The sequence below is a fragment of the Lepisosteus oculatus genome, chromosome 21 (genome assembly GCF_040954835.1).
Source record: "Lepisosteus oculatus isolate fLepOcu1 chromosome 21, fLepOcu1.hap2, whole genome shotgun sequence".
Classification (NCBI taxonomy): domain Eukaryota; kingdom Metazoa; phylum Chordata; class Actinopteri; order Semionotiformes; family Lepisosteidae; genus Lepisosteus; species Lepisosteus oculatus.
Window position 1 is genome coordinate 10067188 of NC_090716.1, and position 124217 is coordinate 10191404.

General features: G+C 36.4%; 3 protein-coding genes across 6 annotated transcripts in view; 2 read left to right on the top strand and 1 right to left on the bottom strand.

The window, feature by feature from the left end:
- Nucleotides 1-1617, top strand: part of lmo1 (LIM domain only 1) — a 29473-nt gene extending 27856 nt beyond the window's left edge. The window contains exon 4 of the mRNA XM_006642489.3: nt 1143-1617. Coding sequence (XP_006642552.2) covers nt 1143-1248 — 106 coding nt within the window. The 3' untranslated portion in view covers nt 1249-1617. The remainder of the gene's footprint in view (nt 1-1142) is intronic.
- A 38017-nt stretch (nt 1618-39634) lies between these two features.
- On the top strand, nt 39635-47509 carry ric3a (RIC3 acetylcholine receptor chaperone a). 2 transcript variants are annotated; one of them, XM_069181430.1, is made up of 6 exons: nt 39635-39856; nt 42009-42238; nt 43024-43102; nt 44256-44349; nt 45432-45577; nt 46215-47509. In XM_069181430.1, the coding sequence occupies exons 1-6, from the start codon at nt 39739-39741 to the stop codon at nt 46712-46714; spliced, it is 1167 nt and encodes a 388-aa protein (XP_069037531.1). In that variant the 5' UTR covers nt 39635-39738; the 3' UTR covers nt 46715-47509. The 2 variants fall into 2 exon arrangements, with proteins under 2 accessions (XP_069037531.1, XP_069037532.1); XM_069181431.1 differs by having other exon boundaries at nt 42012-42238.
- Nucleotides 47510-52215: 4706 nt separating this feature from the next.
- Nucleotides 52216-116961, bottom strand: tub (TUB bipartite transcription factor). 3 transcript variants are annotated; one of them, XM_015338438.2, is made up of 12 exons: nt 116636-116960; nt 74785-74836; nt 68013-68175; nt 64157-64291; nt 61516-61680; nt 60659-60780; nt 59797-59988; nt 57491-57603; nt 55862-55976; nt 54790-54888; nt 53756-53927; nt 52216-52892 (listed from the first exon to the last, which is right to left on the bottom strand). In XM_015338438.2, exons 1-12 carry the CDS (start codon nt 116689-116691, stop codon nt 52759-52761), a joined length of 1518 nt encoding a protein of 505 aa, XP_015193924.1. In that variant the 5' UTR covers nt 116692-116960; the 3' UTR covers nt 52216-52758. The 3 variants fall into 3 exon arrangements, with proteins under 3 accessions (XP_015193924.1, XP_015193926.1, XP_015193928.1); XM_015338440.2 differs by lacking the exon at nt 116636-116960 and adding an exon at nt 81211-81560; XM_015338442.2 differs by lacking the exon at nt 64157-64291 and having other exon boundaries at nt 116636-116961.
- Nucleotides 116962-124217: the final 7256 nt, after the last annotated feature.

A 124217-nucleotide genomic window follows, 5' to 3' on the forward strand; every position in this document is an offset into this window, starting at 1 on the left:
TGAAAGCAAAGGAATCCATCTGGAAAAAATGTTTAGAGCCCTCTTTTTAACACCTTTTTCCCAGTGACATTCCTACTGCACCAAATACACAACAGAAGCTTTGCCTTCCTATTCCCCTGTCGCAGTCTGTAATTGAAATCTGGAATCTCTACATATTGCAAGGGTGAGCTCTGTCCTCAAGCTACAAGCCTGTGATGTTAGCTCACTGTCTGTGGATGGAGAAGGTCAGTTTTTGGCACTGCAATGTGCAGAAAAGTGCAAAGTGTTCTCCACCCAGTGATGCATGTCCAAATTCCATTTTACAGGCATAATGTATATCGTAACACGTGTTGAACAGCCTTTAAAATGTGACTGCATGCACTGCTCCTGCTGTTCAGGGATTACAGTGGCAAAATTCACAAAACAAACCACATCAATCTAGTATTTAGTTCAACTGCTTAATGAGCAGCTACTGTATATACCAGTGTATATACTGAGAGGCATTATAAACACCAGTACTCATTTGTTATATTCTTAATGCTTCTCAGTATATAATCATTTATACAACTAACTTCTTTTCAATAAATAGGAGGGCTGGGAATGTAAATGGTTTTCCTATTTTCAAAAAAGCTTTATTTGTGCAATGTAACAAAGCAATTGGAACTTTTTCTCCCCCTCAATTTGGTTGGACGAGAAAGGAGAAAAAAGATGCATTTAAAATTTTGGCACCAAAATGTTGTGTGGAGCACTGGCCCTGTGGCCTGTTTCCTAGGAAACCAATGTGATGAGTGTGCCAGGACTGGGAGTGAGAGCATGGTTTCGCTTGATGCCAGGCCTCATGTTTACGTGCCTTGAAATAGTATAACGTCTGCAACAATGAATTTTATTTAAAAAGCACCTTCATGGTCAAATTAAAAGGGGCTTCGTACAATGGACCATTAGGAAACAAAATACAGTCCAACCAAGAGAATGTAATAATTCCACAGAAAACACCAACTACTACAACGTATGAGAAATCAGCTGCAAGTGGACAGAAAGGAAAGGTGTTAACAACACAGTGAGATCTTTATGAAGGAAAATAAAGGTCCCTTCTTCAGGTGGGGTGGCAAGCCGGTCTTCCGCCTGGCTGTGTCTTTTAAAAGCATGTGCTCTTTTTATTTCAGGTTTTGCGTGGGGGATAAATTTTTCCTAAAGAACAACATGATTCTCTGTCAGGTGGACTATGAGGAAGGCCAGCTCAATGGAAGCTTTGAAACCCAGGTTCAATAGCTGCTTGGGTGCTGAACCCACACTGGATGGATGTTCTAAGGCACTGCAAGTGAAGAGCGTCTGTCTGCTTGCCTGCAATACTTTTTAATCCTTATTGGTCCCGAAGGACTGTATTGTAAATGTCATACTTTTTTTGCCCTCTTCCCCACCCCCATACTGAGCAGTTACAAGTTAGATGTACAGTTGTGCCTGCTTAGCTGAGCACTGTATTGCCTGTATGTTTGTGAGGTCTGTTTTACCTTTTGGGTATGGCTCCTGGAAGGGTCTGTACAGTCTGTTTTTTCTGTATATATAAACTGGAACATTTATTTTATGAAAAATGTAATGCAATTTTATTACTAGTGTGAATTAAAGATTCTTAAATGTTCACAGTGATGTTGGTTTACTTTGAAAAAAGATACTCATGAGTGTGGACCAGACAAAGACTGTAATGTTGGCAGCATTTCAATTCTGAAAGCTTGATTTTTTTTCCCCCCCACAAATAAGAGTATTTTTGCAATATTTAACTGGGTTTTATATTTAATATGTGTTTAAGTATTGACCTAGAAATTCTACAAATTCAAAATGGCTCATGATTTGGCTGATAGGGCAGTGCATAAAACTATGATCCATTTCCAATTAAACTGCAACTTGTAATATGACTGACAAGTGTTGACCACAGTTGTACATGGAACCAAAAACAAAAAAACAAGATGCATTCATCAGGGAGATCCTCAGGTTCTCAGGGTTCAAATAAACATCACTCTATGCAAGCTTGTTACTCAGAAAAATATACCGATTTATAGATGTCTATTAATTAAATGTTTTTAGCAACACAAGTGTGAGTGACCATGATACATTTGAGTGACTGTTGCATGAGTACTAAATCACCTCCTAAATGAGAGATTATTGAGCAAAGATGAGATATAAGATGATGGATGTCAAATCTGCTAAAAAAATCAGGAAGGAAAACATCAGAAGAAGTCAATATACAGGTACCCTGTCTTTCATGAAAGGCATCTTAGTGCCTTTGTTATGTTGGAGGCTGGAGCCAGTCACCTCAGCTGGACCCTCCAGCCAGGCAGTAAAGTCCTCTTCAGCAACAATTCAAGGTTTTGCATTGAGCCCCTAATGGATGTCTGTGAGTGTGGTGAAAACAGGCAGGAAGATATGCTAATTGCTATGTACAACACACCAATCAGACGGGGAGGTCCAAACGTGATGGTCTGGTATGGACAATCTACTGTAGTCACAACAAACCTACACTTGTAGTGATTGATGGCCACCTTGCTGCAGGGCCCTATACTGCTCAAGTTCTGGGACCTGACACAACAACTTTCCAACAGAACAATGCACGTCTTGCAGCTTCTGACGTAACAATCACTTTCTCTAGGGATGGAAATGTGACAGTCGAGCCATGGGTGCCCCAAACTCCAGATCTGTGGGATGAGCTGGGAAGACGTGTGATCTAGGGTTCAGAAAGCAATCGGCAGACGTGTCTGTGGCCCTGTAATAGGAGCGCAAAAGAATCCCATAAGAGCTACACCAATGGAATTCTGGTTCTTCTCATTTTTCTTATAATACAACTGTGAATTTGTTGTAGATCTATTTCATTTGATTTTAAGCGTATACTTAAATAGGAATATACTTTAAATATATACATGTATTACTACCCTGATGAAAAGATTACCAATAATTACCAAAGATTTACATATGAGATAATGTTTTTTGCTTAACAATTTCTAAAAATAAACCCTATAGTATAGATATTAACCCTACCTTTCCTATCTTTATATATATTTCTATGTGCACCCCCAGACTCTTAAAATTGTGACAACAAATTTAAGAAGTTTAGAAATTTCTTGGCATCACAATTTGTTTAGTGCATGGGGACCTCTGTAGTAAAGCAGTTCAGATTTTGAAGAATACCACGGTTTTGTTTAAAGAGCAGAAACTAAATTATGACAGCAAATAAAATTAAAAAAATAACACATTTCAGAATCAAACACAGTGGATAAAAAATTCTAAATGTGTTAAAAGAAATTTACACATAATATATATTATGGAAATAACAATTTTCTTCCCAAAATCTGTGTGCATCCTTGTAAGGAGCAGTACTCAAATTTGGAGAAAAATAAAAGAATGTCCTATCCCCAGCTTCAACATAAAAAAACTAGGACTGAGGTCAAGTGTTTGACACAAGTCCAGTTTTGGTGTGTGTGAGCAATACAGCTTAGGTTGCTTTGGCTGCTTTTCTTTTGTGATTTTATTCTGTATTAAAAGTATGGCAGTTGTTGCTGTCAAAAACACAAGGCATACTTTGGGATTCATTAGTTGTAGGTCTTTGACCCAAGAATTAAGGTTACCATATGGATTTCTCTTCCGCAGCTCAGTGACCACAGCCTCCCAGAATAACGATCCTCTTGTAGGAGCTCATTGCACAGCAGTGATGTAACTTGTTTGAAAGGCTTGCAAAACTACTCGGCAGCGTGTGGAAACTGATCTTTCTGTTTCACTAAAATTCTGCAATGTGTAAGGATGTAGCTTGCTATATAGTTCCTTCAAATAAAAAAAAAAACAACATTTTACCGGCTACTAAAATCCCAAAGGAAAAGCTGCAAGTAATTTTTGCTTAAATGGAAATAGTGTGTGTAGCTTACAGCATTTTTTTAGAATGGTCAAATAGTACAAGAATCTCAAACTGAAAGGAAATTAAGAGATGAATGCCAACTAAATTTAAAAGTTAAGCAATAATTCTTAACTTTTACTATTACCTATAACTTACTTTTGCCTTGAAATAGTAATTTAGTAACTAAATTAGCGATCTCAATACTGCAGATAAACAGACTATTCATGTTATTATGTAATTATTAAGAAACAAACTCAAAGGAAAGGAGTACTTTAAAGACTGTATAAAAGGCTCTAGACTTAAAGATTCTTTGGCTGAGCTGAAGAATGATATTAGAATTGAGACAGAAGAAAATTGCATCTTGTATTACTACAACGGTAAAGATCTATAAAAGAGAATAAACAGTTAAAAGTCAATAAGGGATTAAAGATGGAATGTGCTAACTATAGAGTATAGTCACCATGCTAGAAGAATACTGCAAATAAGTTTTTACAACAGAAGAAATCAAAAGAGATGTCCCATCTTATAGAACAAGCTCAATTGGTCTTTGTTAATTTTAATTTATACTCGGTTTACGCAGCAGATAGGGTGAGTAAAAACCAAGTATTCACCAGGTTCTAATGGTATGTTCCCAGTCCTACTAAAGGGAATGAGAGATGTTATTCATGGACTCCTGACTAGAATATTTCTGCTCTCCTTTATAATGGGAGCAGTACCTACAGATTACCTGGAGAACTGCCAATATGATGAATTTATTAAAGGGGAGACAGAACTAAAACAGAAAACAATAGAAAAATGAGTCTTCTGTTACTGGTAAAGGTTTGGCAATGATAATGCTAAATTAGAAAATAACTAATAAAATACGGTATTTTATAAAAGTATATAAATTTAGAAAGGGAAGGTATTTAGCTAACTTGCTTGAATTCTTTGAACAAGCAACAAGGTTTGGAAATAGAACTATAGCATACTAGGTAGTTGAGATCCACACTCTGGGCCCTCTTAAGAAACAGACAACATTTTAGTTTCTTATTCATTTATTATTTAAGATGCTAAACCACCAAATGAGTAAAATGGGTTGTTCTTGTTTGCAATGTTTCTTAGGTTCTTGGGCCTTATGTACTGTAGATTTATTAAGTTAGTCTGGTTATGACTACATGAGATGTTCTTGAGACACTTATTTCAGCAGGAAGCAGACCAAAGAAACAATCTACTAACAAATGAATCAAATGTGCATTAATTAAATATTCATTAAAAATTCAGAAACACCGGCAGGTGTGCAAATAAAGGATTAGCAAGACAGCAATTATACCACATAAGAGTACCTTTTAATTGCAGCTACTGGCTTGATTTATACCAAAGAGAATCAGGCTCTGTGCAGGAGTATGACTGAACGCTCATTTTCTAGAAAAAAAAAAACCAGAAAAAAACACATTGTAACATAACACAACAAAAGCATCACAACAGAATGTGCTTTCAGTTGTGACCTTGCAAAAATGAAGGTCGTTATCTCACAACTGGTTTCACACATGAGCATTTGAAAACCACATATACTGTACAAACATCAGGACCTTACAGCAATAAAAAAACAAAACAATCACAGATTAGCATAATTTGTCTTTGGTGAAACATCTAATTGTACTAATAACCTTTATATTGGTACATCAGCCATTGCCAGTGATTACAAATCATGATTAGACTAATCTTTATTGCCAAAAGTAAACATTTTTGGTCCAAAGAGTACTGCTAAGCTTTTATTAAATACTGTCAGTAACAGTATACTCTTCATTCACAATCCTGCATATACAGTATAATACAGTAAGTGTGCATAGAACTACAGAATGAGTCAGAAATCCCACATGCAAATAACTTTTTGTTGTTGTGTATCATCACAGTTTAGAGTTCTGTTAAATAAGACTGTCAGTGGTTGTTTATCAAGGTATTTTGTTAAGACAACCTCCTCCTCTCCCAATATGTTTTTAGGTTGCCTGTAGAAACCTCAGCGATGATGCTACCTATGTTTTATATTCTCCCTCCCAACCCAACAATCTGCTCTCCTGGATTCTTTGCTGAATAATTATCTTTGCCATAGCCACTGCTTCATTATGTGAAGAAATTGCTCATGCTGAATAATTATAATTATTCTGACAGTATAGTTCAGAAGGCCACACAGCCTTTAGAAATGTAATAGGACCAAAATCGTGTTTACTTAATGCAGCAAATACTTTTTCAGGGTCAAAATCTTGTGCTCTGTTTTTCTCTTAGAGAACTACAGTACATGGCTGGATGACTGTAACAAGCAGATCAGAAGGTCACACAAAGACTTGGTGCTAACAAGGAAAAACCCAACCTGTCCAGCCCATTGTGGTTTCTCTGCACTGCATCTGTTTGACATTGTCCCTCTCAATACTGTGTCCTTTAAACCTCACTTGGCTGTGACTGCCAAATGAGGTGCCACTTTCAGTCATGCTTTCGTGATGTACTGTTTTGTTCATTAAGCTAAACTGAGGCAGACCTAATGCACCAAGACAGGCTTTACTTGTACGCAACGCAACATAAACACATTTTAAAACACGGGGGTTCAATTTGGTGATCTGGTTTTGCTATTTTAGTTTTGGATGGGTGTATTGTGTGAATAGGTAGGGGTGTCCAAATCATCTCATACATACACGGTCCAATACAGGATTATGATGTGCCTGAGCAGACAATGGACTTTAGACTTGCTACACCCTTGACACTGGACAAACATGCATGAATTCAGGGTCAAGAAAAGATAGCTGTAATCCTGGCCTTCATGTTTTTGGATTGTTGGAGGAAACTGGACCCTCTGAAGAAAACTCACACGGCCACAAGCAGGCACACAAACCCCACATCGGACTGAAGAGATCCCGGAACCCAGCAACTGTAAGACAGCTAGCCACCAGTCTAACATGCCACCTCCCCAGTCATTCGAAAGCTGAAAAGTAATTCTTCATTAATGTGTTATATAAAGTCTTGAATGCAGGCAGATGGATGTGGATTATAAGTGCAAAGAGTCCAAAAAGAAAAACACAGGCAGGGTTACAAGTAATCAAGAAAAAGGCATTAAGTGTGCACGTAGACAAATGTTGGGTGATATTGTGTTTAGATGAAAAAAGTTTAGATTAATTTCTTTATAAAATGAAAATCATTCGGGAACTGTTTGTATCTTACTTCATCACAACCAAAATAATTAACCCTTAAGGAACTTAAGTAGTGCTTTATGTAAAAACAACAAACGTATCTACCATCAGAAATGTTTATTGTGTCCTTTTACATACATCACATTGCTTTAGGCACTTTGGGATTCCAAGACTGTAGACATAATATGCAAGTTCATACACAAATCTCATAACATGTATAATATAATGTAGCATTAAACAGATCTACTTATACAGTCATCTCATTTTTTAGGTAAGCTACATTGCTTAGAAACTGGTTTAAAACCTAGATGTAAAATTCTGTACGTTACATTCCCCACCCCGATAAACACAGCCTCTCCTATTTTACCTCACTGCAAATCATGTTTGACTTTGAAGCGCTAATTTTGAAGTTTAGCCCATTTTTATTTGCTACTTTGAAATGTATCCCTTAAACTTCTACAGCACCATGAAAGCTACAGGCAATTAGAACGAAGGATAAATGACCAAACTGAGATGTGTTCTGCATTTAATTTTCATGTTACATACTGTAACTACTAGATGCCACATAGAGGTTTGGATTGCACATTTGTGAGTACAGTTTCCTTGTTTATTTGCAAATAATCTAAGTAACATTTTACAGATTTTGGGGATCAAAACTCACACATTTATTCTACAAAAGTAATCTCATGGTCTAATGGTATAATGTATTTAACTACTTCTTTGTGGGGAGAAACTCTGGTCCTGAAGAGCCACAATTTAAGGGTTATTTCTTAAATCATTAATTTTAACACACATGGAACACTTCTATTTTGACCACTGATGCAGTTCATCTTTTCTGTAAGTCATTCAGAAAATTTCTGAAATAAAAATACCTGCACTCTGTCTCTCAAGGACCACAGATTTGATTGAACCAATTAACCTACTAAATTAATCAAAACTCACACACATTCCATATCTTCCCAATGATTTAATGGTGACCTATAAGACCTGCAGAACTGTGGTTCTTCGAGTCAAGATAAGGTCACTGCATATTTAGTCTTTAGACTTGAAAAAGCCTGCATCAGTAAATAAAAGTGCAAAACATAGCTACTGACAGCTCAAATGCTTGCACTTTTAACTACCTGTGTCTTCAGTATTAAATAATGACAGGAAATATATTCAACTGTCCAACCTACAGTAGCTGCTGAACAGATAAGCTTTATTAAGTTCAGTGACAATAAGGTGATAAGTACAAAATTATTTTAATTGAAAACAGTTCCTCATGCTTTATTTTTACTTTTCTAACTAACAGTTAAATGTTTTAGAGATTTGCCAGCCATCTCCATTTAAATCTGAAACACTGATTTACAATCTAATGAATATCACTGGTAAGTCACTGGAAATAAATGTTTCATGTTCACTAGCTAAAGGCCACCATAGGAGAGACAAGAGTGATGGACTAGACTGAATGCAGAGCTGCAGTTTCTGTGCTTGTGCAGCTCTTGCAGTAAAAGTAGGAAACAGAAAACTCTTTGGCAAAGGATGGGCAGAGAAAACTCAGGGAAGGTTAACAATTGGTTAAACAAATCGACATGCTAGATCTGAATTGGTCAATCCCATTCAGTGAGCTTTCAATTAGCGATTGTATCATATATTTTATCGATTTCTAGACGTGAAAAGACAAAATGGAAAGATTTGTTAATGGAGAAGAAGCAAGCTGGGTTTTAAACTGTCGTATCAACTGTAAATGGAGATGAAAACCGATATAGCTGTTAATCCAATCCTTAAAGGCTGCACAAGGGAATTAAAGAACAGCCCAAAACCTCAGAGAGAAACAATGACAGGTTTGTATATAAAAACAAATATAACTTAAAAGCTAAAAAGGAGACTTTCTGCCTAATTCCCTGCAATGAGATATCTTCTGGCAGCCAAATAACTTATACATGGACTTCAAGCATTTACTGTACATAGTACCATAAACATACTTCCCATTTGTTTCAGGGTTTCTGTACTTTTGCCAAATGGAACTCATTTTTGAAATAAACATACACACAAAATGTAATTAACTGCTGCACTGCAAAATTGTTTTAATGTCACGTACCTATCATTTCCAACATTGTCACAGCAAGAATCTGCCAGGTTTGTGTCAACCTTCTCCAACAGGATTCTCCACCTTTAACATATTTGAACATCTGATAGCAAATTAAGAATGCTAAAAACTTTGTAGCCGCAAGATGACATTCCATGCATTTTCAGTGTGCATATTTCTAGATTACATCTGGTGATGGAGAAAGTGCTTTCTGTGAACCCGGGATCATGAATTTTTGCATGCTTCTACTGGTCACTTTCTTTGTTGGCTGTGGACTGTACATGCAAGAGCTCACCACACGTCACCACGGATTAAATAGGTTATTACATCACATAGAGGCTGAATTTATGCAGGAGCACCACACATGAGCAGCCTTGCCATTCTTGCGATAAATGCATGATTCCAGTTCTCAGAAAATACTTTTTTATTATCAATGACTGAAAATAAATTGTGGATTGAAAACCAAGGAAAGGGCTTGTCTTTAACAGCTCCTCCCCATTTCGAGCTGCATTTGACACATTCATCTGTGCAAAAAATTAAAAGTTAAACCAAGGCTTATTTACTAGTATTAAAATATAAAAAGGTCTGTTCTCTAATTTCAACATGGAAAAGTACAAAAGTACAAAAAAGTACTAGATGCTCTCCAATACTGCACAAGAAACTGAATTACATTACCACACTACAGACTTTTCTCAAGAAACAGAATTACACTGAGAATTCTGTGCTGCTTTCACAATATTTAGCTAATATTTTATTCCATTCTTCCAACTTAGCATATTACTGTATGCATAACCATGGATAGGAACATATCAGACAAAAAGTGGTAATTAACTGCTTTGCATGATAAAATAATGTGCCTTTGTCACAGAACCACCACAATTAATCACTGCCCTACAATGAGGCACTTAAAAAATGTACCTAATACTTTAACCTTTTTAAATAGTTTATGATCATTGTGTTGTATATGTAAAAAGCTTTACAGTATAATTATCATTATGCATTACAATCAATGTACAATAATTTAATATTGCAATCTTTGAGAAGCAATTACAAGCCTAGAAAAAAATATCTGTTTAGAAATAACCTGGATAGTAAGTAATATTAATTTACACAGGTGCTGACACTGAAGTATTTTTCCTATCTGTTGGGAGCATTTTTACTATTATGGTTAGAAAATGTAATTATTGTAATCAGCCTTGAGTTTGAGGGCTGTGTTGTAGAAAACAGATCTGAACAATGAAAATGGACCTTGATAATGGAAGAGCCTTGAATTCCACTTCATTTATCACACTAATGGATGTTGGGATGACCTCAATCAAAAATTTGTTTTGCAGTTTTCAGCAGAAGACTAGGCTTTATATGTTAAAATACTTGGTCAGATTGGCTCCTTATGAAACAATCTTGCTAATAACATTGTAGGCAAAGGCTGGTGTAAAAAATACTTCAGAATGAACCTCTTTTTTTTTTACTTTGCCATGGCCCTGGACTTGCCAATAAATTGCTTCTGTAATCAGCTTTTTGAAAAGCTTATTTACAGCTTGTTCTGAGTTTATTGTGATTCTCAGAATGAAAAATAAAATTGGATTTCATTAGATGCACAATTTTCACTCTGAGTAAAGAAAAAAAAACAAACCTTGAACTGTATATTGTGAGTACAAGCACAGCGTATATATTACTATTGAATTGGTTTCTTCTTGCATTAACACAGTCCCCACCTGCTTGTAATCTTATTGGAATCTATAAGGCACTCTAAATTCAAGTACAGTCTTAAAGATCATTCAGAATTACCAACCATGAGTAAAGTCTCCACTGTAGAAAATGTTACAAAATACAGTTCTATGAGTTTGGGTGTATACAAGTTTGTAACTGCATGCATCACATAATTCATTCACAGAGGAATTCTGTAGAAGACGACTCACCTACATAACTATAGCCATACAGTACATAAGAACTAATGCACAAATGCTGTACTTGATCATATTTTAATCTGCTGTGTTATATAGCATCTAAAGCAATGTTTGTTCTGAGGAGTCTAACCCCACAGGTCTTAATTTTACTGATGTTTTAGTCAATAAACCAGCTTCCTTGGGGAGCTATATCCAGAGTTTCTTAAATGCTAATAATTTAAAAGAATCTATAAGTGCTGATGTAAAAAGAACAAATCTCGGTTATCCCTGTTAGTTAGTTTTATCCCTCATTCTATTTCAAGTGTCAAGTTGCAGAATAAGCCCATAATGAAGAAAAGTACACACTGCTTGATCGTACAGATTTGTACTTTATACCAAATCTCATTTCTGGTCATGTGAGTGATTAAAAACAGAATATATCCATCTAGAAAGTCTTCTCAGTTATAAACAAGCTATATTAAGGTTCAGCAATAAAACAACTTCTCATGAAACTGCAAATAAAATGCAACAATAAACAACCCTAGGCCTGAAACCATCCCATGAGTTTCAGTTTCAGATACATTATGGGGGGGCATTTTTTTAAATAGCACCATCTGCAGGTTAGCAAACCATTGACTGGGTTTTGATTCTTGTTCTAAATGAACAAATTAAAAGCAAGAATTTGCTCTGCAGGCAATTGAAATAAAACAGCATCTGCCACATCAGCATTTGCATGTTTTTCAATCTGAGCTGAAGTACTCTAAAATGTAATTGACTCCATAAAAGCGTTTTATGGGATTCCACAAAAAAACCTGTCCGGATTGTTTCTCCAAAAATCAGCCTTGGAGAGAATGACTGAAGTCAGATGTGGAATTTCTTTGATGTCAACAGTATCAATATTTTTGACCCTTATTGGCCACACCCTAAAGTCAGTGGTATAAAGAAAGTGAAGATTGCAGAAGACAATATGGAGCTGCTTGATAGCCCCCATGCCTCTAAAGTAATTTTATATTTGGTTTTCCATGGTTTTAGATAGATAATACTTTATTAATCCCGTAGGGAAATTGATGTGTTACAGCAGTCCAGCCCAAGACATGCAAAACAGACATCAGAATAGTTATAAAACAAAAGACAAACAAGATAAATAAAAATAAATACATAGGTGTGTGCAAAATGTGCTGATCATAGTCACTGTAAAAACAATAAAATATGTGCAAAATGTGCATAGGTTTATACAGACTGATTGTCCAAAAAGTACAATGGAGTAAACATGCTGTCCATAGAGGAGCAAATGAAGGGCTAAAAGTCCTAGCCAAGGGCATCGTTTTACACCCTGACAGCCGCCGGGAGGAAAGACCTTTGGAAACGTTCCCTTGAAACTTTAGGCTCTTATTATATTCATATTCAGTATCCTGTTCATCTTTAAATCTCCTAAACATGCTTCATGGAGCTTAAACTTCAATGACATTTATAAGTTGACAAGGTTTTCCATAGTACTGTTGCATGATTACACTGCCTACATGCACTGCAAAAACTAAATACTGCACATTAATTGCGCATGCTTAGTGTAACGAACAAGGGCGTTCCAAGAAGATCTACTGCGTTTAGTTTATTATGACTAGATTGTGATTTTCCACTATTACCAGACCTAGTATAAGGAATATATCACATGCATTACTTGAGAGCAGTAAATCTGAAAGGGCATTCTAATAATTAATAATTAATAATTGCTTACACTTATATAGCGCTCTTCTAGACACTCCACTCAAAGCGCTTTACAGGTAATGGGGACTCCCCTCCACCACCACCAATGTGCAGCATCCACCTGGATGATGCGACGGCAGCCATAGTGCGCCAGAACGCTCACCACACATCAGCTATCAGTGGGGAGGAGAGCAGAGTGATGTAGCCAATTCATAGAGGGGGATTATTAGGCGGCCATGATTGGTAAAGGCCAATGGGAAATTTGGCCAGGACGCCGGGGTTACACCCCTACTCTTTTCGAGAAGTGCCCTGGGATTTTTAATGACCACAGAGAGTCAGGACCTAAAATAAGACAATTTCAAATGTCATGGCTAAAGGAATACTGCACAGTGCTTTCATAACTAAATTCTTACACAGTAAATTAACTAAAATATTGACCACTGAAAGACTAACTAAGGGAAACTGTTGGTATTAACCACAAGCCTGTCATGTTATAATTCAGAAAGTTTTAGAAAACAGATTCTTCAAAGAACCTTTCAGAGCCCTTAACTTAAAACTCTGCTGACAAGCACCTTGTATTTGATGTCTTTCCTGTCGGTGAAATTAAAGGCTAATTATAAAGTAATTTTAATTCAAAGCAGAAGTCCCTTTCATTTTTATAGACACATACACACAATATGCATATCTTTGTTACTGTGTTTTATGTCCCTCAGGTTCCCAATTAAGAAAGACTGAAATGAAATTCAACACATACCCTCATAATTAGTATCAGCTGGTATGCAACGTTCAGGTATGCATATCCAATGAGGATTAAGCCAGTGAGGAACTTGTCAGTCAGTGTTTCTGTGTAACCTCATAACCTATGTCACACGCACAGAAGAGTACAGCAGCAGTTTGCTTTCCTTGATTCAATGTCATGCTGTACTGTATATACAGTACTCAACAAATTTAAAGACACGTATAATGTCTTCAAGAAAAACTAAGATTTTTTGAACAATGACATCTAAATATTTTTGTTTCAACCTATAAAAGGCACAAGGCCAGGAATTGTTTTAGCACAAAGGAATTTGTATATCTACAGATATTTAACTTTTCCAATCTTCATCTGTCCATGAGTTATTTCTTTAACGTCTTCTCTTTAAACTACTGCAGTGAAAAAAAAACACAGGATTTTCACATCTGAAAAGATAAGATGGCAAAGACCAACTGCGGTCAAGCGTGGGTGAGGGAAATATACTCCTAACCATGCCAGCAGTACCAACCACTGGCAACACAGCTTTTTTGAGCATCACTGAGACTATTATTAAATAATCCTCTACTGAAGACCCTTTATGAGGAACTGAAAGTGTTTCAAAAAGACAGAATCTGTGAAAAGTAAAGAATGACAATGTAATCCAAACTTGACCATGCAATAAAGCATAGCCACTCTTTCACAATTAAGGAATCATAGCAGAGTCACCTGTGTTTTAAAAGATGAACAAACAAGCAACCTACAGTACATGAAAAATATAGATATATTTTTGTTTAATTTTGATTAAACATAGCACTCCTATATTTGTACTCCTCACCATTTCATACTCCATTTAATTTGTGAATAAAAGGACAGGAAGCCTAATAACATGCTTTAAACCTGTCTGACTCTTAACAGTTTGAGTTGTTAAAAAAGTGAAGGTTTCAACCAGAGTTGAATGTTCACAGAGTCGTGTTCCTTCAGATAAAAATTGATTCCAGTAAATTCTTACCTGAAATCTATCACACTAAAGGCTTTTAAAGGTCACACACATAATAAGTTCCGATGGTCTCAGTCAGACAGATAATGGGCCTTTTCTCTAGTAAGAAATGCTGCTATGTAGAAATAATTGAGTAATCTGTGGACCATTCAATTCAATAATCAGCCAGGCTAGTAATGTCTCAGAAATGGAGAGCGTGGTGAGTTTTTACTGGTGTGTCTTTAAACTAAAAGGAAACTGTTACCTGCTTGATCAGTAACATTTAAAAGCTTACCAACAAGCACAGATTATCCAGCATAGTGTCAGCATTTCAAGAGGGTGAAAAAAAAATCCATCACAAGTATATAGTGATGGGTTCCCTTTTACCGGTAATTGTTACTTGTTCATAGTGGAACATATTAATTTTTAATTGGGATTCAGTATGGAAATAAGCCACATATCCAATTAAACCAGTATTACAGAGAGTGATTCAATTAAAGAAATATCAATTTATTACAATATATTAGACTTTGCGTGAATTATTTAAACAGGCTTTCCATTTTCAGTCATGAAGTATGTCCGCAAATCAAAATGGAATTCAAGTCCTTCAAGCCCTTTGTTTTTCAAAACTATTTAAAGCCTCATTTTTTTCATGCTGTCGATCCAGACTGACTTGTAAAGCAAAACTGCCTGCTGTAGCCTTTAGCTTGCTTTTGTTTTTCTAAATTTATTTCCATTCTGAAAGTGCCATGTGTTAAATGTTTGATTTTTGTTGTAGGTTTCCCAACTTTATCCTTTGTCTGCCACGTCAATCTGTAAAGATTAGAATTCAGAGATGCAATTTACTGAGGATTAGTTTCTGTCTCCCAAAATTACGCAATTTAATATTTCATGTGGAAAACTTTACAAAATATATCATTTATGGTTGCCACATTCCAAAGGCTAATTCTTCCTGCTGCTATTATTAACAGCACTGTTGTATTGCCAAAAATGGTATGGAAATTCTATTGGAATTCTAATTCCAAGAAATACGAGAAAGCCATATGATTTTTGGCAAGAATATGAAGTACTAATCTTTTGAATGAGCAGTTGAATCATCCTGCTCATTTCTCTAATGAGTATAGTGAAGTGTTCACACCACAGCTTCACTATAGTAAAGCTGAGGAAATCGGTGGCACAATTGCAAACCACTGCTGTTTTTTACAAAACATGAACTTTCAAGTATTAAGCACTGAATTTAAAAGTATCCCATCTATATTGCCTGTATTGTTAAACTAGAATCTGGGAAAAGAAAAGCAATTGAGATGCTGTGGAAAATCTATGCTGCACAACTACAGCATAAAGGCTCAAATGGACTATCGGGCAACATCCAATGAAGGAAATCAGGAACAGTGGTGAAAAATGACTCGGGCTGTCCCAAGCCTTCTGATTCTATTCTGGTCAGGCAACATGAATACTCTGTAACTGGGGTTCATGCCACATGACACAAAGCAGCTAATGTCTAATGCACTGCAATTTTACTTTAAACAAAAGCACTGGTCCACAGAAGTGAAACAGTGAAAATCCCAAAATTATAAAGTAGGATAAAGTACAACAGATGGCCAAACAGAGCTCAGCACTGTAATTCAGTCCTGAGGTTCTGATGTAGACTATAGACAGCTCCATCCTCATTCTTCCAGGGCAGCTCCCAGCTTAATTACTGTCTTGCCTTTGATGTCTAAACGTCCATTATACTATATGTTTTATCTTTCAGCATGCATATTATACGATATTTAAAAGGAAAAGATTGTAGTTTTGCCAGACAGCCTTTACTTTCTGCTTTCGGAGCTGCTGTTAAAGCCAAAGCAAAAAAAAGGACTGTTACCATACATTACCTCCCCATTTGTACCGACACTTGACAGCAGGGGTAATTGTGAGAAACAGCATTTACAATACCATACCTGCTCCCTGACAAAACAATATATATAGCTGGATTGTTTTTAATCTTTGTTCAGAGGACATTTTACTATGATTTTAGTCCTCAGGCAATTATGTCTAAATTTATTGACAATTCCTTCTCAGAATCTCTCATAAATAGCAGATGTACTACACATTCCCAAAAGAAAAAAAAAACACTTGAGCAGAAAACAGCTTGATACATGTAAATTAAGCAATTAAAAATACTGTATTATGTTTCACTTAAAGACTGGCATCTGTTTGTAAGCTTTGATTTCAGAGTCATTTAATTTAAATACGAAAATTTAGAAAAATAATAAATGTTGATACATTAAGCAAAGTTCTTTTAGAAAATGAGGGTTTAAAGATATTTCCAGAACACTGAAGGTATTTAAACAGCCTAGAAATTAAATTACATACCAACAACATTAAATCCAAGCAAGATGTTTCAGTTTAATATACTATGAGGATAGTATTTGTACACAAAATTAATATTATAATCAGTTTTTATATTATCAAAACTTTGACATGAGGGTTTACATTTCTTCATCTATAGCTGTGTGTAATACATTATTTTAATTAGGTACTTTTTGAGAACATTGCAAAACTCTCTTTGATAAAATCTCATTTTTAAGTTTGAGAGTTTTCCCTTAAAGATCATCAAATACATAACTACTGTACCTTTGTCAAAGTGATCTACAGTACAATATATGTGCCTTGCTGTTGAATGCTTCAATACAAACTGTTCTCATCTTGTCTTAGGGGCACTCAAGAAATCCAAATCTGTTGACATTATACTCCATCTTGGACTGTAATTGCTGATCAGGTCTTTAAGATAGCCAGGAGCCACGTTGTTCAGACTCCTTTAAGTCAAATTTCAAATTTTTAAATACATTTGAAACTGGACACAAAGCCAATGCAATGTAATTAAAACCGCTACAACAGTCCAACTTAAATGTAACAAAAGCATAAGCAATTTTCTTTGCAGCAAGATGGCAGAGAGTGGAGCATAAATAGAAATATTCAAATTGAAGGGATAAGAGTTTAAGTAAATGGAAATATGACAGCCTCATAGCATTCCTTCCTCCATGCTCTTCCATGCTTTCTCCAAGTTTCTTATGAAATAAGCTCTTCCACCAATATGGGGTTTGTAACTTGTGATTGACGGAACAGTTTATGGTTTGATTTAATTATGGCCTAAATCAGATACATGCATTTCACGACCCACAGAACACTGTCTAGGCCTTTAGCGCCTTGGTGGAAGCCAGGGAATGTGTTTGAATGTTGAAGAGCAACCCTCTCTCTGAACAGGAGTACGTTTGGTAAGCACTTGTGTTAAGTCTGATGTATTGTTATTCATTCTAGGGAGGAAAATATATTAATGCAGTAGGCCATATGCTGAAACTTTCCAACCTTTTGGTGACAGGTTTTATGAGTATAATGCAGTTTGTGATGTATAGCATAATAACTGAGTCCATGACTGTAGGGCCTTCCTCTTAATATTGTGTGGCTGGTGTATCAGACAAAATTATTGTAATGAGCCAAATTTTCCATCTAACAGCAATATGAGTTCATTACTCTTTAAGTTATACTGGTGAAGTAACCCATGGAAAGGGATGCTTTTATTTTGAAGAAATTGGATTTTAGACATAAATAAAATTAAGCTAATAACTTGCAGATAGTATAATGAAATAATAATTACATTTCAGTTATCAAAGGTTATCTTATTAGTTTTTTTTCTTTCTCCCTCATCTTTGCTTTTGAAGAATAATTGTGAGCCTGGCAATGAGCTCTGCAATAATTCACATTTCAGTGCCTAAACAGGGTGATTTAAATTCAGCAGCAGGTTGAAATCTGCTGTTACATGTTATATAAAAACAAAACACTAACACGTAGGAGTCTTGGCATTATTTCTAATGATGTTCAACTTTATTTACTTGTAGCCTGCTTCTGAATTCCATTTGCTCAACTAAAAATTCAGAATGCTGCTTCTCTTGAAAATCAGCCTCTTCTAAAACAGTTAATAGATATGAACCACAGACATTAAAAATGTGTTCTATCTGTAGAATGGGAATAAAAGTTAAGAGAGAAGATCATAAGATCACTTTATTAGCCATATACAATCTCTTGTATTAGGAATTTGTCTTTTCACATACCCCAAGCCTCCATGAGACGCACAGACAGGGAGAGAAGCTTGGGGTCAGAGCACAGGGTCAGCCATTTATATTGCGCCCCTGGAGCAGTTGGGGTTAAGGGCCTTGCTCAGGGGCCCAATGGAGTAGGATTCCTCTGCCGGCCGCGGGATACGAGCCGGCAACCTTCCAGCCCCAGGCACAGATCCTTAGCCACAGTTCATGACACTCTTCTGCTCTATATTATTTAAAAGTCACTGCTTTGAAAGAAGAATGATTAAAGCCATCTGTTAATTAAGTTGTTTATTCCTGATAAGGGTCATGGCAACCTGGAGCCTATCCTGGAAGTACAGGGCAGCACTACACCCTGGCCACTCCCTTGCAGGACACGCAAAGACCATTTCAAGACAGCAATTATCCAAATGATTATCCGTTTGTCTTCAGAAAGTGTGAGGAAACCACACGGACTAAACACAGCACACAGAGAAAACGCACACGCATGCACAGGGAGAAGATGTACTGTAAGACACTCTAGTCTGGAATAAGAACCCAGGACCGAAGAGCAGAGAGTGAGTAGCACCATGTTTACAAGCAAACAAAAATAAATTGTATTTTAGGATGCATATCCTTTTACACATTTAGAAAAAATTGATCCACATAAAGACTTTATAAGGGTATCAGCTGCATTTTATATCAAATAACAGCAGCATCAGAGGGATGTGAGGATCGACTGATTCACTTTTCAGGCCTTTCCCAAACTATTAAAATGTAAAATAGGGAAGTAAAGGTACACCTTCGTACCATTTTAGGATTGCTTGATTTTTTAGCATTTCTCACAGATTGCTCAGAATTAACTAGTGACCAGGCCTAATTTGAATCGGATGTCAGTTCTTTAACACTAGCAAATAATATCTTTAAACTCCTGATAAATATTAAATAATATTTAAATTTGAAAATACAGATTATGTTTAAATACATATAAACAACATTACAAACTATTATAGTAAACTGAATAATGCATGAAAAAGAATGCCAACTGAATTAACCAAATCATTCCAACAACTATTTGGCTGGTATGCATGAAAATTGTTTCCATTTCTGAATGACAGAAAAAATTCCATTCAAGTTACAACCATAGAGTAAGCACTGGTCTATCTGAAGAGAAAAACCTGTCCTAAAAAATTCTGGAAAAAAAAACCTCCATGCTTTTAAGAGTTCTACATTTTTGTCTTTCAATTTAAATCAATAAAAAAAAACAAAATGGTCTTCTAGACATCACTAGAACACAAAAAGGAAAATATATTGATGTACAGTACATTAACTATAACGTCTTGCAGTGTGTTTTTTCTTTGGTAAATTCAAAATATAATTAAATTTATAAAAAAAGAATAATCTTGCAGGGCAGTTGACAATGATGGCAGAATTAAAACCGTGCTTTTCCTGAAACTCTACTGAAGGTCATCAGTTTCTGGATTAGATAGGAGACTGACTTTCCATTTAACATTCTAATGGTACGTTGCTAAAAGAATTCTTCAACACATGAATGAATGTACTGATTTCCAGTAACATCTGAGGCTTTAGAGAGACCAGATGTGACTTTTTTATTTTTTGCACTTGACCTAACTTTAATAAAAGAAGGAAAAATCACAGCTTGGGAATCTAAGGTGATCTAGGTGAAATATCCATTATGTAATGTGTTTATCCTGTCAAGGCTACCTGCATATCCTTTTATTTCTTGAAAACGTACCATCCAACTTCTGAATTACCTATAGAGAATTCTAGCTCAAAGTATCCTCTTCATCAGCTGATTATGCTATCTATCAACCACAGCTTTCAATGCTCTTTCAAACCTTTCTAACTCATTCAGCTCCTTCCAAGTAATGCAGTCAACTGTATCCCAGTTGATTATTGTTTTGTAATCCAATACCTCTATGTATCTTAGCCGATATATTTAGAAACAAAATATATAGGGAGGCCTTTAAAATATAACATTTTGGGTTTCGTCCTGTTGATCTGAGAAGAAAGAAATCCTAATTACAAGCACATGCTGAAGAAAAAAACATTTTTTTTGTTTGCTTTCTCCCAAAAAAAAGAAAAAAAAAACAAAATTCTTTTGGTTGTTGCCAAGGCACGCACAAAATGCTGGCAGCTACAAAGATTCAATTATACAAAGTGCAAAAAATAATTAAAAAAAATAATAGCACTTGAAAAAAATTGCCCCTCCAGAAATTGCGTGGAACAATAAATCTGTTAATTAGCTCATTAATATTCAATTGGGGTCAGTGGACTTAATGGAACCTTTTTCAGAGGCCAAGGAAATATTTAACACACAGCTTTACGTCCGCCTTTTCTTATTATCAGCTATGTACAGGCAGCCTTATCTAGCTACCAGATGGTTCAGAACAATACAGTGCTATTATCGTCTTACTGCAGCATGTGTGACTTGTAACTGGTGTGTGTCGGAGACAGTGAAGTATAGATGCTGGAGCATTTAGTGTAATTGATATGTGGTATATATTGTATTGTTTAGGCCTGTTTGTTTGCACTGCTGGTATTCAAGGCAAAAGAAGAGTGGAAGATTGATTTTCACTGCTGCCATTTCTGTTCTCTCTACAGGTCACAGATAACTTGTCAATGCAATATTCTGACCAGTGTAAAATGCATCAAGGCTAAACTCTACAGCACTCCAGAGAAGAGTGGGTTTTCATCTTTGTAAATATAAGCCCACAGTCTACTATTACCTTCGGCTTAGAGATGGATGTTTTATTCAACAAGTGAGAAAAAGTTGCTGAGGAGGACAGTCATTCATTTATAAAGTAATATTGGGAGTTCAAGCCTGTTTAACTTTCTTTGTCAAAGGTGGAGTGCTATACTCAGCAGAAAGTTAGGCTATTGCAGATATTAAGTTTCTCGATTTGGGTCTCCTTAACATTACAACAGATGTCACGTCATGAAGTAAAAATAAACGATTGGCAAAAAGAAGTTTTGTCTTTTTTTAATTAATACCTTTGTTTGTTCCACCGCACAATGTTGATTATAATTTCATTTCTTTGATTCCTAATGAAAAACTGCCATCATATTTCTCTAAAAAAAAAAAACAGGCTTGAAGATCATTTGTTCCACGCAGCACATTATAATTAAATGCTTCACACATTTAGTGATTTCTTCTGTTAGAGGACATATACTGAATCCAAACATTGAACTAGAAGTGAAATATTAAGTATTATTTACTAAAATACAAAGGCCCAAAGAAATAAAACGTTAAGAAACGTTAAAAGACGGGGAACTATTTGTATAAATAACTGAAAAACAAACAAGTTAAGTTAACCAATAACCAATCATCTGTTTAAATAGACTGTTTTTGAAACTGCTTTAACTTCTTAAAATGGCTGTGGTGTTACCTATAAAGTGCATCAAGATACCTGAAATCTGCTATTTGTTAGAAACTAAAACATTCCATCTATGGCACAGATTCAAGCCTGGGTCATGAAATAACTGGCTGTGATCAGGATTCCCCATGTGGCAGTGTACAGTTGGCAGAACACTGGGAGGGTAAGATGGGGTTGGCCAGGCTGCTTCTTAGCAAGTGGCAAACCAGTGCTTTTATGGGTGCAAGCAAGACATGCGCTGCTCTGCCAGGCCACCTGCACCATCTCAGAATTTGTCAGAATGGTGCTTATAGGTGGGTATGTTGGATAAACATGCCTACAGGTCTTCACTCTTCCTATGCAGTGCAGAAATCATAGCTTTGAGCCAAATCTTAAAATAAGTGGCGATTCCAAGTTTGTTTTTAAGAAAAGAAAGCAAGAAATAAAACTCTCTAGAGCATGTCAAGGCCAAGAAGACCAAAGTTGCGTTCGATAAGGAGAATATTTACAGGGAACAAGGCTGCCCTTGAACAAGGCTAGTTGAACTGCTGTTTTGAATACTCCATAAACAATTGATGCATGATGCTTCAAAACCTCAAAACCTTGTTGAGTTCCTACAACACAAGGTTGCTGAATACAGTTCTCAGCTGCAATCAGAATACACCGTAGATGTCAATATGATGATAATCTATGTCTATTAGAACATTCTTTATGTATATCAGTACTTACTGTATCATTAAAAGAAGAATGGCATATAACAAATATATAGCACTATATACTGTAATAAAGCCAACCATCTTGAACAATCAACAAAAGTGTTACATTAAATATATACATTACTGACAAGATTTCTGTGCAATGAAAGAGAAGTCACATGGTTTTGCCAGTCAACCAGATGGTCCAGGGATAGAAACTTCAGCATAAAATTGCCTAATCTGTCCCTATGATCTTACGATTTTGCATGACAAAAAACAGTTATCCAGAGGAAACTAAGAGAAAGCACATATAGAACTCATTTTTTTGCGCTTAGCTGTTTTGGGAGTCTGGAACAAGCTACCTAACCATGTTGATGCAGCTCATACCCAGGACACCTTCAGGATATGACTAGAAGACAACCTTGGATCAATTAGCTTTCATTAATTAGAAGAGATCCTAAAATAAAATGATCAACATGGGATGAGTGGTACCCTCTTAGACAGAATCTTTCTTAGGTTCGTATGCTTTCAGGAAATTTGTAAAACATAAAAAAAAAAGACTCTTAGGAAACCACTGCAAAAAATATTCACAGCTGGACTCAGATCAGTTATCTTTGCTCTGAGAGGCTCCTACTGAAATCAGCTGAAGGAGGAGAAGGCTTTGGATTCCAAACACCTATAACCTCTAAAAGTCTCCCTTCTGTAAAATAATTTGTCTCCCCTGCAGACATTTATTTTGTTAGAAACCTTGAAGCATCACTGTATTCTCTTGTTTATATCCCCACTGCATTGTCAGTTACTTACTGAACACTTGACTATCTCCACATGTTGAGTTGAAAACAACTAAAAAGGTCCAGATAAGCCAATGAATAGTTTTGATAGAAAATCTGGGAAAAACTGTTCTAGTACATACCGTAGGTCCTTACATTTAGATGTTAAGGTTTATTTAAAAGCATGCCTATATTTATTAGGCTTTTGTTTGCGATTAGAATTCAGAGAATACCTGCTCTAACTGCAACATTCTATTGCTGAACAGTACACAGCACACGTACACACATAAGGCTTCCACTGGCAAGTGAGTGGTTGAAGTCTGATACGAAAAATACTACAAAAAATTAAGAGCAGTATACTGCTGTGGCCTACATATACTGTATTACTGTCAGCTGCATTGTAAAGCCAGATGTATTTCCCAACTCACCCTGCAGTGAAGTCTTCTTGTTTAGTCATTATTGCAACTTATATAACACATTTTTTATAAGAACCCCTGCTTATTTGGTAAAGTATTCTCAGTGTTAGCGCAAAAGAAGTCATTTTTATGATCTAATCTGCAACTTCAAAGAATCAATCATAAAATTGTCAGTCACTCCATCGTAAACTTAAGTTGGATAACCGATCTTCAGCTAAGCCTCTCTTAGTGTTACTGAACTTGCCAAGACTCTTCATTTTTACTTATTAAGCATTTGAATGATTCAGATTACTTAAAGCCATTTTCTCGCATATAACAAACAGCTATTGCATCCTCTCCCATGAATATATACTGATTAATAATGTATATGCAACTCCCATATAAAGGTTGAGGTTTCACACTAGGCCTAATAAACAGCAGTCTTTAATCAACACACACATAAATCAAGTGCTTGGTCTTTACCAGTCACTATAATGCTAGAAACCCCTAATAGCCTACTACTTAATCATTTTACAAAATAAGTGTCCGTATTTTTAATTACATATGGAGTATTACATAATTTCCTGTGAAGTTGGTACAAAATGCACTTTAAATCACGAAGCACTGAGGGGCTCCTCATTCACATCTTTCCCTCTTCTCCATGAATTAAACATGAATGGCCACTTACTGCAAAGGGCTTCCCAAAAAAAGTACCATTGCCAAAAAGTGGCACATTTACAGCTAGTGTAAGGCAACACTAAATCCCTGATATCTAATTGCGTTTTCTTGCTGTATTCTATAGTCAAACTATTACAGTGGCAGGGTGGCTCTTGGTCCTGAGTTCCATTCCAGACTGGGCTCCACTGCAGGCAGCACAGGGTTTTTCCTCTGGTCTTCCAGTTCACTAGCCTGGCCACGTTAATACTGTAACACTAACACTACATAGTGTGAGTGTTCCCCATGATGGACTAGCATCCAGTCCAGGGCATAGTTTGGCCTTTTGTTCAGTGCTGCTGACTCTTTCCAGAAACACTGTAAACTGTTTTCTGATAATGGCTGAATGGATAAACATTCATTGTAAGTAAGTCAGACTACTGTATAGCTACCCCACACATCTAGGATTTAATGTCTGTAATGAAGGTCTAGTCTTATTTCAATAAGGATCATTCTAACAGTACTACCTCATAACTGCAATATGTGGAAATCTGTAGTAACATTTTCCAGGCAAGTATTTTACCATTGACAATATTTAATGGAACAAACCTTGCATTCCATATTTAATGGAATACACCTTGCAAGTGTATTTCATAACACTTGTTTATACTAATTATATTGCTTTTTCTCCCTTCTAGTTTCAGTTATCAACATTGCATTAAAAAATGTAAACATAACTTTGAAATTATGTTTATATTGTATTCATGAAACACAAATCTTGTTTTGTTTGCCTTCATGTCTACAGCAACAGATACGAGGTCTTGTCATTTTGAAAATAAGGTGAAACATTAAAGCACAACAGTGTGCTTTTTTTCTCTGCTTGAAGTAAAGACTTTATGGATTTTCACAGAGATAAAAGCTGCCACATTTGTTCTAAACATGTCTGTTTATTGACACCATTCTGTGTGCACAGCAAGATTATTTCATACGACATTATCTTCTTAGTCGGTTGTAAAAATTCAATTTTGCTTTAGTTTATCTGGACAGAAAATATCTATAACTGTATGCTGGAGGTGAAGGACTTGGGAGAGATTTCTTTTCACCTTCTCGCGCCAGAAGCTTAAAAAGAAAATAAAAACGATACACTCTGAGTGGATGTAAACTGCTGCCAGATGTAGGAAATTTAAGAATTTGAAGGCTCTTTCTGAGGAGTGCTGGTGAGAAAATCTTTTTTAAACCTACCCTCACATTCATTTTTCTATTAGTGCTTTCGGAGACATAGTTAAAGCCTTTATTCAACATATGTATTTCCATCATGAATTCAATATCCTGGCATTTGAGAAACACTGCAGCTGATATTCATCTGTTCAACGCAGAAACACACAGGTAAACCAATATTTTAAAGTGACCTAACTGTGAATACAAGGGGCTTATCAAAGGATCTTTAGTGGGCTTTATAACATGCTTTGTTACAGTATTGTTTAATGCTATGAGTGTCACTAGGACCATGTACAAATACAGCTCTTTACATTTACAAGATATTGCTGCTCTGGAATCAGTCCAAAGAAGACTGACCAGATACATTACCCAGGCTTAAAGGAATGCCCTACTCTGACAGGTTAAACAAAAACTGAATCTATTTAGTCTTGAACACAGAGAACTACAAGAGGACCCAATTCAAGTATACAGAATCTTCAAAGGCACTGACAAAGTCAATGCATGACTCTTCAGAATCAACAGTGAAACACAATCCTTGGAACAGGGGCTCTGAAGCCATACCTGGAAGAGACACTGCTGTTCAACCTGTGAACAAGGTTCACTCTAATTACTTCCACTAATTGCCAGGCTGTACAAATGGGTACAAATGTAAGTTGTTTTAGATAAAGGTGCCTGGTGCCAAATTAACTATTAGTATAACTAAAAACGATAAACTATAGGACATGCATTTGAAATGGAAAACAGTAGACACTTTTTTACAAAGGCATCATGGGAGTCAGAACAAGCAACCCAGCCATGCCAAAACTGAAACGCTGGTGTCTTTCAAGAAATGACTGGAAAAAACCTCAAGATCACCATGTTACCAGAAACCAAACAGGCTCTCATTTGTAACCTTTTTTATGTATGCTGGGTTTTTTAATCAAAATGCCAGGATTCATATTTGCAGCTGTTTTACATTACCAAGCCATTTTTCACTACAGAGCAAGGGGTGGCTTGAAAGATTGCTTTAAAAAGCACTGCAAGTTATAATAATTCATAACCTGTGCAATCCCTAAAATACACTTTGCAGGCAGTAAAATTAAGACACTTCAAAGGAGAAGGCATCTCATTTGAATGTATTAACAGCATGTTATTCAAATGCTATCCCGTCTATAATTACAGCTAGTCCATGTGTTATTATAAAATTTAATTAGTTCAACTTAAGAGTGCTGAGGGAATATATGCATAAAGACAAAGGATGCAGCAGGCAGGTGTAACTGTTTAAGAAATGACTCTCTGTGACACCCTGGTGACTTTTCAAGCAGATTTACATCTTTGGTACTGCTGCAATAGAAAAGCAAATTAGAGGACACCTCTTCTGCTCTTTGTGCATGCTGCAGATCTCCGGTTTGCACCTTGCTGACAGCAGAGACGCTGCATTGATTTTCCCTCTTCTCCTCCAGTCTGGAGAGAGGGTCAGGCACTAAAGCCATCGACAGAGACCAGAAGAACCCCCTGCTGTGTGCATTTGGGATTTGGAAACCTTAACACTTCTCAAGCACAAAATTCCAGCCTGAGCAGCAGAGAGGGGATTCACTCTCAGAACCTTTTTGATCAGAAGGTCAGCACTATCAAGTAAGACCTGAGAAACCATCTTTCTAGCCCGGCATAGTCAGGCTCTTTCATTTTGCCAAGTGGTTGTGTCAACACTTTGTTGCCTAAAGACTTTTAAGACAACTTTAGTAGTGAAGGAACAAAAATTTGTATTTTAATTTGCAAAATTTGAGTAAAGCTGGCTACAGCACTGCATTTCACAACGCTAAAGACACGATTAATCTTAACATCTTGCTGATCTTGGAATAAAAGATGTAAGAATTCGAGATAATAAAGCAGTGTCATGTTCCTTAAGACAAGAATAAAAGTAAGTGTTCAGGATTTTATTTTAGCATAAATAACACTGTTACTTGTAGAAACACCTACACAACCTGAGCAAAATCTAGTATTTAATAAAAATATTCAAACTATTGTATGATGCCTAGTATCACAGTCTCGGCTGTGTTACTTTATTACTGAATTTCAAATAGGTCTTCAAATTGTATTACAGAGCACTAGAGAAATTCACAAGAATTGTATTTGGATGAATTCCAATAAGGAAATTTTAGAATTACCATCCATCAGATTGGACTTTATTTGTTATTCCTGGTAAGGGTTGCAAAACAGAAGGAGGATGGCACCTCTGTTGATACCAGCAAATTCCCGACTCAACATCTCTGTGAGGCTGAGCACAGACTCAAATATGGGTACCGAGATACAACACCATGCATTATGAACAAAAAGGTCCAGAAAATAATTCTATCACATGGTGATGGTGCTTTATATACCTCTCACTGAGCAGTTGCTTTCATTTGTATGCATTCCACCTTGAATCCTGGGAAGCTTAATGTCATCTTCAATACTAAAACCTCCAAACACGATTATGCTACAAATCCAAACCTGTTAAGACATACTGTCAAGTAGAGTGACATACCCTTTCAGTTTCTATCAAACACTTACACTGCTTGACATACAACTCACATTTATTTTCCAGAAAAAGGAACGGAATGATGAACCTTAAGCATATTCACATGCACAGTCACATGACAAGCCACCACACTGGTCTGGTATAGGTCTGAATAGTGAGACTGCGGGTGCAGAAACAATGTATTACTAAAAATAGTTTCAGATATTAATGTTGCAGCCCATCAGCATGCTCCTCTTGTGAAGTATGAGTGGTTAAGAAGTTCTGTGCAGATGTGAACACAGAAAAAGTCAACAGGAGTTAGTGTTTGCATCTCCTTAAAAGTCCAGTCATAATAATTTAAAAGCATGCCAATATTACTTTAAATATTAGTTTTTGAAATAATACAAAATAAGCAAAGTAATCCTGCTTGGAACAATTACTGTACATTGACTGGAAAAACAAGCATGAAACTAGATGTTAAAAACTCTTATTTCAAATTTGAACTTAGCATGTCACAATACACAAAATCATTAATAACTAGAAATGTTATTCTTTGCTAGGGCAAAGCAATGATGTCTTGTCCCCTAGTCTCAAATTCTGCATGGCTTTATGCTGGATGATTTTTTTCCACATCACAATAACCAGAGATGTGCATGGTGTTATTCCTGTTTGCAGGACTGCATAAATAATTTGCTCATGAAAAAACACATTCTGCATCAGAGCACCTTCTATATAAGCTATTCTAATAATGTTACTTCCAATTGCAACCAAAGACCCTAAGGGCTGGCATGAGGGAGCAATGGTCAAGGTTCTGGACCAGTACTTCACCCAGATTGGTCCAGGAAATACTCAGCTACCCTATACAAAAGGGTGCAAATACAAGCCACTGTATGAATAAAAGTCTAAGTTAAAATAAATTGTCTGCAGGTAGCCCAACACAAGAGTTGGAGCAACAGGAGACAGTGCCTGCAATGCTGTAGTACTGCCAGTACAGTGGGGGGTAGAACTGGGGTAAAACCCAATTGCATACCCATCAGAGGGAACTGATGGAACATACTGGCATTACTCAACATCAAAACATCAGTCCTGCTTCCGTGCCGCTAGCTGATCTCTGCAAAAACCTGTAAAAAAAACGACAATTTAAAAAATGAGGTTGCTGGTTGTTGGGAATCGGGGATTTTCTATAAAACAATGACAAAAACAGCAGGCTGTTTCCCCCTCACCCCTCTTTCTCTTCCCCCCTCAAGGTTAGAAGACTTTCTGTCATGTTAAAAGATTATCAGTTAATCCAAAATGTGTAGGAATGTGAAACAGAAAAACATGGGGACCTTTTCATTTTGACTAGCTTTTGCATTAATCCACTGGAACACCGCATTTTGAGTCTATTTTTTAGCATGTGTAAATGTTTCATAACCATTAAATAGAAGCTGAAATTTTCAATGGATAGCATGCAAAAATATTAATTGTAAAGGCCATTATTTGGTGTCCATGAGGCTGCATCAGCTTAGCCACTCCATTCTCGATTTGCATACAAAATGCTTTATTTTGGCAATCAATGAAAGTGCTTCACTGTATTTGTGGCTTATCACATGCTTGCAGGAAATGGATTCCTTAGCCATCTCGTTAAATTCTGTTGATGCATAACAATTTGAAACATGGCACAAGCTGGAATGACATTTAAAGATGCCTTCACTTAATTATATTTTGCAAACATTTGGTTGTTTCTCCTTAGGGATAAAATGCTTCCACTACAAAGTTAACTTGTTAATAATTCAAAAAGAATCTTTTCTTTGTGGAGCACTAATCGTTATCTCGTATTAGTGCTGGTTAAGGGCATTCAAGGTGCCTTCTGCACATGTGGGACGCTGGTATTTATCCATAATATTATTTGACTTTAAATTGAGGACTCAGATGATAGGATCCAAGGCAGTAACAGATTCTGTGGCAGGAGCACTCTCTAATTTTAATGATAAATAGTTAACTTGTATGGACTGGACCACACAGACAATCTTTTGAACCTGTTAAAGCTGATCAATAAATAAGCAAAATATTCCCATAATCTTTTATTCTGTAGATTCTTACTTTAACAGTACAGATACCCAAAATTAACACTTTGTGATCAGAAAGAGGTTCACAGTTTCAAAGGTACAATCTGTTTCTACTCAAAACTCAAAAAGCAGTTTTTCCAAAAGTTTCTAAATTTACTAGAAACAGAGTACGTATGTCCATTGTACATAAACACACTCCACATAAGGTATCCATCATCCTCAATGATAAGCTCTAATAGCCACCTGTATAAAAGTATAAAAGATATGTTGCTCAGAGCTGAACAAAACCACATTTCATAGAAATGGTAATTTGTTTAAACTGTTCAGAGAATGTAAATTAACAATACATTTAATAAGGTCTGTAGTCATGTTGGAAAGAACACAACTACAGAAAAATACTGTCTTTGCTCCTCTAATAAACTTCTGAATATAAAGATTGTGTGTCCCAATTCCACTATTCATTATGAAATATTATCCAATTTATACTGTACAAAATATCATAAATTGTAATTATTCATACAGGTGAGCATAGAGATACAGAATTTACTGTCAAGACATGACTTACAAAAATGATTTGCATACCTTTGGAGTCTTATTAAAAGAAGGCTCTGTGAGCTAGAATTATTCATAAGGATCATGATGTTCAACTAATACAACAGTGCTAATTCATGTGGAGCTAATCAGAAAACTGGAGTTTGGTGATACCATTGTCCAAATCCTGCCAGAAGCTCAACGTTCCTCTGCTGCACCCTATACGGTAAGTTAAAAAGTTTGACATTGCACATGTGAACAATTTCTCAAAAATATCCAAATGTCTGATTTATATTTAATGTCTCTACGAGTCTGACAAAGCTGCCTGTGTGCAAGAACGCATCATACATGTGGTCACTTCATCTCTAATTTCATAAGTCAGCCTCAAAATGTCAGTAGCATTAATAACCTAATCTTTTCTTCATATTTCCAATATAACATCAAAGAGGATATATATTTGGAGGTTGCTTTTATCTCAGCAGCCACAATAACCTCATCCACTGGAAAATAACTCAGTTTTACATTTTGTTTACATTGCACATTAAATTGCAGCTGCCTCCAATTCCCATTCCCCCTAGCCATTTAATCACATTCAAAGTTAGCTAAAATGCAATATACTAGTAGTTTCCTTTCACACAATGTCCCTACAGATACTGCCAAACCAACTTATTTTTTTATTTGCTGCTTATTTATTCAGGGTAGCAATCTTATACATACAATCACATGGCCTTTTGGAATGAGACTAAGTGACTAAACTTATTTCCCATGGAAATTTGGAGCTACAGTACAGAATAGAACAGCTAACTAATCCCCTAAGAAGGGCTTGCTATGGTAAATTTGAAGATTTTTTTTGCTGTAAGGATGCATTACTCTTGCTAAATGTTACTACAGTAACTGACAATTTACAAGAAATCAGCCTTACTTTTATTTTGGCTTACTATACTTCACCACAGTTGCTATCACCTATGTTTCATCACTTACCTGCTGTTGATCAAATTATTAAATTACACATTAACTTCCTATCAGTGTACAGTATATCCTGCATTAATTAATCACCACTCGTAGTTACGTACAGTAGTTATAATTGTCCAAAATAAGCGAAAGCCTTTTCACATAACAATGGTCTCATTCAGTTTATGGAAAATCAATATCTTAAATACAGGAGAGGACCTTAGGAAGTGTTTTGCTTTGAGAATATACAGATCCTTCTACAAAACCACAATCAGTAGTTTCTATTAGTTTTCATGGCTTGTGGACATGCAGGATCTTCCCAATATGTGAAAACGGCCACCAGAGGAACAAGACTAGACTATCTCAAGTGCCACAATGTCTCTCTGGCATTACTCCTCTGCAACGGGCAGCCTATGGCTATCAGTCCTTGAAAGATTAAAGGATGAAGTCTGACATTGTGGGGTTGATTACCCTGCCATTATAGGCCGCCTCTTCATTTCTTTATCCAACATATTAATGCATAAACCCACATCACTGGTGACTTAGCTAGGACCAGGGAGCTATCGTATTCATGACAAAATTCTGCCTGCCTTCCACAAGGCGATACTGAGTCCAGATTGTGTGTACAGAGTTTGCAGCATCAGCACATTCACATGCCTTGCCTGCTCGATTGGACAGCTATGCAATGGGTTTGGATGTAATTATTTGGATTTGTCCGGGATACCCATTTAGTATACCCTGGCATTCTCATGCACTCATCCAATCACCACCACCGTTTTGTTTATGAACCCTGTCTTGTTGCTATCCTTTGTCCTTTAAAGGCAATTTCAGATACTGTATTTCAGGTACGAGAATTTTACTCTGCATATATATTCCTATATACAGAATACATTTCTCAGTGTCAGTAAAAAAAAAAACACTTCAAAATACATAATAATTGGGTGATAATGGATGAGCTAGGAATATATAACATCTGTCTTGCATACAGAGCATCAGATGAAATTCACAACAACTGGAACAAATTCACAAAGTTCTGATTAGAATGAACCTTACAGCAGGTTTACAGCCATTACCCATCAGTGCAGGTGTAATGCCACTGTGCATGGGATCATTTGAACTATGTGTCCCAAACTGCACTGCTCTATGGTGTCAAATGTCCATGACACAGCAGTATCTGTGTCATATCTTCCGAGAACCGACTGTAGTTTGCCCAGCCCAGTTATAAACACTGTGCATACTGTACTATGTATAATGAGCATCAAAAGAAATTTATCATAATTTACAAATTACAGCAATGTTTACACATTTGGGGCATTGATTAAATATTTTTTAACTGATAGTTCATGCCTAACCAAAATACACTTGAGTGACTGACAGTACATAAGCACTCATTACTGCTGATTTGGTAATGCTGATGAAGAGATCTAAACTGCTGAATATAAGGAATAGTGAAAAATAATAGAAAACTTAATATACTGTATACTGTACCAGAATTATCACAAGAATAAAAAAACCTGTGGGTCTTTGAATGGTTAAAGCAACGCCACTGAAATACTCACCAGCACTGGAGCCAAGTCCTCCTGAGAGATGAATCGAGGTTTTGAGTGGATGGGTCTCAGCAAAGCAGGTGGACAGTTGTAATGCTTCCTGCACTGCTACTGGCCTGTGTGTTTCATCAGTTGACCAACTTCATTGATGACAACTGCACTGAATTTACCTATATGATATGTGTTCAATACAATTTCAGAGCACCTGCTACAAAAACGTTCTTGATCAAACTTTTGTGAATCTATTGCATTTTGCTTCTTTACCTGATGCATTGCTTATGAGACCTTGCTGAGATTTTGTTTCACTTTGATTTCACAGATCCTGGGTTAACAAAGACACCTGCAACTATCTTCCCAATAAAAACCTCCTTTCTGACAATGCTAAGATTCTCAAGCAACCAAATAGTTCCCAGAACAGACTATCAGAACACAGATTCAGCACGTCTATGAAAGAATTAAATTCTCAATCCAAACCTACACATCATATCATGCAGCTGAACAAAGCTTAATAGAATTTGACTTCAAGACTATGGCACTTCTAATATGAAGGGTTATAATTTCTTTGGGATTGATAAAGTTCAAAGCCATAGCTTCGGTCAGCTTCAAGTATTGCTATCTTTAAACAATACACTACATTCAAAGAGGGTGAGTAAGTTTTAAATGTTAAGAATTAACTTAAGACAAACATAACATATTAAACAGGAGCAAATAGAGTAAACTGACACATCACAAAGCAGCATTCTCCCACATGCAAAACCAAAATACAGAACATGTATTATCTCTTGTTCTATACAGAGGGCATCTAGTTCAAAAATGTTTTCATTTATTAAAATGGTGAAAACAGAAACCATCCAACATTGAAGTTTGAATTGACTACTTACATAGTATTAAAAAAATAGGCCACGTCAAATTTAACTAAATAAAAACATAATGAGCATGAAAAGAATTTTCTCCGAATTTTTGTTTCTAGAAATGAAAGCACAGCATAAGGCTTCTGGATATTGATTAAAAATTTGGAAGCTTATTTTGATAGTGACTTTCACCATTGCATGAGAACTAAATTACCTCACGAATGAGAGAGTTGATTGAGCACAGGTGAAGAGGTGATTTAACCTGCTGAATGCCAACACTGGTGAAAAATCAAGGAAAACAAAACACAGAAGGGAGCCGACAGCTGTCAAGAGAACAAGCCTTGGTGTTACTGCGGTGTCGAAGGACTCGGTCACCACAGGTGCGCTTGGCGAGTCCTTGTCAGTGGTGAATAAAGGTTATGTACAGACCACCCTGATGGACACCAGCAGTTAAGGCATAGCCAATGGAACGACTATTAAATGGGGACGTCCAAGTGTGATGGTCTGGGCAGAGGCGTCTCGTTGCTGCAGGAGAACACCTGCAGAGATGGATAGCAAGCTGAGGACACGGCACTATAGTGATCAAGTCCTAGGATCTCACTTGCTGCCCCTCCTGCTCATCCTGATGTGACACAACTCTCACAGGACCCCGTACACCCTAATTCTTTCACCTTTCATGCAGGATCAGGATGTGATTACTTACCAGATACGAACCGCAGTTTAACAGTTTTGAGACTGGCTTGGATGATGCGTGCCATTTAGGGCTCAGAGACCAGCACACAGGCACATGCTTACCCGGGCTGTACGAGAGGAATGGAGCAGATGCCCAAAGACAGCTTCTGCAACCTGGGGCAAGGCAACCATTGCAGTAAACACAGTAAACTCCATGTTGAATATAAATATTAATAACTTTGAATTTGATGGTGTTACAAAGGATAAGTTTCTTTTGATGATTAACTCATATTAAAAAAGCACAGAAGTGAAATATATACGACAATGAAACGTGAAACTGAAATAGCTTTATATAATTATTTTTTCCAGATATTTGAATTCCTCGACTTTTGCATTTCAAACTGTTGCGAATTCAGTTAAATGTTAGTGGCACAAGCCTGATGCCTCAAATGCTGAGAGCTACAGTAAGTGTTTCATTTATTTAAAATGAACATTTTTGGCATTCTAAACCATACTACCTAACAGGCAGACTTTAAGTTAAAAAGCTACAAAATGGTAAAATTCTGCTATTTGGCCAACTGTGAAAGTATTACAAAACATAATTGAGTAAAAGAGCATCTTTTTCTGTAGGTTATAGTCATTATGGACTGTATGATAGCCGATTTTGTTTTCTGGAGTGTATAAATCCAATCGTTAAAAAATGTTTTGTCAATGAACACATTTATAAAACATTAGTGATGTTGGGATATCTTGCACGCCTTGCTGAACAAAAACCTCAATCAACCATCCCATTTCTCCCAAGTATTAATCCCATTAATCACACATCACGTAAACTCTGGGTCCACCTTCAACGACACAATATATCATAATTAGTCATATTTCTATCTAATCACAAACTGCTGCAAACTCACCAAAAAAGAACAGATGCAAAATGGAGAACACATTTTTTTTCCAAATGATCTACAGTACTTATAGTTTCACACAATTATGTCATCAATTATTTGTAGGACTATACTTCTATCTTTAAGATTACAATTAAATCGTGTACTTGTTATGACAGAATGCAGTGCATTTCACTTCAGGTGTAATCTACAGCATGTATTTTACAGATTACTTAAATACTCAAAGCTAATGTCCTGCTTCCAATCATAATAAATACAAAACACACACTGACAATATCAGCAGTAAAGCTATTCAAGGACTATATTGGAAAGCATCTTCAGCATCGTTAATCCGTCCCCTTCACTTTTTACAGCTGTCTTCATTCGCCACATAAAAAGCCAAGTAAAACAAGGATTGTTACAGTATGTCCTTCATGAAACCCATAACTTGCTACCTCCCCATCAGTACATATATAAAATTATACCTATTCAATATACACAGGTACACTGATTTAATATCTTACCAAGACTAAAAAGCTCTTGCTCCTTTACTCTACTCGCAATTTGGAAATAAATTGGCTGATTTACAGAAGAGAAAAAAACTTTATAAGAGACTAGATTGCCATCACTGTGTAAGGTGACATTGCACAACAAATCACTTGTATGTATATAGAAAAAGAAAACCATTTCTATTTCTGAAAGCAATTTTGTTTTGCGAAGGTGCGTTGATTGCCATGTATGTGAATCTATTCCTCACAAGACACAGAGGAGCACAACCATTTCTTCAAGCTGGTGCCATATTTTGTTGTTAGAATAACAATCAGAAAACCAATGTTTTTACATAATAATCATAGCAGACGTTCCCTGTACTCAGAAAAACAGTTATGGTGGTTTCACTGTGCTTTGCTACGTGGAGTACTATGAGGATGAAAAACTTTAATTGCATGACTTGTGCTGTAGCAGGTCCATAATCATTTAACTGAAGCTAATGAAGAGTAATTAAGTAATTAAAATCTTGGTAAAGGAGAACTCCTACAAACGAACTAAGAGGCAGAGCTGTTAATTTGCACATATGATGCATTCCAAAACAGTTTCAACTCTGTGCCATATAGCATGTGTAATATTTAATGTAATAATTAAATCTTTAAAAAAAATAGATTTAAATATTCTCCTTGTTCATCCACAAACATCAAGCTGTGAAAAAAGATGTTGGCTGAGCGTTGGTGGAGAACATACCTGGAATATTTGAAAACTCGTCATCTTGACATTTTACAAATATTTAGCATTTTAATATTACGGACTTTTCATTCGATATACAGTACACTAGGTGCATATGTCTAAACTTAATATTGGGATTACACATTTAAAAAAACTGATATAACGCACCTTTTAAGTCGAGTTATCATTAATCATCTTATTAAAATCAGAACCACTTGTAACCACTCAGGCCCAGTAGAGGTTAATGTTGGATAACATTTGAAGACTCTCAAACTAAATTATTTACAGATTTTAAAATTGAAATAGCTATGTTCTGACACATAAATACCTGTAGCAGTATTTCACAGACCTATTAAGACAATGGCATAAACTCCCCACTATTTTCTCCACTATGTAATAGTATAAAAACACACATATCAGTATCTGCTGCATTAAACATGTCTGTACAATCAGTGCTAAAAGTGTATGCTGCTCGGTACTGATAATTTAACTACAAGCTATTCCCCACACTGAAAGTACACAAAACTATGTTTGTTTTCTGGGATTAAAAGATTATAATAGGGACACGAAATATACAGTTATATTAGTCTTCCTGTTTTCTGGCCACTTTTCATGTATTCCAATTTGATTACACTCAGGGCAATTTTACATTAACTATTAACTATTTGCATATTAAATCCAGCTAAGCAGATAAGAAACAGAAGTCAGTTTCTAACATAGGCTCTAGCAGGCTTTTGTCTCATGCCTTGTGAAACTGTTTTAAGCCTGGAAAAAAAAGGAAAGGCAATTTAAGTATTTATTTACAATTAAAACCTCAGGTTCAAGGTTGATCTTACAAAATAACTTTGCTCTTGCTTAAATCAATAACACACTGCTGGGAAGTTTATTATAACCCACAGAGTCTACTGTAGTGCATACACAGTTATTTTACCTCAGAACAGAGTTATTCCCAATGTATCAAGTTTCAGAGTAATAGTGATTGCTTTGATAATTCTATCATACAACCCATGATAACTCTCCTACTCTATAGACAAGCAATGGTATAGCTTATTGTTCCAATGGACTAACAAATTCATAAGGGAATCTCACTTAGATTCTTCTCTGGTTTAAACAGTGTAATCCTTTTGAACACTGTTCATGTTGTTTCCCTACTTTTCTATTAATCTCGCTTTCAGTTTAGTTTGCAGACCATTGCTCAGATTATCGACTTCTTCAACAATGGATTTTTTTGGCAAATTTTAATACAACTACCACTCTAAAAAAGGAGGTACTATAGCTTCTATAGCTTTCTCCCATTTTAGTAGCCACTAATGAAGCAAACTGCTAGGTAACATTTTTTAGAGTAATGGGTAGAGGAATCACAGTGAAAATGTATCTTACTATAATACACTAGAGGTTGAGATTTGTTATATTTTATTATCACTACACAAACTTTCTTGACGTACGATACATGCTTAAAATAATAATAATGTTCATCAACTTTTAAGGTGTTTTACAATTGACCTCAAGAAAAATAAACTCGTTTGTTAAAGATTCTTTAAGCACCTCGTAGAAGAAACAACGGTTTCAACAATCATTTTATTTCTTAATTGTAAGGATAAATGACTTTTACTTGGGGCGTTTCTCATTCTCATAATTAAATTTAGAACAAAAGCAAATGTTGCACATAATAATTTTAGTATATTCAATTAAGTGTATAAGAGACGTCCTATCAGTGAACTCGGAACGTTCACCGAGGAACTGGACGTCAGTAAAAAGCTGACACTCAGCGTATCCTAACCGAGACACCATAAGAAAAAACCTGGCACTTGCGAATTGGACTATGGTTCAAGAAAGTAACTGCACTGCCATCTTCTGGATCTGTAAAATACAGCATCACGCGGAATATCACATCTTGTAAAGACGCAAAGTCGCGTTATCAAATGTTGTTTCCTTTGTAAAAGTATAAAATGCCAGCATGACAAAACACTTTTGAAAAAACGTGGGTTACAAACACCCCTTGTGCAATGTAAATGTTTTAAAACGTCTATTGTTAATGTATCTATTTATAAACTATAGAATGCTCACATTCTTTTTTATTACTGTATCTCAAAGTCTATGCAACGTTTGTGCACGACTTTGTATAATTTCTCATTGCCATAAAACTATTAATAAAAACTTTGGCTTTTTATTGCTCTGATGCTACTATACTGGAGGGAGACAAATGTGGATCATAACTAAAACATTTTACTTACAGATGTTTTGTGGAAAAGGGGCGTGGTGGGGGCGTTTTCATCAAGCCTTTGATACTACTCACACCCTGTAAATAAAACATATATAAACATTTTATTGTTGATTGCATAATCATCTAGAAATTAAATCTAGAAATCATCTAGAATTAATTAAATTAAATCTAGAAATCATCTAATTAAATCCAGAAAACAGGCCAGAATGAACATCAAATTACAAACAGCACAATAACTCACGTTTCTGGAAATCCATAAGCAACGCTTTTCATGGGACCTGGCGTTGCTATAAACGCATATAAACGGAGGGAGGAGGAGAAAAAAAAGTTTCATTTTTAAATAAGTCGACTAATTGCCGAGCACCAGGTTGCATTCACAATACTATTTCATCCACATTGCTTTTATTTTAGCAACTATTAACTGCCCCTTCCGACATTCTGAGAAACCGCATCACGCCCTGCAGTTTGTACAAATGCACGGCGCCTATTCTAACCTTAGAGCAAGGTTTGCAACGCCACACAGTCTTGGAAGTTGTAAGAAAGTCGAAATCATTTCCAATTCGACGCGACTCCGGTGCACAACAGGGACAGAGAGGGCAGGTGCGCGGGATTGGCCAGCCGCGGCGTCACGTGACCCGGCGAGGGAGACGGATCACTTCCGTGTTCCCGACAGAACAGGAAGGACGTTTGACAGAATTAAATTACGAGTGCAGCGGCGGTCGGGAGATTACGGGACTGGGTTTCTGTCTTTTGGGGCGATCGCGGATAGTTTAGAGGGAAAACAAAAAATGTCAATGTCCACATTTCAGAAGGTGACGCTAGTCTCTTGTGTTGTCCTTTGTGTCTCTCTGCTGCTTCCCAAAATGCTTTTATCCAGAGGGAAAAAGGAAATGGTCCAGTCGGAGGGTAAGGTTGAAACTGCGTTGTGCTGTCACCTGTCTCCTCTCCTCCGTCTCCGCTGGCGGACGAGTGGGTGTCAAGGCAGTTGATGTTCGCGCTTAAACGTTGTGAGATGGTTTCAGTTTGTGCGTGGAGTGATTGTCGGGGTTAAAACTTTGAGTGGAAATACTAATGTGATCGTGTCGAAGACAAACATGCGCTGTGTTCATAGACAATAAAAATATGAAATTATAGCAAGCTAAAAAATTGAAGCAAATCTTCAAATAGTTTTAAATTATGTTTTAGAATAACGATATATTATTATTATTATTATTATTATTATTATTATTATTATTATATAAAATGTACTTCCTAACGCGTAAAGCTATGATTGCATTTAGTTATATCTCGGACAACCTAATGGTGACAACAATGTACATGATTCAATTTAATGTTTTTAACATCTGAGTACTATTATTTAAAAAGTAAACTTAACAAAAGCTTGAAATGCATTACATAATACAATACAGTTTTGGCCACGTATCGCTTTCCAAGTATTATTACATATCCTCCTGGTTTCGAACCTTTCATTTAAATCCCTTGGGTTTACATCTTTGTGAAAACATTGTTTTTTGTATTGTTGTTTTGTGCATCTTCTTTGTTTCAAATAAAGTAATTCTGCTTTGTCGTGAAATTCTGCCTTCTTTTTGCCCATACTTTCACCATCTGTCCATTTAATGCTTCTTTAAATCCAGAAAACATTACTGTTGAATATAAATCAGTAATGTAAATAGCATGTTTTGATCTTCAACTGTAAGGACCATTTTGTCTTTAGTTCTCTAAATATGTTGTGATTGAGTGGGCTAAATACTTACTGTAAATAAAAAATAATATAACACGTAAGGTATAATTTTCTAAATTATTTCTATTTAACCTTTCCTCCAGATGCTCTTATTTAACACTGTAATTTCTGAGTTTTTTAAATGAACCCCTTTTTTAAAAAAAGGGTATAATTTTTGTTTAGAACCTGAAGACATAGAAACATGGTTTTCTTGGCCTACATTAATGTTTAAAACTGCAAGGTCCAAGTTATTGTGGGTGATCATTGAAATGTTAAAAGATATGAAGAAACAAAAGACAATCTACAGAAAGTAGAAACTACTTGATGAATCATTTAGAAGACTGCTATCTCCTTTTATTTCATTTACTGTACATTTGAAACTTCTAAAAACTGCTTTACAACTTTGAAGCCCTTATTGGACAAATGAATTAAACAAATTTAATATATCAGGGGTTAATTAGCACACACGGGTAGTTAAGGAAAAACAATTTAAAATGGTACAGAGATGTATAGGAAGTTATTAAAAGTAAAGTTTAATTGCTCTATTCAGCTCTGACTCCTGGAGAGTTCCAATCTAGTCAATCTTTTAGGTCAATACTTTCTAAAGATTTGGAGCACTTTTAAATAATTGATAAATTAAGTGGTTTGTTCAAAACAAAGAGCACGATTTGGTCCCACGATTTCTAAATTGCTTAATTTAACAAATCACCTGATTTATCACACCAAAATTTTTCCAAAACTTTAGAAATCTTCCAGCTTACGATGGAAGACTGCATTTTTAAACTATATGGTATGTGAAAGCTTCAACATCTCAAAAAGGCATCCCAAGATTGAGACTTTTTTTTACCTTAAAACCCTGTAGACAGTCTGGCTCTCCAGCACCAAGACAGAGGAGCCTTGATCTAGACACGCACTGTATATCATCACATAATTGAATAATGTAAAAATAGTACCATTATAATCTGGTGATATGATATTGGACATACTGTACAAGATTCAGCTCTGCAAGGAAGTCTACCTGACCCGTGTTCCACATCAGAGTAATTTAAGTTATAGATAAATTATGTTGTGATAAATTACATTGGCTTTGTAAAATAGCTTTCGAGAGAAACACTTTGGATTTCTTAATGTCTTCTGCAAAACTAATTTGTCTACTGTAGGTTCTGTTTAAATGTTTCCAAAGGTAAAAATGTAAATACAAAAGATGCCACAATTCAAGATCAAATTATAAAAAAAGTGTTTAAAACAGCTGGAGTGTATTTATCAGCAACATGAGTGACCACCTCTGTCAGCTGAGTCTTCCAGTCTGTTGACCTTTGCTGTTCATTCTGTTTCCAGCAGGACTGGGACGGCTCCCTCCCATGATGCACCGGCAGAAGATGTCTGAGGGCCGCTCCCAGTGGGCTTCAGGGTCACACCCCCCCCGGGCTCACAACACTGAGGCAATAGCCAAGGCCAAAGGAAACGGAGCAGGAGGAGGAGGAGGGAGGAGATCCAGCTTCATGGGGCAGATCATTCCCATTTACGGTTTCGGGATTTTCTTGTACATCCTGTACATTCTCTTCAAGGTATGTTAACCTTCTATGCTGCATACTGGTAATAAAGGTTTAAATACGAACTTACTGTAATGGTAAATGCATAATATCTTTGAGTTTCTTTCTTCAAAACTCCTCTGTGTCTCAGGCTCAGGAATAAAATAAAGGAATAGATAGATACTTTATTGATCCCGTGAGGGAACTTGTATTGATTTGTGTTGAGTATGTCAACCTGCATGTGAAACTGGGGTTTAAACAAAATCCCTAAATGTTTCACCAGGGATTTCATGAAATTGCTAAATACTTCAGTAAATACTGTATGTGAATTCACACGCTGAAAACAGACATTAAAGTTTAATCCTTTGCCTTTTACTGTATATGACATCATTGCAGTGGTCACATGTGAAAAAATTAGGGGCATGTTTTGTGGCTGATTATATTAACTTACCAGTAATCTGGGATCTCACATATGTCTATTTTGTAAATTGCTTATTTTTTTGCTTATTATAGTTATTTTTTAGGAAAAGTGTTGTGAAAAAATAATGCTGTTTTTTCTGTTCTGAATCAGATGAAGGGTATGTTGATAAAAAAGCATTGATTGAAAAGGGAAAAAAAGTTTTTTTTGGTTTGACATACAGTACATACAGCAATGATGCCACAAAGTTTTAAACATATGACCAACCTTGTGATTACAGTGAACACACATTAATTAAACTTCTGTTCACAGCTGATTGACATCATTATGATGTAATAACACTTTGCACAAGACAGGCATCAGATTTAGTACAATTTGTAAAAACACTATCATTTTTTAACAGATTACGTCCAAGGGCAAAAATACTAAACATGACCATAGGTTCCCTGCTTTGAAAACAGAAAATATGAAAAGAAAAATCAGTAAGTATTTGAATTAATATCTGTAGTTATTATGATTATTGTTACTTTCATTTTTGTATTTTTTCAGAAAGATGGCACATTTGCAGTAAAGACTCGCACTCAGATTTCTTTAGCAAATGAGGTTCAGGCAGCACATAGGAGAATTAGATAAAATAAAAATTAAAGAAAATACTGTAGATTCACTGTAGGCACTGCACATTATGATGCTGTTACTGTGAGTAACAGTGATACAACCCTGTAAATCTTAGTGGATATAGCCACTGACGAGGAGCAAATCTTCTGATTAAGGAAAATCTTTTTTCTTACAACACCCTTTACATTTCTGTCGATTTCTTTGTGACCTTCCAGCTGATTTTAATCTTTTTGTTTTGACTGCCTTCCTCTCAGACCCCCACTGCACAAATCATCAGCTGAGATATGAGCATCCCTGATAAGGTAGATTAAGATCCTGTCCAATTCATAGGGAGCTTTGTTGGTGCCGTTGTTAAACCTGGATTAGCAAACTAAGTAATGTCATATCAGCCCAGCAGCATCTTATAGCAATTAGCTGCATGTCTTTGGGATCAACACTAAGAGGGTTTAGTTGCATTCATCAAATGGATGCCGAGGGGCTACTGCTACTGTGACAAGGATAAGAAGAAACATTTGCTTTGTCTAATTGTGTATGTGCATTCAAGATGTCTACATTCAGCTGTAGTCTAGGTGGTGTCCTCCACAAAATATGATAAAAAAGTTGTATCCAAAAGACTAAATACAATTTAAGGAATAAAAAAGTTTGTTGTTGGGATTCTGGTTGTGTGCAGGCAAGATCATTGTGGAAAGGACATGGGGCTTATAATCAATTCCAAAGCAAACAAGAAAATGTGTTTAATATTGCTTCTTTCGTGATTTATTATATTCTAAGTGTGAATAATAAGCTTGCATTTGTATATGTGAACATGTTCCTTAGCTGCTTCACCCTCCTGTTCTACACAGCTCATCGTAGTAGAGTGAATGGGATCTTACTGCTGAGTCGATTTTGGTGTATTTTCTGCAGTACATGTAGCTGCAGTGACATGCTGTAAGTCCATGCACTAATGAAAGGACCTCATAGCCACCTCATGTGTACAACATCTGCATTCTTGCACAAACATCTCTTCTTTGGCGCTTTTAGCTGACTACGAGCTGGCACAACTTCAAGAGAAACTGAAGGAGACAGAAGAAATGATGGAGAGGATAGTATCCAAAGTGGGGCATCACCCAGATGGGTAAAACACCTGCCGTTTGCATTTATACAGTGTTGTTTTTTTACGGGTGCCGCAAAGTATTTACACATTAAAATAAAAATATATTTCAAGGAACAGTTATTAACAGCAGTTACCATAAAAATAAACACAAAAGTATTTTCATTTAATATTTACATTTGTAAAATCTCAATTGACTTTTCTTTTTAAAAGGGTATTTTTATAGTCTTTTTTAATCTTAATGTGAGTATATCAGGATTGAAAACCTTCTGAATATTTACAACCCAATCATACATTATTTATACACATGCATGTAATTTATGTTGGCAGTTTAATTTAAGCCCAGAATTATGTGACGTATGATAAACAACTTATGAAGGTGGTCTGGAATATAAAGTTTAGAATTTTTGTCGAACTCATCTGATTATAAGCCAGTTGCTGACTAGCCCGGACAGACAAAACAGTTTACTTTTCTTTTGTTCATTTTACACGAGTGTTTCCAGAACAGTTCATTTCTGATCTGCTTTGTTTTCAGTTTCAGTGCCTAACGTGTCCATCGTCATTTCACACTATGGCGAATTTCCAATACGTAGTACATGATGTGCACAAAAGAACACATGGCCCATTGTGAAGGCTGTTGTGGCACTGGAGCAATTCAGACGTTGAGCAGCATAACAGCACCTATACTCTGTGAAATAAAATTATGTATTGAGTATTTATGTTCCTTGTTCATAGCTCATGAAACGCAGATTGTGGCAGGAACAACCTTGTCTTTTCAAAAGGTGAATACGAGTTTGACAAGCAATAATAATAATAATAATGTAGAACAGGATCAACATGTCCAGTATGCTGATTTTTAATCACTTTACTAACGTACTAACCAATTGTTTTAATTAGTGTCATAACAATGCAATAATGTTCTGGCTTGATTGAGCGCAACGTGCTTCACATTATCCATGTGCCTGGAAGTGTGCAGTCGATATGAAATGTCATATGTGTCGGTGAGAAGGAACAGTTCAGATTTTATTGATTAAAGCAGCCTGAACTGTGCTGTTTGCTCAGAACTGTTATGATTAATTTTCTCATCCGGTGTGTCCTGATTACAGGATTAAAAGTGTCACCACTGAGCATGAAGAAAAATTACTCCGTCAGCTGAATGAAATTACACGGGTGATGCAGGAAGGCAGGCTCATGGAGGAGGTCTCCCCAGAGAAGGAAGCTGAGGAAGTGCCATACTCAGAGGGCTGGGAAGGTACAGCATTGCCCCCACTATCTCAGTTGCAGCCACTCCTTTACGGACAGGCCGTAGATTACACTGTATCAGCCACGTGATAGAGTTCAAAAGAATAAGAGTGTCGCATTGCATTCACATTTTCAAGATACCAAGGAACAAAATGTAATCAAGGCCACTGCCTTTTTCTGAGGTTCCACAAGCTGATTTTCAAGGCTTTAGTTCTTAAACCATGCGTACAGTTCACCTTGTACTGTGGTTCCTCCAGTCTTCAATCCACTAGGATAAAAGCCACACATCTGAAGAAGGCTCCACAGCCGAAACGTTGTGTTTCCTTTGTTCTCTTTTCAGCAGGGAATAAACCTTTACTTGTTCCTAGGATGGAAGACTACTTCTTGAGGACAGATTTTATTTGCTGATGCTGATGGGAATATATAAATCTGTTTATGCAAGTCTAACTAAATGACAAATCAAATGTGCAACCACAGCCAAAAAAAGCCAGTGATCCGAGGGAGACCTTATTTCCCTCACACCACACCTACATTGTGGTATTGTTTTGGAAGGAGGGTTAAAATCCTAGCCCTGCCTCCCTCGCTATGCCAGGGCTTTGACCTTGCTCGTGCTGCCTTTTTTTTTTATTGCTGTGTGTGTTCTCAAGGCTACCCCGAGGAGACCTACCCCCTGCACGAGGAACCAGCCTGCTGCAGGCAGGGGTACAGCAGGGTCGTGGTGGAAGGCTTCGACGCAGGCCACACATCGGCGGAGGAGCTGGCAGAAAGGATGGAAGGCATGGAGGGCGTGGAGCCAGAGGAGTGCTACTCTGTGCGCAGCCTGGTGCAAGAACAAGAGCCGCTCCAGCCGGGTGGAAAGCAGCTCCCCTTCTGTACGCAAAGGGATGCGTTCCAGTACCAGGGGGAGAGCGCTGGTGATGACGAGGGCGAGGACGACGGCGGAGATGACGACGCTGGAGGGGACGAGGAAGAGGACCCTGCCGTAATAGCGGAGAGCCTCAGCTTTGGCTGCGAGTCCTTCAGCGATCAGGAGGAAGAGTGGGACGTGTCCTGCCAGGCAGCTGGAGCTACAAAGGATGAGAGCCTCCAAGAAACGGAAATTGCGAATGAGCTTGTCTTTGGGGTGCTCAGAAAACGCAATAAATAGGAGCTGGAAGAAACACGTGGACTTCATTCCCCTAAAGCAGTTGCCAGTCTGGAACACCTTAATCCTAACTTTCCATGTGGGCAAACTGTACAGTGAATGAATCAGATGTGCAATATGCCCACAGGCAAGATCACGCCCTTTGTGTTTGGTTGACAGAACATGTTTTTTTAAATGTGTAAATCCTTGCAGAAAGGGTTGCAGGTGAAATATGTTGCATGCATGGGTCCCACACTTCCAGTACCAAACCTTGAAATTCTTTTTCCAGCTTTACACATCAAGGAGGACTGTGTGAAAGTATTATACAGTTTCTTTGTTGAAGTTAAGGGCAACAGCTTTCAACCACCTGTCAGCTACTAATTTATTTTTTATTCTAATTTAAATTGATGTTATTGGGTCTTAAGCCTTTTGTCCTACAGTGGACTGCTAGTACAAAAAAAGACTCCAAATTCAAAGTTTTCACAGTGCATTTCAATCTGTTCTACAGCACAAATTATACTTATTACTAGATACTAAGGATATACAGTAGACTATTAACATCAAAGGACAGTAATATGATTTTTATATGGAGACTTCAAAAATGTTTTGTACACCACATTCTGTTAAATCTATATTGTACATTGGAATTTATATCTAGGATGTATGACATAATTCTACCAATAGAATTGTTTTATATTATTCTTATTATGATTGTTAGCATAATATTATTAGCTTACCATGGTTCACCTATTGACCTTAATTTTCAGCATGTTTAAAAAAAAAAGTGATCCTGGAACAATAAAATTAAAAAAAATGATATCTCATTAGAATAAAGTCTTTATTTTCTCCATAATTATAGTATGTAAACAAACACTGTACATAGAACAGCATACACATTGTACATAATTACAATATAACACAATACTATTACACATACATAACAAAAGAGCTTTCTTTGTTCCTCAATATAAAGGTATTTATATGAAAAGCACAGTTTTATAGTATTCTCTAGACATTTTCCTTTATTTTTAGTCTAAGGACAAAGAAATTTGATCACTTTATAGGACAAGACATTTACTTGTGAGAAAGCAGAATTCAAGTCCAAATTGTTAGTTCAAAATTATTGTTGATTATTAATAACGATGAGTGAATCTTTTCATGGATTGTTCTTGGCCTTTTTTGAAAGACTAGTTTTCTTATAGTATAGTTTATAGTATAGTAAACTTATAGTTTTATAGTGTGTTATATTTGAAGTCTAACCTAAGATTTTGACATCTGCTTAAGAAATATGGATCACAGCACCTTTTGTTTTTGAAGTATTTCTTAATTTCTGTGACCTACTGTAAATATTAACTGAATAGATTCCATTAGCTTCAGAGGTAAACAATAAGGCTAGATTTTAGTAAACTAGTTATTTCTTTTTAGAAAAGTTGGTGCATAGTGCATTTTGAGAGGGTCTTAACGATTATAGTCTGACAGCACAGAAACAGTTTTTAATTGGGTTACAAATTCCCCCTCCTTTTGGATTTGCCTTCAACTGAAACAAAACTTTACATGAAAGCAAAGCTTGCAATATTATGAATTACAGTGCCTTGCAAAATTATTCAGACCCTTGCACAAATTTCACATTTTGTTGCTTTAAAGCTTGCAGTCATAACACTGTGAAGTAGCAATTAATATCTGTTACATACACATCCTATTACACACATTCAAAGCAAAACATTTTAGGTGCACATAATTATCTCAGTGAGACCAAAAAAATGTATGTGAGCAATTATAGTGGTTCTCATAATCTGAGAATAAAGTAGCTCAAGTAGGTAGTTGTGTCAGCATGCGTAGGCTGCAAGGGAACAATATTTATTCCATGCTGAAAATCAAAGAAAAGCAACACAACATTTCAGCTGTAGAGCCTTCTTTAGGTGTCACCCGAAGACGTTTTGTTTCTGTTCTTCTCTTTTCAGCATGGAATAAACCTTCACTTGTTCATTTGAGAATAAATACATCCGTCTCTATATGATCCTTTAATCAGGTAGCGAATTTCAAGCAAAGCTTCATTCATCAATACTAAAGAGCTTTCAAAACAACTCACCAATAAGGTTGTAGAAAAGTAAAGACTAAGAGAAGGATATTTCAAAGACAATGAATATCCCTTTGAGCACAGTAAAGTCAATCATTGATAATGACAAGGAGTTCAAGATGAAAGAAAGAGGGTAAGTGGGAGAAAATGCTGGCTGGGATGGCAGAGTAACAAGACGGAGGCCATTATTGAAAAAATACCTACAGCCTGCTTGCAACAAAAGACTTAAGTGATACTGCAAACATGGCAAAACATTTTACAGTCATACGAGACAAAATTCAAACTTTGTGATCTAAGTGCAAGTGTTTAGCAGACCTGACACAAACACGAGATGCATCTCTCATCCAACACCATACCTATTGTCAAGTACAGTCTTGCAGCATTGTGTTCTACTTCTGCTCATCAGCAGGCAGTGGCAAGCTTGTCAAGAATGATGGGAACATACAGTACATGTAGGACTAGATATGGAGGTTGAGAAGACAAATTCAAGATCAGACAGCCTAATGTTGCATTAGCACTGAGAACAGAAAAGTTATACTCCACAAAAAGAAAGCTTCATATTAAATTTCTTTGTCTCCAAAAGGCACAATATTTACAGCTGTTTCACAGACACGTTAAAAGCTAGATAAAGTGCTGCTTCCTGTACATTATGAACAAAATCTATTACCAGTTTAACATTTGTGACGGTGACTCATTTTAAAACCTGATTTATAGGTCTTCCCTGGAATAACAGTATTTTTCAGGTAAAACAAAGCTTATTTCTTTCAATAGTATAGGTATACCTGCTGCAGGGAAAAAGTTTTCTATTTTTGTCCTAGCTAATAATACAAAATACTTATCTTCACATAAAAAGCAAACATAAATATATAGTATATGTTAAAGGAGCAAAAATAAATTCTCTAAAATTCTTCATAGCCTTATATATATATAGAATTCATCACAGTACACTCAGTCTTTTTGCTTTGTGTTGCAACTAATTCATTAAATGTCTCTGACAAGAAGAGAAAAACATTAAGAGGCTCAATACCATGACTTCATTCGGTCTGACACTCTTTTAATATCCCAGTTCATCAAGGATAGATGAATTCCTCATCCATCATTAGAGTAGTGCAATGGGGTGTAATTAGGGAGCAATGCATATGTTTCTGGGAAGAGGTAAAGTGTTACTGTTAAGGCTAAATGCCAATGATAAAGGACATTTTTGATAACAGTACTCATATACAGTATGATTAAGTGTCAAGGTATCAGGTATATATGTTTGCAGTAAGTCTTTGTTCTGGACAGTTCTTTCAGTTTACTCTCAGTAGATACACATCTGATGTCTATAAAAAATGTCCTTTATACAGTATATCTAATAATAATAATAATAATAATAAATTATTTCATACTGTATATTACAGAATATTGAATTCAATTAACTATATTTGTAAGGCATTTTTTATTTAATTTTGCTGGTGTCTTTGCCAGTGTTTACTATTGGTTATTATACAAATGGCTGCCTTCCTTCCGATAGGTGCTGTTGTCTGATCCTACAGTATTACATATTCTGAGAAAGTTCCTTCTAGGACTGCTGTGAAAGCTAACCAGCAAAACAGTGTGACAGCCTTGGAAACCACACCTTTTTTCAGTCCACCATTATTTCTTCCAAATACAAAATTAAAAATCAGAAAAACAGTTGTTTCTTTACAATGAACAAACTGAAATTAACTGGTAGTCAACATTTACTCTTGTCTCTACTGACTTCTGAGAACAAAGAATGATAGCTATACAAAATATTATTTTAGATTTTTTCCATTTCTTACTTGATTTAACTGCACTATACAGTTTGTTTGTTCCACTCTAACAATCGTTTGGAATGCAGTTACCCTTCTGATTCCAAACTAAGTCCTTCTAATTGTGTAGGAGGGTAGAGCTGTAAACTAAAATGAAAACTTTACACCTACTGTACCAAATTTTGTGCTGTCCTTGCCATTCCTGTGCTATTCAGTATAGATCTACTGTATATCTAATCTGGTGTGGCAATGAATGTTATTCACACATCCTGGCATGCTTCACTGGGCAAACTGGGCACTGCTCTTTGATGTTTGTGAAGAGGGTCTTGATAAAAGGTTAAAGTTCAACTTAGTGAAGTTAAAAAAAATGTTGACATCAAAAAATAATTGCTATGATATGGTCGTTCGGTAGTGAAGCAGTAGTATGGAAGATCCCTGAAACTTGTATTGACACCACAGAATAAAATGACCTGCGTAAAGAAGCTTGAAATGATACTGCTGTACACCACTAACCCTCAAAATAAGGACTTGTGTTAAATTAATTAAATCACTCTTTGAGACTGAAGTTACTGAGTACAAGATCTACAGTAATAATTAGATGTACTGTAACACTTACTCTATAAAACTAAGTATTATTTTGTTGTTGACAAAGTTACTCAGTTGCATGAACTGTTGCAAATTTTATGTTAAAAGACTGAACAATTAAGAAATATTTTAGATCAAATTTGTCTTAAAATTACTATGAAATTGGTATGTTAATTAGGATTACAGGACTTCTGCATTTGTAATTAAAGTGCCTTTTCAGATGGCAGATGATAGTTTGACTCATTCAAGGACAGGTTGCTTAGGATGAGGCAGAAAAGAGGTACTTTGTAACACTCTGACTACACCTTGTATTTCCGAACGTATTTCTTTTTCACTTGATGACCTGCTGGTAATAATTTCTGAATTTTGGAACTGAAGAAAAGCAACAAAAATGTTTTGAAAACATCTCAACCAAATGTATGAAAGTCGTAGAAGCAGCAAATTACAGCACTGACTGCACCCACAGTGCATTTCAGGATTGCTTAAGCACTAAGCAGTGTGGGTTTGAAGTACAGCAGCTTGTCTGGTGTATCTGTTCTGTGCTGTCTTAAGAGAAGCACTACAGACATCCAGAGTTCTCACTAATATACTTATATTTTATTTTTCACAATCAATCTCTTTTTAAAAAGTACCACAAACTACTTTTAAAATATAAAAAAAATCTCTTTTTCATTTTGTGTTTTCTGCCTCAAAAAACAGTTTGGTTTCAAATCAGCTTAATTAAAATTGTTTTAGCTTAAAGCAGTAACTTAATTGTTTAGGATACAAGCAGATTTGGCTAAAACTTATTACAACACTCATTAAAGCAGTAAACGTACAGTAACTGCAGGATAATACATAGTACAATACCTTATTTGGTCCGTCACATATGAACCACAACATAACATGTTAACAATATTCAGTGTGTATTCATTGTGATACAATTAATTTAAGGGAGACAAATTACACTAACAAAATAATTAGAAATAAATTAATTGGATTATTTACAGTACAGTATATGAGGTTAACAGGAGATTTTTCTTGTGGAAGTAGTGTATCTTGGCTGGTTGAGCAATGAATGCACATGGAAAGAATATCATTTACCTATAATATTATTTTGAAGAACCAAGAAAGGTCTTGTTTTGAATTTGTTAACTATACATAAGAACAGGTGGAGGAGAAAACATGACAAACCTGGGCTTAAGTTATAACAAGTTAATTAGATAAAACTTAGCTTTCTCACTTTTTGTAAATTCACATGGGGTGAAAATAACACTCTTACAAACAATTAAAATGAAAAGATGGATCATAATAAAAATGTCATTAAAGATGTGATCTATAAAAAGCTGATCCCAATGCAACATTGAATTCCTCCTTGTGCTTATCTTCTATCCACAGGGGATATGTCTGCTAGTGTCCTGAACAGTCAAAAACCAGCGTTCAGCTCACACTCAACAGTGCAGCTTTTGCACAGTTCTATTGCCTTTACCACCATATAACCATAAAGTGGAAAGGCCACTATATCGGACGTCATCACCTTCTGAGTCTCCGCAGTTTTTCACGGGAAACAAAAGTCTAAAGCATTTCAGGCCATTTCAGGGATCTCAGCCTGGTCCACACAAATCGAGGAAAGTTTGGACATCTTCTCCATTATCTTACTCACAGGCCAGTTTACTATCGAAGCTAGAGAGTGCAATAGCAAAGGCCTGCAGTGCGCACATGGGGTAATTGTAATCCATTGTGAAAACATCTTCAGCCACGCGGCCAAACTGCATCACTATATAGTCAGCTGGAAGATAAATACATCAGTGCAATAATGAAACATATATGACGAATACATCCAAACACACTGTTTTGGAAAGCGCAGACTTTCCAGACTTGACCTTCCCTTTAATGCTTGTAGAAACCTTCATTCAGCCTTAAAACATCCACTTCTTCATTTATGTATTTATATTTTGCAGCTTATAAAAAGCTATGGAAAACAGCAGCTTAGCAACTCTCTAAATCTAGGTTAGTTATAGTACTGTAAAGACCACCGGATCAGAATTGTAACATGGGCTCCAATAGACCCGATTAGCATATGGTTCTGATGGGACACTAGGCGGTGACTAAACTTTTCTTGTGTCCTTGATTAATAGTATTTTTCTGCTGTTATTCTTAAGTATGTTTAGGTGCTGTTATGGTTATTTTGTGCTGGACCCTAGCCTTGGAAAGGCTTGCAGAATACAATCAGTGAGGAGGCACCCAGATACACGTTCTTTGTCTGAGAAGGAGTCTGTTCTTTCAGTTGCGCTCTTATCTTGGTATTAAAAGCACCAATTCTGTTTGAGAGCAGAGATTCAATCTCCCCATTTTTCAAAGCTCTCACAAGCACTTGTAAGTGCTGTGGTACTTTCATTTCATTTATCAGAAGAAAGTACTGCATTGTGTCCCAGAAACACATAAGGTAATCCTTCTGACAATAACACATATCCACATTTACATGATCATAACTAGTCATACAAAGTAAATCAAGCACCCCTATTTCCTTAAACATGTTCTTTGGAAAACTTTATGATAAAATTACAATAGGATCCAATCCTCTACTACTAGGTAATAATAAATATCCCATCTTATGAAATAAAGAGAAAAGAGAAAATCTTGGACACTTACGATCGTTGTCATGGATGATCTGGAAATTCTTGACAGACGCCTGTGTGACCCTTCCATGGAAATTAAGGACATAGGACTGGGTGTCGTCATTCCAGACTGGGGTCTTGTTGTGCAGCTCAATCACACTCTCTGTGTTTTTGTTCTGCCACCTAGCAAGCAGAGACTCATGATCCTGGCAAAGCAAAGTCAAACGAAGAGGCGTATCAGGTCTGTACATACAACCCAGTCACAACCAAACAGAGTAATTAACAATAAGAACCTAAAATTTCCATCCATCACGCTAGGTATTCTGATCTCAGACTGACTTACTGTATAATAATTATCTGAATTAGACAATAGACATTAGAATTAGACAATAAATAGACAGATCTTATTGTCATAGGCCATAGCTGAATAAAATACAATTTTATAGTGTTTTAGTACTACGATGAATAAAATACCATGCAAAATATTTAAGCAGTATGTAAAGTGTTTGCAGTTTTTATTGTAATTACTCAGTTAATGTTAAACTAACAGTACATTTAAAAAATGCTTTGATTAAGAGTTATGATCTGTAAAATTATAAAACAAAAATAAATGTTTCAGCAGCATATAATTCTTCATGCAAAGAATGTCATTTAAATAAACAAGGTTTACAGAAGTTACTCAGGTGTGTGAAGAATAAACATATGCAGAAGACAAAGACCATTTGGTATGAATAAATAAGTGCTGCTTCAACTGTACAAAGAAAAGAAAATCTATTTTCCACAAGAGAAGTTCTTAAGGAGAACAAAAACAATTATTTCCATATCAAGACACTAAACTCTTCCATCGAGAACTGTCCTGACAGGTATTTTAATGCTTTTCCTCCAGTTCTTTCTAGATCATTACATTCCAATTCATTACCTATCGTATTACAGTTTTTAGTGATTTAGCATATTTTGTTGCTGTTTCACAATTGACAGTAAGTGACTGTGAACAGATAGGACTGAGCAGGAATGTGTTTACTTCTTTTAATTCCCTTTGAAAAAAATATCACATCCTGACGCACTTACGTTTCGTGGTCTAATTGAGACTCTCTCATGATCCATGTTCATACCGGGAATGATCACACTCATTTTTCTGGGGCCTTTAAAACCTAAAACATTTGTTTCCTAAAAAATATCAGGAAAAAGGATAATTAGGGTTAATATGGGCATTAACTAGGGTTAATATTTAATCACATTTATTTTAAAAATGCAAATCCTCTTTCTGAACACTAGATGTCTCATTGCTTCATGTTTCACAGATGAAGTACAGGACCACTCCACTCCACGGAGAAATATTGGCTTGTTACATTTACTATTTTTAAACAACGTAATACACTGCATTTACCAAAAGACTGACAGTTTCAAGACTTGTTGTTAAGTGAGGAAGAATTTTGGCATTTACCTTTTTTATATGTACAAGATAGTAACTATTTGTCTTTGCTAACAAGCCCTTTCTGACTTAACAACAGTTTGAACTTTCCAATTCAATAAAAACCCACATGTATAATTAAATAACATCCAAATCTCTCTGAATTGTCAATCAATTAATTTTTTCACACTTGTCAAAACAGCATAAGTCGTCTTTGTATTTAAATGTTTTTCTTGAAGCAAAACACTGATAAAACTGATCTTCCATGGTGTCATCAGAAAGTAGTCCGATTTAGATAGAGAACTTATGTATGAAATAAAAATACAAAATAGTTGTTCACATGAAGAGGAAAAACACTTTAACTCTACTTTAAAAAGTAACAATTATTTTATATAACTAGTATTTCATAAAAATACTTTTAATGTCTTTCAGGTAAATGTACTCATCAATTTTAAGAAGCATCTTTTTATGGTATTAGAGTCTTATCAAGATAAACTACAGTTTTAAGTAGCATAATGAATTTAAAGAATAAATCAAACATTTGTCATTGTGAGATCACAAAGAAATTAAACAACCCCCCCAAAAAAATACCCCAAACTGGCAATTATTATTTTCTTTTCCAATGGCACAGAAAGTTTCAAGAGATAATGCACACGCTGCTTATGACACATTCATGTTTTACTTTCTTCAAATCATTAATGCAGGTCAACTTTGAAAAAAGGGACTTACATAGCAGATAGCTGCTAATTCCTGACGAAGGTTACTTGCTTCTACACTGGAAGGAGTCTTCATAGGATTCACACCGCTGTCATAAACTGTAAACTTGGTCCCCATTAAGTTTGATCTGAAAAATACATAAGCAAGTGGCTGCAATTATCATGGGCTCCAGGAAGCAGGTTTCAAGCAATAAAACAAAATGCACATCAGCTGTCATTGATGCAGCCTACAAATCTGATTATTCAATCAATGCCAAACACCAGGGAAATGGCTTAAGTGGCTGCCAGAGCCAAATATATTACAGCAACATAAAGGGCTGAGTTAAATGGCTGCTCATAGAATCCTGATCTATTTCAAGACAATAAAAACAATAAAACAATACAGTCCTGCAAAATATTGTATCTTGTATCATACTGAAGTGCAATTTGTGTGTCTTTCTGTTAAGGGATTTTATTTTGAGTAAAGGCATAAAAAATTAAACATGAAAGTATTTCCAGCTCAGACAAATGTGTTCAGCTGACTTAAAATGACCTTGCCATGTAATCAAGCTTACATAATGCAGTTTAACAAACTATAGCTAACAATGCTGAAAAGGTCAGTTGCTCATCTAACAACCACACCTGAACTGCTCGAGTAACAGAATGACAGAAAAAAAGAATGAAAAAGAGAGAGAGAGGATTTGACACTTCAAGATAAGCTTCACTTATGATAGATGAGTCACTTCTCTGAATCTGAACTGACATTTGAGTACTGTCTTTTGAAAAAAGCCTCTTCCAGAGCACACCTGCAAAGCAGCTAGAGCAAAGCTGTTATCATTAAGGATCACGAATGTCATTTTGTGCCCTTGAAATAGAGGCCCAGTGTTTCATTTACCGCTATAGTAATTATACCACAAGAGGAAGGGATCTTATATATTTTCACGACCAAAATATTCTCACTCTGTTTAAAATGCAAGTGAGACATTTTTATTTTCTCATTCCATTAATGCCGTAACGGCTGTAATCCATCTTCCTAAGCAAAATGATGTGGATGCTCATCAGTAATCTATATGAAAATAAATGAGACTTCATTCTGCAGCAATAAGGTCTTTTGTTCCCCAAAGACCTGTGCTGGTGCATAACCCAGTTCTCTTAAACAGAAAACTCAAAACAGGAATATATAAAAAAAAAACATGTTAAGAACTAGGAATCTCAATGTGCACAACATTTTATTGTTTATTTGAAAGGTGACTATATGGTACATATGCATAACCTCCTGGAATCCACAGTTCTGAGGGCAGTTTTAATCAAGGACTCCCTTCAATCATTTTACTGCTTCTCAGCCACAAAGCACCATAAGCACAGTAGTTACAATATAACACATATGAAGTGTAATTGATAAATAATTATATAGAGAGCTAAGTGCATTCCCCAACATTTAAATAGCAACAGATACATGTCTACCAATACATCCTGAAAGAAACTGAGAAAAAGAGCCTGACGTGCCTGACAAGTTGTAATTATATGTTGTACTCAAATGAAGAGGTATGAGATAACTTTCAAAATATTTTTGTGCTCTGAAGATACTGTTGGAGCAAACATTAAAAGGTTTGATAAAGCTGCAACACATAAGTGCATTGTGAAGCCGTCTTCTGAGACTGACCTTAGTTTCCCAATGAAACTTTCTCCACCGCGAGACAAATCAGTAGGGTCTATGGAGATGAGGTAATTTGAGGTCTTGCTCTTCTTTCGTTTCCTCCCAGCCAACAGGAAGACCTAAACAAAGCCCAATTCACTATTAAAGCCAATCAATGAAGAAGGTCATAACACAGCCTAACTCATAACAACAAGCTGCCTTTCCAGTGCCCTGATATTTCAGTCATATTAGCTGGATCTACGAGGCCAGACATTACATGAAGAAAATTACATCTGAAGAATACTAGTGCAAAACATGCTTGGCCAAAAAAATGATAGCTTGTAAAGCAGGGACATGAACAAACAAAAATGTTTAGGTGGATTTTCTGTGATGTGGCCATTCCCTGTGCGAATGTCACCTGCACAGTAATCTCTGGCACACAACAAACAGAAGTATTTCTGGTCCAGTTAAGAAAGAAAAAAATAACTTGGAGAAAATCCAGTGACACACAATATAGCGTTGCTTGTTGGTTTAGAAATAAGACTACTTCTACTTTTAATGGCTCTTTTGATATCTATCTGGTTGGCTTTAATATAACAAAAAATCAAAATCGATGCCAGAAGAGTTGTAAGCATAGTTTTTAGCTTTCCTTCAGAGACAGCTATAATACGCTGAAAACAATTCACAGCAAAAAAAATCTATAAAGCAATTTGCAGTATTTTCCCTATCAACCCCTTATCACCATGATTTCACATACTGATGGTTTAGAAGATAATTGAGACTGGGGATGTCAATGTCAGAGCTGTGATTAATAGCCTGTATTTAATAAGAGGTTCAGTCTAAAAAAGGCACATATCCAAAACCCGAATAACTATCAACCACAGTACATTCTTTATCCTTAAAACAAGACACAAGAGATCCAAACTCTGCGGAAATGATTTGGTTTGTGTTTAAGATTACAGTAAATTCATGCAAACACCCTCATATGCTTCACAAATATATTTAAATGAGTTAAAGAAGAAGCATTTCACATATTTCACATATGCAGATGTGCACTGTCAGTGTTTATTGAGTGCATATCATTATGTTAGACTTATATACATACCACAGTGAAACACACAACTAGCCACATGTGGTGATGAGTTTATAAAGATAGGGAGGGATGACAACCAAGTTCAATCAGATGTCAGTAATTCGCAATCACTCCTGACATAAATTTCTCTCATAAAATACTATAAATACTGTATATGATCCCCTTTTCTCCCTCATATACGGCTTTGTGCATCTGAACTCCACCCCATCTCCACCTCTGCAGCTTCCCCTGGGTCACTCCGCTCTCTGCAGAGAGTCCTCTGGCCAGGAGGTCAGGCCTCAGCCAAGCAGCTTCAGCCAGATTGAGAACAAACACTACATAATCCTGTCAGGAAACTTAATGGGTGTTGTTATTCCTAGTTATTGAAATGTGAGGAAATTGAGTTTGGGTCACACTCTTAAAGATGGGAACCGGTGTCAAGAACCCCAGTTGTTGTTGGAAGCGCAGGTGATCACCCATGAACCACTACACCTTTCTTCACCAGAACTAGCATTCAGCCACCTCATATCAGCAAATTTAATAAAATAACTCTTCAGTTTGGTTTTATAGTAGTTAATGAAGACGTTTTTTTAGGTATTACATTCTTATAACTCATTGCTGAACGTTGTGTGTTGCAGGAAATACTTAGCAACACAGTACTTACAATTCTGCTGGCCTATTCAACCAACTGCACGGTGGAAACTTATAAAGCACAACAGTGAAATCTGCCAGACATTTTAAAAGGTGAGCTTTACAGTAGAAGCATGTTGCTATGAGGAATACAAGCCAGAGGGGACTGAAATCACAAGTCATCACTGCAGGGCGCATGCAAGCTAATATGGTGGTCAAATTCAGTTAATATATAACACCGTGATGTGACATTGACTGGTGTAATACATTCCCTGTGGTCCCATTTCCATCCATTATCCCCAGACGCTTAGTCTTAAGGAGCCTAAATGGGAAGACACAGGGAGCAAGTTAGACTACCCCTGGATTGCTGTGCAATCAATAGCAATTCAAATGGAGCAATTCAATATACTGTATTTGCCAAACATAAGTGCCATTAATAGGGCAAAGAAAGAAGAGGGTTCAGGAAAGGGGAATAAGGGGACAAAGTAGCTTTCAGTGTACAGAGAAAATCGGGTTTCCCATCTCACACACAACAGCGAGGAGAGAAAAATAGTGCACACAGGAAAGGTAAAACAAGACATGCCGCACTGGGTCCAAACACATCAGTCTGTGAATATCTGCGCGGCCTGACCTTCTTGCCATCCTCCCTCTCCAGATGGAGGTAGTAAGTGGGGTACATTCCTCTGTCCATGCCCTTCTTGTCTCGTGTGATCCTGCATTTAATGGTGACGCCCTGGGGGGCCGGTCTCAGGGCGAACTCCTCCAGGTCGTCGACGTCCACCGCGGGTTCACTGGCTGGGGGGGTGGACGCGGACGCCGCTTCCTGAAGGACCAGGCGGCAAGCGAGAGGGAGGGAGAAGGCCAGGGGGACAGACAACAAACATCAACCCATATCTTTCCACAACGGGGTGATTGCAGGCGGAAGTGCTATGAAAATATACAGGTAAAGCAGTATGACTATCATGTAAAATGTCATCTTATGTAAAGTGACATCTTAATACACAGAGCACGCGGTAATGTGAGTCTCCTAACAGCGCAGATTGAATTTCTTCATCCCTTTTCTCACATTTTCCACACATCCTGTTTTTTACCATCAAATGAAATGAGGAAAAGTTTTTCACAAGGTTTAGGCTACATTAAAAGTCGGACTTACACACCATGCACTAATTATAAACCCTGCTCTTGATGGCTTGAAGTTCCTATTTCTTCCAGGCCTAAGTCATAATGATATAGTTTATCTTCAAACTTAAGTTCTTTTATGTTTTTTGTACTTCTAAAACTCAGTTCTTCAAATCTGAGGATATTTGCAAATTACTCTTCCCCTTTAGGACACAAAGAGGATAAACGCTCTTTGCTCTAACCTAGATTTGTCTAGATTTTGTCTGGTAGCACAGATATAAATGTTTAGCAGAGAAACAGCGTCTAAGTGTCTGCTTATGTCACTGGAGATTTAACTCCATAGAAAAGATCAGTGACCAAAGGCCACTGCGTACCTTGTTCGATTTCTTGCTTGTGGCCGATCCTGGTCTGGTGTTGCTGTTGAGTTGAGAAGAACTGGAGCTGTCTTCATCTTCTTCATCTTCTTCTTCATCAAAGTTCATGCTACTGGATATGCCTTTTCAAAACAAAATGTAATTGAAATACTGAGTACATATACAGTACTGTATACCATATTTCAGTGTTCTCCATGATAATTTGCGTAGTTATAATGGATATAACAAATGAGAAGCAACATTTGACTGTGAAATTCTACAAATAAGCTGTATGAAGAATGGCGGAAACAGAAAATCCACAAAGTGATGTGCTTCTAAAACAGTATTATACAGATCAGCAAGAATACAGGAAAAAGGAATAAGTAACACATAGGAATATGATGCCTTAATCACATAATTCACAGAGTTGTAGGAACAGTAGACACCTGTTCTGCAGGCAGCACTCTCACAATTGTGCTGGAGCCAGAGCCCACATGAATGATTCTGACAGGAGCTACATTTTTGCTGGCCATGCTGAGTTCTTAATGAGATGCCACACTGAGCTGTGCTCTTTTCTCCAGACCCATAATATTCTGGCATTTAGGACTGAGTAAATTCTGAGAGAACAGAAAGTTACTGAACTTAAAGTTACTGAAAAAAGTTTAGAAGCAAGTGTTACTTCGCAAATGCTTATTTTAAACACCTGAAGAAAATAAAAAAATTAAGTGTCTTTTATATATTTGTGTGCCAACCTTACGTTCTGCCCAATGGAACTGTAATTTGCAAAGACCAGTACAACAGGTCAAATGCAAAGCAGTAGTTAACGACACTGACCAACAATGACCAACAAAGGAATCAGACCATAGGGCGACCAGTACCTTTTTTCTGCATGGTGACTCGCAGGTCTTGCTTGCCCTGCTGCTGTGTACTGGTCACTGGGTCTCCTTCCCCCTCACATATGCTGGACTGTCCCACTGTCAGGATCTGAATCTGATTGCCCAGGTCCAGTGCCTCATCCTGAAAGGCAGCTGGCCCATCGATTCCTGCCAGATTACAAAATACTCCTGTCTGTCATCAAACCAATCCACAGACGTATTACCTGTTGACTCTGGCTGTGTGATAAGTCACCCCTTACTGAAGCATAGCACTATGTTCACCAACAACCAACTTACAGTAGATGAACCACTAAGTGAGAAATTCAAAAATGCTTACTGCTACAAAATTCTTCAAAGGTGAACATCAGAATACAAGCACCCCCAGTTAAAAACACACTTCACTCTTTTTCTAAGTTTAGTACACAAACCTATCATGCATATATGAAAATTAATTCCCACAAATTACTTTCTTTATGAATGGAAATATAGACACAAAATAGCCTCTGCATTAGTAATCAGTCAGAAACACATCAGCCCACTTTTAAAAAGCTTATCCCTGCTAGAGTGCATCAGTTTGTCTGTTCCCTTCTTTAGCTCTTAGAGATATCAGCAAATTATCTTATTTTCATTCAATTAGCTATAAACAGCAGAGAACATGATGTTCTTAATGCTTCAGATAGTCAGTAACACAAGCACTTAATATAATAAAACTACTTAAATTTACACAGAGGGAAAGAGACAAGGTGATAAAGTCATTAAGGCCACAATGAGAAACAAAACAGAAACCTTTCTGTTTAATTTTAATTAAAGGTATTTAACGAGTTATATAAAACCCTAGCTGAAGAGATATATAATCCTAGGAGCTATAAAAGTGTCATTATTTAATGCAACTCAAAATGAGATGCTACAGGTCTTGACTGTATCAAACCTCTTCTCATTTGTATTGTTGCTTTTAAAAAACCTTAATTTCTATTCAAAATGGGGATAAACATATTTGACGATTCTGAAAGGGTTAAAAAAGGCTTCGTTCAAAGGCGCTTTAAAAAATACATTCATCTCAATGCAAGTCAATGTCACACAAAGGAAATTAGTAATCTGAACAGATGAGTGGATATAAAATAAAATAAGGAACACGTATGTCAGTAAAACACTGCCAATGTCTGATGTCCCTGGTGGGAAAGGCGTCATGCCTATTTTTGTAACAAGCTGTTCTGTGTGATTCATAATAAACTAGGAAAAATAACACAGGTGTTGACTTTTTCCCGAGTCTGTTTTGCCTTACACTTATTAGCAAGGGAGGCAAATAAATTTGCAATCAGGTCAGGGAGCATTTCAGTGCCACTGTCATTATTTGTTTACTCTTTATTTCTTTAGGATGTTTGTATCCACTGACCTTTTTTTGTTACTAATGAGGTCTACTGCAGTGAACTCACAGTTTTTTTTTTTCTTCAAAGGGCATGGAGCAACAATGTGATAACCAGAGAAATCCAATCAGATTTGTGTTTTTCATGTCACAATCAGAACACCCTGTTACGGTTAACTGATTCCTACACGACATGAAATCTCAGGGATTGTGAAAGGCCCAAACTAAAAAAGACTGGACAGCTTATATGAAAGGAGTCAGTTCTGATTAGGGGTCTCCTGCAATGATTATAATTCTGCAACGTGAAATACCATCTTGTGGGGATAACTACAAAAACAGTACCTGCCAAAATGTAATTAGAAAACTCTGATGGAGAGGGAGTTAATAATACTGCCAACTTTCAATGAAAAACTGCCATCAAATCATTTCTTAGACCACACAACATTTTACACTTAATTAGGTAAAGTAAAAAGTATTAAGAAGTCCCATAATCAAGCCTGGAGAATCATCAGAGCAGAGCTTATCTCAAATTCTGAAACTAAGCAATCAGACAATAAACATACTGTATGTACACTGTTAATGGTATACTGTAGGTTGTACGTAACTCCCCCCAGATGCAACACTAGCACATCATGGGGGGAGTACATGGATACAAATGGTATCCATTTGTAGATCTGGGTGGACTGGAAACATTATCTGGAAATGACATTGCTCAAGTGTCCAACAGCAGTGTCCACAGCAGGGACTTGAACCTTTCAGTTATGAACCCTGACCCTAACCACTGCTACTGGGCCCACAAAGAGGAATGTATCCCATTATGTCCTAATAACCGGATATGCCATCAGTTTTCTGAGCTACAGGCCCTAACAAATTCTCTTGCATTGCACTTTCCACTACACTGCACACAGCTAACCTTTTTTCAACACCACACAAGGTTTTACCATGCTTTCACAATCACATGCAAACCAGATGGGCAAGCTGTGCTGATCTGAACATCTCTTCCACGTCAAGCTCTTTGCAGGTTCCATCACATTTCTGATTTTGTTACTGATGACTGCAGCGCAATTCCAGTACCTGTACACAGTGGCTGAAAGTCCTGTCCATTGTTCAAAGACCTTTCCTCTTGCGAGCAGAGACAAGCATAGGGTAAGATGCATGAATTCTTGAATATTTGAATGCCTGAGTGGTCTGTTGTCTTACAGAAAGCTGGACGATCCCCAGCTGTTGGAACATTGAGATCCTTATTGATGACAACTGGCCATGAAGGTGCATGCAGCTAACCTTTGTGTCTCCCCTTTTTCTCCTTTTTGGCGCTGCCAGTTTGGGAGGCTGATGGGGCTGACTTTGCCTTTTTAGCAGACCTGGGTGCCTGTGGGTCCGTTACAACCTTTACATCCTCCTGTTCGGCTTCTTGCACTACGCAGGGAAGGGAGGAGGAGTTGGAACAAAAATGGAGGCAAGCACAGGAGACAAAGGAGAACAAAGAGAGAAAGAGAAGAAGACATAAAGATACGAAATACAGAGCAGAAAAAGAAGAGTACTAGATAAAGCTACAGAGCCAGCAGAGCCCACAGTGAAAGATGACACTGGCCAGATACAGAAAGCCTTTTAAACAGAGAGGTTTTAAACTAAATGCAATTTTATAGCACACTTTAGGCTATTCATAGGCTGAATTTTATAACCATAAAAAGAGCAGATTATTTCCTATGATGTTTCTGTCAAATCTGGCCCAAAGTCTCACCTTTACTTTTTTTTTTGCTTGAGAAACAGGCTGTTGTTTCTTTATGAACAAATGAAATGTAAGGTAGACTAATGAGCTGCTTTTCTATTTTGTAATCTAATAAACTCCCTGCAGAAAACCTTAATAGCCAAACAAGCCACAGAGACATACCCTGCTTCTAAGATGAGCGCCAGGTTCGCAAGCAATTATTCAAAAAATAGCCAGCAAAGAAGATAAATTGATTGCCATAGAAAAAAAAAGAAAAGAAATATCAGAGGCAGAGGGAAAGAAGAAGGAAACTAAAAGCAAGATTATAGGATGCCCTTGTTTTTGTTATTCTAGTTGTAGTATAGCTCAAGCATTTTGCAGCTGTTATTTAATCATTGCACCCTTGGCTCTGCAAAGCAGTCACGTTTTAAAATCAGCGGTTTACCTGAAAGTAATATGCATTATGACTTCTGCCTGAAAAGGAAATTGATGGGAGTGTTATAAAATGAGACAATATTTGGATGGGTGCTACATGTACAGTACATGTATTATAATTTTCAGCCACCCAATACAATTGAGTCTTAGCTAGTAACTAAAACTAACTAGTAAAGAGACATCACTGGCAAGAAGAATATTGTTCTTCTTCGCTTACATACTTCATTCATCCTTTATATTTTGTTCCTTTCAGCGTTTAGGAAATGAAAGGCCTCTCTTGCTCAAGCTGAAGCCATGAATTATTGAACACATATTCAACTGTTTCATGAAACTTCAAGGCCTTCAAATTAAAGAATCCAATAACAGCCAAAATCATTCCCAGATTTGAAATTGTTTTCTTTCAATAATTCATGAAGGATAGCTTTGTGCGTTAGGTCCATGGATTAAAATCATTTAGCTTAATGAATGGAAACTGTGAGGAACACAAGAAACGCATGCTCCTCCTATATTTAAAAGATATTACTTGTAATTAAGTATTGGTTTGGCTGACAGAATCCTCTGCTTGTTTCAAAGCAAGGTAGCCCAGCAAAGACATGAATTACTGTATATATATACTTATTTATGACTTATATATTATATAAAGACCATCTTTTTAGAAGGCCTGGCAGCAGATGATGTCATGATGTTGTAAGTAACAACAATAACAAAATGAAAGTATGGTTATTGTAACAAATGTAAGAAAAATATTCAGGGAAAACCCCAACAAGTTTGAGAGTAAACAGATTGAGGATTAAGGAAATAATCTGGCTTCATCCCAGTCAGTTTAAGGTATAACAGCCTGGTCTTGGCAATAATATAGTTCACGGAGTTGGGGTTTTGCCTCTTTCCTGATACATTAAAAAATATGTATCAGAAGCACACACTGAATTTCCATCTCATAACAAAGAATGTGACATTCAAATTGAGAATAAACTCCCAAAGATGTTTGGCTTTGAAGATTTTATAAATATTGTGTTTTCAGCTTGTGGCAGTACCATCTCCCTAGAGATGTACGCTCTGTTTTTTCACAATATGTTGGCAGTTTTTATGCTGCTTTCTTGGGATCGGGCTCTGTATCTTTTGTAATTATTGAACGAGAAATGGCTCATGATCAGTTGACAGTAGTCCAGTAGTCTTTATCACTAACTCGAAACACCAATTTGCCAATTGGTTGTACAGCCAGGCTCCTACTGGAATTCGCTGTATGACAATGTTTGCACTTGAAGGGATTTTCTTTTGCAATAATCTAGAATTTTTTTGTCTTACTGCTCTGAGGTTCCACATGACATTCAAGCCCAGAATTTTTTTTCTTGATGCTATGCTGTGTTTTATAAAGTGAAAGTTAGAGACATCTCTATATTTGAGTAAAAGGCCTTTCATTGTACTTGGTAAAGCATGTTTTTAGTATCGACTGAGTATTTAAGTTGTCTTCATATTTTTAAGACCATAAAGAGATCAATGATTATTCGGTTCCCTGCAATGTTTATATAACCTATACTATTTTAATTCCCCATTACAAAACTGAAAGCTGTAAATTACTTCTTGGGGGGAAAATGGTATTAATGATTCAAGTCTAAATGAAAACCTACTCTAAGCCAGCTTTGGAATGAATTAAACAATTTGTATAACAAGTCAGAGTGCTTTTGTGCAATGTTTAGTTCATATTACAATAATAGTGAACTAAAAGAAGAATTAAGGAAATAAAGATCTTACTTGTGGGTTACCTTCAAAGAAGAAGACTGATTGATTGATGTTAAAAAATCAAACTGGACTGTGGATTGACAGGACCTCTTATTACAGTTAGACAAATCTCAGCAGGACAAAGAACAAAGCTACATTGTTTCCTGACAGATATTTACAGTAAGTCTTATATTTTTGATGCAGTTGAGAACTTAAGTATTCCCTTGAGTCTAATCTTACCCCACTCAATGATTAAGTAGCTTTATAGCTTTTGTGGTGAAATGTGCTATGAGCCCTGCTGTAAATGCACGGTAGCTTCAGACTATATCAATCTTTTTTATATTACAGTTCATGTCCTTTGTTTGGTAGCAAACTCAGGAGAAGAGCTTGTACTGCCAACTCTGTAACAGAGTATCTAGTTTACAGTCCCCATTATACACAAGATACAAATTACCCTCTTTATCAAACACATTTTATTGTGTTAAGGACAAAGAAATTTAAAATGTGAACTGACTTTCAGTAGGTAATTTATCTTCATGGAAAGCTTGGACTCTATGCCAGAATCTTATGTATGGCTCTCGGTCATTGATAACTCACACACAAAGACAAACCTACCTAGAATGTAGTTGGAGGCAATATTTCAGATCGTACTTGATAAAAAGCTATTGTTTTTTTCATCAGTATCTGCAACTGTAGGCAAAAAACATATTTCCTTTGTTTTTAAAGAACTGCATAAATAGCCATTTGGGTCAATCATACTCTTAAACAGAAAATTCATCTATCCATTGTCTAACTGCTTTATCAAACACAGGGTCATAGGGGAGTCGGAGCCTGTCCTGACACATTCACTCCAATGCTATTTTTCTCAGAAGCCAATTAACCTACCAGTCTGTTTTGGGACTGTGGAATTAAACTAGTGCGCCCAGAGGAATACCCACACCAACACGAGGAGAACCGCTCACAGATAGCACCCCTGGGCCTTGAACCCAGGGCCACAGCGCTGGAATGTAGAAATGCACCACCTTGCTGCCCTCAAACAGAACATGTGTTAATTACAATAGTGAAAGTACAGTTTCAATAGTCGAACAGCATAGAAGTGATTAAGCTCCTCAGTCTGGTCAATATTTCCTGTGGTGATTTACTATGGTTTTGTCTCTGCGGACACAAATGATGCCGTGAGAAAAAGCACAGAATCAAGAGACAGAAAAGGTCACGTATTTTCTAGAGCTAATTACAGAAACAGGTTGCCACGGGTCACATGTTGGTGTCTCTTACCGTGGTAGATGGTGCTGCTGTTGCTGCTGAGGTAGGACTCCACCAGTGGAGCCTGCTCCTCCGATTGCTTCGCCCTGCGGGTGCGAGAGCGGCCATCGACGTTTGCCTGCACCATCAGCGGCTCCTGGCGCTTCTTCTTCTGCTTCTGTTCCAGAAGCGCTCGCTGGAAGACACGGGCCTCAGGTTACACTATCGCCACCAAAGGCCCAGGTCGGTCTACAGGAAGACAACGTCAGCCTAGTTGCCCCTCTTCCCCACTGTCTTGCTTCAGTGAACCAAACCACAGGGCGCTAAAACCCTTCACTGATCCTACAGGAAAACAGAGAACCTGATTCATGGTTTTAAAAGACCCTCCAGGAAAAGCCATGCTGCCTGGAGACCAGCAGCACCCTGAGAAGAGTCATTGAGCAGAAGTAGCGTGGGGGTCGCCATCACTGCCATCTTGGCCACATCCAAGATCTCATCGGTCACACGCAGAATTAAAACCACTCGAGTGCAAAATACTTCCAAAACACATCCGTCAGAACACATCTGCAACAGAAGGGGTTGGAAACAATCCCTGCCCTACACCGCTGCTTTGGCGAGCAAGTTCAAAATGACTCGGTAGCAACTGCAAGGGTGCTTTATTATGATGAAGCCAAGTGCGGTCTTATTGTGCAGTGAAGTAGTATGAAGGAGACACCACAGAAGGTTTGCTGAGGTCCGTGCCATGGAATGACATTGTCTTTTGTTGTTGGAGCATTCTCAACATTATAGGGCCCTTGATGTCAGCTCAAGGTAGCAGGTTGCTATTGTCGGTGATAATTCTTAGATCTGAACTAATATGGAACTAATACTGAACTTTAATATGGCAGCTGTTATGGAGGTCTTCCTGTGTATGCAATAATATTTGCACGCTTTTGTTCAAATGTGGGCATTCGCCAGAGGCACCAACCATCTTACCCAGAGCAGTGCCAGCCTTGTACAGGTGGAGTGGCAGAGGCGGGCTTCAACAACGACAAACCCTGTTTTCTCTTTTCTTAGGGTGGGGAGGGGGGGGGCAGCTCTCACAGATTTTTTGCCTCCCTGTTGCAGTGTTTTGACATAATCTGTGCAGTTGCAGATATTTAATTTTTTTAAATAGAGTGACCTTGTCTTAACAGGATGACCCTTATACTGTATGTTACTGGTGTACTGAAGCCTCTCCAGTGAAAGAAGAGGCAATGCAGCATAGCCAAGAAAAGTTCAGTACATTGTCAACTATTTTTTAATTAAAGTTTACAGCAGAAGGTACTAAATGAACTATTATTTTTGGCTGTTTTACTTTAAGAATGTTACAATAAGAGATAGCAATTATTGATTTAGTAGCTATGACTTTATTTATTTAGTAGCAAATACTAAATTTATTAAAGGATCTCATCAAAATCATTTTGTAAAGATTTCTAAGGTTCCTATAATCTTAGGTTCTTGGGACCTTAATGTTACAAGCATCCCTTTGAGTAAAAAGCACTGGTTGAGATTTTAATGTTAATTTACAAGCATTCCCAATGAACATCCTTCACATATTTTCATATCTGATGTAAAAAAGTATTCTGGCAAGCAAATGGTATGTGTAAATTGAATGTACAAGGTGTTCGTAACTAAGCACAACAAATCTTAAGACACGTTTAATTGAATTCTGTAAGTTTAGAGAAACAACAGATCCTAAACTGATAAACTCATCCTGCTGTGACTAAAAACACTGAAGATTAGAACAATACTGCTTTATGTTCTTTGATTTTTTTTTAAAAGACAAAAAATAATAAAGGGAGGTTTGTGTAACCGTGAAGCAACATTCAGGAAAGGAAATGCTGTCACAACACAAACTCGTACCGTCAGTTACTTACATAAGGATGATGTATTCTGACTTTTTAAATGTCAATCATATTTAGAAGTTGACTGTAACATTGAGAATAAAAATGAGACAGGCCTTGAACTAAGCTTCATTCACTCTGTAGATGAACACTTTTCTAGTGTTTTTTTTTTTCATCCATGTCCAGGAGCAACACAGGCAGATCCACTGGGCAGCACTGGAGCACAATGAAAAGCACAAATTGTCAGATGAAAAATTAAATTACTCCCACACTCCCTTTCACTGAACAAAAAGACTCATTTTAACTTGATCTCTTTGTTGTACAAATATTAATTGACTGCAGAACTACACACTACTTTGTACTTAAAGAAAACTGATTATTTTTTAGATTCGATTTCCACTCAGCAATGTACATTATTCTTAACGGGAAAATGGCTTTTTAAATGTTTCCTTCTTGACCTCATAAATTGGCAGACAGATGGGGGTTTGGAGATGTAACTGGTAACATTATTGCTTGATTCAGCTTTAAATATCAAAATTGCACATCAGTTGAGCAGTGAACCACAAATGCCTTTTACTACCTTTTATATTTAACATTTTTCCTGCTCTATAACTTTGGTGATTTTGAATTTCCACTGCTGCAAATTACTTTATGAATGTTTTTAGGGATTTCCTCTATCATAAAAGCTACAGAGTTGTCATAAATGCTGAAAAACATTCCACATGGCCTAATCATAGTCACCTATGATTAGGAGAGAGTACTCTATAAAAGATCCCAAAGGAGCAGCTTGTAAAGCTTCAAGTGAGACTTACAAGAACAATTTCAATTACTAAGCTGCTCTAATGAGTCTGTTGAAGCGCAACTCCTCTTAAAACTTTACCCTGTACAATAACTATGCAGCAAGGGTGAAAAAAGGGAAAATTTGCATTATTATAATTTGTAAAAATCCCAACTGCAACTGAACGGATGGCTTTAAACTGAAGAAATCTACTCTCTCCTTTTGCAGGAAATTAACAAGTGTTTTCATCACATATTTTTAGAAAAACCCAAAGAGGTTAAAAGCAAATCTGAAAAATGATCTATCAATGGCTTCTTGCCATAGTCATAACTTGCACAGTATGGTTCAATAGATTTTTTTCCCAGTTCTTTTACAGGCTTAAATTAGTTTTGAATAGAAACACAGTGATCAGCCTAGCTTAATCAATCACGAGCAGCCGAACCACAGAAATCAATTAGTGGATCTAATTCTGTCTTCATCTCTACATAGCTTCTATTGAGTTACATTCAGAACCAACTACTATTTAGCCTCTTTTCCAACAGACTCTTTCTACATCTTCCTGCTCCTTTTTCTGTAAATATGCCATGAGGCCAATAGTGGAAAACCTGGGCATTACAGAAAAGCCACTTGACTTCTTTTGACATTAGTCAGTAAATGTCAATGACAATTCATATGAATTACTACACAGCATTTTTACAAGGAACTGTGGGACAGCATGCAGGCACTGACATTTAACACTAAATTCACATGTCAACAGTCTTTTAATGTTTAAATACTTTAATATTAGAATGGGTGAATAGGTGCACAACAAGTGCCACTATTAAGATCTAGAACATTTCAATCTTTCTGTTGACAGAAAAGCAATTCAATGATAAAGTAAAGTTCATTATAAAATATTGTCTAGTCCAACTCAAGTGTACAGATTTATTTCTACATAAAAGGGTAGCCCAATTTGTTTTTGACAGGGAATCCATATCATCAGCAAAAGATCCTCAAACCAAAATGAAGAAATTAATAGCAAGCGCATCCAATTTTGCGGAACTGCCTAGACCTAAAAACTTGTTTTCCAAAAGATTCTATTAATCAAACCTGGGTTTGTATTTTTTCCATTTTTATTGCATTTCTTTCATCACATTCATGTAATTGACTTTTTTTTTTCAAATGTGTATTTGTAGAATGATTAATTTGGTTCTCAAAGCCTTTGCATATGCAATTTAAAATATATAAAACTTCAGCTCTCCAGTGCAGTATAGAATAATAAACTTCAACAGAAAACTAAGGGTCCTGTTGCCCTTCTTATAAAGATGAAGTGATGTTTATGCTTTAACTGCTTCAATTTTCACCTCCTTTGAGGATATTTACTATAATTAAAGGCATCTGCAAATTTCTCTTCCTACAGTAAATGTCTTGTGATATAATTGGCTAACAGTCACTCAGCCAACACGCAGTACATTTTTTGTTTTGCCCATTTCTGGGAGCAAATGTCAGAAAAGGAACATCGTGTTCCGTCAGAAAACAGCTTTGACGTCAATAGAATATAAACGGCATTTTAATTACTCCTAAAGTGATTTACAATGATTACTCTGGCTGTTTTGTTAAAAAGGTATAGAATCATACCACAATACAGCTGTAACACTGCAAAATGTAATAACTACTGTACATTCTTAAGTGAAATGTAGATTTGTGCATGATATCTGCATTTGTCTTACAAACCCCAGGGAGGGACATTTCAAAGTATTGTAGGCAGTTGATTTTAACTTAATAAGGAAATACAGTTAATTGCACTGTGATAAATTATGCATGGAGGCTTTTGGTCTTCAGTAATATATAACCCCTCATTACAAATGAGATGTTATGATCAAAGACAGCTAATGTCAGTTAGCATACAAAATCTTAGTTTCGCACTTACTAATTTTAATGTATTGAGTATTATTCATGTAAGTAAGATGTGAAAAGGTCTCAAATCCAACATTCCCTCTAGCTGTAATATAAAGATCATTATACACCTGCCAGTTTGCTTTTCTTTGTTTGGTGTCATTTCTGCACTCATCCATTAGAAGCGAATTACAGGAGATGCACAATTGCCAGTGCCTTCAAATCCCGATCAGCAACTTGTCTGTGACAGGAGTTATCAAAGTCCATTGTGGGGGAAATTAACATAGAGGTGTATGTATTATGTACACAGATTTTTTCACTCGATTGCCAGTTGCCAGTGGTAAAGAAGAACATAGATTGGAAGTCGTTGGAAGTTTTCTTCATGTGCTGTGTTTTTCAGCTGAAGGGGGACAGTGGAAAGTGAAATGTTTGCCCCTGGGAAGCTTTGTCCAGGGCAGAAAGAGATGTTCTTTTTTAACCATTGGGAATGACACTGACACCTGCTGGATGTGTTGCATAATAATCCAAGTTGTCTACTTTATCTCATGCTCCAATGTCATTTAGTCAGACATTAGTATTTAAGTCATTGCAAATTGGGTTTCTCAATGAGAAAAATGTCCAATAGTATACACTGCATAAAACATAGAAGCTGTGAGGATTTTCTGTCTTATAATGTACATATGTATGTCTATATACATCATTTTTACTTTATTTATACTGCATATATGCCATTTTTACATTTTAACAGTGAATGCAAATCAACACAATATGCAGATATAACCCTGAAAATCAAGGGGACTATTTTCTTAAATTGATATTTTTGGAAAAGTTCAAATCAAAATATTGCAGTAGGGGTTTTTTTTAATTGTCATAAAAGCATTCAGATTATTTAGTGACTTGAGATCTCTTCAACATATCTTACGAATACGGATGTTCCTTCTCGTATGAAATGACTATTTGTTTCTTATAATGACAACCAAAAGTAAGATGTTGTTGTTATTTTATGTAATGCGTTATGTGTCTTACAAGCATAAGCCTTTAAGGAAATCAAGATACTTTTTAAAATATCTCTTCCCTGGCGATTAAAAAAAAAAGATTGCAATGTTAAAGTAAAAAAAACAGCTTCAAAAAGTTGTTTTTGTTTTCTTGCATCTACAACCCATGGCACCAAAGGACTTAAGACTTTAACAGCACGAGCTGATTAGTAGCCATCTGACAGAACTATTAAGTTGATCCTAATGATCATCTCAGAGGCCCTGGTGTTCATAGGTGTGGATCTCTGCAGTTCACTGTGAATAAATGAACAGACACACCTGGCAGTCTTAGTAGTGGGAATTCCTGCACTGTGACATTATTTTGAACAATCAGCAAAGCTGGAGCAAAAACTGAATTATAAAACTGTTCACTGTGTCTGAGCCAGTCTCCATAGTCAAACCACATGTCCTCTTTTCCAAAAACAGGAAAATGGAAGAACAAGAGGGTACATTTTATTATTCTATACCAACCCACACATATTTCTTGAACTGACTTCTCCAGTACAGGCAATGTGACAGTCAGAGTAGATGAAACTTCATTCTGGTGCCACTTCATAAACCTCTGGTGTCAACTAAAATATCTTTGCAATTTGAGCCTGAATTGGCCTGGCAAAGAAAATCACATCAATTATAAAGGAACAATGTCTCTTCTTGAAATTGCAACCAGGGATCGATGTTAATTGCAGACATGAAACTAAAGCCAGTCATGATTTTCAGTACTGAGTCACTTAAGTTAAATTGGATTCTTAGATGCTTTGTTGCTTCATGCTCTACCTTCTAAAGTCAGAATCTTATTTTCCAAGTGCTAAGTGCTATTTTCTAGAAAGCCCAAAGCTACCACCTAAACTAGTTTGGATTTTGAAGACCACTTGTGCCCTGCTACAGTATGTTTTATTCAAGGTAAAAAACTGAGTTACAAGAGACTGGTAAAAATAACATACAGTATTTTTAAAATCCAAACATATAAACATGTGCCTAGGTATCCAGAGAAAATGGATGGCAGGCCTATTTACAATTGTGCTCCTCAGGGAATTATGCCTGGTTAGAGCTGCTGTTTGCTTTTTATCCATTCACAATTATGCCATTCTGACTCGCTCTGTTCTCTCAAATGAAAATGATGAATTAATTACATCTCTATTGCATTACCAACCACGGGAAAACAAAGGAAGCTAATTTAAGGACAGTGCTGTAATTAAGTTAGTCAGTGTGTCTAGTCAGAGAGAGGAGAAAGCCACACGCCATCTTAGGCCTACCTGTCTGTCCAGCTTCTGCTGCCGAAGACTGCTGCCCTCGTCATCAAGAACACTGCAGAGAAAACACAGTCTGAGTGTTAATAGAGTGATGTGTTTCACCCACCATTTACACTTCATAAATATTGCATTTTTAGATTTTTGCAGAGCTACACATAACTTCAATTCAATTTATCACATGCACGCATGCAGTTTGCTCATTTTCATGTATGCTCGAATGCAAAGATATTAAGAAAAACCCCAAAATATAAACACAGAACAGCAGCAACAATAACAAAGTTAAATTACATACAACTTCAATACAAGTCAGCACAAGCCGTGTGCAAGAAATAACATCAGTGTGGGTCAGCGCCAGAGGTAGAATTCAATAATCTGACAGCTTGCAGGAAGAAACTGTCTCTGAATCTGGAGATACGTGCCTTTATGCTCCTGTAAGGCTTACCAGAGGGGAAGGGGAGAGAAAAGTGAGAAACCAGGATGACTGTTATCCTTAGCAATACTCCCAGCCTTCCTGAGACAGAGCGTTGTAAAAAAGTCCACAATATAGAACTTGTACTTCAAAAATGGACTGGGCAGACCTGATCACCCCCTTTAACGGCTTTAGGTCACACAACGAGCTGCTGTCAAACCACACTGAAATACCGCATGGGAGCACACACCCAAAAGCGTACCTGTAAACTGTAGTAAGAATAATTTTTCAATCAAATGGTTCAACTATCTGAAGAAGTAAAGGTGTTGTTCTTCTGCCCTACTCGGCACATTTACTTACAGTAATATGTATAATAGATTTGTTAGATTTGTATAATATTTGCATTTCCAAATATTTTAGTGGCTACGGTCCTAAATAAACTGTCTTCAGGAAACCTCTTGGATGTAACATACGGTAGCTGCTATTTTATTACTTTTTCCATAATTCATGCCATATAATGAATGAGAAGTAAAAGAACTGCCGACCAAAGACTCTTGTTAATGAGATGCTGAAGTGCTCTGCTGAGGGATTGTCTGAACTGAAGCTGACCACTGAGAGAAGAGGTCACCGCGCACAGGGTAGTTGTACAGTGCAGCCAAAATACACCTGAAGAAGGCTCCACGGCCGAAACGTTGTGTTCTCTTTCTTCTTCTTTTTTTCAGCATGGAATAAACCTATTACTTGTTCCTTTGCAGCCTAAGCATGCTGACGCAGCTACCCACCTGAACTACAACCGCCAAAATACACATACCGCTTACATGGAATTTTACATTTTACAACATGCTTGACTGGATTTTCCATTCTGAATAGTGATCTCAAAAGCATACCACTGACAAGTTTCCTTTTTGTCAGCTCTGAGTGGTAGCATAGGCTTACAGTACAATGATATTACACTATACTAATATAACTATAATACAACTGGAAATTAGGGAACATCTACTGCAGATATGACATCTAAACATGCATATACATTATTCAGGGAATTCAAGGTGATTTTTCAAAAAACATAATATATAACAGAATTGCCCAGTGGGCTGGTTACCTTAAAAATTCTACAAAATCCTACACACTAAAAGCAAAAAAATATTTAAATTAAACCTCACAATAAAAAAAATTAAGGGGTATAAATTCAGCAGTGAGTCACAGATTGAAATTCTGGAAGTAACCCCATGAACACAATTAACTTCATACAGCTTTGATGCTTCCAGAAATAAAGAGCGAGTGTTAAAGGGTGAGAGTTGTTTATTGTCAAATATTAGTATACACTCATCCAATAACCTTTGTTTCCATTCATTAGCATTTTTTGGCACTAGACGTTTGCAATAAACACAGAATAAGGAAGTGCAATAAAATCGTGTGCAAAACTATTTATCCCTAATGTCCTGGAAAAATACTGTGAAGACAACTAATGTTAAGACATTACATAAGACAATCATTAAGTGGAATACTTGTTTCGCACTAGCAATACAGTGCAACTCTCATACAGAAAGATCTGTATTCATATCTTTAGTTATTTATTCACTGAAATTTCAATTCTAAGTTCATGTGGTTTGAATATACAGGCATTTTCATTTTAAAGAGTGGGATTACCAATAAAAATGATATAATTATGATTTAGAAATATTAATACCACTTGAATATGTCTTATTTCAACAGAAGCTTAGGTTTAATCTATTTTTATTTTTTCAACAAGCTACCTTGTTGCAATTGCTAGTGATATTCATTTTTCAGATGTCATATATTCAAGTTTATATTGATTTCTATGGTAGAAGTAAAAAAAAAACATTAACAAATTTGACGTTAGAAGTATTAGATAAAGCACAGAAAAAAATTACACAAAAACCAAAAGATGTTACACAGGACAGTTTCTCTAGAGGTATGCAGTCTACTTAATTTCAGAATGAGGCTCCTCAAAACTCGATCTCACAGCAAAATTCATGAACAATCATGAAAAAAAGAAAAAAGAAAAAGGTTCCATCCCTGCTATTATTGCGTATTTAAAATTGTAACAAAGCACTCTGCCTTGGATAAGTAAATTATGAGCAAGCCAATTTCTATTTAGTTTATAATTAATTAATTTCACACAATGTAGTGAAAAAAGAGAGTTCTACCTTCATGAGCAGGGTACACAGGACACCAGGCAGTGGTGTGGAATGGAAGACAGGCATGTACTGTAGTCCACAATAAAATTTCACAGCAATAGAGCTGCAGTTTCATAGAAAAGCGAGACTCCTTTAATGACTTTATTGTTTTGATTTGCAGCTTGGTGGACTGTTTTACTAAATAACGTGTGTAACATGCTAAAAGAGATTTCTTAGCTAAAAATGTTTTATTGCTAGAAATGTTAAATAATACAAAAAGTACTCTGCTGGTCAACATTACTTTTTCTATACTAATACTATACCATACAAGGACAAGTCCAATCACAGCCAAGAGGACTCCTATCTCATTTCTGTTTTGATGTACCCTTCTTAATCAGTTTAATAATTGCCCCTAATTTGCATTTCTCTGAACTGCTTTGACCAACTACAGCAAAACCTTTTAACCTGCAAGTAAATACATACTGTATACTGTACAGTTTCCTTGCTCAAAAGAAGCAGAAGGCTGACAACTCCATGTCAATATTCAAATACTAGAAGATGACACTATAGTGGAGCTCTTTGTGAGCTTTGTTCTGTTGTCTACTACCTGGCCAACCAACATGATCGCGGATGTTATTTCAAAGAAAAATACAAAATTACCCATTCAAACCCTTATTAACCTCATCTTCCCAGCCCAATACATTTCCTTAACATTTAAACATAAAGAAGTGAAAAGGGCTAAAACAAAACCTCTGTGTTTATGAGCTGTTAAGGTATATACAGTTTCTGTGTCACCAGTTACTATAAAGAAGGTCACACACTTGGTTTACAGTATATAACGATTGAAAGGTAACGAGGACACTTGATTATTTGCTCCGAGCCCATTATTCAAAACCAAGCCCATAAATGTAACCTTTCGACATGACAGATAGCTCAAAGAGGCCAGTGCACCTCCAAAGCAGACAGACAACAATATGGGAAAGAGAGATAAGAGTCTGCTGGCTCAGTCTGACAGCTGGAGCGTGCATCCCTGACCCTTGTGCACTATTCTTGCAGCTGGCTGCTAGATGCTTTGTGATGGAGAATTTTTTGCAGATAATATAAAAAAACTGCATAATGGATTTTTTTTTGTCATCGTTGCTTGTGTTACAAAAGCTGGATCTGTTCCTCTAGCACAGATGAATCGTCTCACATTCCATCTTATGATAGCCTCTGTACCCTGTCCTGTATGTTACCTAAATTAAATATTAGTTTGCTGTGCAGACAAGACTGAAAATAAATCAGGAATAAAATAAAGTGGGTATTTTTAACATTAACATGCAGGGCTGGTGACTGTCGGCTTTTTCATGCATCAATTAGTTGAAACCCATTTCAAATATATTGTGCAAAATCAGCTGCTCCTGTCTTAATAATTCAGGCACAATTGTTATTAATGTCTAACATGTCCTCTGTGGACTTACCCACATAGAATCTTGTAATGAGACTTATGGTTCCAGAAGAAAAGCATTTGTATTAAAGTAGCATGAAGAGAACTGCTAGGAAATTCCATTAAGGAATAGGTTAAAACCAGTTCTGAAAGCATGACATACAGTGCTGAGTCATTGTTGTGGCATCACAGAGGTGAACACATACCTATAGACTGCAGAATACAGCTTCTGGGAATCTAAGCAACGGAAACTGCATCATCAAGTTTTAATGAGAGTGACTTAATCCAGTCCAGACCACTGAAAAATCTCATACTGGGTCTAGTTAAATATTAGTCCAGTTTATACATTTTTCATAACACGCCAGATCTGTCATAGGAAACCTTCATTTGAACCGTGTAACCTAGCCGGGAGATCATGTGTGAAGGGCATCTAATCCAGCAACATCCCACTAAGAAGGTGTAACAAATTGCTTAAGTGTCACCCTTTTCATTCACTACTCACAATCTACAGATGGCATCTCTGAAAGCTCTCTAATTAAAGCTAGTTTTGAGTATAGATGCCATTGTCTAACAACATAACTTTCATTCACTTATTTTACATTTTCTGTAAATTGTAAAATTGAGAAACCTACTGTATATCCAAATGTGAATCACTGCATTTATGTTATTTATTTATACAAGCATTATTCAATTTTATTTGCTTACAATGCATAACTCAGCTTTATGGCCACAATTTTAACATCTGTAATATTTCCCTTATTTTTAGGACAAACTATGCTTTTAGAAATATTGAAACACATTTGCAAGTCAAATGAAAACTGTGAAATTGGTTTGATTGTTCACAGCTTAATATGATTATGTAGGTTCAAGTAGGACACTGCACCCACAGGAAGCTGCTAAAAACATAGAGGTTAATTCTACTGAAAACCAGAAAAAAGGAAAAACATTTTCTTCAGGTGTAACCAGGTGAGAGGAATTAGCCTATACTTGTAACTTGATTAAATACTTCAAAGTAAAAAAATGACAGAAACAGTGCTCTAGCAGCATTTGTGCAGACGAGCTCTTAGGCAATCAAAGCTCCATTATTAACCATGAACACCAAAGAAATGAATAATGCATTCAAAAACCCTTTTAAGAACATAAGGAAGGTTACAAACAAGAGGCCTACGTATCTTAGTGGGTTGCTACAGCTAATTCAATCCAATAGTTTCATCCAGTCATTTCTTTAAAAAAGCCAGGGCATCAGTTCCGACAACATGGCACTGTCTGCTCCGCATGCAACCCTGATGTCTTCATTAGACATAGCAGCCTCAAACACTTAAAAACACCAGGTCCAATATAGCTTCGCTATAGGCGGCCATAACAATATAGGCAGCAAGCAGGCTTGGTAACTTATAGCAACCAGCAACCAATGAGAAGAGATGGAGCAGAGTAACCATGGTAATGGGAGATTCTCCATAGAAGCAGCACCAGAAGCACGGCTCCAAATGCTATCAACTACAGCTACACCTTACTTTTGCACCTAATATAACACAAACTGTTAATTGGTACAGAAATTATGAATTAACCTATCGGGCCGGAAGAAGCCAAACATAACCCTAATTTATGCTATGAGGAAAAGTAAGAGTTACCGTCTGATTATACACAGGCAAACAAAGTCTGACCACTCTTCAGTCTGTTTAATGCTGAAATGATTGCTTAAAAAGACTAATGAACAAAAGAAAAGCTCTTTGGGGATCTGCATGTTTCACCTACATTTGTACAAACAACTAAAGTTAAAAAATGACAACAGAAAAAAAAAACACTGCACAGAAAATTATTTATTACCATTTTATCAGTTTATTCTCCGCAAAGCCCCTTAACATTCTAGAGGAAAGAATAGGTGTACAATTGTTACAATTCAAGCAAAAATGTTATTCCTTTTAATTAAATTTGCCATAAGACAAATTGTGAAAAACAATTTACTGCAGATCATCAATGATACACTGCACAGGAAAGGATGTACATTCATGATCAGAATTCATTCCAGACTGAGAACTTAAAACCAGATCACACCTAAATGGGACATGCCCAATAAAAAGCATGAATGTTTTGATAATCTTGCAACAGTACAAAATTTTGTACTAAATAAGAATTTGTTTAGACAAGCTACACTTTTTCCAGACTCTTCTCCACTATGCACATATGTTAAATCACAGGAAAATTATATCATTACCTGAATAAATACAGCATTGATTATAGGAGATTAATCTTAACTTTTTAACATACTACCCAACCTCATCTTTGCTGAGGTGTCCATGCAAACATGCACTGTCAAACACTGAAGCACATTAGCCACGCAACAGAACTTTACTCCTGTCTCAGAAACCACATTCCCAAACCTGTGAAGCCACAAACAGACAAACATTACGTGCAGCCTATGGTAGCATATGCAGAGACATAGATGGCAGTACCTGTAAGGGATCCAGTCAGAGTAATGCTTAGAACTCATATCTCACATTGACATCTGCCTGAAATTTCAGCAAGACAGTCTGTAGCAGCAGACGATGATCCTTCTGATAGACCCCATGCATCCAGTGCAGCCTGACCATCCTCTGCTTCAGAAACGGTGCTTGTAAAATAGACGTCTGTAGCGACTTTTAATCTGCTGCTAGTTCCAGGCGCTAGCTACTGTACACAGGAGGCATGCACTGAACTGATGTCATTAAACTACACCCGAGATCCGGTTGAAATGTTCCTCAATCATGCATACAGAAAACACATTTTCCCTTTCTCTCTCACTCACTCCCTCTTGTGCACCTACTCTCCCTCTCTCCTGTCTCTCTCTCTCTCCGAGAAGCTTCAGCGCAGCCAGAATCTAGCATATGACCACAGTGAGTGACAAACAGGTAGCAGCAGGCCTCTTTTGTCAAGAGCCTTTGATGTCAGTGGTCCAGGGTTTTGTTTTTATTTTGCCCTCCCTGATGTTTAAGGATGCACACAGTCTGGAAAGGATAAAATGTTCTCCCTTTATCATGCTTTATTAATTCATTCCAAGTGCACGGCTCATTAGCATGGGACAACACGGAGAAGGGGTAATTTTCTTTTGATTTACCTAAGTGTTCCTCCTAAACAAAGAAAGACTGAGTGTAATGTAAAAATAAAATGCAGCATATTCTGTGCTAGTAACACATCTACATCCCCTCCGCTTTATTCTATGAATTAGCAGTAATGTGTGATTATTGTTAACCATAAAAAGAATAATGATGGTGACGATGGTGAAAAGGTCCAATGTTGTATTTTTATTGTATTGTATTGTATTTCTGCATGGGTTATTCTGACACTTTAATGTAGGAAAACTGAATAAAACTAAAAACAAGATTGATCCCACAACAAAACAGCAAAATGCTACTGACTGTGATGTCAGGAAAGATAGCAATATGCATTAAAAAATGAAATTCAGAAGTTCATTTGCAAGTTCCCATTAACCTCCTATTTCTGCAATTTTACTTTATCCTAGCATGATTGTGTTTACCAGTGTGCAATGTTTTTACAAAAAGTAAATCTAAAAATATGTAAAATGTGAATGCTTATTTATTTTTTTTTGTAAAACATACAGTACATATTAAATAAGCATCTGACAAATATTTTATTACTGGGTCTTTTAGTTTTGACTACATACTGTACAGGCATCTTACAAATGAGATTTAAATCGATGACCTGCTGTCATCACTGTGCTTTAAATGCTTCACGTTTTATTAAATATATACTGTATAGTATTTTATAGTTTATTAAGGAATACTCCATACAAATAATAGCATTTAACCTACATTAATTGATTCTAATGGCAAAGACCTTCATAAATCTGAAAAATGAAACTGAAGCTCCCATGTATGAGATTTTGTTTGGCATCCTTTCCTCATCGTTTTTAATAGACAAATTATATACAAAAGCAACTATTCAATGGGAGAAGGTCTATATATTTATTTAAGCATTGATGTTAATCTTAAATGACATGCAACAGTGATGCATTGGAGAAATTATCAGTTACAGTTCATAAAGAGAAGGCACAGCGGTTTGGGGTGATTTATGTTCTTGGCAGGAATTAAAGAAAAAATAAACTTACTTTTACACTTTGCATTCATGTAGCTATTGAGTTATTGACTTTTTTCCCAGATCCATTCTAATTCCAACTAATTCAGCAATGTCTTTGTCTTATTGTATTGTGCTTCAAAATGAAAATCATTCATTTTGTAACTTGTACAGTATCTCTATTTTGTTGTTCTTATGTGTAGCTTGAATACCCCAGGTTTCCCACTGTTACATAATGTCACTTTTATATTTGCCTGGCAGGCAGATCACCAAATACTTCCTTGGTACAGGTTTAGTGTGTGGTTTATCAAATAAAAATGACTAAGATCATTTAGAGGGCTCTTCATTGACTATATACTCTTTAGAAATGGTTGGAAGGCTTCAGTTTCTGATCAGTAAGCCCACATGGAAATTCATTCAGGGATCATTTGGAAATGATTAAGTGCAATGTTACTGCAAAATAGATTAATTTCTATGTATAGAACAATAAAACTTTTGGTTTAGGAGAACTAAATTAATTAAATAAGTTGGGAAATGAATATATCAATGGAATGTTTCTAAGTACAAATGACCTGAACTTGAGCACCTATAACCCAAATGGGTGGGAGTTATAAGTGAGAAGTGTGAAAAATACAGAGCTGACTGGCAAGTCTCCAGGTGCCGTCTCCTGACTGTTAGATGTAAGCGGCAGGTGAATGAACAGAGTCTGCCCCCATTCCAAAATCTGGGTTAAAACATTTGCTTTACATGTTTCCATGCTGAAAAAAATACCTCAAGAAAGAAATACAGTACACCCTCAGTGAAAGTCAAACTTATCATGCCAAGTGAACCAAAACGATTCAGAGCAAGAACATGACTTTGAGTGAGTCAATCCTATAGAAAATGTTGGAACAAGTCCAACAGCAGCAATTTAGAAGGTTTAGTCTCACCATTAACATACCTGTCCTAATAGAGAGACTTAATAGGCCACAGTGAAAATGTACTCCAAGCTATATTTCAATATCTTACTGACTAAGGTAAGATCACTTTATTGGCCATATACAGTACAATTTCTTGTATTAGGAATTTGTCTTTTCACATACTGGGGGTCAGAGCGCAGGGTCAGCCATTTATAAGGCGCCCCTGGAGCAGTTGGGGTTAAGGGCCTTGCTCAGGGGCCCAACAGAGTAGGATTCCTCTGCCGGCCGCGGGATACGAACCGGCAACCTTCCAGCCACAGGCGCAGATCTTAGCCACAGAGCCACCACTCAACTCCCATGAATCCATGACTCACAAAGCAAGGTCAACGTATAGAAAGAGTTGGTCATTGTTTTGGAAGAAACATTTCTCTCAAACATAAAGGATAAAAATTGAGCTTCAAACAGAATACTATGTTCATTCCACGAGGTTCCAATCAATTCTGACTTCAAGACAATATAGTTTGCTGTCATTCTGAATAACCACTCTTCCTCTCATCTCTTTTTAAACAGATAAAGAAGGAATTCTCTCAGAAACAAACTGAAAACAAATTATTCATGTAAACGTTGAGCACAAGATAAAATCTTTTTTTCACTCATTATTTATTAACTGAAATTTGATTTACTCCATCTATATATATATAAACTAACACATTGCTTTAGAGGTATTCACTGTGCTACACGTGTTTGCGCATGACGATCCAGACAAATAATTTTAGTTTCATCTTAATCTTAAAATTCAAGATTGTTATTATGAGGAGATAAACTATCTATTTTTTTAATTTAAAGACATTACATCATTACTTACAAAAAATTGGTTTTTGACCCATCTAGATATTTGAACATAAGTTATCTAGTGCAGTACTTCAAAGCCTGACCACCAAGGTTAGCTTAACAGATTCTGAATTTACTATTTATAGAATATGTCTAAATTATTAATCAGTTATTGCAGCTTGATTATGTTTTGTAGGAGTAACCTACAGTTTCATTTAAGAAGATAACCAGGGGCATGTGGAGAAAAAAAAATCTCTTGTTCTTCAGAGAGGAAAGTGCTTTCTAGAAACATATTCATCTACTGATGCTATTGCTAATAAACACAGATGGAACCCCTGACCATTGGAACCTCAGTATAACCTTAAGCAATAGTATGGCAACTGCAGTTTAATTTAGCACCTTTCAACTAGCTTAGATTTGTTTTGCCTGTCCCCCTCAAGCATACGTGCCACTTGAAATGTCACAAAGCTGAACATGTTCCTGCGACAGAAAACTATTATAGCTCACCACGTTCTATACTGTCAGAATGCACCTTTGTAATAGACAGCCAATGTGAGATTTTCAGGAATCACATCATGCTCAATGGCCTAAACCACAACAAACTTTAGTTGCTCAGTGAAAGGGATTGTTTTATTGGTCATTTTACTTTGACCTTTCATTACAATTCAGAGATAAATCACTTAGTTGGAGCTGTAAACCTGGAAGACAACAGTTTGATTTAAAAAAATAGCTTCTAGATACACAATGCACCAACCCAATCTGGATCAGGAACATCAGAGGACTGAATGTTATTACCATACATTACTGCCTACCTCATTTTGGGGGGCGTCCTTTCATATATTGTGTATTGCAGGTGTAACTGGGCAGGTACAGCAGGAGGTATGGATCCTGTACAGGACTCAGGAGAGAGGGAGACCATCAATCCAAATCGCTAAGCAAAAACGTATTCCAGGAAACAAGCAAGAAAGACTACTGATAGGGCAACAATCCAAAACGCAAGAAGAAATAGAAAACGAGGAGCAAGCACGAAGATCAGATACCAAACACAAACTAGTAAAGAACATACGCGCACTCGGGAGCTCGAGGAGAATCCGCAATAGTGAGCAGGGAAGTGAGGAAAGAGGGGAACTGAAGCAGTGACGGGAGTGCATGGTGATACTGTAGGTCAATTAGTTGCAGCGTGAGCGTTTGTTAAACACAGTGCGCGTGGGAATGCGTAACAGCAGGGTTTTCTGATCCTGGTCAACATGCCCCCAGTTTTGGCTAATTTGTGTTCCAATCTAGCTCCTTTACTCATGAACTATTTAGAGCTGTAAAATATGTTAAATATAAATATTCATAGTGTAATGTCTCATTTTTATGCATTCCTATATTCATCATTTGTCAAGGAAAACAAAGAGAAAGGGACCCCCAAATTATTACACAAAACAATATATACAGGACATTTTTCCATATTGCTCTATCACTAATATGATCTAAATTAATCTTCTTTCATCATGAAAATACCAGTTCAGTAATGTCTTTGACATTACATGCCAGTTGAGTCCATAAACTACTATTACTATACAACAAACTATGATTCTCAGTTGTATAGCTGCAAGCTTTGTCTGACTATGTATGCAGATAAGAGTATATATTTAGGATTCTGGTTAAAGCATCATGAAAAAGTAAACAGGTCAGCTGTTCCAGGACTCAGTATATCTTACAATTAATTATAGTTAATATACAAACATTCTGAGGATTTTGATAATATAAAAGATAAGGGCAGAATTTAATAAACAGGAAGCAGAGCAGGCACATTAAGTGCTATACTATACTCATGCAAGAAGTCCGTAAGATAAGTTGGAGTTAGACCATTCAGTGCATTATAAATGAGCTGAAGAAAACATATTCAGAATAAAGTGTTCAATTTCATAGCAAGCTAGTTCACTTTACACATAAGACCTTATAGGCTGATGCAGATCAGTTTTAGCTAGCACATAAATCACTGAATTCAAGACATACTGACCTATTTAATGCCTCAGCAGACAACCCAGCAAGCAAGGAGTTACATTAGTCTAATCTATTCTAGTCTAATAAAGTCAAGTAAAAATATTTCAGTATCAGATAGACAGAGGAATGGTCAGTTATTAGCTGGGTGGGTGTCAAGATTGATAACAGAGAGCCAACGTAATGTAACTGCCTCAATTTCTGAAAACCCCAATCTGTTTCTGGAAGCATATAATCCTGACAACAGCTCCTAAACACTAATGAAAGTGCTGATGGAAATGCAGTTCAACACTAGAAGTGAATGAAAAGTGCAGATTAGAAGGGATTCTTCATAGGTTGAGTGCTTCAAAATACACTCCCCACAATCATACTGATTGCATTACATATTCAAGGTCCGACTCCATATAGTTGGAAACATCTGAATTTTAATTTCAATGGGGAATAAATAGTTTTTTTTTCACTCAATGATTGGAGATGAGGTCACTGATACTTAGGGATGGCCTGGCACCAAGCAAAGCTAGATAATTATTCCATTAAGCATTGATATATTTTATATACTGATTTATACATGCATGTTGAATTTTCAAGAGCTGATCCTGTATTTTCCGATCTACCTTATACTAAGGGAAAGTGCTTTTAAAGTGGAGAACGGAAGAAACATTTTACACCATGTGCTGTGGAGGTCTAGAACAAGCTACGCAACCACGTTGTCCTCATAGACACCTAGTCTTCTTTCAACAAACAGATGGATGGGGTTCTCACTAGCTACCAAGTTAGCCAGATAGGCAGAATAGCCTCCTTAGTTTTTAACCTTTCTTATGTTACTTTGATGAATAAGCTACTAGCTATCATATGATCGGAATGGAGCACACAAGCTCCTCTCATCTGTAAACTTCTTCAACTATTTAATGCAGCGTAAAATCCTTCATTTGTAAAAGCATCATTGAAGGCATAGTTGCCACAATGCATCTACTTTTTACCATTTTGCCTCACCGATTTTTTGAAAATAAAAACATACCTTTCAAACAGTGCTAACCTTCTTAAATTGCGCTTCTATATTATGCTTAAAGGACACAATAGGCTTTGTACTTTAACAGTTAAAGTATAATAATTTGTTTTCTTTTTTTATCTGTGCTTCTATAAAAGATAAATATTGCAGCACCTCTATTTTCTGTGGTTAAATTATTTATTAGAAACAACTTATTTAGAATACCTTCTGAAATAATAGAACCCTCATTAAAAATGTAGAAAAAAAAGCTTTTTCATCTGGTAATTAGGAGGCTGGTGATGGTTATGGCAACACGGTTGCTGTAATTCTTTGCAAGTATCTATAAATAGTCCTGCGACCACTGTCCACAACCAAGAACAGAACACCTTTGCGCAGGGCGAAACTCGCAAGCTCAAAAAGGAAGCAGACTGAGATGTCAGATGCTGTTTAGCATTGATTTTGTCTGATGTCTTGCAGTCCCAGGGTGACATTCAAACATGTTTCACACATTAAATGAACGTGCTCCCAGAGAGGCTGGAGATGTTCAGAGTGGACACCATTTAAATCCCACAAAGAAAGCATTATCACCATAATGGAACAACTTTGGTTATTTTTAAATCTCTCATTTCTGGATTCAGAAATAAAGAAAACCTGCAAAACCAAATGTATCCAAACAATATTGAATATATTCAGAAGTGAAGAGAGGAGCTCTGTATGTGTGATGGAGATCAAAAGTTTAGCTGCTGGCTACATTAGGATAGCAGAGAATCCTGGAAAGTAGCACACCAATCTTGGCAGACCCATGGGGTAGCAAAGTGAATATTCATTGAAGTTTCCCTGCATTTATCTTGCTACTGAAAGCCATATTAATTAGGTATTTGAGGCCAGGAATATAAATAATCACTCAAACCACTCTTCAGATACTGATAACTCAGAAAACAAATGCTATTTTGGGTCAACTAAGGGAGTTGAGATATTAAGAGACCAGGAGACTCCTGTGGACCTTCAGTCTAACTTACTGAACTGAAACTCATAGCGTTCTAACATTTTAAAGATGACACAGAAGTAATACTACTATATAAGGAACATTCAAAATTCAGTCATCACTAACCATGACCCTGAGGAAAGATCATCACTAATTCAATGTAATTTTCCTTTATAAACAAGGAAAAAATAAAAACATAAGTAAGGTTATAAATTAAAGGAGGGGAAATTTGGCCCATCTAACCAGTTTGATCATTAGCAATTAAGTGATCCAAGGATAATATTCAGCCATTTTCTGAAAAAATAGAATGAGTATCAGCTTCAACAACATGGCTGAGAAGATTGTTCCACACTCCCAAATTAGGATGGGGATGAGCTTTTGTTTCCAAAGAAACAGAAAACAAGATCGATATAAATAGAATAATTAGTCATGGTAATGTGCAAGACAGAGCAATCAAATATTTACAGGAATGGCTTTTGAAAAGAGGCAGGAAGCCCAAGTCACTCCAAAATAATGTAGAAAACAGAAAATGAAATCTTTGTTTTTACAAATGTTTATTACAGTCTATGTTACAAGAAACAAATAATACCAACAACAGATGTAAAATTAAACTGAATTACAGATTAAACAAGCAGGTGTGGTTATATTTCTTCTCCTGCTGTACTTACAGGTATCTTGTTCCATTCTGGCTCCACTGTGGTCATTACTTTAGATACAGCGATAGAAAGAAGAGATACAAGCTATTGCTTCAGATTTGTTCTTCCTCATAAAGACCTTGGACCTTGTCATAAATTTGACAAGTGGAGTTTTTTCATTACAGTCACTTTCTCCAAATTAATATATGTAGTATTCAAACAAAGTAGTTTGAATAAACTGATGGGGTCTTGAAAGCAGTTATGAAGTGGAAAATGTTCTGATGCATGACTATACCATTATGACTATGGATGTCTTAAAATAATATTAATGATAATGGTAAAATTACATTGATATTTTCTAGAGAAAAAAAGGACCCACTGATACTGTATGTATCTGGTTATTCTGACAATGTACTTAAAAACACTGAAGATAATTCACTTTCCACTGCTGAGTAGAAGAAAAAGTCATCTCTAAAGATTTTGGGGAGAAATGTGCCCTTGCATTTGTTTTACAAATACTTTTTAAAAAATTTTATAATTTGAGCAATCAGTCCTAATTCATTCAAATATTCAAACACATGCTGCAGTGAAGATGAAAATGTTTTAGACATTAATAGAAGTAATTCCACACAATTTAGTCTTCTGTGGAAGAACAAATTATTACACATCACTTCCTTGATAATGGATATTTTTTTCCATGTTTCTCACAGTTCAAGCACTGAACACGATCATAATTGGGGATCAATACAATTCCAAGCAACAGCAAACACTGTTTAGAAAGCAAGGATTTCTTCATACTTTTGGCTTTTTCCCATGGTACAGTAAATGTGACAAATTCTTTGAAATGTTTTTTTTTGTCAAACATTTAGGAAAATATTAGAGCAAATAAATCCAATTCTTGCTTGTGTTTCATCCAAGAGGTATTGATAAAACCATAGACAAGACCCCGAGTCCTCATCATAATCGTATGAATATTTTTGAGAAAGCCATTTTATCTTGAACTGTCATTTTCCACCAAAAAAGAACTAAGGCAAATTTGAGAAAAAAAAGAATTGGCATCTCTTCCTATAAATTTTCTTTTTTCTCTGTAAGGAATTTATTTGCATTAGCTTACACCATCTTTACTGTTATCTATTATTTGCCACAAAAAGGAAAAGGTACTCAAGGAATCCAAATCCTTGTTTTGCCATTCAAAGCATGGTTAAGCATCTGATTTTATATCAAAGTAAATTTGCCATCTACTGTATAGATACTGTAGCATCTTTTAGTGTGCAATCAGCAAAGTGATTTTTTTTAATGCTGTGGGGTAAGAAATGTGAGTACTTATATCTCACTGTGGCTGTAAAGTGTCCGTGTTGCTGCTGTATACTTTGTATTAGTTAGAGTAGGGTATAACTGCAAACCTCCAATGGCCACAGTGATGCCAAAACGCTATGTTATGTCTCTTTCTGGTATTCCTTACAAATACAGTGCCTACATCATGTCTTCACTCACTTTGGTACTTTTCATCTGTATCTGCCAAATGGCTAAAGCCACGAGCCAGCTGGCCTGGACCCATGTCCTGAATATGAAAGGACACTCTCATAATGACATGATGAAGACACTAGGGCGCAATAGCTCCTACACTAGCCTGCAGTGGATTCTCCTTCCGTGTATTACACACTCTGAACAGTGGGCTAAACTAACGAACCTACAGCACCCTAATGTACTTCCATTGCACTTAACGCTCACACATGCTAATCTGCAGTAAAGAAACACATTCCACACTGAAAAGTGGAAAGAAGAAACACAGTGTTTCAGCTCCTGAGTCTTCTTCAGGTTTGAGGGAGAGAGAGGAAGAAATCAGGGATATAAAGCACAGGAGAACAAAGGACAGAGCAGATGGGAAAGATTGCCCAAACGAAGGGAAATCTAGGCAAGAGGTGTGAAAAGCTGACATCACTTAATGGTTTGAGAGATTCTAAACACAAATGAGACGATCACTGAGCGAATGGATAAGGTGTGATCCAGGTTTAAGGACAATCTGGGGACAATGTATCAAAATATATGTCACAAAAATAGACATACCTTATCGTAGAAGAGCTTTGTTGTTTTTGTAAGCATATGATAGAACTATAAAACTCAAGAGGTCTTTTAGGTCCCTGGACACTCACTTTATACAGTGTATGACTAAAAACAGCTCTTCCCAGCATGACACTGTTATTATGGGGTACAAATTCCATGCCTGCTGAGAAAATGAATGAACGGATTAAGTCCCACAATTTAACATATTTTAGCATACGTAAGCAGGACATACACTTCATTAATTAGCACAATTAAAGTTTCATAACACGCCAATTTACTCAGTTACTTAGTAAGCCAGGTTCCTTAATCTTGATAAAGGTAAATGAGACAAAAGTAAGACATACAAAATAACTCTTCATGTACATATTGTATTGCTTTGTAATTGTTGAAAAGCAACCCCTTATACAGGTATATACAGGTGTCTGATGAATGTCAGAATGAATTCTGATATCTCAAGCAGAGATATGGCTCCATCAAGAATGTTAAGGTCATGCCCTGTGCGTCAATAATATAAATAAAACATGATTTAGATGGCATTTCTGGTGTATAATAAATGCATAATAAATGTCAGACTGAATAAAGCCATAACAAAGTATCCTAGAGAGAGAATGAGATTAACTACCTTGACAAAACAGGGGAACTGGCTGTACAGGCAACTGATAGTCTCCGACATGCTTATAAAAATGTCAGCTGAAGCATAAAAATGTGTTTGTTTTCTCTCAAAATCTGAAGTGTGTGCTTTTTTCATTCATTCATAAAACAAGCCTGCCTCCCTCTCTGTGTCTCCTCAGTCCCGGTGTCCTAGTTTTTGAATGTGCATCACCCAGTAAAGCCACTCATTCTGAATGCCGATTGATTCCCACAGCTTCTGCCACACAGCTGAAGAACCATGTTTCACTTGCTGGAAAGCCATGAATTTAATAACTGGCATTTCTAGCTTGAATGAGTATGTCTTCAAGGTAAAGTAATGCAGCATTATCAAGGGCAAGAAATGTTCAGAACCACTAGACCACAGCTTTGATAAAATCATATCAGCACTCAGGGGTACAGTACCTTTTGTTTTTACCAAGGCATTTTACAAGTCCATCATCAAGTACGAGGTACTGTATGTTACTTTTACTCGGATCCGAGTTTTAATCATTCTTTTGCAATCTGGGCCTATTTATGGGTTTAAAACTGGACATTGAGCTATGATGAAAGTATTCTGAAGTTTGCTTTAGATTCTTTCCCTATTCTTTCTCCTCCCACATCACGGCCATCAGATGTGCAAGACGCAGCCAGTGGCAGATGAAAACACCTTCCAGGGCTGTCAATCTCAACTGACAGGGTCCCCTATATTTTTGGAAACAATTTTTGATTCATGTCCCCAGATCGCACATTGAGTCAGATTTCCAAGTGTTTCTTCTATTTTTTCCTCTTAGTGGCGTGTTTGCCTTTTCATGAGCCAAGACAGAGCCGTGAAGACACCACCAGCCAGATGGAACTTCTTTTTTTTCCCCCACTCACTCGAAACCTATATGGCTGAAGGATTTTCCAGACTACAGCAAACTGCACTGAATGTGTGAATGAACCATTGTAAAATTGTGTCAAAGATAAAAATGTTATAAACGACAACTAATATATATGTATGTGTGCACTTTTTTAATTTTCAAATTAAAAAAAGCTATACCCTTCACTAGATATGTCATTAATTTCTATGTCTATAAATACTTGGTTGTCTACTTTTGACCAACCTAAACAAGCTGAAGAAAAAAATTACATTCCTTTTATTTGATGCATTTTGGACTGGGTGTCTCTGAAAAAAAGAAATATGCAGTATATATATAGTGAAATTAGATTTATATAATGTCAAATTATTCTACTGGATTTTGGTACTGTGCCATTACAGTATAAAGGACAGGAAATATTTGTTTTTAAGGCATATCTTTGTATTAAGGTGTCATTTGATTTTATTCCAACTTTTTGTCAATAACAGACACAAGTTCCTTATTAAAGGTTGCCATGGAAATTTCTCACAGCAGTACAGTCAGCAGGTACTGTTCTATAAATGTTGCCATGGCAGTCATATTAAGCAGCACTATGGCCATCACAATGGTGGCATTCATTGAGGTATCCTTTCCTACTTTAAAACTGTGGGACAAAATTGGCACTTCCATTTCTTAGAAAGATTTGTGTAATAGCTGACACATAGGAAATGAAAGGACTGAAATCCCTTCAAATGCTCTATGATTGAATTTGGATCTAATGATCACTTGACAGCAATAGGAAACGATAAAAAGACTTCTTTATTAAAGTGCACATCATACAGCAATTCTTGCACTGCATAAAATCAATTTACTGTGGATACAAAAATAGTTCATATAGAATAGTATATTGTTTAAAATACTGGTCTGGGATCTCCAGTGAGATTTCTACTTACTGTACTGTACACAGAAACTTAATTAATTCAACCATTTTTAATCTAACATTCATTTAGTTTCTTGCCTAATAAACACATTACCATTTCTGACTGCTGTTAATGAAACGTGTTAGAGCATTTCTATTACAATGTGAGATGTTACAATCTGTGATATCTCACACCATATGAATCAATTTAAAGTCAAATCCAAAAGATTTGGTTCCATGTTAACATTTACAGAACCACTAAAAGCATGTCTAACAGGTATGGATGAATGAAAAATAGTCAAAGGATAAACAAAGGTTTCTGACATGGATGTGATAAATACATTCGTTATAGCAACCATCAGTTAAATGGAGACAAAAAGGAGACAACACCTGTGTGCCTCATTCTCCTCAGACAGGTGAGTTACTATACACTTCTCCCATTTAATTAGCGTTTGACCAAAGTTTTTAGAGTTTTAGTACCAAAAGGTAGTTCAAATAAGGCTTGTATTGAACAGGTGTCCAGTAAATCTTGTTCCAGACTTTCTAGCATTTATTGTTTTTACAGGTGCTTTGCCACATGTGAGTCACAACTGGTCTCTCTCTTCTGAGCCTCCAGGTTTCAATGTTAAAGAAAACCTATCACCACAGGTCTCTTTAGGTGTCCATCGTTTACAATTCATTTAAATTAACCTGTCAGAAAGTTGTTTTACTATAAAAGTAGATAAAACGTTAAAGTAACCATTCGTATAATGAAAAGCTTTACAGTATTGATTTCAGTTAAATTATTCAAATGCACAATGCAAATGCACATTTAATTAAAAGCTAAACTATACAAATCAAAATGTCTTATTAAGTCCGTTATTAAACCTTCTAATACTGTATATCTTGCTTTAAAAGACTGATTTACTTGACCTCTTGCACATTAAGCAATATTCAACAATAACAATTTTAATGAGCACATCAGCAAATAGAACTCTTTTCACACCAGCTGAATTGTTCTCAATTGACTAAACAAAAAGGATGAGTTTTATTGCAGTGACTTTTGTTCTGTTGATATTGAATGTCTGCAGCTCCATCTAGCTACACCTAGTGGTGAATGAAAATAAAAATAGTCTTCTGATCAGTTACTGTTCAAAATTCATGAAAATGCAGCAGTGTCCATAACAACTGTTTTAAACTGTTTTTTTATATGGAAAATGCATGATATTTCACCTGTTTTATTTCAGTAGAACAACTGTGTAATGGTTCAATTAGTATTATCATTATCATCATTTATTTTTTTCACTGCATTAACCATCTTCTTAGAAATGTACTGAAGATGTATAAATAAATATACTGTATATAGCAAAGTGAAAGAAAAATTATTTTCTTTTCTGCATTTTATTCTAAAGCTCTTTCTGAAAACAGTATTTTGAAATACTCTGGCTCAAGTAATCTCTTAGCTTCAGATGGTCAATTTAGCATAAATCCACTTAATGCATAAAAGCCATTTATGGCTTATTCAGATCGAACTCTATCTGCCGCGTAAGATGTGCTGCTCTTTTAGAACTCTTAAGGGATATAATGAGAATAAATATTACTAAAATCAATGCTAAAAGTTCTAAGGAGATCATGCTTAGCATGCTCTTCATTGATTTCCTTGGATCTTTTTAGTCATTCAGCGCACTGTATTTAAGGAAAAGACAGGCATTCCTTCCACACAACTGAAATATAATAATTCATGTATTGAGTCTTTTCTTTACTGGAGTTATCGAGGTCTCATTTCAAAGGCAGCTTTTTAAAGGCTGAGGGACTGTTTAGGAATTTAGGCTCTGGATAAAAAAGAGCAAGAAATGGAAGATGCACCGAGACAAACAGAACAGCCAGCATTAAACAGAAATTGAGCAGTCTGACAAGGTGAAATACTAGATGCTTAGATTACACAACAGCACAAATTCATAAATTTAATAAACCTCTAATAAGGTCCCTAGCTGTTATATTAATGCGTTTTCAGTAGTCAAAATCATTTACTTGAATGAGTAACCGTGCTCAGCCTGGGCCCCAGCCCCAGCTCAGAAGGTAAATTACTGTATGTACAGTACTTGCATGCAGGAATTTCAGGACTTGATCTGAAACTTAACTATGTCATAAAAAACAATATTTTTAAGCATGTGCCAAGTTACAAATGATCACAGTAAATGCAGCAGCCTCCCTTCTATGAAAGCACTGCACCAGAAACTCATTATCACTACCATAACAAATAAAGTTCACACTCCAAAAAGATACACGTCTCATTAACAATGCATGCTGTACAGTAAGACTTTTCAGCTTTTCACATTTCCTTAGGATGTACATTTTAACCTCACTAAAAAATGCATCATTTTCATTTTTGTTTCTGAAATTAGAAAGCTCCCTTGTTTCCAACCAATTAGAGGCAATTGTTAAACTGTCAAATAACCAGAATGCACACTGCCTTCTGAACAGAAGTGAACTGTCAAAAATGGCACATTTTAAAAACACAGGAAATGCCAGGGAAAATTATATTCCTATCCTGTGACCTCTGAGTACAATTCTAGGTTAACTAAATTGAACATAAAGGTCAAGACGTAAAAGACATTTTATAGAATTATGCCCAGGCGTCTCATTAAAGCACATTCTCCATCTGCCTGTTGTTGGCAGCTTAAGTGTAATGTCTTTTAAATTGCTGTTAAATATATACAAAAGTCCTCAAAGGAAAAAAAATCTCAGACAGATACCCATGGTTGCTGTAAACTTGTCTGGAATGATTCCTAATTTGAATACATTAAAAGGCTTATTTAGTATACAGTACATTTATTTTATAAAACAAGTTAATCAATAGTACACAAATGTGAAAAATATTTTAAAAATACAGATGTGTATTGGGATCAGAGGGTCAGCATTCATAAACAATACATCTTCTTGAACTTATAGTTTATGTTTTTAATCTGTCTTTTTCTCATGTAAAAAATTATACAGTTTCCTGCTTTGAAAAAATCTTAATGAATGAAGGCAGCATAATTTCAAAAATACATTAATTTTATAACTGATTAAGTAGAAGAACTGGAACAATCATAACTATATTTATATCTACTTATTTCACAAGTGGAATGTGCTAATTTATCACCCAATTACTAAATCACAAGTAACTATGGATATATTGAACCAATTGTGTCTGTAGTACTGTATATTCAGGTATTAAAGAACTGGTCAGGTCTATAGGCACTATACATTAATAAATACATGAACAATACTTAAATAATCAGATAAACAACAAATATAAAAAACTAAAAGACAAACCTTTAGCCAGCATCATGATTCTGGGAAAATTAATTTCTGTCAGCTAATACATTGCTTCAAATCACCCTATGACATTGAAATGTTCAGTGGGAAAGAATGAATCACCAGTATAAAACAAATGGGTTGGTTTTCTCATATTGACACTTTTTTTGGTCATAGCTATATCATGCTTGCGTAATTAGCACAGACATTGACAACTAACACTGCATCATCCATAACTTTAAGCCCCAAATGCTAGCATGGGAGCATGGAAGAAAAGGAGTTTCTTTCTCAGAGCATGACCTGACCCACTCTGCGCTCCAGAAAAACCCAAGGAGCCACACTGATCTGGAACTTCACTGAGAAGCAATGATGGGAGCCAGGGACACTTGTACAGTGTCATGGAGGGGTTGACTTCATTCATCTTTCTTGTGTTTTTTTTTTTAGTTTAACGGGGAATGAGTCCTGTCCACCTTTAAGACATGTGAGCAGCTGCCCCAGTCACCTGAGACCACGTGGGACATGGGATATCTTAAATACAAAAAGACAAAACGTCAGCAAATGAAATACAGTAAACGCTCCCTCATTTTATCTTCATGCACTGTGTGTAGCAGGGGGGTATTTCCAAATATAATACTCCCTGTAAGATGAATGAAATTAAATCTAGAAGCAAACAATATAGCAGCAAAACAAAAAAAAACAGTCCTGGAGCCCATTCAAAATGATGAGTCACTGAAGCATGAATTTCTACTCCGTATTACAGTTTACTGATACATATCACTCACATCAAATCTGTGCTGCTTAAGTGTTGACTCAGTTTCTTAGAATCTGCCTTTTTTCGCTGCTGAGCTTGAGGTCATACTTGGCAGAAGCCTTTATCTTCTGATTATGTTACACTGTCATTAATATCATTTCAGCAGTATGGTTAAACTCCAATTAAGATGGAACAAGGGCGTGATTTGATTTAGTTAGTTTTATTGGCTCCACTAACTGAACAAGTCTGCAGGTTCCACCCGTTCTTTCTGAAGGATGAGCGAAGGGTGAAGATGGGGTGGAGAGAGGGATGTGTGATAGACAGAGATGCGATTTTTATACAGTCAGGCAAACGTGGGCAAGACCAGGTCTGGCCTACTCCTGAATGCTCATTCAATACACTTTCATTAACCTATTAGCCCTGAGTACAAGACAATTAAATAAGTTATTAATGTATTGTATGGTTAATACAAAAATATTATAATATATATTCATATATAATTATAAAATTGATTTAATAATATTAGAATAAAGACAGCTAATTAAGAGGGCAAGTTCTCAGTTCAAAATACAGTTCTCGCAAATTGCTGAACCACCTTAGCTGAAGCTGTTCACACACAATACACCACCCTGCGTAAGTAGGTTTGTGAAAGTGTCAGCCAAATGGCATTCTGCTTTATTATTATAACACAGTGTTTTTCCATTTCTTGCCAAGTTGCCACTGGTTCCCGGCATTCCTCAATTGGATGAAGAGGTTAGAAGATGTATGGATGTATTGTTCATCTTTTTTCATTGACTTTGCAGCATGCAATTAACTACTGCTTGTTCCTGTCCAGCTTGAAAACCGATGCAGGTGACTATTCTTACTTTATTACTACTGTATATTGCTGAGCCATAATATCCTGATAAGAAATCCAAATGTATTTCTCCAATTTTACCACATGGGGGCCACCTTACATTTCAAATGAAGGTTACAAACTAGCACAGTGTTTTTTAGTATCATCACTACAATTACTGGTACACCGAGTACAGTACACAGTTTATTAGACAATAAAAAGAAAAGTGCAAAAAAAAAATTGAATACCTTTCTATTTCTCATGTTCTTAATTTCAAAATGTCATTTTTTTCAATAATTTTAAAGATTTTAGCCTATTTTAAGAAGTGGCATGAGAACTGGGAATTTATAAGTATTTAAGTGATAGTTTTAAGTCAAGTTCATGTCCCATAAATGTATTTCCTCTACAGAGGATTTTAATTAGGTCAAGGTTTTATGTCCATGGAACTTATTTCTTGCATAAAGTTTATTTTTGAAGATAACTAAGGAAATTTGATTAAAATTATGAATTCATAGGTTAGGTAAGAAGTATTGTTTCCTGCATTTTTTTATCACTTCCTGATAATTAAATGTATTATAGATTACACTGGCCTTGTGGGAGCACAGTCCAACAATTAATCTTTGGAAAATCTGTAGAGGGAAAATACAGCAAACATCTGTCGCAAAACATCCTTTAAGTCAACCAAGAACCAGCTGGTTCATTACGAAAAAGGCATTTTCCAAAATATCCATATGTCTTGTTTTCGGTGCCTGTCCTTTAGAAGAACCTTACAGTAGTAAAATGTCATTTAAAGCCCAGAACCTGTGAGGAAAGTAACATTTGAAATCATATTCTCAGAAGTGTTAGTTCCATAGTCTACTCACAGAACAGTGCATTCACATAGACCTTTTCTCATAGTCCAATGACTGTGTGCTGATAAGAACAATATTAGATACTGTTACTGCTTCCTGGGATATGCCTAAAAAGGCTTGTTTGACGATTACCATCAATTGCTCAAGAACTGGTCACACAGAAGGTACAACAAATGGCTGTGTTTTTGTCTTTTCAATTTTACTAGGATAATGTAACATATTTGGCCATCGGCTTACTCCTCATTAATGTATTAAAATTTAAACCAAAGTAGGATTTTCACAGTCAAGACTAACCTAAAAATCCACCTACTGTATACTGTATGAGTTGACTACAGCTGTAATATATACAGTACAGTATATACTGTAATGCATATATATACATGGGAACAAGTAATAGGTTTATTCCTGCTGAAAAAGAGAAGAGACAAAACACAATGTTTCGGCTGTGGAGCCTTCTTAAGGTGTGCAGGTGTTAGGTGTACATGTATATATACACATGTATAGTGTATACAGTACATATAAATGCAATTTAATATAAAATGTCAAGTATTTACATCCACGCTGTTGTATGAACCACGTTGTATAGTGCACTTCAGAAAGAAATGCTTTGAAAACACATCTTCCCTCTCTGTTTTTCACAATCATATTTGTGTACACCAATCCTTCTCTATTTTATACAGGTTATTCAACATAAATATCTGTAAAGAACTGCATTCATAAATTGAGATGAATATTAAAAAAACATGACACATGCTATAAGGTCTTAAATTGAATTTTGGAAAATAAAATTTACACCAACATGTACCTTTTTTTAAAATGTGTTAACATGAACTATCAAAGCATCTTTGTATCTAGGAGATAAACCAAGAAGCGTTTTCTTCTAATGGAGTTTGTGCATGTTCTCCTTTCTGCGAGAATAAGTAAATACTGTAAATGTTTTTTTTTCCATTCACACGGATCCTCTTGTAAGCTCCGATTTCCACAAAGACCTTTCTCCATAGCAACAGGCTCCAAAGGCACACGACTGTGAGAATGATGGGGGAATTCAAACAGCAGCTGAGAGAAAGCTTCAGGCCTCTATTTACAAACAAGGACTGCATCGTCACATTTTATGTCATTAATGTAGAAGCATAAATTCTTCCACCTGTAGTTTCTAAATTAACAGTCAGTTTCATAGTGTAGAGCAAAGAAAAAAATCGTAACGGTTCTGATTTGATTACACTGCACTGTTGGTGTACATCCAGTTGGTTGCAGCCTGGACTGTGCATGAAGCCGAGCAGTGAGAGGGGAAAAACGTTTTGGAAGCAAAGGAAGAGTGAGAAGGCAGTTAAAAAGAGAGAAGGAAGCCATTTGAGCAACTGAAATAAGAGCAACCCATCTTCATAAAAACCCAAAATCAACAAAAATGCAAAGCAATAGGTTTTCTGAAAAGCGTTTTCAGTCGGCAAATTAATATACAGTATACTGAAGCCACAACATGTTTTTCAACCTGGTAACATTATTATGGACATATAAAAATGCACAGAAGCTACATTATTTGTTAATGTTTTTGTCACTTCTTCTCACACTTCTAAATTCAGATATATTAATAATATATGAACCTCACACCTTTAAGAGCTGTTGTTAGCTCAATCGGTGTAAGAAACTGTGAAAAATTAGTAACTGCAGAACAAATTACATCAGAAGGTTACATTCAATGTTATGAAATTTTGGAAAACAAATGCCGGGGATATACAGTGTTTAATGAACCATTTAATAGCCACACAAAGATGCCAGACTCTCTACTCTTGATTAGTAGTTCAGATTTCCTAACAAATATACCTGCTTATAAACAGTCAAAAAGACAGAAAATATATTTATGAAGATTAACAGTACAGAATGGGAAGAATCTAACTAGAGAGTTGATAGTACATTAAAAAGGTTCCATGGAAAATGCATAATTTTCTCAAGGGATACTCAATAATAAATATAGTTAAGCTGGCTTAGTCTGAGCACAATATTAACCTCACTGAACCAGCACACATTTTCTTGCAGCAAAGGCCATAGATTGTAGTTGTCAACAATTGTGGTAAATATGTATATTGTTTCATTTTTTATTGATAAATGGATGATGAAATAAAAACAGCTGTCTACAAGACTATCTCCATCTGTTATTTAATGACTACCTAATGGTTGCCTCAAAAGCAATTTCCACTTTAAAGTTTAAACCCCTGCTGAAAATCTGCCTAATGTTTAGGTTGCTTGAATTGTTATCACCAAAAATACCAGTTGTCCCTTAAAGTATAGATTGTTGTTGGTGTACCTGAATGGGTTTCTAAACCTGGTCCTGGAGAACCAGTGTATCAGTTTTTATTGCATCTCTACCCATATGAATAAAATCAGCTTGCGACTGGATTGTTATTAAAAAAATAGGAAGACATACTGGACCTCCACAACTGTGTAATTCAATGTGACATTTGCACATACATCAGCTACTGAAAAAACATTGAATAGATGTTTTTGCACTCTCTACAACAAATAGAGAATAGTTAATTCTGTAACAGTAGTTGTACATTTGGGAAACCAGAGGATGCACACCAAAGTGAACTGCTTGCACCAGATGTTTGGAAAACATGTACCCTGGGTGAAAAGCCTGGGTTCTGCACTGCAGTGGAATTGATCTCACAGAAGGATTAATTAATTAAGGGATTTATGTCGTACTCATGGTTAGCTAACTGCATTGACAGGGTGGATACCAGTGCATGTCACGTCTCCACAAACATTGAGATATCAATGGGATTGAACTCTATGCATTTATGCTGCCTTTAACATTGTTAAAATGTGTGCAAATGTTTAAAAATTTCCATTGTTCAACATAGAAAGGGACCAGGAACTATCTAATGATATGATCTGCTGAAATATCTGCCTAATGTAACAGTTGACTTACAGTAGCATGTGTACATACAGTATAGTACAGTATGTGGCTAAGATAACAGAAGAACACAAAAAAAATACAGAGAACGATTGCTGTTTATTTTACAGGAGAGAATTTGGCTCGTAGTTACTCCGGCAGTCAAGATGATAGCCTGCGCTGGCAACCCACTGCCATTCTTCCCTGGCATCCATACTGTAGGTCCTTTTCTTTCTGAATGTCCAGAAGAATGGGGGTGGAACTCCTGGGAGTCTACAACAGACATTACCGAGCTTCTGCCAGACTCTGTTAAATTTACTCTTTTTTCTTTTGTTCTTTTTCTTATTCTTTTTACTCTGACTGTTCCATACATCAGTATTTTTAACAATGCTTTAAGTACAGTATTACTGTGCTATTTATTAATTGCATTTAATTTAAACAATGTTTTACTCATTTTTCTGTTACCAAGTACCACTATCAACAACATGACAACAAAAGTTACAGTACAGATCTTATGAACATATGAATGAAGAAGACTGAATATTGTTTGTTATACCTCAGTATCTAATTAAATTAATCATGGTACGTACAGGGCTAGAAATGTGAAAATACGGTCTCCTCACTGATGAGCTATGCTGAAGAAAGGAAAGTCCTTTGCATCTTTGCATAAAGGATATCAAGCATCTAATGAAAATCTGATCTGCAGTACAAGGCACCCTTTACGAGTCAACCTGCTCATGTACTGTACTAGAAAGGTTCATCTGTCACAAAGTCTTAAGTCTTAAGCATCTTATTATAGCTACAGTACTGTATACCACATGCAGTATACCAAGTAAATAGTACTATCTGCATTTTAGAAGGAACACAAAGGTTCTATATTACAATGGCTAATTATTCATAATTTTAGGTATAATTAAAACAAATCTATGGCAGACCTCAGGGTTTGTTTTAATGATTAAACACTGGGACAGAATTTTCAGGACCTTCTCACTGTATAAGACGTAAGATAACACCAGAACCTCCATCTCATCACCCACTGTAACCAAGGACAAAAAACAGTATTCTAGAGTGTTTCAGTTAAATTAACCAATATTTAGATAAGGTATGTGGAATCTGTCTGTAAATTTGATTTTGAATATCAACACAACTTTGAACTCAGACCCAAGGTTCACAGTAAATCCACATATACTTTGTTGGTTGAAACACACTACATGACAGAAGGCAAAACTCCTTGGGCTATAACTGTAAATTACATTACTACAAACAAGAATGATAACTTGCGAAGCCCAGCTATGGTTTACAGAAACACATCACTAAACGATAATTCCTAAGACACAAACAAACTGTTGCTCATCTCACTTCTACTTGAGTGGCTGGGTGTGTCCACTAATGGTGTCCCATTGGACTGACTTTGATATAAGGTTTAAGAATGGTGCAGGGCCTCCGGTTCTGTTTTTTAAATAATATTGTAGTGCTGGTGGAGAAAGTGGGTTCAGCTGTTATTCCTAGATCACAGGGATGGAAGTCAAGTTCTTTTCTGTGTCACCAACTCAAGTGGTAACAAACACAAGACAAAACAACATTTCACAACCAGACAAACAAAGGTGCTACAGCTCCCACCAGACCACACCTACAGTAGTACCAATAGCAGTTTCAAAAGAAAGCTTACCACAAGTTTAAATTTACACTTTATACTATATTCCCATTTGTAAAACTGTCATTTTTTATGTGGGTTTCTTTCTTTAAACAGAGCCCACAGATACAGAAGATCTACATTATATGTTGCAAGAGATTGTTTAGATATTTACAGTATATGCCATTTTATTTTAACGTATTTTTAACAGACAATTGGACCCTCATATTAAGCAGAGTAGCTCTGCTGTCTGCACAACCATGATAATAAAAAACAAATAGGATAAACGTTAAAACTTCAGGCCAGATCAAATAAATCAATAGTAGTGTTAATAAGCCATTTTTGCCCGTGAAAAAATAAAATGCATAAGACTTAAATTTATAAAAAAACAAATCAACTATTTCAGATTCAATTAATACAGTAAGGTTTTTTTGCCCTGGGGCAATTACTTTCAGTGTTTCTTATGGATTAATATCTACAGTAACCTATTACTTCACACACATCTACATAAATCACATTCTCACAAAGAATTGCTCACGAAGGACGTGTCAAGTGTGCAACGTGGAAGCTAAAGCAAAAAATGTTAGGTATTGTAAGTTCAATGTTGGTTAGACTATAACATATCCAATTTCTAATCCTCAATCACAGACTCAAATGTTGTGTGTGTTACAGTAACAAATATAATTAAAGGTGATAATAATAAGAAGGATAAATGTGTGCAGTACATGAGAAGTTGATATGAATAAATATGTGCAACGTGGACTAATCCTGAATTTTTGCAAGAGGTGCATTGCTTTTTACTGTGCATTTTATTTGCTAGAGCAGCTGGTGTTATTTTCTGTGTGTAAAGTGAAGTGGTTTCAGAGACACATCAGCTTTCAAACACACCTGGCATCTCTGGGTACTTTACATGGTCTACATAAAGCACTGACAAGCTCAGCAGACTGTACAGTATATATATAACCACAAACAGTATACAGGATAAACATGATTCATACCATTGAAGTGTTACAGTACTCCAGTGCCAGTGTGCTCTGAGACCTTTTACTCTATGATACTGCTGTCGCTACCCTGGTTTTAAAAGGTTTAAACTGTGCAAAGTTTTATTAAATCACCTGTCTATACAATCATTGGTCCTCAAACATTAATGTATTCACTGGCGCATGATCAGGCTTTCATAGTGAGTCAAATTTTCTACTCTTTAAACCTCTCCAGGGGAATGAATCACCCAAAGTCTCTCCTGATGAATTGCTGTGGTGAAGTGTTCTACCCTGAACAAAAAAAAAAACAATAAATCGTTAGCAGTTCTTTTTCTATGGTATTGCATATTTGAAACAGCCTTCCTCACCCAAATCAACAAGCACATTTTTTTTCTTTCTGTAGGCATTATTTCTTGTCATACCAATGCACAGTAGACACATGTTTAGAAAACTTCAAATATATTTTCTCTATTAACATACATAAACAACTATTTGTTGTAAAGACTGAATATTTTAATTAGGTCTTCAACTTTTTTCAAAAATTTTTACCTTACACTATTTGGAAGAAGGGAAATGGTTGTCATAAATACAAGCAAACAGTTTTAATTTAACAGTCAACTGGAATGAAAACTAGAAGACATTCCAGAACCAGGACTGGAAAACCTGCTCAATAACCTCCAGAACTGCTTTAGTACTGCACCTTCAAATTTTCAACATTTATGATTTCTTATGAATATACTGTAAGTAGCCATTAATACAGATAAATAATTTAATGATGATAACTGCCCATTTCATTTTATAATGAATAGAACAATAGAGCTATGACCTTAATTATTATGTTGCAAATGAAAAGGCAGGCATATAAGACTAAGAACAAGTGAAGAAAACCAGCTAAATCAGAATCACTTTATTTGCCAAGTATGTTACACACACCAGGAACTGACTCTGGTGTCATGCTGCAAAAATACAGATAGAAAGAAACAATCAATAGTACATATTCAGTATACTTCATACAAAAAACACCCACAGGTCCGTACATATGCTCTGCGTCCCGTATTCATGTGTCCTGGTTAAGCAGGGGAACGGCCACGGGGCAGAAGCTGTTCAGATGTCTAGCGGTTGTGGTTTTATCAACCAGTAGCTTATTAAAGAATAAATTCTGCAATGTCTAGGAGATACCCAGGAATGCCCTGTTCAGTTCACAAAAGCGGAAAAAAAATCTTTAGTGATGACTAACACAATCTGCTCCTACTCTAAGGAGCATAATTAGTCACCAAAGGTTAAGAGGATCATCACTGCTGTGTTTCCATCCTACCTTATTCTACAATCGCAAGAAGAGGACATTTATTTTAATTTCACCACAAGGATAATCTTTATCTAATTGGACTAGGTGCAAAATGTATCAGATCTCAGACCAAACCTTCATCTGGTTAAATAAAACTCATAAAAATGTCAAGAACGGTTCTTTCATTAGAAAAATTAATCATGTTGCACCTCCATGCTAATTTCTAACCAAAATATCAAACTCATAGGTCAACCATTCGCAACAGTGGTGAAATGACAGAAATTTCTCATATATTAAATGCAACAGGAAAGAGTGTAAAGCAAATTAAGAAAGTATTTAGCTTGGCCAATAAATGAAACAAAATGCTTTGCTGAAATAGAGAGGATGCATGGATCCCAGAGCACTTCACATACAGGAGGCGGCTTATGGCAAAGCGATAAGAAGATATATATTCTTATGGCAAAGACTGCACATCACCCACCTGTGCTAAAAGACCCTACACAGAAGTCAGGTGGAGATGTGAAAACCTGCTGCACCCACTGGTGTAAGGGGGAACTCTAACTAGGTCAAGCCCAAAGTGACTTTGCCCAGATGTTAGAGTTAACACCCTCTTATGAATAGTGTCAATTGGATATTTAATGATCAATTAGTCAGAAGCACTGCCACCTCAAACCCAAAAAAGGGCTCGTCCTACAGGAGAGCGTCTCTTGTCATCTTCTAAGACATTGGTTTGGAAACTCTACTTCAAAGAGTTGAGTGCTCCTATTGTCTGGGAGCTGTTTTAAATAACTTCTCACATTTCTTTTTTCAATGTAATAATGTAGGCTTAAGGCTTGATTTCATGTCTTAATTTCTAATAATTCACAAGGGACTATTTGTATTATTCTTCTCTGGCAAAGGCTCTCTATATTAAAATTCTATGCAGTTACTTTTTACTTAAAGCAGGATAAATTGAAAGAGTGTTATCTTTCTGACGCACTCGTGAATAATTTAAGTGAGTTGCCTGTGTCTATTTCATTGCAATGTGGGTTTGCATAAATTTAAACCAGACAAATGCTTCTCCACCACGAGGCACTGCAAAAGCCATTTGAGAAGCTGGTTGCTTTTCTTCTCACATATATTCCTAAACTTGTGGTCTAATTTAATGACTGAACTGCTTCACAAATCCTCAGATTTGTAAGACTGGAATTACTCAATGTCCTACGCTACAAATTAATTACAACTAGACTTACCCCGTGTTTCTGAAGACATCATTTTGATCATTATTTATAAGAGCACTGCATATGGGACTTATAAAAAACACACAAAGTATTATGAATGCAGAGATTTTGACATTGAAAAACAATACTTTCTAGTACGCCCACTTTTACACGAAACAAATAAGGTTAAGCATGGTTACTTATATTTCCTGGCCTCTGGGGCCGATGTGCTGAGCCAGGATATATCAATACAGCTGAAAAATTCCAGAGATGGATGAATGGAATCCATGATAAATCCTAACCACCACCTGCATGAATAGTTCAAAGCATTACTTAAGTATATATAATAGTATATATCTGTATATTACTAAATTCTAGTTTCAGGGTGGTCAAGAAGGTAAACAGGCTGACGAGGCCTGAGCCACCAGTTAGATTAGCATGAGGTAAATCCGGAGGACTGTACACTGGGGCATATGTAGACTATATAGTATGTTTCCTCAGCAATGAAACAAGTTTCCAAATCTAAACTGGTCTACGGGGCTTTTGTCCCCTACAGCTTCATTCAAGAAATTTATTTTGAAATAGAGGGGAACAATGAATGTTCTAAGAATGAATGAACGCACAAAAAAGGAGAATTCACACGATACTAAACCAGGTCTCTCTTCATTTACAGCAAAGTAAAATTTGCTTTACTCTTTTTTTTAGATTTGGTGTTATGATTTATAATTTCAGATTTGTCACAAATTCACATGTGAAAAATCCATTCTTTCCAACCTCACACATAACCAAAAATGAACATTTCACACTTGCCATCAGCTTCAGTTCTCCCTTCTCCAGCCCTTCCCACACCCAGAGCTCTGTGTGCACAGAATACTTTATTCAGCAGCAATGACTGTGCTCAATGCGGAGGCAGCTGAGAGCAAATAATTATCATCCCTGTGTCAATGGGACAGATGTGCATTCCATTTTTATAACAAAAAAACGCTGTAGCTAGGATCTCCCTGCTGTTTAAATACACGAAAAAGTGATAAACTCTTTTACTGAGAGGCCATATTTGACAGATATGAGTGGTACTCATTTTCTAAATTTTACATATTCAGTACAACCGTAATAGGCTGAAAGCAATGTGGTCACTTTCAGAAGCAATATGTAAAGCTACATTAAATAATTACTAATGTTTTTGTAAATAACTCTGATGACTGGTGGTACTTTTGAACACAGGTAAGAAACAAGAAGTCCCTTGTGGAAGTCTCTTCAAAGTAAGTAAAAGTAAGGAATCTGGTATACATTTCTTTTTTAAAAATCTGATGTTTCTGTGGTTTTATAAATGTTCTTCAGCTGAGCATTCAGGCTTTATGTCACTATGATTTGAGATGTAACTTGAAAATTACATTTAAATAAAAAACTACTGACAGAGAAGTATAAAGAAAAGAAAGGCTAAAACAATTTCAGCAGCTGAACCAGTGTCTGTGGTCACGCGCCTTTCCAAGCAGTACATTACACGCCACTTACCTGATACTTGCCAGTATACTGCTTTCCTTTTTAAAAAAAAAAGATTGCTCTGTTGAGAATCAGCAGGTATTTCACATGACGAAAGGAAAGATAGAAATTATGCATTACAGTGACTCCTACAGTACCATTAACAAACAGCATTATGTAAGGCCTCATCACATTACTTGGATGAATGTCCATTTCGTCTTTGCTCTAAGCATTTTTAATTTATAGTGTCTTTTCACTTTTAAAATATACATGCAAACATATTAAAAACTACCCTAGTTGAAGCTTTATGACAAACAGACATTTATATAAATCAATTTTCAATTTCAAAACTGGTTTTGTAATAACAAACTAAGAATTGAATAAAGTATAAGCAGAAATATACAAGAGAACTGCAACAATACCATTAACAATTTTTACATTGGTAATACACAATACAGTACACAGAAAAACCTGGCAGTGGAATCTTTTCTGGAGTTGCCTTATTCATGATTGTTTTTATACACCTTTGTCATGTGATTAAGATAAACATACATACAGTATCGCTACAAGCAATTATATTACTTTACTGTACAAAGAATCATAGGTTTATAATTGTCCAGCTTTATGAAGGTTTCCAGGTTGCTTCAATTCAATTCAATTCATTGCACTGTAAAACATGATGTGTAATAGATGCTATTTCTAAAGGAGTTACTACTGGCACTCCAGGCTGTTCCACCTGCAGCTATATACTATACCAGTGCCAATTGCTACCTGCTAATGCATTTCACAGCTCCATAGGAAGACAAAACTGACCTGCTTTTTTCTGCTTCTTCTCTGTCTTTCTATTTCTGATTGTTTAGAGGTAGTATTCCCTTTGCAACCTGGGCAACTCATACGAAACTAAACCGTGCTGTGAAAGGAAGCAAAAGCATTAGAGAAAATCTAACAGTTCACCCAGAAAAAGCAACAAAAAAAATGTATTGCATGAGGCTTAATCCCTTTTCCTACCAGTAAACGGTTCATTTATAATTTTCACAACAATTACTGCCTATTGGTCTCTGTATAACACAAACATGAACCTTTATGCCAGATTTCAGAAACAACTGCAGATGAGATCTGTTCAATAAACCCAACCAATGATATTCTTATGTCTTAACTCAGACAGTAATATATTCTAAGGTAGATTCTTTAGGAAGGAACTTCGTCTAGTATAGGACGTATCATGAAAGAAAGGTTATAAAAAAAGAAAAGGTTATTTGGCCCAACTAGCCAGGTAATTGCTAGTTAATTGATCCAAGGATCTTTTCCAGAAATTTCTCTAAAGAAGCCAGGGTATCAGCTTGAAGAATGTGAGAGGTAACTTGTTATATACTCCCACAACCCTCAAGACAACAGTTTAGAGTTTCAAAAAAGATTTCAAGTAACAAGAGAAGCCCCCCATCAGTCATCCCATCCTGATCCTGCCATGTTTCCCTCTTGTCTTTCTCCAGTCTCTTCCGGATTTTACCGTCTGCATAGGGTCCTAAATACGCACTACACAGGAGTCTAGTCGGCTCCCATGACACCCTCCTTTGCCAGCACGATCAACAAAGTGTTCAAGAACATGAATGAAATTACATCTTCTGTCTTGGAAAGTAATATTTTTGTAGGTGGTGGTTTTGAAGATCTGTTGAATACTTAAAGGTAGGCTTATTTAATCGGGAGTAAAGATGAGGAAGGTAGTATTACACATCTCAGTACTCTTAATAGAGCAACACATCAATGGTATATATCTATTAAGATGACTATGATGTAATTTGAAATTTATTAGAAGATTTAATTGGGTTAATTGTGGTACTAAAGCTATGGTTGCTGCTGGAAGTGGTGTTAGTGGGACCAGTGGGGGGGCCCACCCTGCGGTCTGTGTGTGTCCTAGTGCCCTGGTATAGTGGTGGGGACACTATACTGTAGTGGGCAGTGTCTTTCAGATGAGGCGTTAAACCGAGGTCCTGACTCTCTGTGGTCATTAAAGATCCCACAGCATTTCTCGGTAGGGAGAGTAGGGTGTTACCCCAGTGTCCAGGCCAAATTTCCCCCCTCGTCCTTTACTGTGGCCTCCAAATTGTCCCCATGTATGACTGGCTTGCACTGGCCCTGTGATGGACTGGCGCCCTGTCCAGGGTGTGCCCTGCCTTGCGCTGGTTGTTTGCCGGGTAGGCTTCGGTTTCCATATGGTATAAAGCAGTTTAGCAAATGACATGACACTATAGTGAATACTTACATTTGCTTCTGACTGATACTGTATCACACGGCATAAAGAGAGTTTTGTTTGTTTGCTTGTTTTAAAAAATGGGTGTTTATCTGATATGGCTGTGCTCCCATGAATTTAATTGCTTACAACTGATTAAATATCATTCTTCCCAGAGAGCAAGATGGCACCAGTAATATGACAATATTTACACATCTGCGTTTATTACAAACCATTTGATCCATAGAATGGATATGGAACAGATGTGTGAAAGCTATTGCTCCTTTCTTGGCAGGAGAAAAGGGAACAGAAAGTTCAATCTCATGCCCTCTCCCATCATCTGTAACACAGCCAGATTCAATCAGCAAATAAGCATTACGGAGTACACTCAAAGATCTGCACAGAAGACTTTACTTCAATTCCTCTAGATCAAGACACATACTGTACCTGATGTCAGTTCCCAAGACACCCTTTCACTTAAACAATAGGGATTTTATTTGACTCAAAAGGCTGTATACAGTATATATGCCTTTTGCTATAGAAATCTGATTGATTTCTATAGCATTTGAATATGGGGGACACTGCAGCTGATAGGTGTTGGGAGACATGTGTTCTAGTGTCTATGTCACTGTCACTGTATTATTTTAGTCTTAAATAAGTGTGTGGTTCTAAACATCTGTCCTTAATAGCTAAACAGGGGCTTTTCAAGGGAAATGCCAGAGCTGTCAAAATCAAAGGCAAACTGTACACAATGTTCTTAAATATACACTGAATAAATCTGACAGTGAACATTTAATTGGTGATGTTTCTAAAATGGTTTACTTATTATTATTTAGGTTACAAAATATTTTGGATGTCCATGAGAAATCCCTTCTCACATTAGGGGCAAGATGCCCCACTCAACAGTGCAAGAGCAGCTGATAAGAAATTATTTTGCTAATGGTGGTATTTATCATCATCACTTTCCACTATCGATGGTAATATATGCAGTGGGAAGCCGATCCAATGTTTTCAACTTAACGCATTTCAGAACAAATTAGAATACATTATTAGAGGATGAAAACCAAATTCAAAGACAAAGATAGGGTACTGAACATTTCTTAAATAAGGTGCATATTTAAACTTGCATTACCAAGCTTAAATTGCAGATCCTTTCCAGTGAAAATAAGATGTCATTGCTGCAGAGAGGCTTTTTTGCAGTACAACTGCAGACTTTAACACTGGCTTCAAAATTCTTTCCTCAAAAAAAGTTCCAGGCTCTTTATCTTTTCCCGGTGTCATATTTACAAATCCTTACTTGGTTCTAATGATATTAATAGCAAAACACATTTATTTGATTTTGCCAATATAGAATGTGAGAGGCTAAAAATAAGAAGATGTAAAAAAATAACTGCTTATCATACAAATTTGAATTCATTTCCAGTATCACTGAAAGCAGTAAATACTTAAAATGTGATGAGATAATTACATTGTTTTAAATTATCGCCTCATAACCCGACTGTGTCATATCCCAGATGATAAACAGGGTGGGTCGATTCAGTGGGAGTATTGGAACGCTCTAAGGAAAACCAGGTTGCTGCTGAATTGTGTTCCAATATTGTGACAACATGCTGACAGGGGACACTGTGCTACATTATACTGTATGAGACACTATCCTTTGAATGAGATGGTAAACTGGTGGTATAACTGCTTGTGTTTTAGAGACATTTACCACAGTGTTCTGCCTAAACTCTACAACTGGCTGACATTGGCATAAGACATTTTTCTCACTTCATGAGCTGATCTGCCCTGTAGTGGTTCGCTGGTCCGTTTAGGAATGAACAAAGTGGGATCTCCCCTGTGTGCAAAGAGCTTTACGGTCCTATAGGATGGAACACCCTGTATAATGAAAAATGATTTTATTATTATTATTATTAAAATATCTGAGAGAGTACCCCCAGCTTAAACAATTATGATAAATACAGATCTATGAACTTTGTTTTTGATCACAGGAAAATAGATAATGGAAAATAGACTGTAGGATCAGTGACTGCTCTTGAAACCTAGTTATAATTGTTCAGTAAACATTACATAAATAATAATAATCAAAATAATCTTGTAATAAATAAATGACCATAAATAAAACATAATAAGATTCCCATTGAACAGTAAATGTCCTTAAATATGCTTTCAGTGTAAACAATTTAAAACGAATTCAGTCATCTCGCCCAGGAAATCTCATTACAGCTGTTGATGGCACATCAATAAATGCAATAAAGTATTTTTCCCAGTGATGCAGGGAAACAATACAAATGTGCAGTTGTTTCATTATATGCTTCTGTTTTGCACATTTAATAGCATTTCATCCATAGACAAGGGGAGAACGTAAATTATAGTTAATACTTATTAGGTTTCATACCCATCTTTAAGACAGAGGAGTAAAAGATTATCAGCAGATGTAAGCAGACCTGTACCCCTGCAAGCTTCTCCATTTCAGGATCAGGTGCTACTGTGCACAGTCCATTAAATATCTGCAAACCGTTCTATAAAAACAAATGATGCTTATGGCTCAGTGCTTCTATTTTTCTGGAGAAACAAAGCAAAATCCCTTTAATATTTTCAGGCTGTAGAAAAGGACTCACATCACATTAGATACCCCCCTTCTAAATAATATTATCTAAACACTGTGTATTAATATTTTGGTAGTAATACGGGTTTTAAAAATGTCATGCCATTGAATCATTTCCTTATATTGCTTATCGTCATCATAGTTTTCAAAATTTTAAATTTCATTCTAAATTTTGGCTGTTGTAAAAACGTAAAGAACATCTTAAACCAGATCATTTTCTATAGTAGTCATGGGAATCCAAATCAAATAAGGGTAATGGAAAGACGCTATAGAAGAGGAATCCTTCAGATACAAATCCTGAATATGGAATCTCTCTGTAAAGAACAAAACAACAGCTACTAGAAAAGAGGCCCAGCCTTTTTTGCAGGACTTGGACTTTAAATGCCCAACGCCTATAATAAATCGCATACGAAGAGCTACAGCTAACAGAAGTCCACTCACTTATTATACTGTAACTTATTCAAGGATTTCAAAAGGCCTTTTCCTAAAGGGAACCGGGGATTTGACTTTAACAACATATCATTTTCAACAACTTCACTAATATTCTTTGCTGATATACCATTCTTCTGTCTGAGCTCGAACTACTTTACTTAAGTAAATTAAGCCACATAAACACTGCATGACTTAAAGATTAACTAACATACTGCACAGTACCAACACTGTGCAGTAAGACATTTGTTTGGCAATAAACACATCTAGATGTATTTTAATCATTTATATATTACAGTGTATATATACATAAAAACAGAGAATACATAGTAGGGAGAAAATCAGATATTTTTCATGCATTTTCTCAATTTTTTGTTCACTTAGACTCTATTTATTCATATTTTTCCTGATTCTGTTTTAATTATCTATAACAAGTATATTGCCTGCCGTACTTTGCTTGAAATTGTGCTGAGAAGACCATACCATATGAGACACACTGTGAAACCATAGCCAGCATTGTACTGGGCAAGGTGTTATAATAACCTTTTACATAGTGTAAAGCACAAGCTTAAGATATACAAAAAAAAGAAATATAAATCCGGACTGGAGGGCAGTAAGAAAAAGGGAAGGCTTTTTGTGAAAGGATGAAGAAAAAAGTGCTATTTTTGCACCACCCAAGATCCTCGACAAACCTTACCATTCACTGAAAGAATTAAACTGAACATTAAGAGCCACGGCTGTTCACATTTTTAATAATGAATACAAATCACCACACTTACTCAGGCATGTTTCAATCTAAAATTCAATATGATCTCGGATCATGGATTCTGACTCCTTGTATATACAGTACGTGTTTGACGCAATAAAGAATCAGGTCTTTCTTGACATGAAGGTGAGACAGTTCACTGTGAACATCAAGAGTACTGCTATGTGCAGTAAATGTGCACAAGCCCACCTTAGTCCCTGACAACACCCGTAAACAATTTTGCTTCCAGGTGCACTGCACCTAACTACCTAATATTAAAGCACCGCATCGAATTAACAAATACAAATACACGCAGCACAGCTAAACACAGACTAAGAGCAACTAAAAGAATACATTTTTTAGCAAAAACATCCTCAGTCGTGTTTATATTCCAGTTACATGAGAAAAAAGGACCACAACACTAGGATGCCAATAAGAATGCGTTCGGGGAACTTTGAGCCTTTTCTATTTGATGCTGCGAAATCCTATTAAACAATTAAATCTGCGAAATCCCACAGGATCACGAAGTACAAACATCGAATTCCTAGCAGTCAGTATTGAATGGAGGAACAACACACACACACTAGAATTCCTTGCGGGTTAGACCTACTGTATAAAGACTCGATTAAGTTGAGTACAAATCGTCTTTTAAAACTGGCATCGTCATTAAACAGCTGCCAACAGTTGCCCTTCATCGGAGACAACTGCAGGAATTACGGAAACCGAATGCAGAGAGTGAAACCTTCAGACCATTTTACGTAACGAAACGGCGCTATTTCTTTTGAGGTTTATGGGCAATATGATTCGGGGGGTGCAAAACTTAAAAGAGGGAGCCATACAATTAAACTTGAGTCTCGAATACCGAATCGGCAATACAGTTAATAAAGCTCGGAGGGAAATGTGTTAACATAGCCGTACTTCTATCCCCACCTCAAGCATACTGGAACTTTAAACTGTTTTTAAGATCTGTGTACTATGAATTGCGCAAAAAAATACGTTTCGCTCCGTAGGAAGAATATACATAATGTGTAGACAGTGCTGAAATACCAATATAAAGCAAAAGTTCCCATTCTCCTTTTAACATGCAAAAGCAAGGTTCCCAAACATAGGTCAGACCACTGCAAAAGTTAAGATCATTAGCAATACAGACCTGTTTTTTTCTTAAAAGAATAAAGTTATGCAGTGAAATACTGTACATAAAAATACAGATGCAAGCGCAACGTAGGGGAAACTGCCTTTCAGTAATCAATTCACATTGTCTACACCGTTTTTTCCCTATTATTTATCAAATAATCCAGCCATTTTTTACTTTCCAGATGAATATTTTAAATAGATATTTAAAAAATGCAAACACAATTTACACAAAATATAAAGGACTATATCAGTATGCACCTTCTTATCTCATTTTATTTTTATGCATTTATTGTTTTTAAACGAAATAGTTCACGTACTAAACAGGAAAGTGTTAGGAACTAATTTCACCTTAATTAGGTGGATGAATAAGAATCAGATTTTGTATCTAGTTATAATTGCAATTACCTTCCCATAATTCACCATAAAGCCAAATACCTTAACTTTGAGCTATATTCAAATGACTCAATTGAATCAATATGGCAACTCATGGACGAGGCTAATCCATGTTTTTTTTTAAATTATACAGTACATACCTGCTGAAACGTGACCAGTAAACTTGTCACTTTGAGAATATTCCTAGCAGAGAACAATGTAACAGAGTTTTCAACGCTACATCGGCTCCACCTCACATTAACGCTTTTAGGGTACATCGTATCCTGCAATAATCGAATGCATGATTGAAAACAAAAGAAGAAATAATAGGTACCTGTCGTAACTCCATCTACTGTAAGACATAGTCCTGTTGCTGCTCACTCCGTCCATTATCGTCTCTGTGCTGTGGCACCAAGCGCAGCTGTGTCTTGTGCTGAATAAAACCTTTATGCGATATTTACTAAGAATCAAACGTCGGCCTCTTTAAGCACACTTGCTGCCTCGTGCCATCCAAAAGCTTACTTCTCGCTGGAAGAATGAAGATGCGCTAAAACTGATTTAGTTGGGGTTCACAATGTGAGGGTTGTACCATTTGGGGGGGACAAGGAACCAATCACAGCAAGGATGTTCAAAAACACTGCCGTAAATGCAGTCGTTCTTTGAACACTAAGAATGTGATCAATTAAATACCCAATTAAATGCTCGACTTTAATTTATTCTCATTTGAATAATACAACTGCTTTTTGACCGCTTTTTCTATACAGTGGCTTCTTGTGATGCACTGCGTGGCTTATTTATTCCTGTTACCACAGCTACAGCTCCATCTTTTTTACATCATCCCCTCCCGTGTGGACCAATCATGATATCCCAGGGTATAACAGCCCTCCTTCCTTGACAAGACAAATTAAATCTTCTCAGTGTGCACACACTAATAGCGGTGTTTGTGTTCTATGGTGCTCGTTAAAACAACCCAACAAAAGCAGAATACGCTGGGGTGTGGTGTGCTAAGAAGTGCGGAGTAACATAAGGACTTTATGCATCTTCGTGTATTTCTTCCTGTCATTTGTTTTAGAAATAAACCATGCAAAAAATGCAAATCTTTGCGCCAAGAAAGGCAGCGTTCGGGGATTATTTCTGACGTTAAAACTAACACTACTATAGAAACGAGTCTTAGGCAAACAACTAATACAGGATAACGAAGACAGAAAAAGATATATCCTCTACCAGTACGTTCGATAGAGCGTCCTCCTAATGGTGTCTTAATATTTCGCTTAAAAGCATGCACACACAAGATAAACTTTTTGGGTGTGGAGTCTTTTTCAGGTGTGAGAAGGTGCATACTCCTGAAGAAGATTCTCATTGGTATTTAGATTTATACAGGAGTTATCTGTTAAGTAGGGTTATGTCTAGACTAAAGCTGGCTACTACCACTACTAATTATATTGTCACTACCATGACAATATAACTAGTGAAATATATTGTCTAGTGATTACAATTTTGTGGAAATTGGAAATTCACTTACACAACTAAAAAAGAACTTTATCACCTGTTGATCTTTTGGCATTTATTAACCTTCTCAAAAAAGAAGACTACAAGGAAGATGTTTTGCTACTAGCTTTTTAGCAAAAATATCTACTTATGTGTTAAGCATTTTTATTCCAGGAATTAGGATGGAATCAGGGATTGTATGTGAGGAAAGAGACAACATAATTGAAGAGCCGTAATACTGTAACTTTTCATAAAAAATATAAAACAAAATAGAATATAAAAACATCACAGGATAGACACTTACAAACATGGCCGTTTAAATCATGTTAGAATCGGTACAATATGACCTCAAAGCAGAAGCTCACGTGTCTTTAATGATATATGGGACATGTTTTATTGTTAAGACAGCAGCAATGTTATGATCTTCATACCATCATTACCATCATTCTGAACTCATCAGATCTTAAGACGCTAAGTGAAGCTGGATCTGTGGGGAATGGTGCTGCCGGATCAGTAGGTGGTGCTCTCGTCTTTGGATCCTGTCTCCTGTTTTTTTACGCTCCTGTGATCAGAATTTCCAAACTATCAATCAGTGTGGTCACAGATTATACTGTGGTGTAGGTTGTGCCTTTCTTTGACCATTAATTTATTAAATAGCATTGTTTGCAAGAGTAGTAAGGCCTAAATCCCAGGGTCCTGGTTGAATTCTGCTTTGGCCTTCTCAGGATAGCTTTCCTAAATGTCACCCTTTATTGAATTGATGAAGACATGTCTCACTCTTCCACCGTATCTGCTTTGTGAAGAGCTGCTGGAGAAGAATGGCTGACATCCATCACCCAGGAGGGTCCTGTTCTTCTGTGGTGGATAAAATGAGTCACCACCTTTGTGTCAACACGAATCCTGTTGCATGAAAACCCCTGTACAAATGTGAGGAATAAGGAATACTGTATTGTTATTCTGGGATTTCCATCATCACACATCTAAAGTACACAGGAGAGCAGCCAAGCACAATACAAATACAATACAAACTACTTAGTCAAATAAATCAAACACAAATTCCTTTTCCTCTGATGCTTTACTTTCTTCTGTTTTCGGTTTAGCGGCTTTCTCTTTCGTTCTAGACAGGGCCTCATCCTTCATCTTGAACTATTTTTCAAAGATGGCGGAGAGAAAAATTGAGACATGTATGTCTAGGGATGACTCAAATGGCAGCATGAACACACCTGGGAAATTGGTGGGAGAGCATCAAAAAGGAGCGGGAACAATCTGAAGGTCTTATAAATAAAATAGGAAGGTGATGAAAAGATTAATGAACTCATCCAGACCTTGGGGACTGAGACAGAAAAGAAAGGAAATTGATCAGTGTAATTATATTTGCCGGTGTGACTGTTTATTATAAACACCTCTAAATGGAAGGATGTTATTCACTGTTTTGATTCTGCTGTCAACACACATTTTCTGTACAGAATGACTTTTTCTGTGGTTATTTGAACATGGTGATGACTTTTGAGGACACCATGAGATGTTAATAACAACACAACCCATTAGGGCAACATGCTCGGGGGAAAAAAAAACAGGAAAAATTTAGAAGCCAGTGGGGTATTTCTAAATTATGGTACTGTTAGTAGTGTTTTTCAGGTGAAAAACCACATCTGAGCAGGAAAGACACAAATATTTTCTTTTTGTGAAAACAACAGTGCTGGTGTCCAAGGAAGGCTTTGTAATTTAATATAATGAAAGGTTAAACTTCACTGAATGGAGAATGGGGTGAAGGTGATTATCAATTACACAGATGACTTTCTTTGCAAGGTCAAGATGTCATTTTCTGTTATACAAATATGGACAAAATGGGATGAAGGTCAGTTGTGAGGCATGAATGGAGCCCCACGTTAGAATACTGATCCCACAAAGACTGAAATAATAACAGTTGAAAGCCAATTAGAATTAATGTTCTCCGGAGATGAGCTTTGCCAGCTGCAGACAGAGAAGCAAACAGAGATTCCTCAAAGAAGATACTGATGAGTGCTGGAAATCACTGGAGTCCCGGATTTGTTTACTTCCTAAAGCCACCAGTAGTGTCAGTTGACTCAAAGACAAATTGTTATGAGGAAAACAGACAGCCCTTAACAGAAAACCCCCCCGAGACATCCAAATCCAAAGCTTAAGTGAGTAAGCCAAGCCAAAGGCACAGATGCCCAACAGCTGGGGGAGAGGTGAAATGATGGGGTAGGGGTTCCATCTAATATGTAAACAGCAAACTGAATTACCCCAGGAGGGCTTTAAATAATGGATTTAGAAGGAAAAAACAGTAGGTAACTGTAATGGGATCCTATTTAAGTGGTGAAATAAAATTACTTGAAAGGCCGTCTATTTTTCCCGTCTTTCTTTCGAATGCTATCTTCTAAAGTTACAGAGAGATTCAATCATTGCATAGCTACTTTAAGGGCAGAGAAACCAATATACCAGCGACTCCTTTCTTGGGCAGAATAAAATGATAACACTGTAATGTTTAATAATAATGTTTCTTTATTAGCCCTATACAATTTTGCATTAGGAATGTGTCTTTTTGCATACCCCAGCTTTTCTCCAGGGAGACACAGACACAGAGACAGGGAGAGAAGCTTGGGGTCAGAGCGCAGGGTCTGCCATTGTACGGCGCCCCTGGAGCAGTTGGGGTTAAGGGCCTTGCTCAGGGGCCCAACAGAGTAGGATTCCTCTGCCGGCCGCGGGATTTGAACCAGCAACCTTCCGGTCACAGGCGCAGATCCTTAGCCACAGTGCCACCGCTCCGCCCAGAGTCATACATTAAATAATATAATGTAATCAGATGTTTGGTAATAACAAATATGCATCACAGTGACACTCTGTGTCATTAATGTCTATGTTAAAGATATTCCTTCCCTTTGATTTGGCAGGTAAAAACACAATTCTGATGACAAGATTGTGACATGACATGATGTTTCATGACTTTGAAACAGTTCTCTTAAGAACATTGTATCCAGTTCATCATGACTTTGAAACAGTTCTCTTAAGAACATTGTATCCAGTTCATCCATTTTATGTTTTATTGAAAAAAGCACCCATCTACAGTACATATTATGGATATACTATACTATGAATTGCCTGATAATCAAAAAATGAATATTAATTAGTGATGTTGGTGCTAGAGTTAATTTAGTTTGAAACCAAAATCATAAATACATATATGGTGATATACCATACTATAAAATGCTGAACTTTCACAGGCACAGCATCTTTATTAATAAAAATGTCTTCATTTACATATTCAATTCTTAACATAGTACTAATATTAATTTTGAGACTCATGCTGTAGTTCTAATCTGATTTCAGGCAACTATGTCATTAAGAGGAAAATGAGTAATACTACCAACACAGAAAGAGAAATGTTCAAATTTACTTTTCTGCCTGGTAAAACATTGAAAACCAGGTGGATGCTGGTGGATGCTGCACACTGGTGGTGGTGGAGTCCCCATTACCTGTAAAGTGCGTTGAGTGGAGTGTCCAGAAAAGCGCTATATAAGTTTAAGTTAAGTTTAGGATGTGAAGAACTACAAGCACAGCTTCCTACGGTCATGAAATGTAACCATCAGCGAGGTTCCGCAGTTATTCTGCACACTGTTCTACAAGAGGGTAAAAGTAAACATTGAAAAACAGCAATCACATTCACCTAGCAATGGTGCATTTTGCTTATTTTCAGATGTGCAACACGTTTTTATTGTTTTTAAATACCAATGTGAAATACGGTTTTCTAGTTCTGCTGGATTGATTTGGTCTAAAACGACATGCGGCATTCTGTGCAGTATTAAAAGTAAAGAACTGTGAGACTTGTAATTTAACAATTTTGATAAGCTCTGACATGTACCAACAACAGTAATAATCATTCCTTGCATGTATATAGTGCTTTAATCCCAAAGCATTGTACACACAGCAAGGGGTCCACTTCACTCATTATTGAAGTGCAGCACCTGCAGTAGCTGGGTAATAAGAGGCAGTCATTCTACACCAGCAGCCCCAACAACCCCTCAGCAGAACACCAAGATTAACACTCTTCTTCCATGAAGTGCCATAGGAAGTTAAAATGACCTTTCAAAGGAACTTTGGTTTGGTTTAACCTCCCATCCAAACAGTGGCATGTCCTACAGCTCAGTACCCCATTACACTAGAATTGGTTTGGAAATTGTGATCCAGAGGAAAAGAGCGTCATTTACTTGACCACCAACCACCCGCAACATGGTTCTCTTCGGAGTTCTTTCTTCCCGGTAGCGATCAGTCCCAACTTGCTTTGCTTCCGAGATAAGATCAAGGAGGTAAAACTTCTACCCACAAGATGGTGATGATGATGATGATGATGATGATATTGATTAATATAAACTTTAGATGATCTAAAGCCTAAATATGTATCCGTCTAAAATATAAATATAAAAGATAAAATAAAATGACTTATGTTCCTAACTGAACTTGGTAGTTTCCCAGCTTTCAGAAAGTTATTAATATGAAGACATCTATAAAACTCAGTGGATTATAGTCCCCAGCAGCTGGAGCTGTGTATCAATAGTATGAGGATCAGAAACCTAAAATAGAAACTAAGGCTCCGTACATGTTCCGAGCTTTTGCAAGTGCTCAATAAGAGTGTAGCGGACAGGACAAAGGTCACTCTGGCAATTCTCCTGTGGGACACCAAGGCCACCTCAGTCTTGTCTTTCTGCTGACCGCAATCATTTTCTGTCAGGTTATACAGTAACTGCCCACAGCCTCTGAATCCAAAGCAGCTACAGAAGTTGACAGCAATGTGCAGTGAATGTGCCTTTCCCTTTTGAAAACTTAACAAAAACAGAATGAGAAACCAATCTTGTATGTGGATCTAACAAATGGCCACATGAACAGCCAGGCACTACTATGTCTACATTTGATCACCTAAAAAGAATATGTAATATCAGTACTGCTGCTGCTACATACAACTTCACAGCCTCTTCTTCATGCAATCTCAGTTTACAGAAGTCTGACTGAATCAAAAACTTCTGCGAGTTACCTTCATACTGTATATTGAGGAGAATGCATAGAAGGTTTTGCACAGGGCAGATCATTTGAATCAAAGATCAATTGCTATGTCCCTCAGGAACTCCCTCTGATGCAGTATTTCACAAGAACCTATTAGGTTTTGAGTTGATATAATCTGATTGGTCTTTGTGTGTTACCAAGTCTGAAGAGCAAGCAGAATTAGGACAAACCTAACCGAAAAACAACACTCGTTGAAACACAAGGAAAATATACCACATCTAGTGATATGTACATAGTATACAGAAGGCTTCATACAAAGACAGAGATAACAAATTGTGGAGATTTAGTTATCTTCTGTGAGATTCAAAGTCAACCCATATTAAAAAACTGCATTCTTAAAACATGAATAAGAAAATCATTCTTAAAACATGAAATATTGCTCCTTAAGTATTCACTACTATTGATTCCAGATTTTTAAAGCAAAACTAATCATAATCCACACAATGTGGTCCAGATGATGTGAATTTTACAATTACTTATAATTGAATATCATCATATATTTATATTACATTATATTTATTTTATATATTACATTATATTTATTTAGAATACAATCAACATAACATGTAACTACTGATAATTCTGTTTATATTACAATTAGTCCATGCAAGAATACGACCAAAAGGAAATAATCTGTTTTTCTACAGATTAAAAAACATGGAATTGTTTGTTTATATAAAACGCCAACACTTCAACAATAAAACAACTCAGCTGAAACAAAAGTTTTTGAATGATAAAAGTATTATACCCATGATAGAAATAGTGTGCAGCCCTATTGGATTACCAGTCATTAAAACAACTATATCTCTGAGAACCTTACCAAATCTAAACATAAAAGAAAAGGGCAATTCATTAGATATCTAGAAGGGGTTACATCCTTTTAATGAAAATTTTAATGTCTTTATCTATAAAACTGAAAGTAAAGATATTTCAGCTTTCTTACATAATTCTAATTACCAGGTGATATAGTGGACAAATATGAAAGGATATCACAGATCTATACACCAGAAAATAGATATCACAGGCCGACAAAACACACCGCATAGTATGCGGTCGTATAGGTCATTTGTAAATATGGTGCTTATGTGAATAAGAAAATTACAATACTACAAAAGCATGCTCAAAATCATAGCTACACTATGTACAATCAAAGGTTCCACCCCAGAGCACTTCAGTGTGCAATTGTTTTTTTGTATGAGCCAGAGACTTAAGGACTTTGAAATAAGTAAAAACCGTATAACAGTTTGTAATTTACCTTACCAGAAACAGCTGATCTGTGGACACTGACACTGACTTGTCTGAAGCTAACTGTCCAAGCCAATCTTGAAAGTTTGAAATCAAAAGGGTGA

Bases quoted from the DNA above. Each gene is read 5' to 3' on its own strand.
- ric3a (XM_069181430.1), top strand. From the start codon at position 39,739: ATGTCAATGTCCACATTTCAGAAGGTGACGCTAGTCTCTTGTGTTGTC. The intron at 39,857-42,008 runs GTAAGGTTGAAA...TTCTGTTTCCAG, and splicing joins GGAAATGGTCCAGTCGGAGG to CAGGACTGGGACGGCTCCCT. The intron at 42,239-43,023 runs GTATGTTAACCT...ATTTTTTAACAG, and splicing joins TCCTGTACATTCTCTTCAAG to ATTACGTCCAAGGGCAAAAA.
- tub (XM_015338438.2), bottom strand. From the start codon at position 116,691: ATGGACGGAGTGAGCAGCAACAGGACTATGTCTTACAGTAGATGGAGT. The intron at 54,889-55,861 runs GTAAGTCCCTTT...GATATTTTTTAG, and splicing joins AATTAGCAGCTATCTGCTAT to GAAACAAATGTTTTAGGTTT. The intron at 52,893-53,755 runs GTAAGTGTCCAA...TTTATCTTCCAG, and splicing joins GATCATCCATGACAACGATC to CTGACTATATAGTGATGCAG.